At 42.9% G+C, this 144,179-nt stretch overlaps 3 protein-coding genes across 6 annotated transcripts in view; 2 read left to right on the top strand and 1 right to left on the bottom strand.

Moving 5' to 3' along the window:
• Nucleotides 1–6,251, top strand: part of arhgap12b (Rho GTPase activating protein 12b) — a 12,282-nt gene extending 6,031 nt beyond the window's left edge. Inside the window, exons 10-16 of the mRNA XM_079662072.1 lie at nucleotides 311–413; nucleotides 498–617; nucleotides 720–818; nucleotides 2,233–2,310; nucleotides 2,945–3,079; nucleotides 3,221–3,326; nucleotides 4,643–6,251. Coding sequence (XP_079518198.1) covers nucleotides 311–413; nucleotides 498–617; nucleotides 720–818; nucleotides 2,233–2,310; nucleotides 2,945–3,079; nucleotides 3,221–3,326; nucleotides 4,643–4,817 — 816 coding nt within the window. The 3' untranslated portion in view covers nucleotides 4,818–6,251. The remainder of the gene's footprint in view (nucleotides 1–310; nucleotides 414–497; nucleotides 618–719; nucleotides 819–2,232; nucleotides 2,311–2,944; nucleotides 3,080–3,220; nucleotides 3,327–4,642) is intronic.
• Nucleotides 6,252–25,832: 19,581 nt separating this feature from the next.
• Nucleotides 25,833–73,743, bottom strand: zeb1b (zinc finger E-box binding homeobox 1b). Of its 3 annotated transcripts, XM_079661119.1 has the most exons (9): nucleotides 73,627–73,691; nucleotides 44,114–44,188; nucleotides 42,305–42,460; nucleotides 37,281–37,442; nucleotides 35,798–36,000; nucleotides 34,961–35,066; nucleotides 32,779–34,436; nucleotides 31,019–31,199; nucleotides 25,833–30,326 (listed from the first exon to the last, which is right to left on the bottom strand). In XM_079661119.1, the coding sequence occupies exons 2-9, from the start codon at nucleotides 44,154–44,156 to the stop codon at nucleotides 29,614–29,616; spliced, it is 3,222 nt and encodes a 1,073-aa protein (XP_079517245.1). In that variant the 5' UTR covers nucleotides 44,157–44,188; nucleotides 73,627–73,691; the 3' UTR covers nucleotides 25,833–29,613. The 3 variants fall into 3 exon arrangements, with proteins under 3 accessions (XP_079517245.1, XP_079517244.1, XP_079517246.1); XM_079661118.1 differs by lacking the exon at nucleotides 44,114–44,188 and having other exon boundaries at nucleotides 73,627–73,743; XM_079661120.1 differs by lacking the exons at nucleotides 44,114–44,188; nucleotides 73,627–73,691 and adding an exon at nucleotides 72,448–72,616.
• Nucleotides 73,744–88,264: 14,521 nt separating this feature from the next.
• On the top strand, nucleotides 88,265–134,668 carry znf438 (zinc finger protein 438). Of its 2 annotated transcripts, none has more exons than XM_079662340.1 (4): nucleotides 88,265–88,415; nucleotides 119,246–119,342; nucleotides 129,992–131,767; nucleotides 131,911–134,668. In XM_079662340.1, the coding sequence occupies exons 3-4, from the start codon at nucleotides 130,020–130,022 to the stop codon at nucleotides 132,506–132,508; spliced, it is 2,346 nt and encodes a 781-aa protein (XP_079518466.1). In that variant the 5' UTR covers nucleotides 88,265–88,415; nucleotides 119,246–119,342; nucleotides 129,992–130,019; the 3' UTR covers nucleotides 132,509–134,668. The 2 variants fall into 2 exon arrangements, with proteins under 2 accessions (XP_079518466.1, XP_079518467.1); XM_079662341.1 differs by lacking the exon at nucleotides 88,265–88,415 and adding an exon at nucleotides 109,910–109,954.
• Nucleotides 134,669–144,179: the final 9,511 nt, after the last annotated feature.

Raw genomic sequence — 144,179 nt, 5'->3', positions numbered from 1 at the left:
GCCAGAGTAGTAGTCCCTGGACAGATTTTGTAAGTCCCCCTAAAGACACATTTCATTTAAAACAAGTAAATACAATAAAATAAAGACATGCAACATACAGTACTGGATATCTTAATAAAAACCCAAAACGGAACAATAAAACCAAACAAAAAAGAACATGTTAAAACACAAGCAGTGTAGACAGACACTTGGTTGTAAGGTGCAGAAGATTGTGTCAGTGATGGCAGAGCTGATTCCTCAATAACCATGTTTTGAGTTGTGATTTAAATAAACTAATGTATTTAGATTGTGTGTGTCTCCTCACGTTCAGGCCTGGGAGTCGGATGAGGCTATTGAGGAGGACATGCCTGAGTCCCCAGGAGCTGAGAAGCAGGACAAGGAGAAGGACCACCGGGACTCCAAGAAGAACAGAGGTAAGACAGAAGGAGAATGTCCCTACAACATACTCTAAATGTCTGGACGAAGTGTGTTTATATCCTGCCTCCTGCCTTCCTCAGTGATGAAGACCTCTGTGAGTATGGACTCATCAGACCAGAAGAAAACCAGGTTGAAGCTCAAGAAGTTCCTGACGCGTCGACCCACATATCAGGCTGTACGAGACAAGGGATACATCAAAGGTATTTAGGAACAGGCAGCGGTGATACTGTTGATCATTTCCCTTATGGATATCTGCCACTGTTTGAATACAAACCAATAACTGTGTGTTTTCTGAATCTCAGACCAGGTGTTTGGCTGCAGTCTGACCAGTCTGTGCCAGAGGGAGAACACATCGGTACCCAACTTTGTCACCATGTGCATCGACCATGTGGAGAACACAGGTATGAGCAACACCCACGCTAGATAAGATAAGGTGACACCTTATTCATCCCCTTGGGGAAATTCAGGCGTTTATAGCAGCAACAGGGTCAGAGTGAACAACAGGACTCACACAAGGTACAAATGTAGATCAAATAGAATACACATTTTAATAATAATAAAGTAACCATTGAAACAAGATATCACAGTAAAACGTTGTTATGTTAAATATATTTAGATAAGTGTGCAATAGCACTGAAAACTATGTGGAGAATATGGGATGTTGAAGATATCAACAATATTATTTGCTAAAACAAACAGATATAAAAGTGTCTTTCATTTAACTGAATGAATGTTAAACACAGAAGGCACCAATAGAAAATAAAGTGGTGGTTACATTTAAAGTGCCGTTTTCTACTAATATTGTCTTCTAATGAACTGCCTGAGTCTTTTACGATGTGTTTATCACGCAAGATAAAAACAAAACAATATATTTAATAGCCCACTTACTTAAATGTGGAAAAAGCAATTTTAAATAGACGGCTTAGTTTTATTTGTCCAGACTTAACAGTTGTTTGTTGACTTGAGCTCCAGCTCCTTCTTAGAGGAAGTAATTTAGAAAACAATTTGCTGCTTTGATTTGTTTAATGCTAGCATTTACACAAACAGCTCTGTGACAATACGGTGCTTTTGACTGAATAAGTAAGGAGGTTCAGTCTGTTTCCGGTTGTTCAATTCAGTATAAATCTAGACCCTGATTTTGAGGAATACATGTTCTTTCAGTGAGCTTTGAACCAGTAGATAACACACTTTGTGACAACGCTGAATCAACAATGCCACTTGTGGTCACTCATAAGGGGAGCTTCAGTGCTAACATTCTTTCATTGACACTGAACAATGAGTACAACCACGTTTCATCTTAAGGAAACGTGTTCATGTTCTAAACACCTCTACTTTATCTTACACAGACCACAGATGATTAATTTTCAGTTAGATTCATACAAGTCTGCATCAGAAATACAGAAACAGAACTATTAATTATGATACACCTTTTTAATCAGTTAAGATCAAATCATTTGTAGCTTAATGTCCAAATACAAGGTGTTCATGTCATCCAGCATCGGAGACATCTCTCTTTCTGCTGTTTCTCTGCCGTCAGCAAACATATACAGCCTTATACTAAATCAAAGTGGAGCCTCCATCCAATACTATTACAGTGGGTGTCGCAGCTGATTATCTGACATTATGCCATGACTATTTACAGAATAAAAGCAAGACACAGATTCTGAACATCTGTACATATCATTGGTCAGCTGTAGTCTTTACTTAACAGCGGTCATGAAGTGAGGGCAGGAAACGCTAAATGTTCAATCAGTTCTCGTCATTGACGCTCACTGCCATTGTCCCTATCCCCCTCTCCTCTCCCTCCTCCTGCAGGTCTCGGTGTTGACGGCTTATACAGAGTGAGCGGGAACCTGGCAGTGATCCAGAAGCTGCGCTTTGCTGTGAATCATGGTAGGACACCCCTCTGCCCCTGTCTGATAGCTGACCACAGGCATGCCTAAAACACTACCTAAATGGCCATCTTTTTCTGCACGCAGACTTTCCCATTGGTTGCGTTTTATATATAAATCTCTCCTTGAGAACAGAACTAGGTATGAAAAAAGCTTTTAAATATGCTGCCCCTTCTGCCTGGACTAATGTACAGACGTGAAACTGTCAGATTGTATCACTATGGGGGAGTTCAAGTTCATCTTAAAGGACAGAGAACAAGAATCGATGTACAACAAGAAGGTCGATGTGATTGCTCTTATATCCCCTAATTGAAGTCGTTTTAAAATTGTGCCAGTTTTTAATGTTTTATAACGGTTTATTTTATTTGCATATTGACTGGTTAATGTGACTTTACGACAGCTGTATTCGTCTGCCTGTATTGTTTTGTGTTCTTTTGTTGTAACTTTGTTCATGCTGCCCTCTTGGCCAGGTCGCGATTTTAATCTCAATGAGACTTTTACCTGTTTAAATAAAGGATATATATATATACTGTATATACAGTCTCCTTGTACAGATGTGCTTATAAATGAGATCTTCCTTTAGTAAAAACATATTTTTCTCCTCTTATCTTGTGTGTCTCCCCTTCCCCCATCAGATGAGACATTGGATCTGAATGACAGTAAGTGGGAGGACATCCACGTCTGCACCGGAGCTCTGAAGATGTTCTTCAGGGAGCTTCCCGAGCCGCTCTTCACGTACGGGTCCTTCGAAGACTTTGTGGAGGCCATCAGTGAGTGAACTCATTCCTTGTGTCTGTTCAGATTCCCTGTGACAAGGCGTTTAGAAGAAGAATGTTGTCCCTGGTTTGCCCACAAGATGGCACTCTGCTCCCATGCATGACTGACTGACTGACTCTGTTTCCCTGCTTCAGAATCCTCTGACTACAACCAGCGAGTGAACTCAATCAAAGACTTGATAAATAAGTTGCCAAAACCCAACCACGATACAATGCAAGGCCTCTTCGAACACCTGCGGAGGTAAGAACAGTCACTCACACTGCTATTAAAATCCCTATGTGTTATTAATCCATCCAGTATCTACATATCAAAAATATGATTACATGTGTTCTTTGAAACTAAAAAAGAGATGAGAACCCATTGCTGACTAATATAAAATGTACAAAGTGTATTCTTACATTCTTTATTACACTTAGTGTTGTTTACAGACCGAAATGTAAATACAACATTGATTTAAAAAAATGTTTTAATGGCAGTTGAATACAAGTCTTTCATAGATCACGACTACTTGATTTATATATATTTATGAATTATTTTTATATAGAGTTATATATTTATTCCTAAAGGCACATATATCCTGAAATAAATCAGGTACCTGTTCATTGGTTTTTATTGGCTTTTTGTAACTGCTATTTGCATTGATATGGATTTTTTTTTAAAATCCGTATAAACGCTGAAGTATATTTTACATGCTGTATACTTATTATTATGTTATTATATAACATAGATCAATCAAAATGACTTATCACTAAACAAGACCGGGAAACCAAGCTACCCCCATGCAAATAAAATCAGTACAAAACAATAAATGACTGCCTTCAGGATGCTTGTTTCACCTCCAGTCCCTTTTTGTAGTTTTACATCACTGTATGAAGCCTCTGAATGAGAATCAGAATTCACAACTGAAGAAGAGCTCCTGATATTAAAGGACTCTGTGTTACTGACCGTACACTCATCCCATGCCCTCGGATCTTTAATGTCCCTGAGTTCTGTTTGACTCTCCGTGTTTACCTTTCCTCAGACTTATCAGCCTGTGGGCAAACACAAACTACAGCCAGGTTTTAACGTGTATTCTCAGCCCACTGGAGCCGGTGGCAATATCATATGTTCACAATGACATTTGCCTAGGTTTCCAATTTGCATTTATATGGCGCTGTGTTTGCTGTAATTCAGTACCTATGAAGTGGTGTTTCTTCAGGAAATTTATAGCGTGACATTCAGTGTATGGAGGTCTACGTGTATCAGCGGGCGGATTTAATCTTCTTTTTTTTCTTCCTTCCATGAATATGTTATTGTTTTGTGCATCTGCATGCATGGATGTAGATTCTATTTAAAAAGGCTATTATGTTCTACCCTGGAGCGGAGTGGTACAGGGTGTGTGTGTGTGTAGCCGCTCACTCAGGCCCTCAAGATGTGTGTAAGAATCATAATGTTGTTTTTCTTGATGCAAGCCTGAAGCTGCATTGAATTGACAAACAAATATAAGCTCACCTAAAGCCATTTATGACACATTGCCATCTTTAAATCTCCCCATGTCCTACTTACCTCTCCCCCAGGGTAATTGATCACGGGGAGGCCAACCGCATGACCACCCAGAGCGTGGCCATCGTCTTCGGACCCACGCTGCTCCGGCCCGAGACCGAGACGGGCAACATCGCGGTCCACATGGTGTACCAGAACCAGATAGTGGAGCTCATACTGCTCGAGTACGAAAGCATCTTCGGCAGGTAGAGGCACTCAGAATACGTGCCGGACTTTCAAATCATGGACTTCTTTTTCCTTCCCCCCTTTTTTCTTTGACTGAACTGAACATTGCTGTGGACCAAGCAGTTGGGAGAGAGAAAAAAATGACCTCCATTGACAGGACAGTTTTTCAAAAGTGTTGCACTTACAGAAGTTTTGGAGATGAATAAAATAATAAAAGGTGTACAGATTTTCCTGCTTCTTCGCAGGCCGGACAATGGACAGTGTTTGGAAGTGATGACGTCCGTGTCATTTTGGTGGATTTGAGTATTCAGGTGTTTTCACATACACTGGATCCCTGTGGCCAGTATTTCAAACGGGGGGGGGGAACCCTTCGCCTCCTGGTGGAGCCGACCAGACTTTGGCACACCGCGGGGGTGCGTGGCATTATTAGCCAAACCTCATCACCTCGGAATGAGCTGAATCTGAACTGGATAGGTTGTTTGTTTTGTCTGTGTCGTGGAGCTTCGTCTGTGATGTACAAACCATGTGTGGTTTTGGATCAGGTGGTAAAAAAAATAATCAGTGTTATGTTAACGAACTGTCTTTTTTGGCACTTGGATGAACTGGAGTTACAGATCGTGTCCCCAACTTACCTTAATGAGACCGTCACGCCCTGTCCCTCGCCCCACCTCCTCCCCCACCGTCCCTCACCCCCCCCCCCCCCCCCCCCCTTTTCAGCCAGTGTAAACCATTAACCCTGTGACTTGCGCGTCCTGTGACTTGAATGAATGAGGACAAACCCTCCGTCTGTGTGTGTGAGTGAGTGAATTAACCTATATGGAATAAAACCTGAGCAGAAGCATCCTCGCCTTGCCACTTTGTACAAACTGTGTGTCGTGTAGTCTTACGTGCTTTGGTAAAGTTTCCGTTAAGCTGCCGGCGGTCATCGTCTGTGCTCCTTTTGTCCTGGTGTTACTGGAAAAAAGTGGATTTCTGGGGGGAATGCAATGTTACCAATTTGTACATGAATTGTCTCTAACATTCGGCTTGATGACCCTTCTCTTCGCCTAAGCTAATATTAAAGAGTATTCAGAGAAGGGAAAAGGTACTGAGAATAAGTCTAAGCTTGATGTATGGAAGCGTGTGGGTGTTCAAATGAAAAGAAGAGCCTTTAAAAAAAAACTTGCAGAGCATATGTACAGCGACAGAAGATAGTTGTTTAAAATGTGTTATAGTGACTGAGGTATGTATGCTTTGATGGTGAACTAGTGAAAGATTTTGATTTTGTAAATTTGAATTAAAAAAATATGACTATACACAGATTGTGAAAAAACAAATACATGATCGACTGTTATTTTTGTTTGAAGGTGTACCTGGAGTGTTTTGCGCATGGTCAGCTGCACATTTTGAATGTAATTTCCAGGCTAACTGCTGTTTGTGAAACTGCTATGTCTAATAAAAAGACAAACTAAATGTTCAGACTGTGTATTCTCTGTCTGGATGTGGAGGTAAATGTTTCCAGGGGATGAGGACGATAAAGGAAAGAGGTGAGTCTGCTGTTTAACCTTCAATCAACTTAAGCTTCACCTTTCCCTCCGCTTTAATTACTGAATTGGATTAATCTACTCAACACCGATATCCTGGTTATTGAATTGAGTGATTAAGCTTTCACGTCTCAATCAATTATACTCCTACCTGTTAATTATGAAATGAACTGCAGTATATTTCTGGATATATTTTCAAATGCAGCACAACCTTTGCGGCTCGGCTTCCATTAATGTGATTTCTCCATTCTTTGAAGGCATTTTTGTCATTACTCCTCAGGTCAAACGTGGCTGCAGACCTGAAGGGTGTGGATTAATTGAAGTCTAATTAGGTAATTGCCACGGTGCCAGTTTTGATTAAGAAGCACAAGGCGGAGCAAGTGCTGCTGAGCAAAGCTGCTTGCTGCAGGCAGCACTGAGTGAAAGCCTCTGTTTAGCTTACCTTTTATTTTCACTGCAGGTTGTGTTTGTGTTGCGATATCTGATTAGAATCTGCTAAATGACAGATCTGTATGGAAGCCCATTTCTGGCAAACAATCAATGTTTAGGATAGATGGCTTGCATTATGTTAATGTTAGTCATGTCTGTCTGCCTTTTTAAACATTAGGACAAACGTAGTCATTACTATGAGAAAGTGAGTCAACATTTAAGTTTTGAAGTCAAAATGATAATAGACAACATTTTTATTTTCAAGCCTTGATTGTCGTTTGTCAGAATAATAACAAATTATGTTTAAGTTGAGTGCGCTAGAATTTGAAACGACACAACCGGAACAAATCTGCCACTTCCCTTCAGAGCCCCTCCTCCAACACACACGAATGCGCACATGACCAATGAGGGCACGAGATAAGTTTGTGCACAGATGAAGGCTGACAGGCAGGTAGGTCATCCAGTTATTTTGGCCGGGTCGGCTAAAATGATTGGTCGTGCTTTTTACAGCACTACGGCTTCCACAGATGACATTTTTGTATGTATTTTTTGTCAAAGCACTTAAGATATTCATTGCTATCGGGATGTTAAGAGAACTCCATGGAATATAACAAAAAGTGTAACTCGAGCCGGTTTCTCAAACTTACCTACCCCACCTTTAATAATCGATTAAATCAACAGTGGAGGATGGCACAACACAGGACTTTATGGTTTACTTTTGTCATTCCAATGGTGCGTTAAAACCGGATGCGAAGATTCCAATCACTCTAATTGCTTGAGCTCACCGCTGCTGTCAGTCGTACTCACGTCATTCAACATGTGCTGTTGAGGAGGCGGGGCTTATCTCCATGTCAATACTATGCTAGATGCCAACTACAAGAAAATAACCATATATTTACTTTGATTTAATTGTTAAACACGTTTCAAAAACGTTGCCGATATAACTACATACTGATACCAGTTAGTAAAAAACATTAATTAATGCTTTGACAAGTCTGCCTACAAGACGGCAGGCGAAACACTTAAAATGTGTGTTTTCTGAATGGAGATCTAATTGATCAGGCTAAGCTAACATGTACATGCTCCTTCTACACTCACAACAACGTCATACAGACGTAAATAAAGCAGCGACTGTATTCGCCATGCCAGAAACTGTCTTTGGTTTGTTTTTATATATGTTCTAAAATTTGCTAACAGCAAACGACTGATGTTTTGGTTTTCTGAATGCATCATGTAAACTAAACTAAACTACCGGTCTTTCCGCGTCTTTGCATTGACTTTACATTTAATTGTGACGCGCCCAAAAGTTGCATCATGTCCAGTGTGAACGCACCATTACACCTAAAAGTGAAGATTTTTACTAAGTATATTAACTTCCCTCAAGTATTTTGCTTTTGTGCTAACTTATTTTTCAACTTTTTACTTCCCCCTTTTTGGCAATAAAGGGCTTCCGCAGATTCTCTGAGGACCCATACATTTTCATCCAATCCCCATTTGTTTCATGCGTGTTTACCACCAGATGTGCCCTCATACTTGCACTGATCCCAACCATTCCTCTTTGAAGTAAAATGTACCCCCCTCATGTCTCTTGCCTACGTGTTATTTATAGCAACAGGTTTGACTTATACCTCAGCTGTGGCTCTGTTTTGACAGGACGGACCACCTTGGATTCAACGTGTCGGAGGTAGGCAGCACTGAATCATGTACCCCGTTAGAAACCACAGGCAGTTAAAACTGAGACCTGGAGAGGAGTGCCCCCAGTATTTCCAAATGAGAAAACAATTAGATCATTTCTATAATTCATGGGTGCGACCACAGTGCAGGCCCAGGGAGGCTCTGAGTGTTTGAAGTGCTCCATATGCTCATGGTGGTTTCCAGGCCTGCTCAGTGGAGGCTGAGGTGTGGGCAGGTAATGTGAACAAGCCATTATGGAGCATAAAACATTTATAGGTCTTCAGTGCTTCCCCCTGCTTCATTTGCAGGTGGGCTGTCGGTAGAGTGGCTGTATGAGGAACAAAATGCTAGGGAGGTTTTGCCACTATGTGAGACAGACCGCTGTACTTTACCCAACCATGTTTACTCATAGCTCAATGAGCAAATGGCTGCTTATCCGGGGGAAGTAGCGGTTTAGGAAAAAACAATTTTAAAAAAGTTTTTTAGAAGACTCTTTAGCAGTTAGCATTTTAAGATTTCGATCACACGAAAGTTGTTTTACAACTCGGCAATTTACACACCCCAAAAATGACCCTCCTTATCTGGCCCTTTAGATACTACTTGGTACATTATGTTCACCAGCTAATATCTAACATTTTTTGCCAATTTTGTATGGTCACCAGGTTAGTTTATAAGAGATATTTTGATGATAACGTATGTTGGCAACGGCTGCAAATTAAGTCGATAAAAATGATGGGATTGAACCAAAAATAGTAAAGGTGCAATCTATAAAGACAAAAAAAATGCTATGTGTAGCAGCTAATCAAAACTACAGAATCCTCTGTGGGTTTGTCACTCCAACTAATAGCTATCACATTACATAGAATGTATTGCTTGTATAAAATATGAATTACGGCAGCTTTGAACATAGTTTAAAACACGTTTTACATGACAAATAATTAGCATCGGTCTGAGATGCTATTAAAGCATTTGTATATGGCTACATGGTATTACATTTGACACTTTAATTGCTTTAACAGCGTAACATACGGCTCCAGCGACTAGAAGCTTTTCCTATATCTCCCCCAACCTCTACTCTAAACATTGACAACTGGTCTGACAGGAAGAATGTTTCACGGCTCCTGTGCATCCATCTTACCATCGTAAGGCCCGCTGATACTGCACTAACCTTCTGTTGTCGGTCTCTAATGGCAACTGGCCCCACATTAGCTTAGCCGTATAGGCTACTGACGTGCTATCAACCTTTAGGCAACAGATGCAGGATGTCTTTACAGAGGGCCTGTGTGGCTGAGGTGAGTTGTTCTGACTCACTTTGTGTGTGTGTGTGTGTGGGGGGGGGGGGGGGTCTTGTTATGAGCCTTACATGCTGTTATGTGTCTTTCAAGGGTCAGTTACCCCAAGATGTTCTAGTTATTTTTATCCAGCCATGTAAGTAATTTTGTTTTATTTATGCGTTATTTTATTGACACTGATTACATTGTTTTCTGTTGATTATGCATTAGATAACTACTTTACCAATGCAGTTTCATTATGTCAGGATGACGCAGTGGACAATATATCCTGATTTGTAGGCCTATACTCGAAACAAAGGATCATATGAATCCCATAATGCCACTTTATAGCCATTTTCATTCAACCCTACTTGTTTGGTCAACATGTTGCTACAGCTTTGACAGTACAACCATTTTCATATGGAGTTCTCATCAAGTAAACTGCTTTCCATGAGTGAAATTTTTTGAGTGTCCCTTTTTTAAATACTAAAAACTACAAGCACTACATTCACATCATTGTTTTGCTGTGAAAGCAGAAATCTCAGAAACAGGCATCTCAAAGGCTGGAACGCATAAAAACCACAGCAATCTGCATTCCTGCATATTTAAATGTTATTTTATCATTTGTGTAGCTCCTTTCAAACTAACTGTAACCATATCACATCTGGTAACCTACACTGTACTTGTCATGTTAATATAATAGTAAAATTCAGGGTAATGAAGCTGTTTGTGCAAACAAGTAGAAGGCTGCACACGTCCTGCACTCCCCTTCTGCATGATCAAAGATTGCTTGAGCACTTACAAGCAAAACATCATGTGCGAGAAGAAGAACGGGTTCCAGTTGCAGAAATAACTCATTTGTCGGCGCCTTTTAATTCAAAGCCATCCTTTTTCCAAATGTGCTGTCATAGCTGCGGCGCATGGCAGTGTTCTCGCATGCATGGCAATGCTAAGTAAGCGTGTAAGTATTCCAAATGTCAGCCCAGCTCATCGTTGTTATTAATGAGCTTCAGGCGGCAGGAGTGGATCATTTTCCATGGAAATTCAATGCATTTTAAATAGCAGTGGATCAACATTCCAGGCCAGGATTTACATAAGGTAATTGCAGGATGCTGAAAGTACCTTGTTGCTGGCAATGGATTTTTTTTCCACCCTTACCTTCAGTAATACAATCAAATCCATTAAGTAGGCAATAAATACAAGGCAAGACTGTATGAGCGCTCCATGACAGATAATGGCCTCTCTCCAGAATACCTATTTATTTACCCTTGGACAGTTACAGCTGCTGTTTTAGCAGACACACCGACAGTCTGAGTGGGCATCCCTTTCTTCTTCACCTGCTAAAGAACATTTGACAGCCTCGGTCCTATGTGGTATTGCTTCCTGCTGTTATTGAGTATTAAAACAGGTTGGCTGTTAGCAAAGGAGGGCGTGTTGAAGGATTGAGATGAGACCCCGTGTTACCCTTCTCTGAGGTCTACCTGCAGCAGCTGCTATGGGGGTCTTGGGAAATTAACTGTAGATAGAGTGGGAACACAAAGACAATAGTGGCTCTATGTATGCAAAGGTGGAAGGGGATTTAATCAACTCCTACTGTTGCTAAGAAAAAAATAATTTTCGCTTTCTCAACTGGTGGTTTTAACATCTTCCTCCAGGCTGGAACATCAAATATCGTGTCTGGCTTTTTCCTAAAGTGGAGTAGCACAGGTCTTATGTGGTAGTTACCCTCTGTATGTCTCTGACACAGCTTTTTCATTAGAGAAATGGACTGAGCCCCTCCTTCCTGGGATTCTGTTTGGGTTTTTTTAGGTCCGTTAAGTAATGATTACACTCAGAAAGTGCTCTGTGTATTTCTTTTGATTAAGACTGATGGCGGGCTGGGTGAACCCGACAGTAAAAGCCAAGGTTTTCTTGTTTGGAAATAAGAGCAGCAGTGAAGTGATCATCGAAACCTGGATAGAGATGTGAGCTTGAGCTTGGCCATGATAAGAACTGACAGTGAGACAGGAAGAACTAGGTGATCTGATTAATATGAAAAGGGGGGGGGGGGGGGGTCTGTCTGCTTTGTCTCGGTCTCATTAACACTGTTGGCTCCAGAATCTGTTAGCTAACAGCGCATGTATTCCCTGGTGGAGCCTTTCTCCACTGAGGCTGTAATTAGGACATTTCTTCTGAAGCTTTTTCAACACAGATGTCTGATTGGAGGAAAGGCCCTGCGTAATTACAGAGGCCCCGGGCCCCCGACGCTGCCCTACACAAATCACAAACAAGAATTTAATTAAGGGATCAACACGTGCAGGGTCCATATCTGATCAGACAGTTCTCGATCATGATTTAAAAAAAGTTTTCTTTCCCCTCACCGCAGATAGACCTTTCCGAGGGGGGGCAGGGGCAGACTGCTCTGCCAGCTCTCTCATAAGCTCATTGGATTTGCTCCTTTGCCAACGTCTTACTTAATTAGCCTGCACATTTTTACGGGCATAAATCGCTTTTACATCACTGCCAACGGAGCGCACCGCAAAGTGGGTCGATCATATATTATGTTGATCCTCCTTGGCGCAGTTAAAGCCATACATTACATTTGAATTTGTCGAAGGGCTGAGAGCCCCCTGGCATATTTCTCCTTTGTGGTGCTGTCAGCGCTAATCTCTCCCCAGGGGTCCCGGCATCAGCTCTGTCTTTCTCTCTTGATGCTGCCCCCAGATCGGATGAGTAAGGGGGACGCAGGGATTGAGGCGAGCCAGGAGGGCACCCACACATCTCTCCATCAGCCCACCCCCCCCCCCCCCCCCCTTCCTCCCGACATATAAACCTGCCTCTCACCTCCCCCTCACTCCTCCATCAGCAAGGCCCCTCAACTTGGAGCATTGATTCACAGATGGAAGATTTGACTAACTTTAAAGCTGCACTAATCTTCACATGACTTTATTCTATAAGCAATGGCATGAATACACATGGACAAGGATGGTGCTGCCCATATGGCCGAGACAAAAGAGAATTATCGGTGGACTGTTTTGGCGTCTTTCAGCCTGCATAGCCAAAAATAATAATCATGTTAAACTTGTACCTGGTCTGGTTGATTCACGGCTCTCGTCAACCCTTTTGCCTGTACCATCTGGTTTTCACTACAAAAAGATACATACAAAAATAAAATACATGCTCAGAGCCAAACAGCAGTTGTTGATAAGTACATTTACTGTGCTGTCAAACTTTCAAGTACTTGTTTATTACTTGAATATTTACATTGACATTTTTTCTGCAAAGTGTTAGACAACAGCAAAAAGAAAATCATGAAAAAAATAAATAATAATAGCAGATAAATACCAATATTTAAGAGGGAGCTCAGGGAGAATACCTACCTACCGAATATGTTAATGTTATTTTACTTGATACTTCTACATGTAAGAAAGAATATATTCATTTGAGAGCTACTTTCTTTACAGATTAACATACAAAACATGTGATTTCTTTATATCATGTGATACATTGTTATAAATCAAACTACCCAGCAGCTTGTAAAGGATTGAAAAACCTGCATTAAATGAACACATTAATAATAGGAATCCAGCTATGTATATTGAACACTTCAATTGCCAATTATGCATTTTGAGTACTTTTGATACTTTGAACACATGATTCTTCTTTTTGTTTTACTTAAGTCTGAGTTTTAATTAGTGACTATTAATACAAAGTATCATTACATTGTGATACTACTTATCCTTGAGTATCTGAGTACTTCCACCACTGCCAAACAGCAGACACCAGATGGATTACACAGTGAAGCGTGTAGCCAATAAAGAGCTGGATAGTTCCCTCAGGACCTGGTGGAGACCAAAACTTGTTATTGATAATGTTGCAGTGCATCTCCTCAATTTGCAACTCCAGAAAACTGCTTCTGATTTACAATTTAAAAAATAACAATGTAGGCTGTGAAGTGTAAAAAGAAACCTATTTATAACTTGAAAATACTGTTCCACAATGTTCCTGGAGCTGTCATGACTTCAAACTTGATCATTTTCATTCCAGCTGTAAGTACTTCCTGTTTTCCTTTGTGTATTGTATTGTGGAACAATAAAGTTCATCAGGAGCGAGTTTAGTCTGCATGCTGACATCTTTAAGTAAATCTGAGGTCTGTGTTGGAGTTTAAAGAACACTCTGTTCATACCTTTATACAAAGACAACCGTTTTGAATAATACATTGCTTCTATGCTGCCTTTCAAAATTCTAATTGATTCTATCTCATGGTATTTCTTTCAATGTATATGTTTCTCTTTTTAAATGTACAAATGGTTACATAGATATGAAGTGTACAATTGTTATTACTTCTTAATTTAGTCACTTTGGTAGAACTCAAAGTCTAGTTACAAACTTTTCAAGATCTTTTTACCATGGTGGTTGGTTTCAAGGATGGTCTTTTTGTGACTCATAACTTCTCATTTTACATTTATAATTAATTTACTATTCCATTCTTGCACAATAAATGTAAATAATATCCTACCTTTATATTGTATTAGCTGTAATTTAGCCTTTCAATAGTGTTTTAATTGTCAGATAGTTTACAGATTTGTATCTTCATGGTCAACTTTTGTATTTTCACTCTTTTAGTTCTGTTTCATCTTCCATTTTGAGATGTTTATATTGTATATTTGTGTATTTTCTAATCTTTTTTATTTCTGATTATGTGCAATACTTTGATGTAAATGCTGCTGCAACGAAAACGTATCCCAATTTGAGATCAATAAAGTATATCTTATCTTCTTTATCCTAATAGACTTTTGGTTTAGTTTGCTTTGATTTTATAAGACTATTGAAATGTTAATGTTTCAGGGACTGCATTTGTAAACTTCCACCAGCAATTCATCAGGTAACTCCACTGTGGGTATTTCTCTCCAAATCTTCAACTCCGTCCAACTTCCTCCCTGCTGTGTCTCTCCTCTCCCACTAGGGTGTAGTGAAGAACAGATTCAGATGCGACCCAGATGCATACCTGCTCCAGGGCTGTTTATTCTCTTAGGATTAACTTCCCCAAACGTCCACCCTCCTCCTCTTCCTCATCCTCCTCATCACCGTCCTCCTCCTCTCCCACCTCCACAGAGTGAAGGAAAAACAACCAGAGACACTTGGCTCTTCAGCACATGGCAAATATGCTCTTACTGAGCTTGTAAACACACACACACACACACACACACACACACACACACACACACACACACACACACACACACACACACACACACACACACACACACACACACACTCAAAATCAAGCTTTTGCCACCGCTCCTCTCTGCTCCCCTCTGCATTAGCATGGAAGTCATCCATATTGATGCTAGGTGATTCATGTGCTGCCAGCCTCTTTGTTTTATCTGTGTTTTTTTTCTTGCCCTCTTTACCCAGGCAAAGCTTTCTGGGGGGATCAGGGGGTGATTAAGGCGAGGAGAGAGACGGAGGAGTGGTCGACCGAGGACCCCAGGGTGGTGGTGGGGGGTGGGGGGGGTAGCCCCGTTCCCCCCGGTCCCCCCGGTGATGAGGTGGAGCCTAATTGATTTGTCAATGTGGAGCCATCTGGCACAGAAAAGATGGGGCTCCAACCTGTTCTCCTTCCTGAGGTGGGAGGAGGAGGAGGGGGGGGGGGGGCATCACGAGCTTGGATTACACACACACGCACACTCTTTGGGGTTTTATGATATCTCTTGTTTTTTACACTCAAGTGTGTCTTCTTCTGTTTCTTCTAGGTTATTTTACACCTTTCCAGCGGGCTGGTTCCGTCCCCCCTGTGGCTAACAAGTCCCCCCCCCCCCCCCAGACTGAATGACGAAGGGGGACAGAAGGCATTAAAGAGCCTGAAGGGGTGCCAAGAGGCAAACACACACACGTCCTAACCCTCACACGGGGGGGGCCCCACCGGGGATCAAAAGGTCAGTGCTGATGGACGCAGGCGCAGAAACGAGGCCCCCGGTGTCTTAATGAGAAGAGCTGGAGGAAATGGGGACAGACAGAGACAGAAGGAGAGAATAGATGCTGCCCGCACTGATTAGGATCCCTCCTCATCATCTTCCCCCCCCCCCCCCCCTTCTTCACTTCATTTCCCTCTATCGCCCTTCCTTCTCGCTGGCAGCCTCATTTCTAGGGTCATTTTAAAGGTTATGATAAGAAAAGCAAATTAAGTGTGTCTGTTTGATCGATATTCTGAGTAATGATAGGACTTAGCCTTCATTTCTGTCATTTGAGTGCGGTTTAAAGACAAAAATCACTGTCAGGATCTCTAAAAGCCGCTCTCGTTGATACTGAGAGCGTATCTCTACCGATGTGTGGAGAGCTCATAATTCATATTTTGGCACTTATCATTTCTTCTAAGGATCAGGGGCTGAGATTCACATTCCTCAGGCGAGTTTATGATGTCTCCAAGTAAGATTTGTACATATATTTCTGGATGTTGTGCATCACTGGATATCTTCAGATTATCACTAAAATAGACACGTTATAAAATATGACTCAGAATCAGGAATTGCCTTGAAAACACTGACATCTGACATATTGGAAATACACAGTTTGAGTATTGACTTTTTTTAAATGCCCCTAGTACATGTCTCTGCCAAATGATCTAATGTATAATAACCATCATTTATAACTTCTGATACTTTTAACAATCAATTAATTGAACATCTATAATATTTTGGATTGGCCATGCTATAATTTGTAAATGTACAGTTAATTGATGCACACAATATGTTAAGTCTTTTATAGTGTTACCATATTTTTGTATTGAAAAATGCATTAAACAACTAATTGTTATGTAAAATGAATCAGTCTTGGTGATGAACAGCGGCAAATACTGAACTTAAATGCATATTTTAGGAACTTTATTGGAGTAACAATTAGTCGACTGACAGAACATGAATTTGGGATTATGGTTTGTCATGTAAAAACATTTCTTCAGCTTAATATGTCAATCATTTAAAAGCCCCCTCTTATACTCTTTCAACAATATATTAAAGGTCTCAGATATATACAAACATGTCTCTGAAGTGTTTGGCTCGAAATACCAAACAGATCATGCATTGTAGCATCCCATAAACCCCTCTGTTTCAGCCCTGTTTCAAAAGTGCTGATTCGGCAGCTTTAAATTCTAATGAGCTGCTGCTGGCCACGCCCCCTATGGAAGTGATTGGTTAATAAAAACACAATGGTGCTCTAGGAGGAGATTCAGGTGATAATATGGGTGGGCGTTACCTTGGTTGGTTATTGGCTAATGGTTACACAAGCTAAAACAGCATTGTGACATCACAAAGTGGCCAAAATCTGATCAGCTCATTTTCAGACAGGTTTTTATATAAATGGATTAGGACAAAAAGAGACCGAATCTTTTTTCCTGAAACTTTACGAATCTCTGAACACTGAGGAGACACATATTTATAAAGGATATGAAAAAGTGGATTTTGCATAACAGGTAACCTTTAGATTCACATTTAGCACTTTTGTTGTGTACTGGTTGGAGACGTATGTTGTCAAAAGTAACATCTTTACATTACTGATACAAAAGGCAGTGGCTGTTTTGAGATCAGCACTTTACCTTTAATTTTTCGAATTCTTTAATTGTCCTGATTATTCTTTAACTTCAGTATGCAACACCTTTACTGTATTTTATACACTGTGGTATACTGTTTCCTTTACTACTGGCGATGAACCCTCATAGAATTATTGCTCAAACACTCTACAAATGGACTTAGTTAGCGGTTAGCATTAAGCATCTAATGAGCCTCTAAAGAAATATTTTTTCTCAAAAAGCAACGGAGAATGAATATCGGACTTACATTCATCAGGTAGTATAAATGATACACTGTGTCTGCTGGATGTTCAAACAGCCAATACAGTGAGATAGAAATATAAATCTAACAAGCCTATTAAATGTCAGACTTCCACTATAAATCAATTACGGCATCCTTGTTCCTCCCTTCTCTTCTATTACTGTCGTTCCAAAATACAGTACTGATTTTCATTGATAAATAAAGTCACTGTGTTAATACTGGACTGATAAATATCATTGTCCTTATCAACAGGTTTCAGCCTGATAGCTGCTTTGTGCCTCCTACTCAGATTATAAAATTAAACTGTAATCTGTTGACTTCTGTTCGTTTTTGATTGTTTCAAAACAAGCCTGTGTTTCAACAGTGCTTAAACTAATATCATAGTGTACTAGTCATATTTTGTAATAACCTCTCCTGTTTTCCTGCTTCATTGCAGTCTGCTATTTACTGTAAATATCGGATGTTTTCAGCATTTGGCTTCGTCATACATGTACACAAAAACAAAATACATTTCTGCCTGTGATGTGCCTCACAATATCGGAATCAGAATATATGTATTTGTCCCACAGAGGGGAAATGTACAAAGAGCCAAAGATAGCTTAATAAAAAAAAAAAGGAAATATTAAAGATAAAATACTGGAAACGACAAACTTTACAAGATATACATCCAGTACCAATCACAGTTTAGCGATATAGCAGCCAGGTGAAAGTATAGATGTTGGTAGTATAAATTGCAAAGGTTCTTACTTTTTAACCAGACTCAGAAAATATGGTTTATTTTGGTTTAAAACTGAAACCAAATATTTTTTATGATGACTCAATACTGTTTTTGTCATTATAAGTCATAAGTAAGAACTCAATTCTTCCATTGTTTTTGTGTAAGGCAGTCAATGTGATTGTGATAGTGTTAGCATCTGTTTAATGCCGGTTAACATTCAACATTAGCGCAAAATACTCAACTCAATCAGCCATAAACCATAATCATAAAATAAATAACCATCATAGAAGTGATTTGCTCCAGGCATCGTACCATTTGAACAAACATTAAACAGCAATTCAGTGCAAAAAACATGCTAACAACTTAATTTGATTCTGTCTGTAATTCTTCACACGCAAACAACATGACACATTTAACTACTCAAACACACACACACACACACACACACACACACACACACACACACACACACACACACACACACACACACACACACACACACACACACACACACACACACACACACACACACACACACACACACACACACACACACACACACACACACACACACACACACACACTGTGAGTACACTGAAGATCTAAGATTGGCTCAACTTCCCACTGGCTAAAATCACCATGCTTCATAAAAAGTGTGAGAAAATCGACCACCTTTCAGCCACACTTTCACACATTAACCTCCAACTGAAAACCTATACTGCGGCTCTTTGTTTCTTACATTTTTTGTTTGAATCACATACAGTTGCAAGAACAAGTAAGTGAACCCTTTGGAACTACCTGGATTTCTGCATAAATTGGTCATAAAATATGTTCTGATCTTCATCTAAGTCACAACAATAGACAAACACAGTCTGCTTAAGCTAAAACCACACAAACAATATGTTTTTATGTTTTTATTGAACACACCATGTAAACATTCACAGTGCAGGGTGGAAAAAGTATGTGAGCCCTTGTATTTAATAACTGGTTGACGCTCCTTTGGCAGCAATAACCTCAACCAAAAGTTTCCTATAGTTGCATATCAGACCTGCACAACGGTCAGGAGGAATTTTGGACCATTCCTCTTTTGAAAACTGTTTCAGTTCAGCAATATTCTTGGGATGTCTGGTGTGAATCGCTCTCTTGAGGTCATGCCACAGCATCTCATTGGGTTGAGGTCAGGACTCTGACTGGGCCACTCCAGAAGGCCTATTTTCTTCTGTTGAAGCCATTCTGTTGTTGATTTACTTCTGTGCTTTGGGTCGTTGTCCTGTTGCATCACCAATCTTCTGTTGAGCTTCAATTGGTGGACAGATGGCCTTAAGTTCTCCAGCAAAATGTCTTGATTAATTTGAGAATTCATTTTTCCGTCGATGATGGCAATCTGTCCAGGCCCTGAGGCAGCAAAGCAGCCCCAAACCATGATGCTTCCTCCACCATACTTCACAGTTGGGATGAGGTTTTGATGTTGGTGTGCTGTGCCTTTTTTTCTCCACACATAGCGTTGTGTGTTCCTTCCAAACAACTCAACTTTGGTTTCATCTGTCCACAGAATATTTTGCCAGTAGTGCTGTGGAACATCCAGGTGCTCTTTTGCAAACTTCAAACGTGCAGCAATGTTTTTTCTGGACAGCAGTGGCTTCCTCCATTTTATGACCAACTTATGCAGAAATCCAGGTAATTCCAAAGGGTTCACATGCTTTTTCTTGCAACTGTAGATGTTATTTTAGAAAATTATCACAAACAATACCCCCTTTCTTAGTTTCTGTCTGATTATTCAAGCTGAGACTCCTTTCATTATTCCATCATTTGTACACTCTTGTGTAAAAAACCTCTGGAGCCTGTGCAGACATCATCATTTTAAAAGAAGCCTTATTATATTATTTTGGGGGTGTCACACAGTCCAGTTCCTTTTTTTAAGTCAGCCTTTATAATCCTTCCACTTTGAATAGCATCCCCTCTTTTAATCTCTACTCACATGTGGAGTCAGACTAAGGCCAAGGTTAAAGGTCATCTCTACAGAGGCATGTATACCAAAGGTCTAGGACAGTGGACACATTTCAAATAAGAGCAATGGAAGACGCAGGATGCTGCCAAAAAGTGCAGAGAAGAGACGGACAGAAAATAAAACCTCAAGGGCGGGTTTATCTGTGCTCAGCTGTCGGGTTCTGAGGGACTCCCCACATCTGGATGTTTGCTCCATCACTTTCCCCTCTCGGCCGGATCAACACTCCTCAGAGACAGGGCTCTACCAAAGTCTAAAGTCATAAGCCCATCAGCCACCCTATACCCGAGGCCATTTTTTAAAGCGTTTTCTGTCCGTTCCCAGCCAGATTCCTCTTATACAGTAAAGTCCTTGTAATGTCCGATTAATCCCAAGTTGTGGTGGGAATAGAGTTACTCTGGAGCATTCACGGAGAGTGTTGATGACATTTCTATCATGCTTGGCACATAGTCGGAACAACATCCAAGGGCAAAGAGTAATTTACACAAAGACGCAGATAAATATTTCTATTGGGGATCTTATGTTAAGGGCCATACAGAAAACATCAAACTAATTCCTAAGAAATGGCAAGAGACTAGGTTGTTGACTAAAGTTGAGCGGACTTTAGTCAAAATGAAAAGAAGAAGTTCTCTTGGTTGTCTTTTGATCAGAAACTCTTGAGGGAGTCACAGTTGAGGACAGATGGAGTTATGTTTAGACCCAGAAGGAGCATCATGGAGGAGAATATTTATTTTGTGTTGTTACAGCAAAAAGAGGGCGTTGGTCTCATTTGTTTACCCAGACAAGACGAAGTGAAGGTTTCAAAGGCAGTCCTAGCAACACACGGCCCCTGTAAGGACAAAAAGGTGAACATTTAAGGGAGCGTAAAGAGATGTCACGCCTCTTTTATGGGCTTATCCACTGACCTCCAATAGCCAATCAGGTGGCAGCTTTGGAGACAACACTTGAAGGTCCAGGCTTCTCTGAGGAGGATGGGACAATGGGATTGCACACACACACACACACACACACACACACACACACACACACACACACACACACACACACACACACACACACACACACACACACACACACACACACACACACACACACACACACACACACACACACACACACACACACACACACACGGCAGAGACTCAGGGGGGAAATAGATATTTGCATGTGTGTGTTCATGGATGCTTTCCTGTATGTGTGGGAAGACCAAAGCATACAACAGTGGGTAGTTGGGTGGAGGTGTGTGTGTGTGTGTGTGTGTGTGTGTGTGTGTGTGTGTGTGTGTGTGTGTGTGTGTGTGTGTGTGTGTGTGTGTGTGTGTGTGTGTGTGTGTGTGTGTGTGTGTGTGTGTGTGTGTGTGTGTGTGTGTGTGTGTGTGTGTGTGCGCACGTGTGTTTTTCAAAGAGCAGACCATTTAATTTAATTCTGTGCAGCTCCTTGTTATTCTAGTCATGAGTGAGAGCTGCTCCATGTTGTCCCAGCAGTGTGGGAGGGCCGGCCGTACCTGCAAACACCGGCAGGTTTGCACTACGTGTGTGTGTGTGTGTGTGTGTGTGTGTGTGTGTGTGTGTGTGTGTGTGTGTGTGTGTGTGTGTGTGTGTGTGTGTGTGTGTGTGTGTGTGTGTGTGTGTGTGTGTGTGTGTGTGTGTGTGTGTGTGTGTGTGTGTGTGTGTGTGTGTGTGTGTGTGTGTGTGTGTGTGTGTGTGTGTGTGTGTGTGTGTTGTATGTATAGGGGTTGTGAGGTGATTGTGGTTGCGCTACTGTTTTTCTAGCGCAACTCAAATCCCGATGTGGTAACGAGGAGGGGAAGTGGTGAAAGTCGGCCCTGAACCTCACCCTGAAAAGAAAGCAAGAATCTGCCAGAACATTAATGCTAAATATATGTGTGTGTGAGAGAGAGAGAGAATGTGAGTGAACGTGAATTGAGAATGAGTTCATGCAGAGCTATCAACTCATTGTCCCAATGACAAAGTGCACAAAAGAGGACAAAATAACACAGTTACTAACACACATTTTCGGCAGCAATAGAGAAGATATGCCGTCAAATAAAATGAATTGAGTCTCTAAGCAATTACAGGCTTAAACAATGATGCATACATTTAATTTATAGATAGATTTCACCAGGGCTTATCTCTGAGAAACACCGTAATAGGATTCAGCTGGAAGGCAAGAGAAGAAAGGTGTGTGTGTGTGTGTGTGTGTGTGTGTGTGTGTGTGTGTGTGTGTGTGTGTGTGTGTGTGTGTGTGTGTGTGTGTGTGTGTGTGTGTGTGTGTGTGTGTGTGTGTGTGTGTGTGTGTGTGTGTGTGTGTGTGTGTGTGTGTGTGTGTGTGTGTGTGTGTGTGTGTGTGTGTGTGTGTGTGATGGAGAAGTGAAGCTTCATTGGAGATTGAGTTGATTGGTAAAAGGTGACCAGGATTCAGGATAATGGCTCCCCGCAAAACAAGGGCACCTAAAACCTTAGAGGAACTCAACATGGTGAACGATTGGTCTCAAATTACTGTAGCTGAAGGGTAATTTACCAGGGAGATGTTTATGGTATGAGCTAAATACAGCACAATGACAATCCAATCAACCCTTGGGAACACACATACACACACACACACACACACACACACACACACACACACACACACACACACACACACACACATAAGGATGCTCTAACTGACCTCCTCAAGAGTTGACCCCGGAGTCCTTTGACCGCTGCCTTTATACACACCAATTGTGTGTTCAAATGTGTCGTAAGTCGTTTCCTGAAATCTTCTTAAGGAACCACGATGGGAGGAGTCACTGTTCCAAAGTGTTATGCATCCCTTATATTATGTTGATCTGTTTGGATCTGTTTGCCCCCTCTTTGAACATTAGTCGAGTAATTTGTGGTGTTGGTCTTGGTCAACTAATGAATTATATCCAAGAAACCTATGAGCACATCTCCAGTAATCATACCATTTTAAATTGTGCTTTTACATGATTTTTGCAATCTACAATTTTTCATTATATACCTATAATTATTTCTCCAAAAAACTGTATACATTGGTTTTTGTTTTCAAGTTATCAGTTATATTAGGATGCTTCATCTTGTTTGATAGTGACTTGCATGTGTAATTGTCTGTTTGACAAGTCTATTGTAAAGACAAGCAATATATTCTGAATATATTCATGTGAGTCTCTCAGATTGTTAACCCGCTGGTCAGCATAAGCTCATAATGTATCTGAGGATATATTTATTTATTACAATCTGAGCCCTGAAACAGCAATTTGTCACATGAAGTGACATATTAACCCACCCCTTTACACACACACACACACACACACACACACACACACACACACACACACACACACACACACACACACACACACACACACACACACACACACACACACACACACACACACACACACACACACACACACACACACACACACACACACACACACACACACACACACACACACAGACACACAGACACACAGACAGACACACAGACACACACACACACACACACACACACACACACACACACACACACACAGACAGACACACAGACACACAGACACACAGACACACAGACACACACACACACACACACACATGATTTCTCTGTGTATGTTCTGCTATTTAGTGGTTGAGTAAATGAACATGATATTTAAGTGACTGCTATTTCCTGAAAGCAGGCTTTTCTTTCCTCCTCCTCCTCCTGGCTTTTCACTAAATTTCCCCGGGGAGCTTCAGCCCCCTGGGTTTGGCTCGATGTCAGAGTCCCGGCAGTCATGATACTTCATCAGGCTTTTGCACCATTATTGGCAAGAGCACTCCATATCCTCTTAGCAGTTATAGCTTTTCAATTTTCCTTTGAAATGCTGAGCCCAGCAGAACATATGGCAATATCTTGGCTTTAAGTCTCGGATTGGACTGAAAGCCTGTAAAACGGCACCGCATCCTGAACATGCAGCCACCGGCCACACACTCTTTGACCTTTGGGACCTTCAGAGCGGTGCCTCTGTGACCACTGATAAATACATTTATAATAGGCACAATTACAAGATGCTCTTGTAACAGTTTGACACAGTAACATTATGGTGTGAGCTGTCCTATAAAGCATTATTCCACCACCAACCCCCACTTCCAAGGGTCTCTGAGGACCCATTTAACATGATGACAGTCAAACCTTCTTTGTCACACCGTATTCCCCCAACACACACGTACAAACACACTCTCCTGCAAGCTCAGGTACACATAGCTACATCCATGGACAAAGGGAGGCAGGTGCAGGTTATCATCCCTCCCCACTCCCACCTCATTTCCCTTCTTCAGATTTAAGTACTTTCCTGAAAATGCCCCCAAAAGCATTTAGAGGCAGAGGGAGGCTTATTGAAAAGCAAAAATCATCACACAGAGAGCAAGGGAGAAAAATCACATATGCTCACTAGCTATTGTATCATTTTCAACTCCTCAACAGACTATGGATTTTTGGCCCATTCCATTACTAATTAATGCCGTTGCAGGGGCTGGGGATGTGGGGGTGCAGGAGGGGGGTCGACCCTCCTGAAACCTAATCTGGATCAATAGGGTTGACCTTGGGCTGGGCTGCTAACAGGCAGACTGGACTGAAAAATATGTTCTGAATTTTCACAATAGGTGTGTAGGTTCTTTACTCATATAAATATAGGCAAAATGTAGTTTAGCTTAAAAAAATAAGTTTGATTTTTTTTGGGATTCATTCATCAGATTTAGGTGCAAAGATTAGATACCACTTACACATAAACACACAAATATGCTAAATAAGAAGCTATACAGCCAGCAGTTGGCTAGTTTAAGTAATTGGGGAAAAGCTGGTTATCAACCACTAGCTTAGCTTACCATGTAAATGCTAAAAAAAAGCTACCATGGCTATGTCCAATGATTAATAAAACAAAGATATACCCTCTTAAGTACACGTTTTGATTTCTTGACCGGGTGCAGTCACTTACTGGATGTTCCATCCATGCTTCCCGTCTTCGCTCTTAGCTAAGCTAACTGGCTGCTAGCTAGCTTCATATTTACCACACTTTGATATTAAAGCAAATAAGCCTTTATTCCCCCTCATCTATGTAAAAGTACTTATTTAACCCTTCGAGTACATAACCTATACTCTTTCATTATTTCCATTTTATTATATAAAATAATTGACGTTGTGACCTTTATCTTTGTAATAAACTGAGTTTGCAAATTTGGGGATAATTATGTGCAAATTAGCATAAAGCACCACATGAGGAAATATCTCATGTTTGATATGTTCCTTACAACATTAACATATATATGGGCTATGTCTGAACTAATATTCCTTTAGTTCAACAAAAAGTAATTCACAAAGATATATAAAAAAACTCAAAAACAGTTTTTAAACTTGAGCTGGTAAAACAGGGCCAGGATAACATGACCCCAGAACAAGCATTGATGTTAAATATTTATTTAAATTATGTTCTGAAACCTCACCCCCACCCCCTTCTTTTTTGTAGTGGTCCCTATGGGATTCTTTATGATATTATTAACTTGAAAATTGCAGTACAATTATGAACTCAATATTGTGTCATAATTACTCAATAACAATACGCTCACAAACCCAGCAGCTTGTAATTGATGTATTTTATTGTGAGATGGGGAGTCATAAAAAATGAACAAAAAAAAGGAAAACAAACAAAAAACAATCACTATAAAAAAAGATGAGGGTGTTAAAAGGGGAAGGGCATATAAAAGTGGGCGTGGTCTTGACACTGACATATAAAGTAACAAATTGGCACAAATAAAAACATAAGAACAAACGTCAATATTATTTTGGCTTGGCAAAAAGGACAGTTTGTGTCGTTAAGGATATTCCTTCAATAAAACAGCCCACACTCATGCTATTAGACATACGATTAGTTTTCAAAAGTTCAGTAGCTTCATATTAGAGAGGGGGGAAGAAAATTAACATGACAATGGATGCACAGAGGTCACAGGTTCAAATTTTCAGGCTTGCAGGGTGCAATTTTTTTCCCAAGGAAAACTTCATTTTATTCGTTCGAAAAACATACTTCAGTATGCTGGAGTCTCATTTGTCTAGGCTTTTAGTTATTAGCCTTTGAATCTTTTTTTGTCCATACTAAAATATATTATCGTATTAATACAAACTACAGTATTGTACACTACATAGTGTAATAAATAACCATAAAGAAATATAAAAAATAAGACACATAAATATAAAAGTTCTCTATGACTAAACAGACATACCCATCTCCTTTGGGTGGGGATAATACTGCCATTGCTGAAAACATACAGTACACACACAACGAAACGGAACATAAAACATTTAAGAGACAAAAAATAATACTGACAGGTAAAAAGGTTGTTGAATTGAACTCCTGGGATTCTTATTTGCCTACATTTTGTTACCTGAAGAGACATCTGAGCATTTCATGGTGTGTTAAACAAGTGCACTGAATAAGCTTTGAAAAGGCAGGACACGGTTAATAATTATAAATAATACTTCATAATCATCCATTTGAACAAATGTGCATTGCAATTCTTTTAGCTGCTCAGATTAGAAATGAAAGCAACTTCTCTAAAATCTGTTGGCTAAAGTCTACTCTCACAGGTTAGGTGGCTTTATTGGTTGATCTAGGAATACCTGATCATAGCTTCTAAGCTTCAACAGCAATATTCAATGGCACTTTTGATATGCATGTTTGTCTTGTTTTAGTTTGATTATTTGCATATGGCTCGGAGTACGGGGTAGGCATAGGGAGGGTCAGAACATTTTCTACAACCCTTATTTGCTCGCTCTAAACATTTAAAGCAATAGTTTGACATTTTAAGAAAATATGCTTATGTGCTTCCTACAGGAGAATTAGATGAGTAGATCAGTACCACTGTATGTGAAGCTATTGCCAGGACGTGATTAGCTTTGTTTAGCGCAAATACTAAAGATAGGTGAAAATAGCTTGCCATGCTTTGTCTAGAAGTCACAAATAGTCCAGCATGCATTACTGCCACTTGCTGGACTGGAGTAGGAAGCAGTGGATACATAGGAAGTAACTGCTAGCTTTAGCCACGTTAGATTTAGATTGTTGTTTTGGATGTACAAGGACATCTGGATACAGCATTGGAAGCGGGCTCCTGTTCATTCCTTTGAAAGAAGCTTAGTAGTGAATAAAGCCCATAAAAAGTGACTTTGAAGTATAATATTACCCGGCTCTTCCACATCTATGGGGCCTTTAGTAAAAAGTGCACTAGCGCTTTGTTAAAACCAACCTCCCATAGTTTGTCTTGGGCTCAATCACAGAAAGTAACTCTGCATTTGGCTATAGAGTGGTGAAGTCCCTCCCCTTCCGGTGGACCTCCATGGGACCTTATTTCGAAAGAAATGATGTATTGAAGTCAATGGAGAGAGAAAGATTATCTTTCGATCCCGTTTGAATTGTGCCACGAATTACAGATATAATGTTTGTCAATTTAAAAGATAATTTTGCAAGTAAAAAAAAAAAAATGTGTCATAAAACTGTGAAGTAACACATTTGTTTGTCTGAAACGCTGAATGAACTACATCTCTGGTCTAAACGATTGACTTCCCTCACTATCACCACAATGAAACACGTCCAGAAGAATGTCATGCAAAGCTGCCTGCCTGCCTTCCTTTGATTCTCTCTGAACTGCCTGGTCTTTTTAATGTTTAATGTCAACCATTTGTGCAGATAGCATGAAGTAGAAAAGATCGGCGATCGGCGATGCTAGCGTTAGCATTTCTCCCCCGGACTTAAATTGTGTATTATAGAATGATCACACCGGTGACAGTACTCTTCAAAGGGTCCACAAAATATGACTACTACTCTTACTGTTTAACATTTTGGGTTACTTAATGTTACTTCATATTAAGGCTAATAAAAATGACATGGCTGTAATGTTAACTAACTTGCTAGCTACAAGCTAGGTAGCTAACTTGATCCAGCCACTCCTGGTCCTTTCATCAGACGGGAAGCGAAAGAACGAGCAAGACCCATTGCTGGTATGATAAAAATATGGTACTAAGCACACAGGCATCTTGTTAAAGTTATCTTATCTTATCTTAGCCAGCACCATATAGATAGATTATATATATATATGGCGCTGATCTTAGCTATCTCTTAGTGGAGGAAAACAATTGTGACATCACTTGCACGACTCTGGGATTTGTAGTCTTTCTCGTTGCGTATTTTTCATAGTCTTATATTTCAACAGTTTTACGACAAACTGTGACTTTTTTGACATGGAATTGAAAAACATCATGTGTAATTCATGTCACAATTCAAACGGGGTCGAAAGATAAGTTTTCTCTCTCCATTGACTTCAATACATTATTTTTCCAAAATAAGGACCCATGGAAGGGAAGTAGATGGGCGTGACTTCGCCTTTGGATTTTACAACTTTTAGGAAAAGATTACAAACGTCTCTTTCCGTGTGTATGGAGACATGTTGTAGTTCCACAGTTTGGCCACTATGTCAAATATGCTTCAAAGCACTATTCTTTGTTTCTCCCTTGTTCAGTTCCTCATGCTAAACTAAGCTAAGCGGCACCTGGCTGTAGCCGTATAGTTATCAGAATGTGGTCATTATCTTCTCATCTAACGCTCAACAAGTCAAGAAAATACCTTTATTATCCCGAATGTCAAACTATGGCCTTTAAAAAAACACCTATTTGTAAAATGAAACGATGAGTCTACAGTCTAAATGGAAGTACATGACTGAAAAGGACCCCTCCCTCCACTTTTTCTTCTTAAGGCTCACAATCCAATTAAAAGAACATAAAAAAGAAACAAAATGCTAACTTCTGCTAGCATGATGGCGTGGTATATCTAGTGCGGTAATACTGAAGGGCTGACAACACAACTGCTTAATCCATAGGTAAACCAAGCCACTTGTAGTGCACAGGATTTTTCTTATTTTCCTTCCAACTTAATAAAATACTGACTTTTTTTTGTTCATTGGCAATAAAAAGGTATAGAAATATCTCCCAACTGTACAGCTTTTAAAGGTTAAAATATGAGTGATAAAATTAGTAACACTGATAAAAAGAAATGACCCAAGGTGTTTTAGTAATAAAACATTATCTAAAACATGTCGGCTCTAGCTTCCAAAGTCTGTATAATGCATTTCCTTCGTTTGTTAAAATTTGTGTTCGTCTTCATCTTTTTCTTTACAAATTGATTTTTCTTACAGGGAGAAATCGCTCTCCTGCGGAAAAGTCACTAGTATTTTTTTCAGGCACACCTGGATTTTCTACACAGTAGTGAACTGAAACGGACTGTCAGAGTGACCAGACATCATCTCCTGCGTTCTTCCTCTGCACATGAGGAGGAATCTGATTGTGTCCCATTGAGGAGTCTGACTCCTCGTTTAGTCTCCTTCCTCCTCCGGCGTCTCCTTCTGCTCCTCAGAAACCGTCTCACTGTCTTTTTCTCCTCCACTCTCCTCCGTGACCTGCTCCCCTTCTTTGCCCTCTTCCGTCACCCCTTCTTCCGTATCCATGGCCTCCTCTTCCTGCATCTCGACTTCCTCCTCTTCCTGAATGCTCCCGAGCACCTCCGCCTGCCTTGTGTCTTCCTCCTCTTCTTCCTCAGCCACCTCCATCTCTGTCTTCTCCTCATCTCCTCCTCCCTCCACTAATACTGTCTCCTCATTCCTCTCTTCCTCATCCTCATCCCCTCCTTCGTCCCCTATCTCCACCACCTGGATGTCGTCCATGTCCACCGCACCGTCCTCCTCCTCCTCGCTCTCCTCTTCGTCTCTGGTGCTGCTCCCTCGCTCGTCCAAGTCCAGCTGCGAGGGGGCGAGGAGCTGCTGCAGCCGGCTCAGCGCCTCCATCTCGGCTCTGGCCTCCGCCTCGTTCTCGGGGCTTTCGCGGCCCTCGCCCTGACCCGGCGTCTCCTTCTTGCAGTAGGAGTAGCGGTGGTTCATGTGCTGGGAGTAGGATCCCGAGTGGGAGAAGCGCTTTCCGCACTTGTCGCACTGGTAGGGTTTCTCCCCTGAGTGGAGCCGCATGTGTTCGATCAAGTGGTGTTTGTGTTTGAAGGCCTTGCTGCAGATGCCGCACTCGTGAGGTCGTTTCCCTGCAGAGAAGGAGAACATAAATATGTATCAACATCTCTGTTTAAAGTTGTTTGAGTAAAAAGGCACCGGAGGGAAACAATAAATACTCCATTGCACTTTGAAATCCCCCCTACATAGTTGCGTGAAAGGTTGTGAAGCCCATATAAGTGTCTATCATCACAGTATCCAAGGAGAACATTTCAAAACAATACAACAAAATCACAACAATTGGATAGGAAACTTTATCCGGGCAGGGAACATCTAGTTTCACCTTGGATGAGGTCATTTGGAGCTGAAAACTATGGTTGCAAGCCAGGTATCAGAGTAAGAAAGAAAAAAACGAAAACGCCTCTCAGGGCGCTGACCTCCACTTGGCCACGGAATCATCATCTTAGAGCTACGCAAATCACTACCAGAGCCTGTTGCAACATTCGGTGCTTTACATGGGAAGCTGGCAGTGCAGAGGTGGGGAGTTGGCGGAAAGAAATTCTCAGACCTCTTCTGTGCATGTTGAGTAATACCTGCTGGAATGGAGGTGTCCACCCTTCTCTACGCTGTAGCTCAGAAATCCCCCTTCACTCGCACTCTGACTCATCTCTCAAACAGTGAGTGGTGGTGAGATAAGTTCCTGTTCTGTTTTATTTCAAAGCCAGAGCCCATCTATGATCTGTGGCTGTGTTTGTGCCTTTGCTACACAAGACTTTGTAATTACCTGTGTGTTCGTATTTGTGTCTCAGCAGCGAGCTGCTCTTCTGGAAGATCTTGTCGCACAGGTCACAGGCGTACATGCCGCTCTCCGTCTTCTTCATCTTCTTCCTCTGTGGGCCCGAGTCCGAGTCGTTCTGCTCCTCCACGGTGGACATACCATCTGAGCCTGGGTCCATCTTCTCCTCCTGGTGAATAAGACACATCACACATGTATTGGTTGGAATTCATAATGACGCTGCTCTGCTTCACTATGAATGACTCATGAAAGTAGCACTACTAGCAAACAACTTGTGTGAGTGGTGCATTTCTCAGGAACTAATACCCCGTCATTTCCAACTCATAGCTCTCTGGAGACATTTGTAAATGTAAAATCACTCGGTATTGTCAGCTTATTTGTGAGGAATCTTTCCCTTGGCCCGAAACATAACCGTGCTGTGCACTTAAGAGCACGCCTACATTTTTCTCCTGTCCCCGGGCTGCTAAATCTCATCTACTGATGCAGTCAAAGAGGATGTGGGGCAATATTAAGGAGATGATATATACACAGAGCTCTCTTTTTAACAAGGCAGGTCTATGCCAATCCACTTAACACGAAAGTATAATACAACAACAATAAATCAATGAGGCAGGCAGAGGTGTGCTGTTTAAACAGATTCCAGCAGATCAATAAGGGCTCTGCAGTAAAGTGCAGCCTCATGTCCTCTGGGTGACAGCCCAGGAAGATCACTCATACACTCAGAGATCTACATCCATCATTACAGGCCCATTAGGTGTTCACACAATGCAGGACTATTAAGGGCTATCATTTTTACAAAGAGCTGAATTCGGACATTTCTATATATGACTTATTGATTGTATTTGGGATGGATTCACACTATCTATCATGTGCTTGTGGTTTCAAACAATAAGGATTAATGATCAGGACAGAAGAGATTGACTGATTGCTCCAAAAAGAGATAAGCCACCTTGATTCAAATCCACTTGCTTCTCAAAATGGCCTCCGGATTAGACCTTGAATCCTTTCCTGCACTTTTTGAAAATCAATCGTTTTCTAAGTTTCAAACTTTTTTGCTTTGGCTGGCCTCATGACCTCCAACAACGATTGTCTGTTCTGCACCAATGAAACTAAAGGGACCACAAATAACATTTCATCTCAAAGTACTATAGGCTGAGGATTACAGACAGTGGGAGTTCAAGCCATTGTCTGACATTTTGGGAATTGCTTGTAAGCTTTCTTGGCACCAGTTAGATAAGAAGATTGATACTGCTCTCAGTAAATGAGTAACTGTCAGTCACTTAGCTTAGCTCAAAGACTGGAGACAGGGAAAACGGCTACAAAATCTGCCAACAGGCACTTCCTTATTTGACTAATTAACTAAATAATATAGATGGATAGAAGATAGAATCGGAGGGATGAAACCCTCTTCAATGGTCACACATGCAGAGCTGTTTGGGGTCTGATTTCCTGGTAAAGATTTGTTTTAAAGTCCGACACACCAATACACTAAGATTGTGTTTTTTTTCCTTTATTCTTTTGCATTATAACTTCAGTGAGCTTTAGAAGTGCTGGTTTTGTTAGTTTGAGACATAGCCTTGCTAGCTGCTTCCCTATCTCCAGTCTTTATGCTAAGCTAATTTAGCTGCTGCCTGTAGCTTCATATTAAGCATACGAATGAGAGTTCAGCAATAAAGACAAATAACCAACATTTCCAAAATGTAACACTATACTTTTAACACAGACAGGGACGCTGAATGATAACGCACCTTTATTCCGTTGAGGTGGAGGGTTTCCTGGGTCTGGGTCCCAGCAGGGCTGTTTGCTGTAGTGGTATAGGTGTAAGCCAGCTGGGGGATCAGGATAGTCTGTTTGTTGTTAGTGGAAAGTGCCCTTAGGCATTGCATTGTGGTAACAATGTTGAGGGGTTTGGCACTTTGCTGGCTGGCGTACAGTGCGATGTGGCTGGCGCCCATGGCTAAGAGTGGCGATGCCTCCTTCTTTGTGCAAGTTAAGTTTAGGGGTTCATCCACATGGGTAGAGCGGAGGGAAGGAGAGGCGTTAACGCAGGCTTTACCCACTGCTCTCTCTGGTCCCCCTCCGGCGGGCTTTGGCAGTGACAGGTCTAGGGGTCCCTCAGTGCTCTGGGAAGGCTGGGATGGGACGGGACCGCCAGCTGTCAGGTTTAGTGGCGAGGGAGAGGCCGGCGAGCTGTGTGCGCCGTTGAACTCCGCTGGAGTGGCTTCTGTAGGGCTGTCCTGGGTCACAGAGGGGCACGTGTCCTTCCCTTGGACCAGAGACACCACACTGTTAGCTTCACAGGTGTCTTCTTCCTCTGAGGGAGGTGTTGGAGCACCCAGTGATATCTGACCCTCTTGCATTTTGTCAAACCACTTCTTTACCACATGCGCTGGCAGGCTGACTGAGTCAGAGATCTTGGCCAGCTCATCCTTGGTGGGCTCTGCTTTTAAGGCCACAGCCTTGAGCAGGGACAAGAGGTTCTTGGGCTGGTTACAGAGCCCGCCCTCTGACAGCAAGGCAGCCACAGCAGACTCAGACTTATCCAGACCGTTCAGCCTAAGGCCATCCTTGCAGTGCTTGAGGGCATGGAGTGATTCCAGCCCACCGGGACAGTTATCACACAGGAGGCAGGTTTTAGTGGTCTTTTCCTCTTTTTCTTTAGTCTCATTGAGCCGGGAGCCTTTGATGGTTAGATCCTCTGGGAGTTTCTGGCCTAGTGAGGTTGCCTCGGGCTCTTTCTTCATGTTATGGGCTGTGAGCTGGCCCTGGTTGGGGTCCAAACTGTAGTTTATAATGATTTTTGTGTTTCCGTCCTGACCCACAATAGGCAGACTGATGGCTGAGATGAGTTGCTGCTGTGTGGGATGGAGCATTCCAGTGGTTAGTCCCGAGTGCATTTGCAGCTGACCTTTGGCATTGCTTTCCAGAACCTGGCGAATGACGTTTCCGTCCACCGCCACTTTGAGAGCATTCTGCAGGTCGGCCAGGTTGATACTGATGGGTGACATCAGCCCCATAGTGGGAAGGACCACAGCCTGCACCGTGCCCTGCAGAGGAGATGCAGTACCTCCGTGGAAAACCCCACCGTTCATAGCGGCCATTGCTGCGGATGTCATCAATGTGGGCTTGTACTCATAGTCCACAGGCTCAGTCTTGATCTGATTGAGTGGCAGCTGCTCCTGCAGTGGCTTGCTGTGCTCCATCTTCTGCATCTGGGTGCGGAGGGCTGATGGTGACGTGGGCAGCCCTGGAGATGGAGCCTGGGTCTGGGTTTTGGCGTTCCCCAAGCGCGCTCTTCCGTTAACTGAGATGACGCTGATGCACTTCTTACTGCTGATGTGGGAGCTGTATGAGCCTGAGTGAGAGAAGCGCTTCTTGCAGTTGGAGCACTCATACGGTTTCTCTCCTGAATAAAAACCACAATGTGCATTGCAGAGAGAAAGAGAGGGGGTGGGGGAGGACAGAAGCAGATTTCCATTAGTAAATTAAGCTAAATTAGCAAGTTAGACTATGAGCGGCACAGTAGGAAAAACCTCTAATGCATTTCAACGATGCTTAAACGCTGATGTAATGGCACCATTGGGAAATTCCCTTCTCTAATTGCTGTCCCATAATGCCAAAAGATACACAATTATGGCACTAAAGGAAGAGCATACAATGGATTGAAGCACAATGAAGGATATCTAAACACAGGGAATTGCTAAATCATCAATAGAAAAGATTCATATTGGTTTAATGTACACAGAGATATCTGTGGCCAGCAGAGAATCATGGCACACACACACACACACACACACACACACACACACACACACACACACACACACACACACACACACACACACACACACACACACACACACACACACACACACACACACACACACACACACACACACAGAATGCATGCAGCCATGGTGGTCCACTCACCACTGTGGATGCGTAGGTGCTCCTTCAGGTGGTGCTTGTATTTAAATGCTTTGCCACATTCAGTGCACTTGAATTTACGATTGCCTCCCGACTGTGTGATGTGTCTCTGTCGGACGAAAAGGAGAGGGGATATTCAGTACGATAGCACAACCTTTGAACTGCTACTAATTCATGTCACAATGTCATGAATCAATGAGGGCAAAAGTGCAATGTTTGGAAATGAGTCGCTTAAGAAACAGGAATAAGCTTCCACATAGGTTTGTATCATTTAGAATCAATTTGCTGGATAATTACTACAGCGGGACAGAAGAATTAGCAACTTAAAGCTGCACTGACTATTTAAGAAGACTGTTAAACTATACAAATCAGTCAAGCAAGGAATATTTTTCATAGAAAATGATAAACATAGCAGATGTTGACTAGTTTCTCAGACTGTAGACTGTTCATACAAATGCTCAACTTTTTACTGTGATATACCGTTTCAATAGTTACTTTATCACTTATTTATGCTGTATTATTATTTTGATTTGTATTCTATTTTATCTTTATTTTTACCTTGTGTGAATCCTGTTTTTCATTCTGACACTGTTGCTGCCATAAACGCCTGAATTCCCTCAAGGGGTTAAATAAAGTTCCATCTTATCTTATCTTAATCTTATAAAAATGTTGAAGGCTAATGTGTATACTTCATTTTCACAGTACCACAATATGTAGTATGGTCCTAAAACGGGATTCACAGAAATCGTCTAACTCCATTAAGCACCTAAGTCAGAAAAAAAGCCAGTGAAGGTGTTTTATCAGTATCCAGTCCTAGCCGGTTTGTCAGTCAGTTTTTACCTGATCCCGTCCGCCCTTGTGGACCGTCATATGCCTCTCCAGCTGAGCGCGGTATGCGAAGCTGTAGCTGCACTCGGGGCAGTTGAAGCTCTCTTCGGTCTTCTCGTGCCGGTACTTGATGTGCTCCTTCAGGGAGCTGTAACGCTTGTAGCCACGCGCGCAGTACGGGCAGGTGAGCAGCTGAGAGAAGGAATCAGGAGTTCCTGGGGTGAAGAGGAAAGTGTTGTAATGACATGTGTGAGAGTAAAGGGGGGAGTAAAACAGGGGGTTAGAACACATGGTCAATAGGGAGGGCTCTTTGATGTTACACAAGGCCTGCCACAGTCACACTCCTCTGCTAGTTCACCAATCACCGAGAGATCCTCCCCCTCAGGTAAACAGCTCCCAGGTAACCAAATGTACAAAAGCTGATTAGTGATCCATATTAACACATTCCTTTCCTTAAAGAAATAGCACGCTGGGTTGCCAATGCAGGACTGGAATTTCATTTTGCTTTTGTACTTTAATTATAGCTTTTACACGCCTGGAATTCCATCCAATTAGATTGCCTATTGTGCGTTTGAAGCATGTCAAAAACACCCACTCATGTAAGGAACAGCGCGCTCGGTAAATAACAGCCGCCTGCAGAGATCCAACCTGGTTAACAGAGGGTCTCAGATGCCCGGCTCCCACACAGGTGAAGCATTATTCCGTTAACAGGTGATGTATTAAGTTTCCCTGCGGGACAGGTGAGGGCCTCGGGATGGGAATGCACACACATTATGGGCCAGGTAGCCGTGAGTCAGACCTCGCACAGACGTGACAAATTTACTCAGGTGTTGCTGTTTCGCTCCCTCAGGCCCTCCCCTCCTCCCCCCCCTCTGTCGTAGCAGGTAAAAGCCAAAAGCCCGGGAGCAATAAAGGCTCCAGTGTGCTGCACTTAACAAATAGCGGTGTGTGTAATGATGTCGGAGAGTGGCGTTAATGGGGTGGAGTTAACACCTAAGGTGAGACGGGGAGCAGGTATAGCCATCCCCAGGGGGGGGGAGGGGGGGGGGCGTAATTACTGGGTAGGAGCAGCAATAGTGTGAGAGCTCAGTGACTGTGATCTCTCAGGTGGAAATAGTGGTGTGTGTGTGTGTGTGTGTGTGTGTGTGTGTGTGTGTGTGTGTGTGTGTGTGTGTGTGTGTGTGTGTGTGTGTGTGTGTGTGTGTGTGTGTGTGTGTGTGTGTGTGTGTGTGTGTGTGTGTGTGTGTGTGTGTGTGTGTGTGTGTGTGTGTGTGTGTGTGTGTGTGTGTGTGTGTGGGTGGGTGGGTGGGTGGGTGGGTGGGTGGGTGACGCACGGTGGGTGGGGGGGGGGGGTGCGTGTGTGTGTGTGTAATTTAGGGACACAACACCTTGCTTTTATGCTATAGATCCATTGAAAGCAATTACTGTATAAGGCACATGATAACATGTCTGGAAAAGGATGTGTAAACATTTTGAATTTTCTCTTGTGGCATACCATTTTCATCGTGGACGCTGGCATCAGGGGTGCCCTGGCGTTGAGGCTCGTCCTCTGGGGCCTCTGGGTAAATGACTGCCGTGTCTCCTTGCTGGAGCATCTCCTCCATTAGTGCGTCCGTGCTCCCATCATCCTCAGCGTCCGACACACAATCCTCCTTCACTGTGAAGGGTGAAACAGACACTGATTAAAGTCGTGCTTGCAAAAAGGTATCATCGATTACCGCGTTATTTGAACATGTTTTCCCATCGATGCGCGCTCTACATATGAAACCCTAACCTCTGAACATGAAATGTGATAATCCAATAATGTCAGTGTCAATATAGCTGAAACGGATCTTACAGTCCAAGCCCTTGATCATGACATGTACACAAGCCTGGGATGAGGCATGAAAAAAACAAAAACATCCTGAATTCTCTTCACAATAGGATGAGAAAGCTAATTAGCATCAAAGGCCGCAGGCTACTGTACGTGCACCCAGCTCTTTGTAAGAACTGAATGGTAAGCCTCTATTCACAATGTTAGGTAAGGTACTTGTTGCGATTGACACTGATAATGAGATGATGAATCTTGTCCTGTTGTATTGCAGCAGATAGATGTTAGGCAGGAAGGGATACACACACACACACACACACACTCTACGCTCCGCTCTCTGGAGAGGCTTGGCCTTCAGACTGTGCTTAATATCGCAGCAAATGAGCGCCTGCATGTGGGAGCTGAGCGTTCTTCCTCCACATCACATGAGCTAGCTAGTCTAACGAGCACTAATTACCAAGCAGCGGCTTATAGGAAGTGTAACCTGAGGATGGAGTTAAGGATGCAGGAAAGCTTCCTACCCTCTTTCCGTCCCTGCATGCTTCCTGAAGTGGATACCGGAGCTGAGTAAAGTGTGTCTGTGATAAAACCCGAGCATTATTCCTCTATGGATGTGTTAGTGTGCCTATGTGTATCATTACAGGGAATAATTACAAGGGAGAACTATCAGCTAAAAGCAAAGTTACGCTACTGTGGTGGTGTTTACTGGGCAGATGTTTTATGGATTGATTTAAGCACTCCTCCAGCTTAGGGGAGATTTGAGAATTGTGTTTTGTGAATTGTGCTGGTGTTGAAAGACGGGGCCAGCTGTGTGCTCCCTCGGAGAGGGGAACAGGTGTAGCACATCATGACTCACAGACGCACAGTGAATACCAGTTCTCTAACATTGGGCTTCCTGTGGTGCACCTTAACAAAGCCATGAGACAATACGAGCGCGGTCGTTTGTTGCTACGGTTATTAAAGACCATTCGAAGAAACTTCCCTCTATAAGAAACCCTGGATAATAGATCGTTCAGAGAAAGAGGCTGGGTGTTATGTGTGTGTGTGTGTAAGGCAGAAACCAACAGCTGCTTCTTCTTTTTTTTGAAATTGTGGAATTCTCATCATAAAGTGTAGGGTCAGAAACACATTAGGGGCTGCTAACCCCCACATAGCACGCAGCTTTTTCCCACGACCAACAATACCCCGTAGACACATTTGCTACATTTTCTCTTCTTTAGAAAAAGTTTGACATTGTGGGAAATGTTTCAATGAAGTGTATTTTTCACAGTTGTGTTGGCTGTCGACAAGATATTGCACAAACATTGTTGCATGTGGGAAATTGCTGATCCGTCTATGTTGAGCCCCCTTCAACTCAAAGGCAGCATCCAAACACACCTCTAGGCTACTAAATGTTGAGCATGTGTGTGAAGTGAAATCCCAGTGGGGGACCTGTGGTGCAAAGGTAGTACAAGCGGTTGTTTTCACTCTGTGTGTGTGTGTGTGTGTGTGTGTGTGTGTGTGTGTGTGTGTGTGTGTGTGTGTGTGTGTGTGTGTGTGTGTGTGTGTGTGTGTGTGTGTGTGTGTGTGTGTGTGTGTGTGTGTGTGTGTGTGTGTGTGTGTGTGTGTGTGTGTGTGTGTGTGTGTGTGTGTGTGTGTGTGTCTGAGTGTGTCTCGGCTCTTTGTTAAGTACAGACCTTGTGAAGCCAGAAGGGTTCACAGCCTCGCTAAGGCGGCTCCGCGTTATCAGTCTGCTCCCCTGACATGAAACACCACACAGGCCATTTATGTGCTGACGCAGGGATGTGAACGCACGACTGCACAAGTGGAAAATCAGTTCAGAAACCCCAGAACAAAAACCCCGTGAGGTTGTAGCAGGACATTCTGTTGCAGAACAAAAAAAAAAAGTTTTTCCTTTCTGCGCTTTACAGTGTTTCCTTACCAAAGTACGTATTAGAACTAAGTCACCAGACCACCCACTCTTCTTTTTCCTTCGCTCCCTTCTCATCCTTCTCTGCCTACATCTCTGCAACATGATACAACGGTATCCCATGATGCATTTCCTGCCCTGGACGACCTTTGCCCCCACTGCTTCCTGTGGTTGTGCATCCACACATGTTTGTATCTTGGATGGGAGAGGCATCAGTGATAAGGATTTGCACAAACAGCTAAAATATTCAACAATCCCAGTGAAGATGTTACACTTTATCTCCGAGGAGGGAAGTCAGAGATTACATTCAAGGTATTTCCAAATCTGGGATGACTTGCTTATCATGTATTTGTGCCGTATGTCTCCACAGGACAATCTTCCCAGCTCTCTGGAGATTCTTCCTTTCCTGTCCAGAAGGGTGGCTCACTTTTAACATCACGTGGTGACATAAAGCATCAGGAATGTAGGTGTTCCTGTGTGTCCACTGTGATCAAAATGGATGTTAGACTGATTCATAGGAGTATGACATATCATCACTGCATGTTGGGCCAACAGTGAGGAAATTGGTAGGTGTCATTGTGCGTGAGAGCCTTCGCTTCAGTACTGCCTTAGTGCCCTAGCAGCCAGCTTCTCACTGCCTTAGGAAATGTTTCCATGCTAAACCCAGCCTTTCGCTGTCATTAAGTGCCTTTGCTGCCCCACAATAAAAAAGCTCTCCAGATCCACCCTGCCTATTCTCTGAGATTTAATCAAGCTCTACAAATCATCACATATAAAGGAGAAGCCCTCCCAGGTCAACACTCTCTCCACTTTTTTATCCCCTGGAGTTAGTCGGCCTCTTCTTAGAGAAAAGCAGGCTGTAGTTTACGGCACCAACACTGGGCTACTCCACTTCTGCATAATCATTTAGGCGTGAATGAGTAATGACAGCGAGCAGGGTGCCCATGATACCATATCATCAGGAGGAATGATTCAGAACGAGAGAAGCAGCAAGAGTGTAAAAAGAGAAAAAATGGAGGGGAGGAAAGTGAAGGAGAGATGGTAGAGCATTGAAAACCCACCTTTTGGTTTTGGAGCGCGTTAGTCTCGGGAGAAGGGGTGTCAACGTTTTAATTTGAAGCAGCGCTGAGGAGAAGATTAGTAGGTGGTGGTCACTATTCAAGGCTGCTCCAGGGCCTTCTCCAATCTCAGGAGTGAAGCCAAGGGATGAGGAGATGAGAGATGAGTGAAGTGTGTTTGTTTAAAGAACTGCGGCTTTCCCATGTTTCATCAGTCCGGTTCTGAGTGGCAGAGAGGATGTTGCCTGATGTGTGATATGAAGGCTATATACAGTAAGAGAGTGAGAAAGACAGGTGTGTGTGCACATGAGTGAAGGCAAAAGAAAATATGCTTGATCAGGCATAACTGTGGAGCGGTGCCAGCTCACTGAGCTCTTTCAGTGTAACTCATGCTTTTGAAGTGTTTAATGTTCACAAGTCCCGGCCAAAACCAATGACATTATTCTTCCCCCAACTTTCCCTTTATGCATGGAGGTACAGCTGGGGAGTAGCGATGAAAATGACAACATAGTCAGGGGAATATGTGGCTCCACTGTGCACAGGTCTGTGGAACACGTGCAACCGAAACCTTGCAAGTGAAACTGACCGAGCTGAAACTCATTGGAGAGGAATTTCAAAAAATCCCTCCCTAAACTGAAAGCGTTAGCTAGCCGGACATTAAGGCATGCGCTAACTTGACCTCTTGCTAAATCCGAGCCCCCCTCAGCCTCACACATCTCTCACCCGTGTAAGGAACAACACCCTCAAATAAATATTTGAGTGGCTGGATTACATCTCATATGGGCCTGTCCCTGTGGTGCACATACTGTACTTGGCACAGTCGGACACTAGCAATGTCACACATACATATTTTTATGCACATGCAGTATGAGGTCAGAAACGCCACGCAGAGGCCTTGGGCACAGGTTGAAACACCAATATCCTTCAGCACCTGTGATTGTTGTTGTGGAGGGGCATGGGGTGTTACGTCAGCCCTTCCTGTGGCACTGAGCTGCCTCTGATGTCACTTCCACACCGTTTGAGGTAACAAGAAGTTCACGGCAGCCCCTCCAATGCCCACCAGTGCCATAAAGCTCTCCACTGGCTTTTTGGTTGTGAGGCTATTCTCTGTGCTTGAAGGTCTCTCCCTGTGTTGGCATTGTCTTTGTTTAATATCGTACTTCCTGCCTTAGTTGGAGACCCACCACGTGTAGTACCTGTTTCCTTACACTCTGGGTTTCACAATGAGACAAAGCCTGGTACTTATCTGCGCACAGACGTCAGCAAAACATTTCTTAACTTAGCCTGCTTCACGTCAGGAGGTCAAAATGAGACAGTACCGGTCAGAAAATTAATGTCGTAACCATAAATAGAGAGGCGGAAAAGCACATTTTCATTTATGTGCCGGAGACATTTAATAAAAAAAAGTTTGTCTACCAGCTTATCAATGATACGGAAAAGTTTCCAGTGTCATTTGGATGATACTAGTTGCATGAAATCCCTTACTGTGGCTTGTCTCAATAAACTGGCACTTAAAGACAAATCTGGCAAACAATAAATCACATGCTGTTTTACCCCACTAGAATGATTGTACATTTTAAAGCTAAAAACTAGATTAAATAAGCACTTGTGCGTCGCAGAAAAGAGGAACACAAGTCTCAGAACGTTGTGGAAACAGTGAGTAGGAAGGTGACGTTTGTATTTGCTTTGCTCACTGCAAATGATATTAATAATACGTCCTATGAGTGTGCGTCATGTCTCACCTCCGTCCCAGCAGCGCTCCCTGGGGTGCTCCTCTTCTGGCAAGGTGCTGTCGCAGTCGGCGCCGTCCGCCAGGCTGCCTTCCTCCTCCACGATGTGCAGCTTGTCTTCATCATCTGATTCTGAGCCGGCTTCCACCACATCACTGTAGTTGGTCACTGCACAAGGAGACATGGAGGACAGAGGTTAGAATGACTGCTCAGATTACGTCTATTTTTACACACATTTTCATCCTTGATAAAGATAATAGGAGGTGTTTGCTTCTTGATTATGAGCACTAAATGTGAAAGGCCACGAGTCAGAGAGGTTAAATATATGTAGGATGTCATTTAAATGTCAAGACTATTAAAGGGAGGAGGGTAAGGAGCTTGAAACACCAATTAAACACACCAAAGTCCAATAGATAAGATGACTCTTTAAATGATCCTCATGGTAGAAATCGTTTTTTTTTTTAAAGCAGCTTGGGCACTAACAACAGAGCGAATGGAGGTCTCACTGTAGTAAAAAGTGAACATTTGAGACAGATATGAACCCTAACCTCGAAAACTCCCAAACAACAGGGAGAAACCGAAAATTCACACTTAGTAACTTGGAGACACACAGACCTGGTGTGTGAGATCATTACAGAGCGGGCTGAAGTGGTGTGTGTGTGTGCTGCGTGGGAGTCGGTGTGACCTGGTCGCTTGAGTTATGGGCTGAAGGAGCCAGGAGACACAGACACAGGCGGCCCACAGAGAGGGTTATTACAGGGAGTACATTTCCCTGACCGACTGTCTGCCTCAGATGTGTGTGAGTGTGTGCTCCTTTTCATTTCCACCCAGTTCCTCCATCTCTCAATTCCACCTGTGTTACTTCCACCCACTCTCCTAGCATTTCTCCCCCCTCCCCCCCCCCCCCCTCCGCTCCATCTCTCTGTTCCACTGAGAGAGCTACAGATCCTCTCCGAGGCCAAATCAATTCTCCAGTGAGAGCAGCCCAGTCAGCAGAGGGCCCGGGTTGCAGCACTGAAACTACCTCTCCAGCTACTTTATCTCACATCACACACAGCGCTCGCACACACACACACACACGGCTCGCATTCACTCGCTGAATATGCACTGCCAGTACAAAGCACCTGAACATTTTTTTCTCTCTCTCTATCTTCTTCACCCACCCCAACCCAACTCGCCCACCTCTTTCTGAAGTGGCTGCTAATGTTTTTTGTCAGGAGGAGGCGTATCTGGGAGAACCGTGATCCTCTGTTTCAATCAATGAGAATTGTTTCGGTGAGGTCTCTTCCTTTCTCTCCGCATTGTGCAGGTCATTACAACCGGTTGGTATTCACACAAACTCGGTAGACGCGCAGGGTTCAGGCTGAGGGGGAGGCGGGAGGAAGGAGGTGTGGGGGCGGAGGGATGAAAGGTGGTGGAGGAGGAGGGAGAAGCGCTGTTATTTGGCGAGTCGTTTGCGGGGTGAACACCGCTGTGCCGCAGCTGCAAAATCCTATTGGGTTCATCAGGAGAGCTATTTCATTCCGAAACCTCTTTCCTCTCTTTGCACTATTCCTCACTTCACAATATTATCTTTTTTTTTCCCTCTTGGATATGATGTGACTGCCACCATAGTGTAGTTTTCAAAAGATACATTCAGGGTTGACACACACCCTTTGTACTTGGATTTCTATCCAATAGAACAATTAAAGACTTGCAAGCCCTCACATTCACATAAACGTATAATGAATTAGACTTATATCGAATTCTGCGACTGTATAAACTACTCTGTACTCTCTCTTCTCTCTACCTCACACCACCTCTCTCTCCCTCTATCCCTACCTCTCTTTTCTGTCACGTCTCTGCCAGGTGATGTATGGTCCATTCAGCAGTCCAAACAGAGTGCAACTCTTCATTCTGAAACAGAAGGTGCTTTAGGACGAGTCTGAGAGGCTGTTTAGGGCCACAGCCACTCAGGTGTGGAGCTGAGGTCAGCGATTACAAAGGCAACACTCTCTGTCGGCAGTGTCGAGAGAAAATGATCAAATATAAAGCTGTAGAGAGAAAATCAATGTTCTGGTGTGCGCAGACGGGGGTGGCAACGGCCAGCAGGACAATAAAAGTAGGAAAGTACAGCAAAGGGGGCGGGGGGAGAAAGAGTAAAGGATGGCGAGTAGTGTTGGTGGTGTGGGGGGTGAGCAGAGACGGTCTTCCTGTGCCAAATGGTTGGCGGTGTTGAAACTAAAATGTGTGTTCCAACAGGAGATGTAACACCTAGCATCAACAAAGGCTGCAGTCCCTTCTGGCTGACCGGCTGAGCGTTTGGACAGCTGGCCTCATTAGCGCTAAGATGCTAGCACACAACAAGAGGACAACTCCTACGCAGCTGAGAGAAAAAGCATTGATAGGTGGAGGAAAGTTTTCAGGTTTTGCAGTGTGTTGAACACCTGAGGTGTGAGGTAATAACCTTTTGGCGGTGTCTTTGGTTTTAAGTTGGTCCGTAGCCTTTGGGCAAAGATCACACCTTTACAACACCCTCCCACACAAAAACCTTCTATGGATCTGGGTAAAACAGCTAAATCAATGCAAGCCCAACAGCTTCAACATAATACAGCTTGATTACAGCTCCACATTTAACAACTTGAGGCAATAATTGTTCTAATGGCCAGCAGGGGGCGTCTCCACTGGCTGACAGATGGTTGTATAGAAGTCTATGAGAAAGACTATTTACCTGATTTATTGACCCAAGTTGTAGCTTTTTTTTGTGTGTGTGACATTGCAAGTTTTAAGTTGTTTTCAATATAGCTCGATGTAAATGTATGTTCCCATTTAGAGGGTTAGGGTTGGAATAGACAATGAAGCATGTTACAATTTCACTGAGTTTTTCAGTACATGAAAGTTAATTTTAACTTTTTTTGGCTTACAATGTCTTTTTCTGCATCTGGTTGTACTTTGCTTTACCTTCTTGTCACCTGTACTTGCAAAAAACCAAACCTTTGGTCCACAGAGCAATGGGTGACTTCATGGTGAATGTATCCACTTAGTCTATGGGCCATAAAATACATCATGGTCTCAATTCCAAGTGTTGTGATGGTAGCAGACAAGCTGATGAAATGAAAGCCTCTTGGCATGTTATTTAGTCTTCACCTACACATATTTGCAACATGCTACAAATACTTGTTGTAGTTTACCATGCTACAGTACCGTAAGACCTCAGTAAATATCTGAAAGCTGCATGAATTTTTCCACCCTCACCATCACTCCTCACCCTCTTTCCCCCTAACGAAGTTCCCAGAGTCTATTGAAAGATAGCGCCAGACAGTTCCTGTCAGCCACACTTAAATATGCCTGCTGGAGAGACGGCTGTGTTGTTATGACACCTGCCAGGCTATATCAATTACTGGCAAAGGGGTGACTGTGTGGGTTACTCCCAAAACAGGCTCACCGTTACCCCATTTGAGGGGATCACCTTGGCAGACATATCATGGCTGATCTGTCAGTACAGAACATCAAGCGCCATGGGTCCCCTGACACAGGTTCATTGTGTTGATTCTGTCCTGTAATTATGTAAACTCGCTGGCACATATTTTAGGCACAGGCTATTTGATCCTGGCCTGATTGATGAAAACGAGACATTAGGAACTTACAATCACTGTGGAGTCGTGTTTGTACAACAGCAGATGGCTCGGTTTGTGCTTTCATACACTGAGGCATGCCAGATTGGAATGGCAGTATCTCAACCTCTGTGGGAGTGAGCTATCTCTGTGCTTTGAGGCCCTCAAGGTGTGAGTGACTGGCTTAATAAGCGAGTTTTAGATGAGGACACAGCGAAACACATATAGTCTGTGAACAAGCACATTACCGTCTGAAGTAAGCTTTATCTTGATTCATTACCTATAAAGACATCTGTAAAGATATAAGTCTTATGTGCAGGCCGACAGCTCTTATACCAGATTGTGTAGGAGGTATGTCTGGAATGTCCAACCAAAACACTTTTCCCTGTCTTAAAGAGACAGATCAAAGGGTGTGCTCTCTCTGCAACTAATTTCAGCCAAAGGACTGACACGTATTCCTATGTCTGCTGTTGTTCTGCTTGTGATTAGACAGATTGACTCATCATAAGCAGCAGCCACTATTTGTCTGCCCTTCTAACTCTCTTCTATCTCTATATTTAGCCTTGGTACTACAGGCTCTCTCATTGAGGTACGCCACTTATCTCATATGGAGCTCAGGGCCAGGCAGGCAGCGGTGAAACTACCACAGGCATCCTCAAAGAGTACAGACCCTGTCGTCACAGAGTCTGCCCTTGCGGCTCTGCAATGCCATTTTCTCAGGGAAGTCAACCACTACAAAAAAACCCAGCTCGAACCAAAGTAAAACAAAGACGTGCCATTCAAAACCTCAAGTATGCTGTCTCAAGGTGAGGTGCCTCATTCAGCGCTGAGGTAAACGCTGCTGGTTTTGTTAAAACAACAGCCTTCCTCCCACAGAGCCAGGAAGGTCAACTCAAGTGCCTATAACAAAACAAAAGAATTGGGGAATTTTCATAGTTCACAGGCTGCTTCAGCCTCGCTCGGCTGTTTGGGTCAAGCAAAGGCTTTTTTGGTCCCAGTTGCTCAGAGATATAACTGTGGAAACATAGCACACAGTCAGTTAGCTGTAGAGGGCACTAGGGGTCCCAAGAGACTGTTTCCAAACAGCTAATGCCAAGTCTCTCCACCACAAGGAGGAGATCAGTCGCATCTATAGTCAGGCATGCCCTGGACAGTTTGTCCATAGAAATGCAGCACACAAACTCCCCAAACAACACCCAATGACTGTTACTCATTGTTCCAAGTAAGGCTGGGAGGAACAAAAAGCAGAAGCACTAATATAGAAAGACAATTGCACCAAGTATTCCTGAGAATTAGTCACTTGTGATTCAGTTTCAGTATGCTTAACCTACTGGAGATGTAAAATGTTCTATTGATAGATTCGGCTATTCAACTAGGCAAATGACAATACACAGCATAAACAATTGGTTAGGATCATTCAATCTAAGAACTTCAACAACATGTGGAGCAGAGCTCTTTACAGGAAGCATTTCAGAGGTGAGCTAGGAGACAATGGGCTCTTGTCTTCCTAATGACGCTGATCAAGGTTTTAGCATGTGAGCTAATGGGCCTCCGCAGGTCACTCCTCTCCCATCTGATGAGCACTTTCCATAATAACACTAATGCTAATGGTGCTATTGTTCTGTTAATCTGCATGATGACACTTGGAAGTGTAAAGGAAGTCAGTGGTTGTTAATGTGTGTAAGTAAATTATTTAACTGCACCTTAGAGATTGTGGATTGCTTCTCAAAAAGACTAAACCTTGACTGTTATGTGCTTTGCTTATTGTGCAACATGAGTTTATTACTCATGGTTAGTCTCGATAGTGCTGCTGAACCTCAATGACACCTAGATAATAGGCTGTGTTTCTACCGAAGGGAAAGTCACAGCCTGTTCTGGGTACGAATCATAGGCAGGCAGGCCATGGTGTTTCTCTCCAAGGCTAATGAGCATGGTGATGAGCCACACACATTCTGTTACACCGGGCGTCCTCGGAGAGTTGCTGCATCTGGCTCCTCTCAGCTCTTCTAAATAAGGCCAGTGGGCTGGTAAGGACTGGAGGGTGTGATCACACCACACGTACAGCAATGCCCCCGCCACCAAGTTTACACTTGTCTCCCAGGCCGTGTTTATGTTGGAGGTGAAAGAGCCCCATCAACGGTAATAATACTGGAACACCTAAGCGAGAGTGTGTGTGTTCTGTATGTTAAGCCGGTAAAGGCATGCTTGGCATTTGAAGGGCTTTCAATCATAATGGGTGGTCACATGACTGTGGCTTAATAGCAATCACAGAAGGCCACAATGAACAACTAACACATATTTTTACGGCAAAATGTCCTAAGAAGGTGCCTACAAAACTCCCACACATGCACCTAAACTCTATTGTACCCACTTACAGTATCTCTGCACCATCTCACCCTCCATCAGTGTGGAGACCTGCTATGGTTCTCCAACACTCAGCAGGTCTGTGGTGAGAGAACGCCCACCCAGTGAACCAGTCCAGCTATAGAAAGTATAGGCAGGTGACTGAAAAAAAAGCAGTGGTGTAGAAGTTAGGGGGAGGGGGATTCAGAGAGGAAACACCTGCTCTAGATTCGGTTATGCCCAGAAAACCTGCAGTCATGCTTCATACTGCTCTTTCTTTAATCTCTCTGGTTCATTTCAATGTTTTTTATGGTTGATCTGGCTCATTGAATGCAAGACCAACACACCAAGTAATAACACACTGTGTTACCTGAGCCCTACCATGTATGTGGCTTGATATCATTTCCACATGATTGCACTGGAAACCATCTTTAAACATAAACAACACCAAAAAAGCAACACAGGAAGGCAGCAGCACACACCTGGGTAAACTGCTGCTTCCTTTCTGTTAGCGGCTTTTTCAAGTTAAGAGCAAAACTCTGTTACATCAGGCAGGCAACCAAACACAAACCTGGCTAATGTGACATTAGCCTCCGTCAATTCTCATTGGAGTGTCGCAGGCAAAATGAAATCACCCTGTCACCTCTGCTGTCAGACTCTATTCAGGCTGCAGTTACAGACTGATAGCTTTTGAAAGCTGTGCAGTGGTATAATAGTGTTGCTTCCAGTTGGACTTTGCCAGTTTGTGTCTAGGGTTGACATTTAGAGTTGAGGATCTGTGAGGTGAGAATTAGAGCCAATCTATCTATTGGTATTCAGCCCATTCAAATGTAGTGGGTTATATCAGTAGCATAATTACATTTCTTTGTTTTGTCCTAGCCACTTAAGCACTAATAACAGCAACATGACCGAGCCAGCAGATTCTGTTTGAGCCCAACATGTGTTAAAAATCATCCTCTCACACGTTAAGGCTGGACAATAGGCACATGTATTCAGAGCTGTGATAATCATTTGGCAAGTGGCAGGCCAAACCGCTGAACCTGTTATATGTGTTGTCAGAAAACAGAATCCAATTTCACAGCTTGATCCAAGCTCTGTCATAGATACACATGGGTCAGCCGGCTGATCGCTTCCAAGCTATTGCTAACATGCTACGAATGCTACCAGTCTTTTTACGCCTGTTAGCACTGCAGCATTTCTAGGGGATAACAGGGATCATAATACTACATTTGTACCTCCTTTATCATCAAACATAAAATATCTAATCCATCCTTTTATCATATTAAATCGCCTTGCATGTTGTTAGTTTCCACTGTGTAGCATTTTAGCCTAACAGCTGAGCTGGGTTACATGGAGGTGAGTGTTTAAATATATGCAATGAGCAATAACGGTGTTATCCAACCTGCATGTGTAGCGCAGGTCTATATTAGGTTAGTGTAGCACAGGGCTGTTGCATTTTAGGAGCAGGTGACTGGACATTCCTGCCTGTATTAGGCTTGACACTTTACTGTGGGGGAGTACAGAGTAGGGGGAATTACTCTGGCCTATGAAGAGGGAGGTACATACACTGACTAACAATTCTCCAACTGGAAAATCTCATTAAATCTTACCTGTAAGTATACCTTACTGCACAGATTTATCACTGGCTTCATTAAATACAACCTCGGTCTATTAAAGAGACCGTCACATATTTACGCTCTTCAATTCTTCACTCTGGTCGAGCCTGGGTTTGTTATGTAGATTATTACAAAGATTGCAGCGTGAGATGTGTGCATGCAATCAGAAAAGAGGGCAGAAAAGGTAAACCGAGGGGAACGATGGCGAGGTGGGAGGAGAGGAACTGCTAATGGCTTAAAAAGACAAAGCTGGCCTGTCACATACAATGCTCATCTGAACTGATGGCTGCCCCAGGGAGGGAGTGTCACAAACTGTCAGAGTGACTGAGAGAAAGGAAGACAGAGAGAACACCGAGGAGAGACGGAGGCTGGGAAAAGGAGACATAAAAGGTTGAAACGAGGGTGAATAATAAAATGAATGTAAGAAAGAACAAGGAAGTGACAGGAGGAAAGAGATAGAAATTAAAATAGTGATGGGCGATATTTACATTAGTGTGTGCATTCTCTGGGTGCCTGCGCCTCAGTAAAGGTCATTCTTTGGAGCTGTGGCTCTGCCTGACAGATGTCTCGGGGAGGGGACAGGCCGTAGGGCAACAGACACACATTTGCAGATTGTGCACACACGTGTACAAACATTCACAGACAGGTGGAAGTGCAGAAATAACCTAGAAGTGCCTTTTTGTTTATTGGTTGCATCTAATTTTACAACCGTTGCAAGTTCCTATTTATAGCAATCAGCAGGTCAGCACACCTCAGTGAAGCCGGGGCCGAGATCCATGTTGACAACCTACTGTGGCTTCACTAATTCTGACACTAACGCACAAAAGTGCAGTGAGGGCGCTTCTTTTTTGTCAAAAAATCCTGCTCTTTGTGGCATTTTGACAACAGCTGACCAATCTCTCACTTCTCCAGAATGTCAGCTCTGTCACAAGACACCCGAGGCCAAGCGTTGAGGACAACCCCTGACACACACACAAAAACGCATAATCAAACACACGGCCCGGGGCTATTGCTCAGTTGTCACAGTGGTTTCTTGTTAGTCATGTGAAGCAGGGAGAGAAAGGGGTTAACGCCGTAAACTTAAAACCACAAAAGCTCTTTTGTCACCTCAGTCCTCCGCCAACACCCCCCTCCTCTTACGTCCTTTTATTTTCTCCCCAGGCAAAGTGGCTTTTCCCCGTGTGATCAGGAAGGGTTAGCCCCCTTCTCCCAACAACACCAGCCTCCAGGCGACTACAGCTGAAGAGCAGTCAAGCAGTGCCGTTCACACCATTACCCTGCTGTTAAATGACCATGAGGGTGGACTACAGGCGGCCTGTCGGATGGACGGCTACGAAAATCTGTCTTGCTAAACCAGGCGAGACAGAAAGGGTACATGTTGCGAGACCCCACCTTAAGTGTGTGTAAGGGGGTCAAATACATTCACTGTGCCCCTCTAACAGCTCGACACCTCCTCCTTTCACTATGACTGTACTTGCGGTGACTAACACGTTAACTATGATTTGTGGAACCGTGGCGGACAGATGAAATATCACGAGCTGAGCGAGCAGCGGCGTTGTTAATGCACCCTCTCAATACGGTGCTGATTGGTGAAATGGCTGAGGCAGCAGGTAAACACAGGCCGTCATGTATTGATGTATTGACGGGCCCTCTTTTGTCCATTACACCCAGAGGTGCTGGGACTGTGCGTGGGCGTGTGTCTGGTTGCCCCCGGCCTGGGAGACCATTAGTTCGCTGTGTCAGAATCCGAAGGGGAGTATCGACAGTCCAGCCGGGGCAATCGATAGGCGCAGATCTCTCACTCCCCTCTGCCATGGTTGGTAATGGGCCTACTGTGCTGCTGTGGGACCCTTGTGTACTCTGTTATATCACCTCGCTTAGTGTATTTCAAGCACAGGAACAAATGAACTGTTGCTTTTGAGAGGGCAACACAAGCGAGTGACTCCACTGCTGAATTGACCAACAAAAAGAAAAATGATGGTACTTTCTGACTGAATGCAAGCTTTTCTTGTGCTGAGTCATGTTCTTTTCAGTTCTGGTCAGATGCCAGCTGCTTCTCCCTGAGGCTGAAAAATGGAGGCCAAATTTGGGTTTTTCTTGTATGCAACAGCCAACAGGGTGGGACGTCGATTACCAAAGCACACTGCAATCATTGGACCGGACTCTCGGGACTATCCCATGTGATTTCACCCATACTGTGAAGTCATTCAGCAGGGAACAGCCAGATGTTTTCAGGAATAGAGCCTCCCCTCTTCTTCATGTCAAGTAGCCCCAAGTAGAAACACTTCAAATGCGTATCTGATAACGTTTTTCTGGAGAACAAGTCATCTCTGCTTGGGATCCCAGTTCTCCTTCCCCAACAAGGGAACTAAAAGAACATTTTGGCTGTACTTCCTGGAATGCCACATGGAAGCAGTGACCAGCGCCAGACGTTGATGCAAATGTTCTTAGTGGCCAAAAAGGCAGTACTACAACTTCTGTGTCAGCCCTTGACGTCAAACATAAATGTTTTCCCATTGATTAACATTGGGAACGAGTCGTCTGTAAATCAGAATATAATTTAATTTAATTTAAATTAAATAAACTACCCAGTACGAAAACTGTATCTAGTTCTCTTTATACAACAATGGGGCACAGTTTTACCAAAAATACCCTGTAGGTTAAGGCTCCTGCAGTGCTGACACAACTTTTCATATCATATCTGCTTCCATATAGTGAGTTTAAACAGTTTTGGGTGAAATCAGCAGGGATGGAAGAGGTGCTTGCTCTTTGTCTCTCTGACCCTACGGTGGCTGATCTGGGTCAAACAAAACAGTGTTTTACTCGTGTGTGCACCCTGTGGAGTAGGGGGAATTCCACTGGTCAGTGTGACCCTGAACACTGGCCTTCCTGTTCAACTTTGGTGATGTGCTCTGTAGCCGGGAGGAAAAGAAAGACAGATCTGTCCTCTTCATGTCACACCACCAACATGAGTGTGACTTGCGTTGATGGTTGTGGTAGAGATGACTGTATTTATATGTGTGTGTGTGTGCAGCTGTTGTCAGAGAGATCACTGATAACACTCTGGCTTTTAATAAACTCAGAAGGAGTGTATACGTGTTGGTGTCTTAGTGTGTGTGTGTGTGTGTGTGTGTGTGTGTGTGTGTGTGTGTGTGTGTGTGTGTGTGTGTGTGTGTGTGTGTGTGTGTGTGTGTGTGTGTGTGTGTGTGTGTGTGTGTGTGTGTGTGTGTGTGTGTGTGTGTGTGTGTGTGTGTGTGTGTGTGTGTGTGTGTGTGTGTGTGTGTGTGTGTGTGTGTGTGTGTGTGTGTGTGTGTGTAGCTTGCTGAAAGGTTCTGGGCGTGTGATTGATGGGAGCTTTAGCACAGTAACCACATGCTCACACACACAGTGGAGGTGGGTGGAGAGAGGGGTGGTCATATGCAGCAATGCTCAGCTAACATTATTCATCCTGTGTTCATCTGTGTGAGCCGAGCCCACCGTTCCCCATATTGATGAGCATGGCAGTGTGTATAGTCACTTTGTTTACATGGCTTCACACACACACATGCACAAACACACAGGAACACACACGGAAATGCATGATTGAAGCAATTTGGCCTCTTTTTATATTGTTTTTCTTTATTGTTTTGACATCTTATATCGTGGACTTCTTAAATGTATTATTTAGATGATTGGGTGATTCAGAGAAAAGAAGGTGGCTGAGAAGGAGAGAATGGAGGGAGGGAGCAGGTAGGGAGGAGGAGAGGTTATTTTGGAGTCTCTGAACTGTAATCACCACCTACAGCTGCTTCCTCCCAGGTGCTCCGATTGGACATCAACAGAGGGAGAAAGTAAAGAAGGAAGAACAGAGAGAGACGATGGCTCTCCAGAGGAACAAGAAACACTCATGTACTAAGAGTATGTCTTATTTATTATTAGCCTGCATTTCCATGTATCACTCCATAACTTTAAATGCCTTCTAACATCTCCATTTTCCAGCGCAGATTGCAGCGTGTTTCCACAGAACCTCTCCTGCTGAGCGCCGGCAGGAGGGGGAAGTTTTATCTTAGGAGCAGCAGGAAGTTGAAAGGGCTATCACAGAGCTGACACAACACTTCCAGTACCTGCCAGAGGAGACAGGATGGTGACTTCTTTCAGAGGAAGCTAGTCTATATATGAATTAACGTCAGACTCAATGTGACTCGCACAAAAAGGTGCTACAGGTGAGAGCAAACTATCTATTGCTTTTTGTCTACTTGGTCCACAAATGTATTCTCATGGCTTTGAATGAATGCACACTTAACCAGTAGATGTACATCACAAGCACATGTTTAACACACTCAAAAACACGAGTGTAAGTACATGAAAGCACAAAACGTACCAAACAGATGTATAACCGCTAACCTTTCCCAGTGATTCACCTATAATGCATGTCAAATCTTCCACTAGTCGGATAAAACACAATCAATCATACACCCAACACCCACTGTCAGTCATAGGTGTTGCCGTGCGAGGCGTTAAATGCCAGCAAATACATCATACAGCGGTTCAAATGCCTTCCACGCAATTGTGCACAAAGTGTTCAAATAAAACCCCTCCATATGTAAGGTTGCGGGTGCGTCCCTGTAAGTCATCCATGGCAGCCTCCCATTATTGTCCAATAAAAGCAGTTGGCGCCATGTGAGCCGTACGTGTCACCACCAACAGCCCCACGGTCTGCTGCATTTCCAGTCTGCACTTTTAACCTGGTGGATCCAAACCACTGTAGTGAATACGCACACATTCACAACAGAATGACAAATAAAGAGAGATGGGTGTGGGTGAATACAAGAATGCTGAAATAAACAATGCGTTCTCATGTATAATGTATAGAAAGACAGCCTCAGAGTGTCTGAATTGAAAATACAGATCATACTAAGGAAACTACAAATCAAGCCTTACAGTTGTTGTTTTTTTGTAGTGTGACAATACAGTTAAACCAAAGGAAATGCACAAAAACTCCCCTCACTGAAATGCCTGTGCACACAGACACATACCTCATACAACCGTCAACCTATTCATGCATAACCAAAAACGGCGGCGGTGACACTGTGAAGCACCGAAGGTTAATCGTGCAACATTGTCATCCTGTTAAAACTAGCGCTCCGAGCCTGGCCAAACAAACCTCGCTGATAAACCCGGCGGTGGCATCAAAGCTTTACAGATTATAGATTACCATCAAATCAGCCCGGTGCACTGCGGCCATGGTCAGGCACCTGCTACTTTACTGTAATGCCGCTCATCCACGGGGCTGGTGATTATTGTTTGTGTGTGTTGGTCTGATCTGGATAACAATAGCTTTTCATTTATTAGACAGGTTTCCATGAGACAAAGGCTGAAAAAGCTATTTTCTTAAGCTCCCTCGCATGTCTGTGTGAACATCATCTTTAACACACTTCACATGCATCTGGTTTGTGTTTACATTTCTGCACCCATGTAACCCGAGCGTCATTCTATTCGACTATAATTAGTGTGTTTTTTTAATATAGAGTGTTCCAGTGGCACGTACTGCCACTGTTTGATGCCTCTGCCCCTGTCAGTCTCCTCTGGCAGCAGCAGTGTGAGGATTAAAGGAAAACCCTGACCCTGTCATCCACCTCTCTCTAATGCCCGCGCTCCGTTTAAACGGCTCCTCCAAAACTAACTGGCTGGATTACTGCTCAGGTGCTCACCCAATCCCCCGCTCAACTCTGTTGAACACGACAAACAGTCCCCACATTCAAACACAACATAATCTCTCAGAGATGATCTTTGTTGCCATGGGTCTCCCAGAAATTGTACTATTCATTCCTTTAGATGAAGTACAGTCCAGTTAAGAGACAAAGTGAGACTGTGAGGATGATAGTCTACAGGATATGCTGATATTCAATGTACCTGCCCCACACAACACACACACACACCCCTCCCTACACTCTAAAAAAAATCCACCAGCGCGGCAGAAATGCTCAATCCTGTCTGTCTCCCTGCCGGAGTCGCTGGCGTAGCACTTTTCTCCATTTTCATCACCATTCTTAACCTTTATCTCATTCCTCTCCTCCCTTCGTCTGCCGCCCTCCTCTCTTTATCTTCCCTTTTTTCTTTTTTTAAATGAGGAAACAAGGTTGTAAAGGTGGGAGATGCTGATATTGTTTGGCCCGTGTGTGGATGTGTGTGTGTTTTCTACATGAAGTACCATATATGAGAGCCTGGGGGCTTATATCGTAAGGAAGACTTTGGCACTCAGCCAGCTAAATGGCTCTGCTGGAGGCATTTGGTGCACTATGTGTACTCTGTGAGTGTGCGTGGTATTGTTTGTGTGCCTTTGTGCCCCTGTTTAACAGTATAAATATTTCAAAATGATTGCAAGCCTCCTCAAATGAGGATTTCAAGGTTTTAGCACAATGTCTTGCCACGCTGCAAGTAACTTGAGACCAAATTTAATAAACAGGAAAACAATTACAACTGTAGACCTATCTGAACTGAATAAAGAGTGGGTGGAATTCTCACTGGTCTAGAAATGTTTTAAAGACCCACAAATCGCAAACATTTTTATAATATTACAATTTGGAAGGCTTCAGAAAAGAGTACTCTCAACAGACTTTTTATGCAGCACCTTTAAGGTCTTTGTTATCTGCTTTAATCCTCACATGGTGTGTCTTGTCACAAACTGGACTCACAGGTATCGGAGGAGCACCAACATGCATATTTCATTCACCCCCAACCATTAGTTATGTACGGAAGACTAGGTAGATACACTCGCACTGCGGCCGTTTGTCTTTCTAATGGAGGGGGAGAACAGCAGCGACTACAGGCAGAGAACAACTCTCATGCTCCTTTAATGGGAATGAATAAAGGATGAGTCCAGGCTCAGACACCAGGTTAAGACGCTGTTTAGCACCTCTGGCCCGGCGCCCAGTGTTGGGAGGCAGGGAAGGAGGGAGGGGTGGTACCAGGAAGGACAAAGACAGGGATGAAAAGAAGACATCAGGTAGAATATCAGGATGCTATGACTGTCTAATGATTGATAGAATATAAATAGTGTTGGTTTGGGTGAAAGAATAGGGCATTTTGGCAAAGAGGCACCAGTTCCCAGTGATATTCAGAAGTGGAAAGGGGATTTTTCTCACACAGTAAACTCTAGCTAAGTAAGGAGGCAGAGAAAGCTTGTTGTTGACACTGAGTCTGGTTCCATACGCCTCCACAAACCTCTACTCTTTGATCCACCTTAGGAGAAAATGAAAGGCATTGAGAGAAAGAGGGAAAAAAGCTACACAGGGACCACGAAGAGGGATCTAAAGCAGAGACTTTAAGAAGTGCTGGTGGTTTTAGAGAGAAGGAAGGAGGGGACAGGTGGTAGTGGAAAACTGGCATGGCATATATGTCAACAGTGTTCTATAGGTAGTTGTGATGGAGCCGAACAGGCTGTGGGACGGTGAAGGCTAAACCTGCTACCTAAGACAGTTGTAATGGCGGCCACCTGTCGTGGCTTACGGCAGTATAGAGAGACCTCGTGGCAGCAGCCGGCCGGCAGCACCTGTGCTCAACAGTCACATCACCACATCACAACAAGCCTGAAGGATTAGAATACTGCTGGGAGTGGAGTGGAAGAAAAAGGATTCACAGACAGAGAGGCACTTTTTAGGATACTTTTCTCTTGTCACTGGGACAAGAGGAACGTCAGTACTAAGAAGGCTAAGATATTGCATAAAAGGGAAAAGTGTTTAGCTCATTTAAACAAGATAGTAACAATAAAATGCTTAAAATGTCACAGAAAGTGTAAAAAAGGTTAAGTCGTATTTGCTGGTAATGACAGCTCCATAAATTGCAGACGAATGTGAGGTACTTTTTGAGCTTTCAAAGTCTGTGGACTATTTGGGAAGCTGTGGGTGATGTCTGCTGCCATGTGACATGGTGTGAGTGCATCTTATTTTAGAGTGAGAGGTTGAGATAAGGTGTTAAAAGGAGCCGAGGTAGAGAGGAATGCTGAGCTGTCCTTGTAAGCCTCGCTGTGCAGTTGATGTCGTCTCCCCTCCCAGGTTAAATTCCTTGATTACAGCTGCTGCAAGCTAATGGCCCAAAAAAATCCCCTTTATTGCATTTGTCTGGATTCAGACCATTTACTCTGAGATATATATTCCACTTCAAACTGCTGAGATCTGGCCTGTAATAGTGTGTGCTTTTCCTTAAGTGATCCTGAACTCTCTCTCTCTCTATGTCTTCTTCTCCCTCTCTGCCCCACACAGCAGTTTATTTAGCTGCCATGTTTACATTCCTGTTCAGTCAGCCTCTCCCAGGGGAGGATGACTGGATCTGAGCGCCGGGGCTGAGCCTCTCTCTCTCTCTCCCATGGCTCAACTCACTTACAGGATAATAACAACAGATAGACATACTCGCACTTGGTTTAGACTTAGGGTACAAACAAGAAATGCAAGCATGCATGATGAGGAAATTGTACGTTGGACATGGCAAACTGTAGATCTTTCTTAACAATCAGGTAACCTTAATGGCTATCCTGCATGGTCCAAGTAAGCGTGACTATGGGCGGGGCTGATGGAGGCTAATTGGATGGAGCTATAGGACGTCCTGGGCGCTCAGGTCCCTAGCACTTCACTGGCCTCATCATTAGACTGACTGGCTCCTGTGGCCTCGGGCAGAGTGCTGTCTGCACGCCCTAATGACCGCTGGCTCACTCAGCGCGCAGCACCGTCGCCACATTAGTCCGGCTCAGAATAGCCCCGAATAAAGAGAGATGAGAGGGGAGTTGGGATGCTAGGCGCCCCTACAGTCTTGTAAGACATTACTCTAGACCACAAATGATTTTGTTGAGTTCACCTCAGATCTTTTCTCATCAAATAATATGTTCCTTTTAAGTCTGATTGCATCTGATATGCATCATTCAAATCATTTTAGTATAATAGCAGTGCAATAATCTTGTTGTTAATTATTACCTGATTTTATTGTGTTCATTTCCTGTCCCACCTGTTAATGTGCTAATTTTAAGTCTGATTGTGTCTAATATTGCAATATTTAATTCATTTTAGGATAATTGCAATATTCTTCTTAATTATGACCTGCCAGTAAAATTGTCATGATGCTGATTTTGTCATTTGTCAAGTCATTAGCTCAAAACAATTACGTTAAATAACTGTTTGTTTACCTAATTGATATGCCTCAGAACCGGCTTCACAAATCATCAAAAGCCTTAGCTCACTGATGGGTTTGGACGGTTTGGACATGATTAAATGTAGGCTACCCATGATGCAGCAAAAATAATGCTGGTCATACTCTGTGTTTGTGCTGACTGAGCTAATAAGCAGGCTAATAAACATAGCCTTTAGCATGTCTGCACTGCAACGATGGTGCCATATTTTAAGCTAGCTAATGACTTCACAAGTAGCACAACAGCAGAGTTATAAAGGAATGATTCAATATTTTGGGAAATATATTTATTATAATCATAGTAAGAGGAGAATAGCTATACAATTGTCATGTGTCTGTAACATGGAGCTAAAATCAGCAGAGTTAGCTTAGCTTAGCTTAAAGACTAGCAACAGGGGGAAACTGTCTCAAGAGGATAAAATACACCCAGCAGCACCTCTAAAGCTCTCTGATGAATACTTGTAAGTTATTGGCATGACGCAGTGACTTACTGACAAAGAAAATGTCCAGCACAACACCCCTAGTAACATTTAAATTCACCCAAAAAGTGTTTGCACTGATAATACAAAGAAATGAATTATTCCTCAGCACAAATGATTTCCTGAACTCACTAAATGAAACAGCGTGTGAAACAATATAAAGCCCTGCTCAGGAGATAGCTATGGGTTAACCAGACTGTAACACCCACATGATGGCAGGACAGAGGAGTGCTCTGTGTTCAAATGACCGCGGGGGGTAGGAGGAAGAGAGTGAGAGGGAGGGATGGAGACAGGGAGAGTTTTGTACTGTTGTCCTTCCAATGAAAAGACAGCAGATCTCCTCCAGCAACACGGCTATTCAATCTAACAAGGCCTTAGTTCATGCTGTAGGTGGGAAAAGAGGTTTCGTTTGGATGATTGACAGGACAATCTTGACAAAAAAATAAACGGGGCGATCTATAAGTAAAGAAAGAAGAAAGACAGAAAGAAAGAGACAGGGAGAGCCAGTGTGAACGAGACATTAGACCATCGAGATACACCAACTGAGTGCAGTATCAGCCAAAAATACTCCTCCTAACAAGTCAATAGTGCGTATTGATTAGTTCTGCACAGGGCTTATGCAACATCACACTACCTCACTGTACAATGATGGCGAAATCACTGTGGGCCACGCAGGGCTTTGCACAGAAACGGCTCGCCCTGTAGAGACAGGAAAGTAAACTCTTCATGTGTGCCACGGGGTCCTTAAATCAAACTGCACAATGTGAACTAATGGCCTGGAAACACTGGGAGAACTGTGCTCTCATGGACCCATATATAGAGACAGACGCAGGGAGGACAAAAGGAGGCAGGAGGAGACGCAGGGACACAGGCGTGCTAAATGCTTGCAGGGTTTGGAGAAGGCCTCGACCATGGAAATGACTTAGGGATGAGAAATACTGTGCGTTCATAAATCTAGAAGAGATTCAGAACAACATGGAGAGGTGGATGGACAGAACCAAAGTGGTGGGGAGACACAATGATATCAGCTTCCCTTCCTCTCCTCACCTCACCTGCTCCTACTGTTCCCTCCTGCATCACCTCCTCCCCTCTTCCTCTTCTGAAACCCGACGCATCACCATCTCCATCGGGACTCTGATGTGAGCTCGGAGACGGCCGCACTTAATCGATAGTGCCAGGTTGCCAAGACAACCTTGATTTCCTGTCCCCGCTTTTGCCGAGCGCCGGTGATTGCACCGGGTGTCCGTTGCACCTGCCGCCCTCTCCTCCTCCTCCTCCTCTTCCTCCTCCTCCTGCTCTTCCACTGTCTCATCAAGCGCTCCTTATCCTTTGCCTCCCTCACACCCCTCCCTCACGCCATAAAGCCCCCATAGACAAAAGAGGAATACAGATATACAAAGGCAAAAGGGATTAGACCCAAGAGGTTGGGTTTGAACAATCAAAACAGTGTATTGTGTGTGAGGTACACACACTCACACACGTGCATGCAAACACACTTAGACACATGACCTGTCATCCTCGACAAAAGCGAGCTGTGACAGTTATCATATCTACCTTGGAGGGTGATGTCATTGCACCTGGGGAGCGTTTACTATCAGGCCCCCCTCACACACACCCACCCCCCTTGTCTCGGGGGTTGGCACCTCCTGTTTTTTTTTTTCATTAATGGAGAGCTCATTAATCGTGGCTGATAACGAGGACGTAGGACAGGGACATGATTAAGGGGCTCTCTCTCCTTTAGCTGGGCGCCCTTGGGGATAAACAGCCAATGGTGTGTGTGTGTGTGTGTGTGTGTGTGTGTGTGTGTGTGTGTGTGTGTGTGTGTGTGTGTGTGTGTGTGTGTGTGTGTGTGTGTGTGTGTGTGTGTGTGTGTGTGTGTGTGTGTGTGTGTGTGTGTGTGTGTGTGTGTGTGTGTGTGTGTGTGTGTGTGTGTGTGTGTGTGTGTGTGTGTGTGTGCTTCTGTGCGTGTTTCTGTGCGTGTGTGTGTTTCTGTGTGGGCCGCATGTGAAAACAGGTAAAGGACACACACCAAGTGCTATCTCTAGGACATCTGTGGGATAGGACACTACAGGTTTTCACTTTTTTCAAATTGATTATAGCTACAAGTCACCTGTGAGGATTTAGTCTATACCTTTTTCTGCGACTGTGCATTAATTATTATTCCCATAAAGATTGTAATGTATCTTAATGAGGATTCCCCTGAGGCTCAGTTTAATGCTGAGGTGAAGTTGTGACTTAAAGCAAATTTCTGGAGTTGTATCCCTGCTTCTACAGGATGGTGTTTCCAATCCATTGCAGGAAAAACATTAATATTCTGTACTCTTTTATTCAAAGTGTCTGCTTGGGAATGATTCTTATTTTTGGTGCATTATCTAGTAATTTGTCAATTCAATAGTGCGTCAGGCTGAATTGGAGTCACATTTATTGCTAGAGTGAACAATATGCATGCCAGACTGGGGCTAATTTCTCAGTGTCTCGCGCATGCTGTTGACTATGAAATTGTTGATTGTAAGTTAAGAGAGTCCTATGATTCTTTGTGTGTGATTATGTGCCTGTTTAGTTTTGGTCATAATTGATCTGTTTCAGTCTTTAATGTCGCTAAGAGCTCTATAAACATTTCACCTATTATAACCTGAGTACAGGTAGATTGTGAGGTATCTGCACGGCTATTAAAGAGCTTTTATTACTGTATATATACAATCATACTACATATACTTAGTTGTTGTCTATTTAGTTAACTCACCACTTAAGGACATGCACAAGGAGAGTTTGTTCTTGTAAACCTGCATGTTTGTTCAAGCAAACAAGAGTTATATAATACTGTAAATACTGTTAATACAAGCTGCAAATTCAGAGCTGCAGATGATTAACTAGGTATGGTACATTAAAAAAGAGGATAAAATAATGATACGTCTCTATCCACACACAAGTGACACATGTAATGGATGTAAGTGATCCACAAACACGACAGGATGTTATGACGTCTCAGCCGGAGAGAGCGCAGATCGGTGTGCACCTACATGAAGGCTTTGTAGTACAGCAACCGTTTAGTCTTACACACACATTCAATCCAATCTGTCTGGACCGGGACCCTAATCCCCTCTCCACGGCCATGGAGACAAGCAGACAGTAATCCTCCATATTTGTATATTAATAGCCAGAGTCTCAGGGGGGCCCTCTCCATATATTGTGATGTACGTTTTATTAGTTGGTTAATCTGCTTGTCGATCAGCGAACCTGGTCCATTTAAACCTGGGTTTGAATAAAAACACAACAAGCCCTGTCTGAGGGATAAGCTCCCCAAGGACAAGGGAAAGAGCATGGTTGGGTTCAATAGACTCATCACCAACAATAACAGCTTTACATCAGTGTTATCTGTCACGGGGCAATATAATTATTAGGTGGAATCCAGCCCTAGGCCTCTGCCTTTTCCTAAGAAGCATGCTAGATAAAGCCTGACCCAAATACAAGCCTTGTCACCGTAATGCACGCTTCAATCAACTCTAATGTTATTTCTAAAGGGTGTACTCGAGGATCATTGTGTGTCCATAATAATCCACATTGAGTTCTCCTCCTGAAGACTTGACCCAAGGACACTCAAGTGGAACAGATTTGGTTCAAATGCCGCTCCACGTCAGCAGACACAGAGATTCCTTAGCATCTGAATCACGTTGGAGTCGTCTATTCACCTCTCGGCACGTCTAGACGCTGTGTCACTGCCACACCCCACTGGACATCTGTCCTGATTCAAAGATTTATCAGACAGTCATTCGATTAGAAGGGCACTGCTTTAAATTAGCTTTGGCGAGTCAGGGATTGATGAAGGTGGGCTGGACACGAGGGCCATTACAGGACACTGTTCCTCTTGCTTACCAATGGCCTAGAGTCGCCAGCGATCACAATGACGTCTGTAATCATTTCAACTGTGGACAACTGCTGATGCAATTGGCCAAACCATTTGTACAGTCAAATATTTAACTCTAATACAAAGGTATGTGGAATTAGAGTGAAGGCCCAGTTGTATGGTAGCCATCCATCAAAATGACTTCCATTGGATAAACAAACAAACAGCTTTGAAACATCTGCTTAGGAGAGAAGCTGAGAGGCACCCTGGGGAGATGTGTGGTTTTCCTCTGAGATCTGTTGATTAGGAGGCAGGATGGAGGGGAGGGCAGAACAAAATGGAACAAAAAAAAAGACAAGGAACAGCCAGGAAGAGATAGTTCACACTCGGGTCAGAATTCAGGTGGAGGTCAGGAAGGCACTCACAAACAACGCTTAAAACACTGCGCCACACACACACACACACACACACACACACACACACACACACACACACACACACACACACACACACACACACACACACACACACACACACACACACACACACACACACACACACACACACACACACACACACACACACACACACACACACACACACACACACACACACACACACACACACACACACACACACAGAGAGAGAGCGAAACACAAAAAACATGGCCTTTAAATGCATTGGAGCCAGACCATGTGACTCTCACGGGGTAGTCTCATGGGAGCATCCCCCACCCCTGATCTCCCTGATGGACTACAACAACAGGAAGTGAGCTTGGCCTGCAACATCACACCACACCTACAGATAACTGCTCCCTCTTTAACGCAGAAACATTCACACGAGTGCAGAAGCATTCAGGCACCCCTTCCTCATACACCTCAGCCTTCCTCATCATTCTTATGGCGGCCATTTATCAGTCATCACGGTTAAGTCTAGAGTTTAATCTCCCTAAAAGTGTGCTCTGTGCTGCAGAAGAATCGATGGCACGGTGCCCGCTGCTGCTGGCGTCGGTGGCGAGCGAGACGCGCTGCAGCCTGGCACCGAAACAAGGAGAGTCCGAGGCTGGCAGGGGGTGGGCTTTTCAGCGACTGAATAGCCCTTGTTTATCTAGGCCCCCTTTGGGAAGTCAGGACACTGCAGTGAATAGGAGCCAGTTAGCAGCGATGGCATAATAAGACCAGGGGGAGGGTCATTGAAATTCTACGCGGATACTGTCAAGACAAACCACCCTTGCCAGCTGTGGCAGCAACTCAAAGGAGCATAGGAGTGTTTTTTTGTGGGTTAACAATACAACTTTACAGGATGTTGATGCTTACTCATCAAAAATAGCAGCAGAGTGGAGGAATCTTATGTTGAAATAGAGAGGAGGGATCTACCAGAAGATTAGGCAACAGTTTCACTTAAGAAAAAGAAGCACACCAGTGGCTTATTTAAGTCGTGAACTTCCTCAAAAGAATGACAAGACGGGCAAACAGGACAGGACTATTTTCTATTTTCTATTTAGACCTATGTGTCCTTTATGGGAAGTTAGAAGTGACTGGAAGCATGGGGATTGGGTTGACACAGTTGTAGTGTTCTACTATTCCCTAGTTTTAACATTCCCTTCAAGAAAAAAACCTTTCTTTCCCAGGATCACCTTTAAATGTTATGTGTTTTTCTCTACCCTCTGTGTGAAGCAGACAAGTCTTCAGCTTAGCAATAGCGCTGATTCTTTTCCCAGCCTTTCATGTTTTCTTCCCCGGTTTGTGGTCTCCGCGGCCCCTGTTGAGGAGCCTTAAATAGGCTGCCACAGGTGCTGGGGGCCCGGTTAGGTGAAGGAGGGGGGGGGGGGGGGAGGTGGCCTGGATGGGAGCAGGACCGCAGGAAGCCTCTTGTTTTCACAGAGATAAAAAGCTTTCAGGTTGCATCCTGGGCCGTAATCTCTCACACGCTTCCTGGTTTTGTTCACCGTGAGGCAAGAGAAAATGACAAACTAACCTTCGCCCTGAGAGGCTGATCGATAGCTTCAGATGAGGCAGGATGTGTGTCTGCCCGTGGTGGATTTTAAAGAGCATAACATGACAAAGAGACAGCTCAGAGTTAGTTTGAGCTGTGTTCATTAATAGTCCTTGATCGGGCCTGATTTATGGGTTCATTTATTCTGAGTGCTGCTTCATTACGGATGATGATTATAAAAGTGTGCATATCATTTCTTCCCTGACCTCTTCATTTGCTTTTAGAGCACAATTAACATTGTTCCAAGCTCTTACATCCTAATTACAGAAAAGATAACGCTCCCTTCCTTCAATTCAAGTTCCTCTTTAACCAGTCACTAAGTGCTGGCCTTGTGCTAAAAAGACCCATTTTGCTAGAAATTTGCATGAAAGGGGGTTTATTGAAAAGTTGGCATTAAGGCGAAGAGCAAAGAGGCAACACATTCACACTTTACATGAAAAAACCTCTGATTGCTGCTCTTTCCTCTGCTTCTCCCACATTTTCTCTCTTTATTCTGAACATGTCCTTCTTTTGAAGGCCAGCATTTGACTGTGAGCCACGCCCTGTTCTCCTGCCAGAGGAAACTTTCAATCTCTGCCTCTCCACCTCACTCGGGCCGTAGCTCTGGCTCTCTCGTACATTTGTCAGGTGTTATTTATGAGTGCTGTATAGCTGAATTGCTTCATGCCTACAGCACCTGCTGGTGTTGGAGAATCAGAGCCAAGACAGCTGCAAGAGAGAGGAGTGGGGGGGAAAGAGAGACGGCATAAAGAAAAGAATACATAGGACTCAAAAAGGAGCCAAAGAAAGAGACACTTTGTGAGAAAAAGGAAGTACCTGATAGTGAAGTAACAGCATGTGGCTTTGTAGATGTTGTAAGGTACGCAGCTAGCGCAACTAATGAAGGGTGTTATGATGAGAACGGTAGGACAACACAAACAAACAAGTGATGAGCAAGCACTAATTGACAGTGTCGTACAACTCCAAACATGATCAATTAAAGGCCACTCTTCATTGACTTGCAGGCGAAAGCGGCAGCGCCAGTGTAACGAGAGAGGGGAGGGTCCTGTCTGCGTGAGGAAGAAGACAGATGTATCATCGCCTGGCGACGAGGATCCGAGGGGTATGTAATCCCTTCCCTTCACTACCTGCTACACACACATTACACCCACACGTGTGTTTATGCAATGTGCTGGACGAGGTTTGTTTTGACTGTAAACACATGATCGCTGGTAGTGATGCACTGAGGATAGGACAGCTGGGCTGAGATAGGTCAAAGGTCAGTGGCTTCATTCCAGTTTCACTACAACCCAGTGGGAAAAACTGGACTATGTACTTTACTCTAGAAGGCTGTCAAACATCACAGGTGATTGTGGGGAAGAGAACCTACATTTCCAGGTTGTGTAAAGAAGTGATTTAAAGGGAATAAGCTTTTTTTTAAATCACTTATATAGACCACTCAATGACATGTATTTATCAAATGGGGCCAGTCCTGTTGAGTCTCTTTAAGGAAGAAGTTAATGAAACCGCTTTCACACTACTGACCTAACATAGTCAATATCTCCTAAGGCTGTAGCTGTTGTATTCATAGAGAAACACCCTGGTACTATACATGGGCCACATTTGATATGTCATAGCATAGGAGAAGCTTTTCAGTTTTGTTACCTATTGTGCTTTTGGCAGAGTGTTCTCACTGTATATTACATAAGTGTACACATGTTTACAGGAGTGACCAGTCGGCAAAATGTAACTTTCCTAGCAAGAGAACGATGTCTGATTAAAATAAATCAAAAATAAATGTAGTCTAATGCATTTTTAACCTAACCGCAACTTAGCTGTAACTCCTAGATCTGTATTCTTACATTTATGTACCTGTACAACCCTAATATACCTTAAGAATAGAATGAATTACTCTAATCTGTCTTTGTTTTAATCTGTTTACTGCTCTTATGATCCAGTGTCAATTTAGTCTAGGCTGCATATGTTATTCTTTCCTTTGCCCTTTGCCCTTTATCCATATTTAGAATTCATAAAGACATATGTATCAGTTCTCTTAAAACAGTCAACAGTGATAGGCTTGGCTGCCTTTTTCGGTTAGGTCACACAAGCAGGGTCATGGGGAGCCCAACAAAACACTCATGAGTTAAATGGGGCGATGCGGATGCTCCGTGCCTCCCTCTATTCTACCCTCCCCTCTGTTTTCAGGCTGACCATTCTCCTCTCATTAATCCTGTGTGGATGTTTATCCATGTCGACAGTCAACATAGAAGCCGTCCTTCTCTCTGACTAACAAACAGGGTGACTAAGGTTTTTTTGGTGAAGCTGTCTCAGGGCTAGCCTAGCTATCTCACTGCTCGGGACCTGGGGGACAGAAGGGCATTTGATTTGTCAGTCACATCACAGTCAAGCTGTGCAACTGGAATCACTATGTGAATATGAATGCCTACCCCCTCAGGAGGGCCATTATCAGTTCTGTGTGCTACGGAGAGGAAAATCAATATGGTCATCATAACGGCCTGGCAAAAAGCCAGTGTTCAAAGCACAATACATGGCAGCGGATTACTCCTCATCTGATGTCATCTTATTTTATCCCTGTAGACAGAGACACTGTGGGACTATGGTGAGGTCAAGCATATTTAAAATGGATAAGACATCCAACATGTCAAGAGAGACGATAAAAACACACACAAACGGTCAGAAGTGAAGCTAAAGAAGAGGTTAGCGCTGATGAGTTTTTACCATAAACACAAGCTGGTGCAGGAGCCCCTGAGAGGGCCCGCCTTCTGCCTATTGTGTCAGTCCAGTCTTTTTCATTAACCGCTCCACTGAGGACCACAAGGGAGGGGAGGGGATGGATGGGCGGGAAGGGAAAGAAAGAGGTGGTGGTGATGATGGGGGGGGGGACAAGGAGGGCTATGCAGACAGACCCAAGGGGATTCACTGAGGACCTGAAGAGAGGCCACCAAATACATGATTAAAAACACACATCAGCACACAGCGCTGCGCACACCATACACAATATTTACCTCCACCAGGATGGCAATTTAGAGGTAATCTCTCCCTCAAGTATACACACTGCTGGAGAATATTATCTCTCACCCCCACACTAGTAGGGAGGGGCTGAGACGGCCAAAAGGGAACAAGGGGACAGTTAATGTAAAGGAAAAGAAGGGGTTGCACACATCTTGCAAATACACCTGTCTGCCCGTGACTCACTGCTCTGGAGTCAGGGGAGGAGGGCAGAGGGGGCTTTTCTGCTCAGTTAGTTGACATGATACACTTAACTGAGCTCTCCTCCCTACAATGCACTGCAACAAATACTTGCCTGCACCACTTTACGTGTCAGTATCAGTGTCTGGGGTCAAGGCTGTTGCAGACTAACACATCTCACTCAGCAACAACAAGCATGTCAGTATGGATGCTGTTGCACGTGTTGTGTTGCATCAAGGCAGCATTTGTGGGGGGGGAGCAACGGTCGTGTTTTTGTCCAGTTGACTGAGCCGACGCGTCGCTTCAAGCTCCCACCGCCTCACCCCTATAACACCCCCTATGCTCAATATTTGTGTCATTCAGGGAGAGTGCTGGCGATCTGTTGATGACCGCGTCAGTTAGGGAGCCTCCGAGGCGCGCGGCCCCCCATCACATTGTCCTGTCATGCAGATGGACTCCTCATTGCCCATGCTGGGGATTTGGGGAAACTCCTGCCTGCTGTGCCAAATTAAGCCTTCACCCTGGCATTAAAAATAGCCCACTGGGTAGCACATTGCCATTCAAAAATACACGGCACATAAATGCCACAGGGATGTGTCGGCGATAATGTTAAAGCATGACGCAGACGTACGATACATTTCCAAGACAAAAATGTCAAATAGTGTGCTGCAAAGCAGGCTCTTGAAGGCCCGAGGGCCGTGTGAGAGAGGGATTTGATGAATTCTGTGAGCGTTCCGCGGATTCCTCCCTCACGGGGACCTTTGGGAAAAGAATGGGTCATATGCAAATGCCATGCACAGTATGGAGGAGAAGTTTCCCACAAGCGGAGTGTGAAAAGGGCTCTCCCTCCCCATGCCGGGCCACTGAATGGGCCTTTTCTTCTGCCACTGAAAGTGTATGAGGTAGAGCAGGCAAACTGCAAAGGTAACTAGGCTCTTTCTCCTCAGGCTTTCTCACTAAAGCCTGAACACACAATGGTTCATTTAAGCATTCAGCCACACAAACCCCAATAAAGCACATCCAAGCGCAGTTAAGGGGGTTACTGAAACTGACTCTGGGTTTAAAACTCCTTCTTTACGAAGGGAGAGCACCTTTTTATAGGCTAATGCTCTCAGCCTCCATGGGAGCAGCTAATCATTAAGCTGCCTTAACAGAGGTGGGAGTGTGGTCGTACATCACATCATTTTAATTCCGCCCAATGGTCAGCTGAGGACAGCCCTTTCCCACCCTGACGGACAAGTTGAGGGGTGAAGCTTAGAAACTTTCCCCTTCCGATGATGAATAAAAAAAAACAAGCATGTGAAAAGTTTTTACCTGTTTGGGGTCTAGAATTAGCTTACTTCAGCTGATTTGAAAAACATAAATCTAGCTCTCCCGCAGGAGATCCAATAGCTGTGTGTCATGCTTTCCATCTGCCAGCAACAATCCCTCAGTTGTCACCTGTTGTAAAATTCTTTAGTCACCTCGGACACTTCTCACCAACTCTCTCCATCCCCCCTCTCGGCTCCACAGGGAACATGGGAGCCCACAGTTTAAGGGGTCAGGGAGGAATGGACAGAGAGAAGGGAGAAAAATCTGCAGCTCCGACAACCCCCCCTTCTCATCCTCCAACCCCTCCTCCTCCTCCTCTCTTCCCTTTTCATTGAACAGAGTTTAACACAAACACAATTGGACATGCTGGAAGCCTCACAATGGCACAGGGGGGGAAAGTGAAGTCATACTCTAGGCACGCATGGGTGCCTAGGTCAGGGGGCAATCAACAGCACCCCTGGCTACTGTGTCTTAACCCCCCGAAATAAAGGACAAGCTCTGGAAGGAGGGGAGAGAGAGAGAGAGAGAGAGAGAGAGAGAGAGAGAGAGAGAGAGAGAAAGAGAGTGCGGAGGCGGGGAGATTTTCTTCTTACTTGGCACTTTTAAATGAAGCTGCCGAGGAAGTTGGTGAAAAGCAGGGAGATAAATGAAAAATGTCCTCCTCTGCTCAACTCTTCACACAACAGGGGTGGACCTTTTAAATGTAAACAGATGTCTTTTAAACAACCGAAGTGGCATGCGGAGCTACAGAGCCAATCCGCACCTCCTCCGAAGCTTCACCACAGCCCCACTTGTTTCGTCTAACAAACTGTAGCTATAGCTGAAGCATGTTTTATTGTCGTCCCACTAACTTACAGCATGTGCTTGTATCCAATAGCTTCTAGACAGGGTGAGGGAGTCCAGGGCACTAAGTATAGTTTAAGTATAGTTTTACCAGGCCAATAAACATGCTCCTCAACATTACATGAGTTGCCGAGTGCCAAGCCCACAAACTAATTTACTTCATTTGATGGATGATTCATCAAGGTGCCAGTGTGTGTTCAGAAATAGAAAAAGAGAGTGGGGGAAGACACAGAGACAGGTTAGGGGATGATACAAATGGCCCGTGTGATATAGCTAAATAAATAGAAATCCAAGTTACTTGTCCACTGTTCTTAAAACATCAGCTCCTGAACATGGGTACAAAGCTGTCCCAGCACAGCACTGTTTATTTTTTGCAAAGAATGTTAACACCGGGCGCATTCCTCTATTCCCAAATTGCTGTGTTAAATTACCGTTGCAGGGAACGGCTGCTTTTCCTTAGGGGAGCTGAGTGGGGAGAAGCGACAAAGGAAGCTGTAGTATCCCGCCGATTGCAAACACCTGTCGTCCTGCAGGCTGTTAACACCTCTCTGTTTACAGCGGGGAATGGGGCTCACCTTGATCTCAGATCGCCCTGCTCGCCGGGGACCTGGCAGAGACACCAACTATAACATGCCGGGCACAACTTTAGGACTTGCTTCATTAAAATAGCCCAAGCAATGGCTACAGAAACTTTTTTTATTATGAAAAAGTAGTTATTAGGCATGCATTTAACAAACTTGCTATAACAAACTTATAACATGACAACCAAATCAAGTGTATGACAAAATGCAAAACAGGTCTTAAATAGTTAAGTTTTCTGAGATGTTAATTTACATGACAGATCAGTCTCTTGTCAGGAGGTGGTAGGAAGTAAGGTCTTAAAAGCAGACCTGCATGGCTCTTTGATACAAATGCAAATTAGGCAAAGTAACAGGGAAACACATCTGTTGAGTTAAGGATGTGACTTTAAATATCAAAAGAGATGTGTCTTTATTTAAAATAACCATGTTAAGGTAAAGGGGAAAAGCAAAAAATGACAGGTAGAGATCCTGAAGTCTCTCCAGAGCAAATAACACAAGGCATAGGAATATCCACACCTAGACAGCAGGACCGTTATTTAAGGTGTGTCCACACCTTGCACATATTAAACTGAACAAACGCTCCAGGGAAGGAATGCATAGCTGAACACACCCCATAAAAAACAAGATGACAGTAGAAAACATCGATAGTACCTATAAAAAGCCACTCTGCACACTAGGTATTCAGAGAAAATTCACAAAACAGCAATAACGCACATCGTTTGGTCGCTTTTCCTCCCCAAACAAATGCTTTTGACACAAAAAATAAACGGCTTTACGGTTATCGAGTACGGTTATCCTGAATCTAATGATACAGGGTTGATTTGACAAAATAACCCTATGTCCTGTGTTAACCCAGTTCCTTTGAGCTACACTGGGTGGCACAACACATGACTTGTTGATAGACAACACATGTTGTCAAACCTGCGATAAAAAAAGGCTTGCTTTCTCAATAAAAATAGTTATAACAAGCTAATTCCGTGGTAAAATATCGCTCTACGGATTCACAAGAGCCCACGTAAATACATGGAAAGATGTAGCAGGAAAACAGACAACAACAACTCGAAAAAGTCCTTTAGTTTTCCCTTTAACAAAAATAAATGCAACACATGTGTGATAAAACTAGGAGATAAATCTATTTAAAAAACGGTATCCTTGAAGAGAGTCACGTTAGTTACTTTGTAACAATATAAACACTATTTTCTTACGACAATAAGCTGGGTGAAAACCGTTGGTCATCGCATACCGAAACACACATTATCCACTCGAATTGTTAGTAGGCTATACAGGCGCATTAAAATAAGATAAAAGGCTAACATATTACGTTAAAAAAACGAGTTTGTGTAAAGGTTCGCTCGCGTCCCTGGTCAAACAAGAATCAGGATTCCCAGCGCGCGACAGGAGAGGATCCGCTCTCCTTATATGGACTGCGCTCGCCCTGCTCACACAAACAGCGCGTGAGATATTCCTCGTTCTCCGGAACCTCGGTTACCCTCACCATGTTTCTACTGATCTTTCTGTCTTTAGTTTACTATCGAAGACCAGTGTGAAAGCATTTCACTTTAACGACATGAGCAGCACATAACTACAACAGTGTTATAAGTTGCAAGATGAAGAAAAGAGACCTGCCCAAAGCGCGTTTCAACACAACCACACGTATTTCTTCACTTTTCTCTATTAAAACATTGATATGATGCCGTCGGTAATAAAGACTTAATTTGAAGCACATTGCAGACAGGATAAAATCCGTCGAATTGCGTTTTGTCAGCCCTTCTATTGCAGCAACAGTGTTCTATCGCTACCTGCTATGAGTGAGCAAAAGAAAGAAAGAACAAACCAAACAGTTGTGCTCCCTATGCTTCAGCAACATGAACCATTATTAACCCCGTTTTCAATAAAATCACCGCTAAATCTGATGTTTTTTAACCAAAACTGTTAAAGATAACCCGTCTGTCGATCTCCGCAATAACAATCAGGTAGCCTGTTTCACACAGAAACAGGTCCGAGTTTCGTGGTTGGCTCAAAAACTCGACAAAATGCAACAAATTCAATAAAAGCAGAGTCTGTAAAGAGGGTTAAAGTGTACTAAAATGAATAAAGAAGTATAAAGTGCATACAAAAGCTGGTCCACTATTAACAGGGTGAGGTGCGTATAACGGTCTCCAGTGCAGCGGACCGCTAGGCGGAGGGAGAGACGCGACCCAGGTATAACGGTACACCACATAGGGCTGTAATACAGCGCTCACTTGCTACTTCCCAGCACTTTCAGTTACTAAAAACCGGACTTCTGGGGTCCCAAACTTTTCGCTGAAATTACCGGGAGACAGAACAGCCTCTGCACCGTCTCCCCGAAAGACAAGCCCCGCGTTGGAAGTAGTTTAACTCACCGTTGTTCCTCCTCGGGTTCGCCTGCTTTCTGCGCTTACACCTGGGGCCATCCGCCATGATCCTTTCGTTGTGTCTAAATGCTGCCGGAGAGTCACCTCCTCTCTCACCCCCTCTCCCCCTCCTCCTTCTCCCTCCCCTTCACCTCCCCTTCTCCGCACCTGGTTTACGACACTAAGCTTTACGACATCACCTTCCCGCACCTCCCCGACCCATGCTGCCAGTACCATTCATTGTAACCTACTGGAAGTAAGAGAGATGGCTGCATGCGCACCCTACCTGCAGCCTTTTAACATGTCATGTTTTAAAACATGATACAGAGATGTATTTATGTCTTTTATAGGCTGTTAAAGGTACAGAAGGTAGAAATAGGTAATTTTGGACAGGGGTTGTAGAGAAGTTTGCATTGCTTACAACATTGAAATAAACCAAGTTACATAACTTTTTGACTTGTGTTTTGGAAGAATGTAAATATTGTGATGTATTTGGCAATTTAAGATAAGATTAAATGGTCCTTTATTAATCCCTGTGGGGAAATTCAGGAGTTTAAGCAACAAGAGAGTGAGCGAAAATCAGGACAGTACTGATTCACACAAGATTAATAAAGATAACATTACAATTAAAATGATATAGGCCTACAGGTAATTAAATGTCAAAACCAAAACAAAACAAACTAAACACACCCAAACACATGTCAAAGTAATTGATTGAAGAACAATTTAAAATACAATCAGTGTGCATCATGTGTTTAATAAGCAACTTTAGTTAAGTCTTTTTATTAATCAACTTTGATCTGACCTGTTGTTTACGTGTGTGTGTGTGTGTGTGTGTGTGTGTGTGTGTGTGTGTGTGTGTGTGTGTGTGTGTGTGTGTGTGTGTGTGTGTGTGTGTGTGTGTGTGTGTGTGTGTGTGTGTGTGTGTGTGTGTGTGTGTGTGTGTGTGTGTGTGTGTGTGTGTGTGTGTGGTAGAAATGCAGCAGACAGAGCGTGTGTCTGTGTTTGTGCATGTGACAGGAAGAGGTCACGAGACTGTCATCAGTGATTCGATCCTCTATCTAAAGAAAAACCCTGCTGTTCTCCTGAGGGGAGCCCACTTCAGCAGACACACCTCCACACACACAAACACACACACACTACTGATCACAGTAGGCTCTGTGTAACTGGAAAGGAAAAAAGAACTCACAATCACATGTTTGAGGTGAGTTCTTCTGGAAAGTTATAGTGAAGGGAAGATGAAGTATAAAAACTGAGCACAGAATGAAATGATCCCATGACATGCAATTATAGGTCAGAGGAGCAGCAGCAGTTGCTGCCAGGCTGCGGCTATTCTTGAGGCAGATGACTATAAGGTTTCTGGTGCCTGGACCTCTGGTATGTGAGATGTTGTCATCAGACAGTCTATTGTAGCAGACGTGTAACCCCGTTTTACCTCAAGCTGTGTGTCCTGTATTGACTGTTAAATGAGGCTATATTTTGTAATCGCTCCGGATGTTTACGGGAGCAAGCAGAAGTAACCAGTTTGACTTCTGTCTTTCTACGGGATACATTTGGATTACATTACCAATATTTCACCATCATAAACTTAACACTTACATTTGCTATATTTGTCCCATTTTTCATGGGCACAACCCACACATGCATGTTCCTCACAAATGTGGCACCATTTGAAAGGTAAATAAACGGGCTCTCCAACGGTATAAGATTTATTGCCAAGAAGCATTGTTACAATAAAACAATCTACCAAACACAAATTTCCTTACTTTTTGTGTTAAAGGTGGGGTAGGTAATTTTGGAGAAACCAGCTTGAGTGCGCTAGAATTTGAAAATACACAACCGGTAAAAATCTGCCACTTCCTTACAGAGCCCCTCCTCCAACACACACGTACGCGCACATGACCAATGAGGGCACGAGATAAGTTTGTGCACAGATGGAAGGCTGACAGGCAGTTAGGCCATCCAGTTAATTTAGCCGGCCCGGCTTTTTACAGTACTACGGCTTCCACAGATGACATTTTTTATGGATTTTTTGTCAAAGCACTTAATATATTCATTGCTATCAGGATGTTAAGAACATTCCATGGAATATACCAAAAAGTGTATCTCGAGCCAGTTTCTCAAACTTACCTACCCCACCTTTAAGTTAGATATTATGTCACAAGCATGTAGCCTTAAGGTAAATCTACATATCAAGCATTTATACTCAAGGATACGGACCCCTCATTGTTGGACAATCTGTTCATCATTCAACTACATTTGACAGCTTGTATTCATAGGATGGCAGATCTCTTGGCTGAATAATTCAGAAGCAGACCAGCTCTCAGGGCAGTCTGCCCAGACAGAGAGTAATAGCTTTAGCATAAACAACACCTCCAAACTTGCTCCAGGTGGCCTCTTCCACCAATAGACAGCCTGCCTGAGAGGGATATGGTGAGGGGAGGGCTCCCAGACTTTGTCTCTGCCTTCCCCTGATGAAAAAGGGCCCAGAAACCGTCGACATCAGCAAAGATCAATGAGGAGACGCTCGGCTAACCGTGCAGTCGTAGCGGTGTGCCCCGACACCGAGCCTGGAAAAATAGGATGCTTGTTATCCAATGGAAAGTCAGGTCTTTCCCATTTTCCTTGGATGCCCCGCTATTAGCATGAAGTCATTTTTCAGCGTCTGTGGAAAACAAAGAATAACAATTATACGACCACTACTCGTACGAAATAGCCTGAAGACATCTCTGCTGTGTTTCAGGAATTGGATTGAAACAGTGTGATTTATTTTCTCTGGCAAATCACTGTGTATTTTGTACCAGAGCAAAGTCCAACAAATGAGAAATACATGGAGGTGGTGAGGTTGTTAGAAACGAGCAGGATTCCCGATGACCCCTCTATGATTTGAAAGAATGCGGGGTCAGAGAAGTCAATTACAAGACATTGATCTCCAATCATAAAAATGGGTACCTCACTAAAACTGCTACTTCAGCTAATAAAGAGAGGCAGTTTTTATTATCGTGAAGGCCTGGAAAAGTCTCCCCCAAGAGGACGCACAGGTGCTATTCACCTGAATAACGACATTGGCAGTAAAATCAGGATATTGTCTTAACTAAAGTGGGCCATGAAATAGAATGAAAGGCTGACTCCTGCTCTTCCTATGGGGAGTTGAATCTGAGGCGCGGGAGGGGGGGAGAGAGTGAGGGATAAGCAGCCATCCTCCACTACATTAAGGGATCATGCTGCTCCCTGAAAATGAGTATTGATCCTCTTAGGTCCAGGATCGTTTAGGAGATTAATGTGAGTAGTGGTTGAGCCCTGTGGTGCTCCACGCAGGACCAGAGGTTTAGCTCAGTGGGACGGCCCGGCCAAAGCAGCCTATCGTTGAGTTGGGACAGAGAGGGGGGGGGGGGGGGGTGTCCCGTACATCCAGCCACAAACACTAGCTTTGTGCCATCTGGGCTGTCGGTGGAGAGAATCAGCTGGATGTCACAGGGTCAGAGGGTTGGGTAAGAGAAAAGGGAGAAGGGTGTAAAATAGAAACAGTCTGGCGGAAAGAGCTCAACAGGCAGGATGAATGGTAAAGAAAGCAAGTAAAGGAACAGAGGAAATGAGAGTAGAAGAGAGGAACAGAAAGTGCAAAAGCAGGATGACAGTAAAGGTACACTCCGAATAGAGAGGAGAAGCAGGAGGCGGTGGCAGTGATAGAGAGAGACACAGCAAAGACTAAACTGCTTAATCTCTCCCAAGGGACGGCAGCTAAATGTGAGGTCCTCCTCCTCCCCTTCCCACAGACCAGCAACCCCCACTATCACCCTCATGGCACTCAGCTGCAGCTGCAGTTATCCAGCTAAAAGACACACACACACACACACACACACACACACACACACACACACACACACACACACACACACACACACACACACACACACACACACACACACACACACACACACACACACACACACACACACACACACACACACACACACACACACTTTAAAAGTGCTCAGGTGGAGCCTACATTGCAACTGATACTGTGTGGAAAAATCAATTTCAGCCTAGAAGTGGAGTGCACATAAAAAGCCGTGAGAATTGAGCGGAGTTTGTAAGGAAACCCTGTTTTTGATTTATAAATTATGCTCCTTATAACAATCTGGCTCGCAGCAGATAAACAGATCTTATTGCATGCCTGAGCATTTTTCTCATGTCTCTCTACTGAGGTCAAATCAGTCCCTGGAGGAAACTCCTGAAACAAATATCAGCCAAAGTATTAAGTAGTTGAATACATGCTGTCAGAGTCTGAGCCCAACAATGCAATGTTTTGAGGACTAGATGTCAATCTCTTTATTTTCCTCCACAACGCTAGTCACTTCCGTCTTCTTCTATGGATTTTTCTCCAGACAGGAAGTAGCTGACACACTTGTCGGAGTGAGCCACACCTCAAACATCTTAGTCAGAGGAAAAGGTGAATAGGACAGAACCAAAACACTAGTTAGACATCCCAAAGTATTCAAATGCTCTGTCAAAGGGGAACTCCAGATTTGAAACAAATAAGTTTATTGTCATGAGGAGTACTAATCAACCTAATAAAGCAGTTTAATAAGGCTTTTTATGGCACTGGAGAGACTACAAAGACTAAGAAAAATACCCTGCTGATGTTATCAGCCTTGGACTTAGGGGTAACGTTTTGAATAGAAAGCCTAATTTACAAACGGTTAGCACGGAGGATCATGGTGGTGTAAAGCACATTTACTCAATTGCAGTACTTATTTTGAGGTCTTTTGCACTTCATGACACTCCATCATAATTCAGAGGATATATTGAATTTCTTTACTCCAAACATTTATATAACAGCTGTTTCTACTCACTTTATGAAATAAGATTTCACACTTATACGTAATTATGCTATGATTGACAGCAATTCATTGAAATAACTTTTATATAATAATAATAATTATACTAAAAATAAAATCCTCCACATTGAGTTTTTCTGCATTAATCAAAATGGCCTTTCCCACAAACACAACAGCAATTTAGGTTCACACATTAGAAAGAATAATTCAATTATTTACTGTAACTGGATATAGTTACATTATACTGTATTGACTAATTTTACTTTAGACACTTTAAGTACATTTTGCTTGTTGATTATTAAATGCAAGAGTTTTACTTATATTCATGTATTACTACTTTCATTAGAGTAAAGGGTCTGAATATAGCATTTACCAGGGAGAGAAGGTCTAATTAAAGATGTTATGAAATTGCATTATGGGAAGTGTAGGATGTTTTGTTCTTGACACATAGGGTAAAAGTCACAATATTTTTGGCTAATTCTGCTTTAATTCGACCAAATGTATCTTGTGAGTCTGTAGTGGAAGTACAAAGAAGGTGAATGGCTTGGGTTCCCCACAGAGGAACAAGCCAATAATCAACCAGGAGTTTGCCCTGCAGGCCTTAGAATCTCCCTAGTACACAGCCATGTCTTTCAAATGTTGCAAGGCTTTGTGTTGAATTACAATTGTATGACCGAGACCATTATGGTGTGACGTTGTAAAAAGTCTCAAGATCAACCCAAGACCACCCTCATGATATCCTCTGGGTTCTCATATTTTACAAAGCTTTTCCCAAACAACAGAAGACATTACAGAACTGTTATCACACGCTGACTAGTACTCTGCATGACACATACACAGGTTTTTCATTTGTAAATCACATCTTTAATTGATGTTGAAGTAACAGATTTCCTTTATTTTATTTCCTCTTTCCTCTTTCTTTCTTCACTCTATGACTTAAAAATCAAAGTTATATAATTCGTTTAAGAAAGGATTTGGCAACAGGGGGTGAAGAAGCTCCCTCTTTAATGCTCAGAGTTACACAAACAAACACAAACTCCCCCACTCCCATGATTCCACGGGGGTGGGTGGCCACGGGGCTGAGAGCTCCTGACCTGCGGGTGAACGTAACGCTGCGTCTCCACGGCAGGCCAAGATATATACTTGTTTTGGCTAGCCAGACGTGTGTGGAGTTATCCTAACATATGAACACACACACACACACACACACACACACACACACACACACACACACACACACACACACACACACACACACACACACACACACACACACACACACACACACACACACACACACACACACACACACACACACACTCTCACACACACACACACACACACACACACACACACACACACACACACACACACACACACACACACACACACACACACACACACACACACACACACACACACACACACACACACACACACACCTCTGTACTCCAGACAGGCTTGCACTGGTCTTCTCCCTCCTCTTGTGACTGTCAAAAGGAGACAGCCATCCTCTGGAAAGCCCGGTGTAAATTTATACTGTGTTCGTTGGAGAGCCTGGTGCATTTTATTGTTCATTTGTCCTTGCGTCTGGAACAGAATTTGTGCGCTCTGACTCAGGCTATCAAGGCGTTATTTCTGGAGACATCTTTTCTTACAGTTGAAACCAGAGTGTGGTGAAATGAAACGTGTGAATTGAGGTGTACTGAAGTGACAGGATGATGTTGTTTATCAGGGGATGCAGTAAAGATATATTTTAATACCTTTTTTCCTGCTTCTATCTTGAAAAAGTAGGCCCATTTCCTAACCCGTATGGCACTTGAAGAAGAAGTTACATTTTGCAATTTCTTTTTTTAAAAGAAATAATTATTGACTGGTGAGCAAGAGGTTTTTGAACAATGTGCCTTGGTTTTGAAAGTTATGTCTATCGGGCTAATGTGAAGGAACTTATTTTTCGGTGTTTAGGACAGAATAGTCTAATAGTCTAAAATGGCCGTTTTAACCAGAAAGTGGCCATATTTATACTCAGTGGGCAGATTTAGACTACCTTGACTAATGTTGCGACCATTGGATATAGAGAGAACAAGATGAACATTATTTCCCTGTGGACAACTTTCCTCCAAATAAATAGGCAATCTGTCCAATCCAAATGATCCAGAATCCCCTAAATCTTAAAAATCGACCCAAAACAAATAAAAATTAGCCCACCAGGAGTACAAATATGGCCACTTCCTTGTTAAAACTACAAATGTTTTTCTTGAAAATGTCAGAAATGGACTCGGCATCCTCAATAACTCCCAAAATCACTCAAAAATTGTCTAAATCGGACATACCAGTTTTTGTTTTACTATTTTCCCTTTGTAATGGTAATTCCTGCCTATACAACGCAACTTATGCTTATTGTACAAATTGCCCAATATAAGCAAGTTAGCATCAGGCATGTGCTGGGGACCCGTACTATACATTTCTATCATAAAACTTGATATGCTCAAAATGTCTGGGTTCGCAAAAGGACTCTATGAGCTGGCAACTAGACTAATACAACATGACCTCACTGTGAAAAGTTTATTTGAAGTACCAGTACTCCCTTTTTAAGAAATCCAAACAGTTCACAGCATGTAACGTAATAGGGAAACTGAATCTGTAAGAGTTTTTTTCTGTTGAGTTAAAAAAAAGCTGTATTAATTTATATTCTTATACAGCAGAACAAGGTGAAATCAGGACACGGACATATTTTCCACATGCACGAAAAACAATTAGGGGGCAGCATTTGACTTTCCTGCCGGGCCCGTTACAATGTAAATGTACCTTCATTTGCTTTGCTTCACATTTTCTTTATAACTCACAATGGGGCCAGAATACAAACACAAAATGATGAGCTTTTAGTGACGGACTAAATAACATTGCTATGTTATAATCTTCAATTGTGGAGTCGGTCTGTAGTTTGTGTTTGCCGTCTTCGCCTGTATGGTCTAGGTACACTGATAGTTTTTTAACAAAATCTTCCCCTTGACGATGAGACACTACCACCATCCCGATAGCCAACCCTTGGATGATCACCGGTGTAGTCTGGGGTGTCTTCCAGTGGAGGTCTTTCACCATCTTCTTTGTTTTGCTGGGTGAACATTTAAACGCATTGATTTAAAGTTGTGCACACCGCAAACAAAATTACATTCACCTCCATTGTATTGAAGTGGAGGCAGAGTCCTCGGAAAAATAAATCGGCTTTACGACATCAAACTTCCATGTGGCGGCTTACAATATGATGGAACGCACTTTTCATTGATGAATAATGTGACCTTTTAATACATATGAAAAGGTTATGTTCCCCTATGTGAGTGTATTTGTCTATACATCACATTTCCATTAGAAGGAAACACATCTGAAGTTTATGGCAGTATAGACTGGTAAGTGAGTAATGTGTGGGTTGTTTATGTTTGTGCGTTCTCATGTTTCAATCTGATAGGACACTGCTGTTTTCACTGGATGAATGTGAATACCACACACCTACTCTTTTCCCACACACACTTACAGAACATCAGAACATTTTTTCAGTACACGAATAGCAGCGGAGTACTATAAATGAACATCCAAAATGCCAGCCAATTACTATGGTGTCCCTTTACTCAACCTCTCCATATTAAGCCCTGGTTGTCAAACAGATTGTCTCCGCCGCTCTGCGCAGCCTGCACTGTGAAACAGTTTTCATTAAGGAAGGATTGCCATGGGCCCAAAGCTGGCGGCTTAATGTAATTTCACAGCTCAGCGTCCGTGCAGCCACTTCAGGGTCCAACCACGGCCACCCACACCTTTACAAGAGCCAGCGAGAGGTGCTGAAAGGGTGACAGGCCGCTAGTAAGTTTTAGGAGCGAGAAGGGAGCCCCAAAATGAAATTCCAGCACAGGAAATGACTGCAATAATAACATAACAGCTAGTAAGGCTTTGGAAATAAACATGTACAGAGATAGTCCTGATTTTGTGTTTGTGATGTGTTCATGATGGGAAACTCACTGGAGTGTTTAGTATCTGATTTACAACAAAAAAAACGAGTGGGATTCTTGCACACATATTATGGAAATGATCAATGATGAATTCCAAGATTTGGTTCAAACAGTGAATCCACTAAAGCTTTTTCTGGCGGTATATGAAAGGACACTATTGTGTATAGAATATGGACTAAAGCTCATAGTGTAGGCTTAAAAAGTTAAAGTGTGTTTGAAGAAAATGATATACAGATACCTAGAAAGATGTAGATAAAAGGGATAACTTAAATCAACTATTCAACATGTAAGTCCTAACTTATCAGGCCATATAGATGCTTATGTGTGTGAATTTCCAGGTCTCTGGTATGCATTCGCAGATTTGTGCGTGTGTATTTTTAACTTTTATCTATCTTGATCACCTCTTGGGTATTTACCCCAATGATGTAAGCCAAGCATGCACCAAAAGCCCCTATTAAAAACATGTGGAGAGCTTCGCATTTTCATTGTGACATCTGGACAAAACTGAAAGTAAAATAGACTAGTGTTTCATTATTATGTTTTACAACTTTGGAAAGAGGGATTTGGCTTGAATTTATGACATTGTAAGTAGAAGAGTTTCAAATATACATGGACCGACAGCCTAAAACACTTAAATTAGGAGAAATCATGCGATCACATTGTTAAAATAAGCCGATAAAATGTACATTTTAGCTTCTTTCATTATGAGTATTTCACAAAATGTTGACCTATTCCTTGGCCCCACCCCCAGCTTGACATGCTAAATCCTTACATGACCATAAAGCCACATATACAGGGATGTGACCTTCCTAATGCTGGACAAATTACACCTAAGGCACCTCTACCATCTGCTCAGAATCCAGAGCACTGACTCATTATATCACTGATGGAATAAGGTTATGTAAAATAAAAGAACAAAGAGTACAGGTATATCCTTTGTCTTTATGAAAAGAACAAAGTCTTGGTTAAAACACAACAGTAAATGAGGAAAAAAGCGACTATCAGCCCAACCTTCATATTATGAGTCATGAACAAGAGACGCTCATGCTTATTCAGTGTGTCCACTGAGGTGTGCAGTCTCTTCATTTAATATTTCCATAAGGTTGCATATGAGTGTACGCCAGGCAATCCCTGTAATAAGGAGGTAATGTATTCTGTGCCAATGGCAAAAAGGTACGCTTGAAACATCCCTCACAGGAGCAGCAGTTTTCAACTTGACAGTGGACACATACATAATTAAGCCAACTAAAAAAATGAATATTTCATCTCAAAGCATTTTCATCTCCAAACATCAAAACACCTCAACGTCTCACATAATGAGCAAGGTAAATTACTTCTATTCACAGAGGGAATAGGCAAGAAGGAATGCTCACTCAAGGTACTGCGCTTACAAATATATCAGTTTGAGGAGAACTTACAACACTTCTTCTTTGTATTTTGCAAGAATTATTGAATGTCTGTGGAGGAAATGCAAATTCTTTCCTATGATTGTTGCCTAACCATTTGTATAAACTGCAATTGTGCTACTATGTTATATTATAGTGTCAGCTTCAATGCTTTGTAGCCTGATCTGATCATAACTCATGCTGACCTGTAATTCATGGCATGTCATCCATGCGTCGCCTAAGGATTCTTGGGTTTACACAAGCCAATGGAGAGGATGGATTATTCCATAACCTCCCAGTAGTTTGATTTGACTAGTGTGGTCTATTTGAGTATAGCTTTTGCTAAAGATTCCTCTCCAATTCAATGATGGCATAGATGCTTTCATATGTCAGAGTTTCCAAAGAATAGGTTGTTTAATGATGGAGCTTAAAGGTCTCCTATCATGCAAAATACACTTTTTGATGTCTTTTATACATAAATATGTGTTCCCGCGGTGTGTCTGTAGACTCATAAAGTGTCCGAAAATAAAACCCTCTCTCTTTTGCTCCTTACCCACATCTCTAAAAACGGGAGTACAATGGAGCTGATCCAGATTTTCTGCCGATATTACGTAATATCGGAAATGTGGGCTTGCTTTACGCCCACGGCCCTATCAAAAACAATACGCGACGTGTTTTGGAAGCAATATGGTCTGTGTTTACATTAGCAAGCATCGCTCACACTCAGAGCTAACCAGGGTTGGGAGGGTTACTTTGTAAATGTAATCAGTTACTGATTACTGAATACATGGCTCTGAAAGTAATCCGAATACAGTTACAGTTACGTGTCTTAAAAAAGTAATCAGATTACTTTTAGATTACTTTTGGATTACTTTCTTTTTCCATAACAGATGGGTATGTTTTGGTGAACAGGAGACACAAAAAGCAAAAGGAAATTGAACGTGTTTTTACTGTTTTAATGGCTTATCAAGAGCACAACTGAAACACAACATCTGAAACGATGTAACAACATAATAAACTTGTTGGGGATGCACCTTGGGATGTGAGGAGTGAAGAACGGGCGTGTCGCCTTATGTCCTGCCAGTGTTGGCAGGACATGAATTAAAATGTCGAACTCGGACTTCATTTTAAGGACATTTCGGCCAGGGGTGTATTTTTGTTTAGGCACCGGATTGGCAAAACAGGAGACTGTGCACCAGTCTGCCTTGAGCTATGAATTCATGTCTGTGACACTCACAGTATCTGCTGCCCGCAGCTGTTTTATAGAAGGAAAACCTCCTTCACTTCATGAAATCTCTGCAGCGCCAGGAGGCAGCGGGAGGGTTAACTCAGCCCCAGAAGAGGAGCGCGCAGTGCCTTTCACGCACCGCCTTCACTGTGTTTACCTTCAGAATCATTAGAAAGGCTAAAGAGCGGTGTGGCTGATGTGTTTTAAACACACACACACACACATACACACACACACACACACACACACACACACACACACACACACACACACACACACACACACACACACACACACACACACACACACACACACACACACACACACACACACACACACACACACACACACACACACACACACACACACACACACACACACACACACACACACACACACACACACACACACACACACACACACACGGACGCGCGATTTAAACGCAGACTTTTGTTCCTCCATGTTTCGTTGTTGCTGTTTCACTGAGCGGACCCGCCCCCTTTTTTAATTTACAAACGCTCCCTTTTTTGTCCATCTGCGGCGGTAATAGGTTTTGTGCGCTTTGATGATTCGGCTGTACCTTTAGTAATGAATATTAAATGTTGTGAGGAAATCTTTCCACCAATAATTCCAATAAGTATGCCTAATCCAAAATGTATTCACTTCAGGTTTACGAAAGTAAATGTAATCAGATTACTCGTTTTTCAAATGTAACGCGAGCTGAATACAGTTACTTGATTTTTGTATTCTGATTACGTAACGCCGTTACATGTATTCCGTTGCAACCCAACCCTGGAGCTAACGCTGTACTGTAGAGAGTATGTGTAAATCTGCAGGATATAAAAATGGTATACTCACCTTGATTTGAAAAGCTACGGAACCAGAAAACAGCACTTCTCAGGCTGAAATAGAGGGGTATGAGGCATGGCTAGAATGGGTGATCTGTTTGGTATTTTGAGCAAAACACTTCATAAACATGTTTTTTATATATCTGAGACCGATAATATATGCCTAAAAATTGTATAATAGGAGACCTTTAAAATGCATAGGTGCATAGTGCTACAGCAGCACCACTGGAGAGAATTACTTTGACCGTCAAACCTGACTCAGACTGGCTCCCTGAACACCTTCATAGATGGGAATTAACCTGCCACCGCTTGAAACGCTTTACTGAGCGCTGGTCGATACTGTCATTATCCTAAAGCAATTCTTAATTCTATTTGGCCCTGAGCTAAAGATTCTTGTATTGATCACAAAGTAGGGAGGCCACAACTACTTTTTTCTCTGAATGTGCTGTTAAAAAAAAGCTCCTAGCTAGTGAATTTTCTTTAAAAACATGTTTCAAAGGGATACCCGAGGAGTGTTACAGTTACAAGGCACACGGTCCAGTGAGTGATACCTCAGTGTTTCATCAAGGGTAACAGAGAAAGGCAACTCTCTTTCATATCCTGTTTTGGCGAGATGAGAAATATTGATATTACTCGCCGAGCACTATCAGTGTGAAACAGAGCCTTTCAGAAACGCAGCAGTGACAACACCTGTACTGAAGTTCCTGATTACGTGTCTTTGTTCTCAATGCTTCTGTCACTGCTGCTGCGTGAAAGACACTCACAAGGAGACAGAAAAAGACGCAGAGGAATCCTGAGTAGCATGAATACATCTTATACTGTCTGTCTGTCATCCACAAACACAAACAAACAGTCAGAGGCAGAAAGCATCGCCACCTGGCACAGTCTGTACACGGAGGCCTGTGACAGTGGTTAACAGAAGAGGACATGTGTAGCCCCAGGTGACTCAAATTGCAAAACTAACAACACTATGCTTCATTGCACCAAGAACGTGGTGTGAAATACCAGTAGAAAGGGCGTATGTGTATGTGTGTGTGTGTGTGTGTGAATTTACATGCATGGCTAAATGTGTGTGTTTATGGGTATGCATTTGTGTCGTCATAACAGATCCTATAATGTATGGTTATAATTGATAAGGACTTCATTAGAATTATAAAGGCTGACTGAACAGCAAAAACAAACAACAAGAAAATAAATCATTGGAAATCTAAATGTGATATTTATTTTCTTTTGTTATTGCAGTTAGAATAAAATATGAGTGGGACAATTGCAACAAGAACACTTTTTGTGTTATATGATATTCACAACTGTATTAACAGGAAGAATTTTAGCATAGCAGCATTCAATTAAATACGCCATTGAATAATTGAAATAAGTATGAGTATACTGTATGTGGGTGTAGACATGAATGTACATTATGTGTATAACAAAATGTTAAATGTATGTCTAAAGTGTGCCTGTAGCTTAAGCTTTCATTCCAAAGATAGAATTGTACAAGATTTGGAAACATCCTAGACCAAGATATATACTTTGTGTAAGTTATAAATCAAATATTGATATTACAAACTAATTTGTAATAATTATAACTCACACCAAAACAGAGTTAAAGACCAAATGGTCTTTAACTCTGTTTTGGGTAGTTTTTCTATATAGTCATTCAGTTCACAAACTTAGTTTTCATACTTATGATGCTTATATTTGACATGTACATTGAAGTAGGCCACTCAGGTGTTGAATCTGTGAAAATAGAGATCAGTGATATTTGATTGCAACTTGGTCTTGAAATTAAATTCAGGAGTTCAAGTTTTGTCGGTGCATAAAAATGAACTCTACCCCTAACAGCACCTACAATAAAAGCATATCAACTCACTTTTTCTTAATAAAGTAGCCTAATGGATACCTAGCCTACTTCTAGCCCCATTGCCTATTCTGCCATCAAAAGGGTGAGTATGAAGGTGTATGTGTTTCTGCACATTACGGCAAAGTTACCTTATTGTTAAAGCGTGCTATAGAAACCATTTATATCAAAGCTTTTTGATATTTCTACTGTCCTCTCAGCTGTCTGACAGTGACAGCACTGTGCTGTTCTGCTACAGGTTATACTACTACTGCAGCGCTCATTGGATGCATTGACAGAGCACAGCAAAGTAGGTCCCGGATTTTAACGAGCCGTACCATTTCTCTCTACACGGGGGTTCACAGTGGAAAGTGACCGCAGGAGGTTGCTTCCTCACACCTCTGAAACACACATTACTCACTCAAACACAAACTTTACTTACCTTTATATCTAGTCAATTATTTTGGTACGCATCAAATTAAGAAACATTTGAAAAATTACGCGGTTCTTTTCTATCCCCCCGCTGGATCAAGTCAACGGTTCGGCTCAAAATGGCTGGAGAGAAACAGTTAGGAGGATCGACGGTACTGCCTGGTATTTACGAAAAATGAGCCTATCGTAGCTTGAAGGCGCTTCCTCCACATAACTGGGGATCCAGGTGAGACATGTTTAAAGTTAATCCAACATTTACACCCAGCCCGCTGCTGTTGGAGAGAGTAAACGAAAGCAAACAGGGCTCGTTTGCAATGTTTTCACGCAGCATTTACATGCAGCATTGAGGACCTCTGGCTAAAGTCTCTAATTTACAGAATTAAAAACAGCTTCAAACTCAATTCACAGTCGTCACTAGTTGTAGAGTTTACTGAAGTTGCACGTGCAATAAACAGTAGAGAAATACACTTATACATTATTGTCATACATTGTTTATGTGTGTAGCTAATGCTCAGCAGGCCTGCGGCTAACCCTGCAGCTGTGCATCGCTGAAATACGTCATGAGGCTATTTCCCCGCAGTTTGATCCGTGCACATATATCATCGAGATCAGAGAAATGTGCAAACACACACATTGCACGGCATTTTATTTTTGCACTGTGGGCTGCAACCCCCCTTCTGTCCTCAAGTCTCCTGCTGAATGTCAGCTGTGGTGGAGTTGCACCTGTACTCTGACGTGATCAAGTTAGTTTGGTATTCTTTATGTAGTCATTGTGTATAGAGTAGAACAATGAATTGATTGCACTTCGATTGATTATCTTTGATTAAAGAATATAAGATGAATTCAAACTACTGGTATGGACATAACTATTGTTGTTGACATAATAACAAAAGCTGAATCTAGTCAATCATCTGTTACATAGCATGAATGTAAATCAGCAAGACGTAATCTATTTAAACAGAAGGTGTAATGCAGTTTGTATTGACTGATTCGTATCTTATTGCACTTTATATATTTACATTTATAACTACAGTAATGCAGATTGGACCCATGCTTGGGCCTTTTAATATACTGTTAGACTATTAGAGATGCTAACAGTTTTGAACATCTGTGTGCATTTCATATGTGTCAATCTATTTTCTATGGATTTTTTTAGGATTCTTTGCATCAATGTGATAAAGGGCCTTCTTCTTTTAAAGTTTGTTTTGTGCCAAAGACTGATCTTTCCATTTATTTGGATTCTAAATGGATATTTCAGAACTACAAGCTAAAACAGTGTGATAGAAGATTGTACTCTTATTTCCCACCAGTAAAGGCCCTTATCATCTTTTAAATAAGTGCTTACAGTTATCAATTTCAAAGTTGTTATATAATATGGAGCACTGCATGATTTGTGGTGAATAACAATACAGGTGCTGCTTTCAGTTAAAGGCCCTGACACACCAAACTGACACCAAAGAACACGTCCCGACAGACCCGACTGTTGTGTCGCCTCACGTCTCCTCACGTCTCCTGTGTCTTGGCCAACATTCGCACTGGAACACACCGCAAATACTTCAGCCAACGGCCAAGTAGCACGTACGCACTGCGCATGCGTGAGTGGCAATAACTCTCCTTACCAGCAGGCGGCGGTAGTTTGTATTCGTCATTCAAAAGAGGCAACCGGAATACAGATTGCGTGATGTATACAAACAAAAAATAGCTTGTGCGTTCCATTTTCCCTCTCGTCCATCACAGACTGTTTCACAGACTGTTTCACATAGCGACTTATAATCGTATAATTCTTGCGTCCAGGTGAGATGAAATTAAAATAATAGACGGCCAGACATCTATCGACGGCCGAAATCGGCTTGGTGTGTCAGGGCCTTTAGCAGCATAATTTGCATCTGTTATAGGGCTGCTTTAGACCCCATTTACACGGGAGCGTTTGTGTTTACGCACATATGTGTTTTCAAAAAAGTATTCCGTTCACACGCATTCTGCTCAATTAACTTGTCCGTTCACACGAGACCGCTGGAAACGCTGTAGTACATATGCCGGGCCTGTAATTGGCGGTGCTGCCGCCACAAAATACACCAAAAGCAGCGAAGAAGATCCAGGAGCATGGTTGCCATGGTTGCCCTTCTGTTTATTCTCCGTGGTGTGTGCTCCTGCTGTAAATGTCTCCGGTAGTCCACCAGCAGATGAAAAACACCCACCTCTCCGCCTCTTACAAGGGACGAGGGAACCATGCGGCAGAGTTTCCGCTAAAACATTTTTTTCCGCCTGTCAACATGTCCGTTAAAGTTTAAATCTTCCGGACAAAATTAGAAAAGTGCCGGTCAGAGGTCTTCTTTGTTGTTTATTGAGCTTTAAAACTAATTGATAACAACTCTATATATTAATATAAGAATAATAAACGGAGTCTCTCTATTCCTCCCCCTCTTCTGACAGCCCAGATCAGCTGATCTCTGAGCAGGAGACGTGGGGAGAGGGAGGCGGGGCTATTTCATCGTTATCAACAAATGATCGTATAGAGGCTTAAAGACGGAGCCATTTGCCCCCCCAGAGCGTTCCGTTTGCAGATCTATCCAACTTGGGACCCGTTATCGTTTGCGGGGTCCGTTTCTATCGTTTTGTTACGGCCTCGTGTAAACGAAAGGGCTATACGCAAGATAAACTATGCGGATACAACCCGTATCGTCCTCGTGTAAACGGGGTCTTAGACATGCATGTGCTTATGTTTTCTGCTTTTGACACGATTCCAGATAACTCTTGTAATGCACCAGCCAGGGCTAAAATGACTTGTTATCGACTACACCTGAAATTACTTATTGACACTATTACGCACTGTACTTTCTGTCACTGTGAGAGTAAAAAAAAACGTACTTTTAGGTATTAGATACCAGGGGTAGACATTAAGGGTAAAATGCCACCCCTCCGGGCCGGTGGAATTGTATTATCACTGGCCCCACCATTGTAACCACTGGCCCGGAGCATTCGTCCCAAAAAAATCAACTAATAATGAAGAAAATTAACACATTTGTTGCAATAGTAATTCATGCACTAACTACATTACTACTTGTACTACAACATTTGAATCATCAGTTCTTCCTCATTTTCCTCAATTGTTCATATTTGTTTTATTAAAATAATGATATTGTGGTCATTGTTAAAACATTTCTGCTATTATTATGAATATTATTATTTGTATAATGCGCTTTCTGCCTTCCTGTCATTAGGAGTTAGACATGTAATGGCTATGTATTAGATTAGAACCTTCATTATCCTAAACTGCTGGGACATTTCCCTATAGCCAATACCTTTATATGTTCTACTCTTCACTTGTCAGCATAGGTCGGCATTGATGTACAGAGCCGACAGAAGACCTTGTTTATATTGGCATCATATAGAGTGGTGCAGTGATGCGTCCTAAAACCAGGAAGTAAGCTGCTGGTTCCCTCGACAAAAAAGCAATGGGATTTCTCCACAGGGTTTTGGAAAATAGCTGGAAATAAGGTCTGTGGAAAACAAACCTGTTTGATAAATGCACGTTTTGTTCAGCTGGATAATATCCACATGTCTATCCTACTTTTATAATTTTATAATCATAAATCTAATCGATAGATTATAAAAGGGTTTTAGGACGCGTCACTGCACCACTAGAAGCCAACTCCATCGATCAAGCTGGCTGAAACTTTCTCTCACTCTTCTTCTCATGCGGGCCGCCACAATTAAATATCGTCCGCCACAAATGGATCTCATAAAAAAAATAATATATATTATTATTAATATATATATATATTTTTTGGTAGTCTAATGGATAGTGAGGTGGGCTGATGATCGGAAGGTTGCGAGTTCAAATCCTGCTTGGAACACCACTACTAGTGTGCCCTTGAGTAAGGCACTTAGCCCTCGGTTACTCCAGGGAGAATGTCCCTGTAATTGGTAATTGTAAGTCGCTTTGGAATAAAGCATCTGCTAAATGCCTGAATTGTAAATTGTAAATGATATTTTTGGGAGAATAAACCCCACAGATCCTCAACTCCGGTGTGTTTCACTCATTAACAACGCAACACAAGATCGTTGTCTACAGTAGCCATGAACTCGCATGTATTATCTTATTTGAGAGGGGGGTGGATGCATGGACCACCCGAATAGGTTAAGGGGCCTTTGGCTTTTCTTGCCGGGGGGGGGGGTGCGGTGCCCCCACAAATAGAATCAAATTCTGTGGGAAACACTACTCCCTGTCACTCTCCTTTAACTCCTCCGGTGACTTTCCTTTATTTCAAGATTGTTTTTTGCCTGGCACTTGGCCGGTTACCGCTGGTATTAAAAACATTTTGGCGAATGGTTAGGTGGGCGATAGTCTGTGGTGAAAGGTAGGGCCTGGCTCATTTCGTGGCATCTGCAGGCAGTGTCAAGTACTTCCGGCATCTGCCACAGAGTAGTGGCCTCTGTGGCAAGTACTTCCAGCATATGCCACAGATGCCACTACTCCGTGGCATCTGTGGCAAGTACTTCCGGCATAGGCCACAACTTGCCGAGTCATCTGCCGCTGCTCAACGGGAGTTGCCACAAGATGCCAGAGTAACGGCCCGTCCAACCTACAGCTTCGACAGCTTCAAAAACGGTTTCCAAAGCGTCTGCCCATTCACTTTGAATGGGGTGACGTCACGTTGCCTCGCTTTTTGCCGAACTGAATTGTGGGTAGCAGAGCGGAGCTTTCCTGGCGTTTCAGGCTGCAAAAGTTGAACAATGTTCAACTTCTGAAGCCAGAGACGCCGGAGTAGCCAGCGTCAGCCAATCAAATCCCGTTTATGCAAATCTGACAGTTCAAGCGCTAGTCAATCAAACCGCGTGCAAGCTGGGAGAGCCAGACCGCAGTTCATTTCCTCATATTCCAAACGAGAAATTACGGTAGCAAATCAGCCGGTTCTTTACGACCAGAACTATTTACTGGGATACAAACCGGAGAAACCAGGCATGGACAGTGGGTGAAACTGGTAGGTTTTCGCCTTTTTGGGGAGTTTATATATATATATATATATATATATATACAGGACTGTCTCAGAAAATTAGAATATTGTGATAAAGTTCTTTATTTTCTGTAATGCAATTAAAAAAACAAAAATGTCATACATTCTGGATTCATTACAAATCAACTGAAATATTGCAAGCCTTTTATTATTTTAATATTGCTGATTATGGCATACAGCTTAAGAAAACTCAAAAATCCTATCTCAAAAAATTTGAATAGTTCCTCAGACCAAGTAAAAAAAAAAGATTTATAACAGCAAAACACAATCAAACATTTGAAAATGTCCATTAATGCACTCAGTACTTGGTTGGGAATCCTTTTGCACGGATTACTGCATCAATGCGGCGTGGCATGGAGGCAATCAGCCTGTGGCATTGCTGAGGTGTTATGGATGCCCAGGATGCTTCAATAGCGGCCTTTAGCTCATTAGCATTGTTGGGTCTGGTGTCTTTCAGCTTCTTCTTCACAATACCCCACATATTCTCTATGGGGTTCAGGTCAGGGGAATTTGCAGGCCAATCGAGGACAGTAATGCCATGGTCAGTACACCAGTTACTGGTGGTTTTGGCACTGTGGGCAGGTGCCAGATCATGCTGGAAAATGAATTCCTCATCTCCATAGAGCTTTTCAGCAGACGGAAGCATGTAGTGCTCTAAAATCTCTTGGTACACAGCTGCATTTACTCTGGGCTTGATGAAACAAAGTGGACCAACACCAGCAGCTGACATGGCTCCCCAAACCATCGCTGACTGTGGGAACTTCACACTGGATTTCAAGCAACTTGGATTTTGCTCCTCTCCAGCCTTTCTCCAGACTCTGGCGCCTTGACTTCCAAATGAAATACAAAACTTGCTTTTGTCTGAAAAGAGGACTTTGGACCACTGTGCAACTGTCCAGTGCTTCTTTTCCTTAGCCCAAGTCAGACGCCTCTTCCGTTGTCTTGAGTTCAGAAGTGGCTTGACCATGGGAATACGGCTATTGTAGCCCATTTCCCGGACACGTCTGTGAACAGTGACTTTTGATACCTGGACTCCAGCTTCAGTCCACTGTCTTTGAAGCTCCCCCAAATTCTGGAAGCGACTCTTCTTCACAATGCTGTTAAGGCTGCGGTCATCTCTCTTGGTTGTGCAGCGTTTCCTGCCACATTTCCCCCTTCCAACAGACTTTTTGTGGATGTGCTTTGAAACTGCACTCTGTGAACAGCTTGCTCTTTGAGAAATTTCTTTTTGTGTCTTACCCTCCTGATGGAGGGTGTCAATGATGGTCCTCTGGACAGCAGTCAGATCAGCAGTCTTCCCCATACTTGTGATTTAGTTTACTGAACCAAGCTGAGTGTTTTTCAAGGCTCAGGAAACCCTTGCAAGTGTTTCGAGTTAATTAGACGATTCAAGTGATTCGTTGAACACCCTACTAGTATACTTTTTCATGATATTCTAATATTTAGAGATAGGATATTTGAGTTTTCTTAAGCTGTATGCCATAATCAGCAATATTAAAATAATAAAAGGCTTGCAATATTTCAGTTGATTTGTAATGAATCCAGAATGTATGACATTTTTGTTTTTTTAATTGCATTACAGAAAATAAAGAACTTTATCACAATATTCTAATTTTCTGAGACAGTCCTGTATATATGGCTCGCATAAAATCCCCGGGTTTTTTTGCTTTGTATGCCGGGGGCGGGACATTCATGTGATTGGTTGTTGGTCGCGGTGCTCGAATAAAATCCCCAAGCTTCAGACACGCCCAGCTCCAAGCTTTTGTTGAAGCTATAGTGTGGACGGGCCGTAAGATAAGGTTTACGGTAGCTGCCACTCGCCTTCCGTGGCAAATGCTGCTATTTACCTGTATTTATCGTGTAAAATGTTGCTGTTTAGGCATGACTTTATCGAACTGATCTGTACACAGGACTGATGTGCCATCTCTATTTTTCAAAAAGATTATATATTATAATTTCTATTCAATTTTACTTGGAGCATGGTTTGCTAAAATAAACACACGTGCTATATTTATGATGAAATATTGGCGAGTGAGGGTTGCAACGCCCTTGGCAATTGTCGCTTCTTGAGAGGAGTTTCCACTGCTTGCTACGATAAACCAGGTGTATTATGACTAGTAAAGACAAATAATTAACAAATAATTATCTGTATTGACACAGCAACGTGTACACTGGTGTTATTGCCCCATGCCTTCAGCAGCAGCAGGCCATTCACTTTGATTTTATCCCGTTATGAAATGTCATCATTTCGACAATAAAGAAATGCTACATAAATCTTATCTTGTACGTTTTATCGAACCATCTCCGTTTCTAACTTTCAATATATTTAAAAAGAGATCTCTCTCTCATCTGCGTGCGGACGCGGGGCCTCACAGACATGTTGCTGCGCTGTGCACACAGTTCTGCCGGTAATGAATATTACATTTTGTGAGGAAACTTTTCCACCAATAATTCCAATAAGTATTCCAAAATGTATTCACTTCAGGTTTACGAAAGTAACTGTAATCAGATTAGTTGTTTTTCAAATGTAACGCGAGCTGAATACAGTTAGGCTACTTGATTTTTGGAGAAAAAAAAAATCTCTTTTTTTGTATTTATTTCGGATTTCTGGCCCTTCTCCACATGGAGGTCAACGGCAGCTCTCAACTGTTGTATTGCTCAAATGTTGTGGCTTTTGTAGCTAACTGACCATGTTGCTCCACATGAGCTACTCTTAAAAGTGTTGACAGAGACTGCTTGAGTTCCTTGTTACACGTACTGCTCCTTCCATCCATACTAAGATACACTCTGGGAACATGATTTTTTGCAGCTTTATGAATTTGGAGTCTAAGTGTGACTTCAAGTCGGAGACAATTGATGGTCCTTGAGGGTGTTTGACCTGAGAACAGGCTGAACATTTACATTAAACACTTTTTTTAAGAAGTTAAAAATAAGGAATATTATCCCCTGTGGTGAAATGAAGATACATTTGGATGAGGTAGAGTATTCCGCTGCTCTCAGATCCATCTTATTGGAACCGAAAGTCTCTCTCACTGTGGGGTAGAGTATGTTCCAGAGAGTGTTCTTGGTTTTCCTTTCCAGATATAACAATTTATTATTTTCACTATCTGCAGCAGCCCAGTTTTTGTCACATTTAAGATGTCGTAAAAGTCAGCAAACCCCACATGTCTTCGGTCTTTATGCAGGGAAAGTTGACTGAAACCAGTTTTCTTTCAACAATGGTTTTTCAACTTTTACACTCAGTAAGAACTGGGAGTTCCCTTAAAAAACTGTTTTTTTTTCTTGGCAATTCGGGCTTCAGTGATTTGCTCTTGGGGCTTAGTGTCCATCTGATGTAATACAGTTTTGTATTTTTACTGTAGAAGAGTTCCAACTCATGGTTAGGTAACATAATTAGGAAACATTTTCTAACTGTTGCACCTTTCTTTTTGTAGAAAAACTGCTGTCTCAGCAATCGTTTTATGCTGATGATGGAAAGCAGGTCACACCACACAAATCAGTAACACTCTTTCGCATTCGGTAAAACTTTCACACTCATAACAGAAACTCCCACGACACAACACCTACTTCGTACTGGCTCTTGGCTATTAGACGTAGCAAACTTTCCCTCCTCCCCACGCTCCAGTTTTGATGAAGGTTGTTATCATAAGTGGAAAGTCATGCTTTCGGTTAGACGTGATTGGTTGGTTCACAAAATAACATGTAAACACCTCTAAAAAAAACAAACCTTAAAGGTCCTGTTCAATCATTTTATTTGTTCAGGTTTTGATATATTGATTGCCTCCAAGGCAGGTAAATATTGGTGAATGGTAATATATTTGTCATCCTCACAACTTACTTTTTTACATTTTAAAGTAAAATGTTTTTCCTATACAATGTCCAGGTGCATGTACAGTAAATCGAGACTGGACTCATGAACTCAGTAATCTTAAAATCTATATGCAACTATTAACAGAAAATGCTGTCAATAATTTCACTGGAACAACTTTTTAACAGAAATAGTCCCTCTAGAAAATGGAACCAAAAGAAGGAAAATCCATGGTCAACTGTTCCATAAATATACAAATAATCAAGCAAAAATGCCCAAAATATGATAGTACAGGGTGTACATATGTGCACTATTTACCCTATAGTATGAAAACTATAATCAATATATTGAAAATGTAGGGCTTTACAGGCAAACAGTTTTTAAAATAATTGTAATGTCAACTGTTGCTTTTTGAATATTGGGACAGGTATTTCTCCTTGTTCACTGATGTTTTACAGCTCAACCATTAATTGAGAAGGCTTAATCAAGAAAATGATGAATGAATGGACATTGTCAAATCTTTAATTGTTGCCATGATGAAAACTGTTAGCATTGTGTTCTCTGGATTATTAAAATAAGTAAGTTGTGGTGGCTGCAGAAACCTTTGAGAAACTCTTAATGGCTACATGCAGTACACCACTAGCTAAGTGGTAAAATATGTTTTTCCTTCATTTGGGTGAACTGACCCTTTCTAAATGCCCCAATCTGCCTTAGGCGGCATCTGACTGTTGGCATGAGACAACTTTCTCCATGTTATATAAGCACAGGTCACCTCAGTTCAGCAGAATAGTGTAAACACACCATACAGTTAATTTAATAATAATCACATATTAATCAGCTTTCATTCTAGCTCAAACTCATCTGATTAATTACATCGTGTACATCTACTGTTCCTTAAAACTCAGATTGCTGCTCAGTTGGCAAATCGGGTAGCCTTGACATTTTTGCTAAGATTTGTTTTGCAAACTCAGGGCAGCTCTCTGCCTTATAGATGAGTCAGTGTGAGGAGCACCCACACACACACACACACACACACACACACACACACACACACACACACACACACACACACACACACACACACACACACACACACACACACACACACACACACACACACACACACACACACACACACACACACACACACACAGTAGGACAGCTTCCTTTATCTCACAGCTCAATGTGGAAAATGTCTCACACTTTAAGGTTCATCGCATACATGATTTAAGAAAGAAGAATTACACTGTGTGATATCGTTTATCACCAGAATATGAGTAAGGGGTTGGCATGTAAACCCGGCACCCAGAGTAAACACAGGCCATGTGACCGACTGGAGCGTTTACTTTGGCCGGCCTGCAGTTCCATGTGGTTTCACATGTGGCTAGATGAGGAGGGTGGAAGCAGGCAAAGGAAACTTAGATGCTTGTCTAACATTTCCGCTCAATCATATCCAAGATCATGTTACCCTAACACACACAAGATTATTTTACACGGGCGCCACTCATTGAAGTTACAGTCTAAGTAGTAGGTAATAACAAAAAAGTGGAGAGCGTTACCAAATCTTGTTGACATTTTGCATGAGGGATATGATAATACAGCATACAATTCAGCCAGACACTCTGCATGGATTGGCTTGCAGGGTTTTTTTTTTCGAGGAGAAGTTTTGCTTTCAAGCTTGGCCTACTTTTCCAATTATGGCATCTCTATATTATGGGCAAAATACAAGCACTGCAAGACTGGATTAAAATGCAGCTCTTCCCAAAGAACTAGCATATACGTGCTAATTGAGTGTGAAAGATTCCTGACTACTACTACTACTACTGACACTGTACCTCAGCCACACCATAGACTATGCATTACATTAATGCACAAAATGTACACAATATCATGTTTTTTATTACTGCACATATTTTATTCAAAATGTTTATTACTGCACAGGGCTCGACATTAAGGACTGCCCGATGGCCCGGGGCCATCTAGTATTTAGCTCGGGCAATGAAGCCTCACCTGCTGGTTGCCCGATCGGGCAATATATTATGACAGTATCATGCAGCTCGCGGATCCAGTAATGAGTGACCCGACAGTAAAACTAAACATATCTATAACTAGTTTAGGTAGTTTGAGAGGTAATTAAAATAGCTACGAGTGATATTCTAACCTGAAGTGTGTGTTTTGTCCATTCACCGCTGCATGTAATCATGCAGAGCTGCGTGTCGACTCGTCAGCAGCAGCTGATCTCTCTCTCCCGTCAGATTAGACTTCACTCGCGTTTATGTCCATATCGATCAAATCCAGCTAGTTCTAGCTAATGATATGACTACCTGCTTATTAAAAGACACCTAAACAATAAATGTCGCTATGCAACCGGGTGAGGCCACAAAGTATAGCGCAGCATTATGCATTTGTTTACATGCCCACCGGAACCCCGAGGCATTACCAACAGATCAACGCACAATCAACCCAGACAGGACATCTCTTTCTCCACATTACGTGTTAGACGTTAGAATTGACTATTATTGTCTGTCACATACTCTTCTTGTCGCTCACATAAGTGGCGCAACTGAAGCGGTATTTCGCTAAAGGGAAATTATTTTGACCGAAGATATTTAGATTTGCCGGCCAACGGGAACTCCGACGTCACCATGTTGTGTGCTTCGCGGATGCGCTCGGCTCCTCTCGACTGCTGCTCGGGTCTGCTCGGTCAGCTTCCGGATGAGGAAGCATTCATTCGACCAACTTACAGTAGATAACATTACAAACATTTTTAACAGGGGCAATAATAGTGTAAATAATGTTTGTTTTGACAGTTATAACTGAATGTAATGTTTTCTACTTTTTTACATCTGGGAAGGCATTTGCCTTCATCAGATGGAAAGTGTCTTGACCAACAACTTAAGTATTTCTTATAGCTATGCAGGGCATGCAAGCGAGCAAACAAGAGCAAACAAACAAACAAGTGAAATGAAGAATACAATTGAAATTGTACAATATAATATTGTGGTGGTTCATCTTATAATTCAGTCTAGAGAATGCACCCGACAGCATCTAAGGCCTGCAAAAATCTAAATGTTCTAGGGCGAGGCCCCCCAAACCCTTCGTGCCATTTCGTCCGCGCGCATTTTTCAGGGCAATCTCTATTGGGCTCAGGGCCATCTGTAAATTAGCTTTGATGGCCCACAGGGCATGCACTGCTGCACATATTTTATTCAATTTCTATTTCAATGTAAATATTGCTATATTTTACTATATTTTTTCATGTTATTATAGTTTTCTATCTGTGTTTAACCTTTTTTGTTTTACTTTTATGTATGCACCACAACGGAGTCAAATTCCTCGTACCTGGTAATAAACCTGTTTCTGATTTCTGATTCAGATTCCTCTCTCGTACAGAAGAAAAGTTTCTGCTTCAAAATTAGATGGTGCCTTTTTTAGCAAAATAGATAAAACCGTTAAAGTGGTCTTTTCACATTTTATTGTACTTATACCTGAATTATGAGCAGCTGATATGTATCCCATCTGTTAAGTGCTGCCCAAAGATGTCATGAGTGAAGAGTTGAAGAACAAGGAAAGTGCATCTCTACTCTGAATAATGAATGGAGACCATATTGTGGGATGGAAAAGAGGAGGATGTGGTTCAGTAATAGTCTGGTGAACATTTCTTTCTCCGCGAAAATTGTCGGTCTAGCTAGACTCTTGTTTCCAAGAAAAGTTAATGAAAATTACATGTGAAGCCTAATGACTGACTTTTACTGGATTTGGAGGCTGCAGGCAGCGAAGGCATATATTATTATATTAGGCTGCTCCTTTGAGCATTAGCATAGTTCCTGGCTATGCTCCACTTCCAGCAAACCGTTTTGTTTGGCGTTGTGTGGTAAAAGCATAAGAGGTGGATGAGAATAGACTGCAGCATCAGACCTGTGTGGTCAGTGGAACTGGCTGCTAGCTTTCAGATCTGTCATTTCACTTAGGGCAATACTGCCTTTACGATACATCATAAGTTTCCTCTAAAGTCAGACGGTTTTTAAAATTGGAGTTCAGAAAAGGCCGTCTTTTTTTAAACTCTGGGTTGAGAAGTGAGAGAACAGCCCCTCCCTGCAGAGGTGCCCTTGAGCAACGGCCTCAAGCCCCAACTGTTCCCCCGGCCGGCAGCAAATGGTAGAGACCATTTTCAAGAAAGTGTAGAGCGGGCATATAAAGCATTTGTGCTCAGTTAATAAGGGATTAAAAAAGGGAAGTTGAGATCACCCAAAAAGTGAGGAAGTGGCTTTGTTACAAAGGTATTGCAATCAGGCTTTTTTATGTGACACTCTATTCTTGTTTACGTATTTTAAAATACATATGTAGTGATCGTATGGATTGTGGTTTTGGCAAGGACTTTCTTTGAAGGTCTATTTTCTGCTTAAGAGTTATTAACTTTGTGTTATAAAGAAAAAAAAGCTGAACATTATTTTCCATTGTGTGCATAAATAAGCAAATAATGTTTGGCCTTTTTAGTTATTTATCTCTCACCTCGGTTTCAATTCTTTTTCATTCGTTTCAACCCAAATAAAAAAGCTTTTGACAATCCATTATTCCTTTATTTAAGCAAAAACCAAAATAATTAAATGAGCATTTCGTTATTATGGTTTTAAGCCTGACTTGAAAAAAAGGTTGAACCAAACCTTTTAAATATTTGTTTACTTCCATCCAAGTTTACAACACCAATATTCCCTGAAGTTAAGTTTACATGTTTTATTATTTATTCTATATGTCTTTCTCACTTATTAGTTATTGAGAAAGACAAGTAAAAAAGACAGATGAAATAAATAGTAAAAAATGGGCTCAAAATGTAATAAGTGGATTCTCGGTTGCTGTCGTGACAGGCTAATTCCTGGTTAAATGGCTTGGCCTATATGTAGCGGTATACATTTATTTATGTCTACCAGCCTTAATTTATCAATTAGCTTCAGACATTAGGGAAAATCTAAGTCATTTTGGGCCTACTCGTGTTTATTCTGTCTGAGACAGGCTTGTGAATTTGAAACCCAAGCCCACGCCGTGTCATTCCTCTGTGGTCCCTCCTACCCCACCAGTGGGTGCAGCACGTGCATTAAAGGCAGCAGAGAGGCGTTCACTTTCATCCCCCTGTCATTTGGCCGCTTCCCAAATATATTGTCTAACCACGGCTCATTTCTCAGCTCGTCCCACCCACTGTCTCCTCAGCCTCTCAGCCCCCTGCGTATCTTTCTTGCAAACACATTTGTGTGTCTCCCTCTCTCCATCCCACAGCTATGATTTTGGCGTCAGGGTTGCTCCCACTCCCTCCCAGCCCTGGATCGAGTTACCCTGCCATTACTCAGTCGTTCCCCCTGCTAGGGTGCTCCATGTCAGGCGTAGCGGAGCCTGCCTGCTCGCTGCCTTCCTCTCCGGACCTGCGGAGTAGCTCAGTTCAACCACAGACGCCCCTGGTCAGTGGAGTCTCTCCAGCTATGGCACAGACTCCCTGGAAAATTATGCAGAGGAGCGAGTGGTTTGGAGCTGCAGATTTAGAGCTGTAGATTCAATTTCATGCTGCTTTTCTCCCTATGGTTTGTATTATAAATCGTTTTGTTGTTGTTTCTACCCTTACACCCACAAACACAAGAGTGTTTACTGCCAGTATACAACCAGCCCATCCCTAGCATGCGTCACAAGTCCACTGTTGATTTGTGGAGCTCATCGTTTTATGGTTATGTAATGTCGGTTCCCTTGACGAGTAAAACCTCTTGTTAAACCCCACGCCGCCCTATTCCCATAAAAGTGAGTGATGCAGGCAGTGGTACGAGGGCCCTCGCTATGCCGTATCCTACACTACGTTGGACTGGATGGGATCAGTACAGGTGGCTTAGCCAAAGCATGACACTGCAGAAATTTCACTGACTTGGCTTTATCGCTTGATTAATGCACGCTGAGTAAATCTATTGAGGAATTGTGGGATCCTATAGGTCTAATTTACGAGCGTCAGTGAGGGTAGGTGTATACCTGTGTCTCTGCCCATGCCCTTTCATAGGTTGTCAACTTTTATAGAGGCCTCAGCATCCTCCTCCTATTAAGCCTGTTGTGGAGCCATAACTCCCTCTCTGCTCCTGCCAAGCTCTCAGTAATTTATTTAGGTCCAACATATGGCTGTCCTGTGCGATCCAAGGCAACATATCGCATCACAGGAAGGCCTGCTCAGGCTGGGCTAATCCTCCCTAATTGAAAGGGAGGCAGCGTTTTGGGCCAGTGGCTTGTACGTCGCTCATCTCCCCGCTTGTTTTACAGTAATGAGACATCTGGGGCTGGAGAGCAGAGCTGTTTGTAGAGGGAGAAACGCTCCTGAGCTCCAGGGTCTGTAGGACTGTCACGGACTGAACAACAGAGCTGACTGCATGTGTACTCCTGTCTGTATTTGGCTATTTTATTCCGCAGTGTCCCGGCACAGTCTCATTTGCCATGCTAATGTTAGATTAGATTTACATCATCGGAAATAATAATACATTTAGGCCAAGGCTACAGCTATTAAGGGTAAGGGAGGACATTCCTTCGCCCAGAACAGAGTCTGCTAATATTAGGCTCACATTCCCTCCATCTACAGTTAGTCTGTAATGTTTTTTCTATGAAAATATTATTACTTAAGATAGGGGTTGTTTTTCTTCTCATTTTGTGCGACAGCGTTAATCACACTTAAGTTCCATACAAACATACGTTTTTATTTACCTCAAGTCGTATATCTCGGCACATTTATGGGATGCTCAGGAGCACCTCAGCAGAGTAAACATAAGCCTTGTAAATACAACGTGCATACACCAGGCAGGGTGGGGGTCAGAGGTCAACCTGTTGTAATTCCACAGCAGTCTTGTACAGCTGTTCAAAGTATAACAAACTATATAACATTACTCTTCCCCAAAGTAATGCCATATGTCTGCCTAGTTTAGATGTGATTTGCCATTAGAGATGTCCCGATCACGTGATCGGGGATCGGAGCCGATCACGTGATTTTCAAAAGATCGGAATCGGGAGAAAAAAATAGGGGATCGGGATTTCTTTTTTTTTTTTTTTTTTTAAATACTTTTTTAAAGTTTTGTATTTAATGTTACAAAACAAAAATGACCATGTTCAAGTCTTAAAGTCATCCGGAGGCCTTAGTTTTGGTTTCAAATTACACAACATCATGTATGTGTTGCTTCTTTGGGGCTTGTTTTCATAGACCTGGTTGCTTATTTCTCTCAAATCTGGCAACAGAGTGGGCAGGGCGCAGTGTCTAATTGTAGCAGTAAGCTAACGAGTACTGAAAGCTTTATTTAGTTTTGATCCAATGCTGCACAACTGAATTGATCCAATGCTGCTGTGAAAAAAAGAAGCTATATCCATGTTGGATAGAATATCCAATTTAAATAAAAAAATAACCTTAAGGGACAACTTTAATCCTTTTTTTCCTTTTTTTTCTCTTAATGCATTGCATAAAGATCGGATCGGGAAAAATCGGTATCTGCAGATTGTCAAAATCAAATGATCGGAATCAGATCGGGAGCAAAAAAAGGTGATCGGGACATCCCTATTTGCCATGGTTTTAGGGGTAAAAAAACTCGTATTCTGTTTTCATACCGAGGTACCTAAAATGATTGTCTTTCAACACAACTAGTTTTGTGGATTATCATAATCCTAACATTCTTTTTGGAAAGAGATACACTGAACATTTCATATATAGCCTTTTTCTTTGGTATGATAGGTATACAGATGTGTACTTGGAAGTACTCCAACTGGTATCTTCAAGCATCAGTAAGTCATATCAAAATACTAGATATGTTTGAACCTTGGTCGGAGGAAAAACACAGTTAAATGTTTTATGGCCCTCACTAGTATTGTAGAAAAGCAGGTAGACATTCCGTTGCTCCGTTACAGTGTACTATTGGCTGTCTGAACCCTAGAATGACCTCACCAATCACATTACTATTATGCTACTACCCCTAAATCGTGTCAGCATTGGCTGTTCAATGTACTTTCAATGCTTCTTCTTCTTTCACAGTTCAACAGTTTTCCACAGAAACATGTCTTTTTATTTATGGCTGCACTCTGACGTTCTTTTATAGGACTCAGGTAGGTATAGATAAATATCTTACCACTGGGGGGCCTGGCTGAACACTGTGGTACAAGCACTCAGGGCAGTGGCAGTAAGAAAATAGTGGATTTTCTTTGGTCCGCCACCTTGTTTATTTGCCCAAAGCTACAAGCATCCACACTGGCCTTGTATTGCTATTTTCACACAGTAACGGTGACCTGGCAGTGCATTAAGGCAGGTCTGCAGCTACACTCCAGATCCAGTTGGACACGCTATGCCCGCTACTGCTCACCAGAGACCTCTAAATTACTGCCTTTCACAAGCAAGAACAGCACCTCACATGTTTGAGGAGAGTTCCTTTTTTTGTGTTTGCCGTTATGTTTTCTGTTCCGTCTCAGTACAGTACACACAAAGAGACATGGTTTGTACATCGGATATCTCTGCTAGTGCAAAGTACTGTAAGTGCTAGTGCGTGCAAAAAAAATCTCTTTCACATATCAAGTTGTTGTACGCCCAACACCCATATTACTTCATGTTTTATCCTAAATAACCACTCACACTCTGAAAGGTATGAAGCTGACTAACATTGGCAAATATATTTGAGAGGCTTAAGGTTAATACTAAACTGCTGTAATCCATTATTTGGTTGGTTTCAGAGTAGAGATAGCAATGGTTCAGCATGTACCTGTCAGTACTAAATGATTGCTTATTTCCTGCCAGAGGGTGGGTGGGTGTGTGTGTGTGTGGGGGGGGGGGGGGTTGTGGGTGTAATAACAAGCAGCTGCCTCAGCTGGACCTTACCTTTCCTTTCTGTCAGCCTGCTGTTCTCTCAAGCTAGCTTGCTGTATGCCAAAACACCTACTTGTGCTCAAGTTCTGCACTGCCTGTTCAAGAGAGCAACTGCCGTAGGTAGCGTGTAATCAGGACGGAGTACAAGACAAAAGCTTGATCCACGTTGATGAGCGGTTACTTCCTGTGAGGCAGTGTTGGAGGAAGCAGTACGCACAAATGAAAAGCATCATTCTATGTACAGAGGCTCACTCAACGCCTACTGCTTATGACAATTCTTTTTATTCTTCCTACTGTGGCTTTCCTTTTGTGATTAGCTAAATGCTCCATTGATCCGCACCCGAGTCGAGGCACCCGGAGCGAGGTAGCCATATTTATCACACAGCGAAGGGAGCATGCGGGATGTTGCACCGGCTGTCCCTCTTTCATTGGAAAACGATAAACATAAATCTGTGGAATGCATCCGTGTGATCTAAGTCTACAGCCGACTGGGGGGGGGGGGTGGGGAGGCCTGATCTGCACCGCTTTCCTCAGGCCCTAGAATTAGAGAGCCGCAGCTCTATGGGGTTTGCTGACATTTGAGGAAAAAAAAAGCCCACCTTCAGCAAAGGCAGACTTGCAAATCAGTGTCACAAGTGCAGGACTGTTGCTCTAAAATGGGAGCGAGGATGTGAAGGCTTCTGAGGAGCCCCCTCAGCAATGCAGAGGGACCGTGGATAGGGCAAGGCTTCTCCCTTTGAATCACAGCTAATTAACGAAGTAATTAAGATCCGAATCTCTGCTCGGAGAAGGCCTCTAAATTGTCTATACATTCAAATAGGCCATCAAAAGGAAATCCCTTGCATTCAGGGAAAAGGTAAATTAAAGCGTTCAGACCCTTTCCTCTCTATTATCCTCGCCGTGTGTCACACAAGGGACATCTGTTGAAAAGAGCAAGCCAGTGTTACGGTGAGTTAAAGCCCTCTCTGCTCCATCAGAAGCACTGTTCATAATGCATTCGCTATACATATTTCAGCTCGAGTGAATTTATTTCAATAAATAATGTCACTCCAAGGACACACTTCGATCTTTCCACGGCCACACCATATTGTTATCTCATTCCTCTTGTGGCAAATGACACATTAACAAACAGTTTATAAACAGGGCACTTAGCACGTCCACAGTTTTATCATCACTGCACACTGCTAGAGTAACCTCTCTTCATGATGGATGTGTATTACATTTATTCTGCTGCTGCAAGGATATCTATGGGTATGGCCATAATGTTAAGGCTTACAGAGAATTTCATATAGTGGGCGCAAAGTGAATGCGGTTTATGGCTGGGATTAAGAAAAGTGGGCTTTTTTAGTAGATGGTTCATCTACTGTGTTGGCTTTTTTTAAATGCTGCATCCTTCAACTGACCTGCTTCTTGAGTAGAATGCTTCATGGCATTCAGGAAGTGCCTTAGTTTTCTCTGTCAACAGTCAATGTATCGGCCGGTGTTTGACTTTCACAAAGACACCACATTTTGTCTCCAGTCACTTCTTTTACTTACTACATCAATCAGTGAGACCATTACGAAGGACCGGTACTGCCCCTGTTGACATCCATTGGATGGATTACCATGACAGACATTCATGGTCCCCAGATGATGAATCCTTATGATCCTCTGACCTTTTCTCTGCCAACAGCATGTCAAAGGTGTCCATTATTGACCAACATGTTGACCATGTTGAGCAAAATAGACAGGCATGGAATATTTTTTAGAAATGAATGGTCCCCAGGACTAACCTTGATCCTAAAATCTCATAATTGTTTGGATGGATTGTCATTATGTGATACGTACAGGCCTAATGTAACTTTGCTGATAGTTACAGTGCCGTTGCGACTTTTCCAGGAAGCTAAATAAGCTAACTATTAAGTTTAAAAAAAGTTGGTGATTTTATCAACATTTCTTTGTGTGTGTTAGTCCTTTTCCCCAGCTGGGTCATAGGACAGCGCAGGAATAGGCCTTTTACAGTTGGACTTACTGGTTGATAAGTGTTCCCTGCTCAGGGTACAAAGCAAACTCCTGTTTCCTGAGCTGTCTTGGGCAATTTGTGCTGAGCTCAGTGTAGTGCCAGAACATTTCCACTTATGTTTCACCTCAGTCTATATACTCTGCAGAAAGACACACTAGGTTGAGACCGTGGTGGTGAAATTCAAGCGCAGTCCATGTTGAGTTTAGAGGCCACTACCCTTTTTTTTACCAGCGCTTTTCATGTATATCGTCGGAGCCCTAGGTCTTCACACATTACCTTTCTGAACGCTGATGTAGGTAGAGATCAGGCTCAGAAAGCCTAAAGTGTTGCTTTCAAGAGAAGTGAAACTGTTTCTTGTCAGGCTCTTAAAAAGTCTTGATGTTAACTGCCTAAATTTAGCATTTGTAAAAATCGAGCATACCTATAAATGCCAACAGGCTCCCCTTTCAGGTTACAGTTGAAATTCACATAACCCAAATCACTTCCTCTTTTCTTTCCTCTCAGGCAGGAAGGGGTTACTCTCCATGTTTCCTGTCCAATTCCCAGAGCTCCAGCTATGTTCTGATTGCTTTCTTGATGTTAAACATTCCCAGGCTCCTATAACCTTCTAGCTTGCCTCCGCCGTCCAAAAGCCGTCCCAGGTGAACGAGTGGGCGAACCTCCTGTTTTTAAGGATAAAATCTCCACACACTTTTTTTTTCTTTCACAGGGGGTGGGAGATATGGGGACTGGAGCGGCAGGGATCCGTGTGGTGGGAAAGCATTCCTTCTTTGCATTCCGTTTAGTTAGCGTAAGGCTGTGGGAAAGCATATTTTCCCAACCATGGTTCGCTGGAGTCAGTTTTTCTTGTGAAATATGGCTGCACATGGTATGAAGGTTGGATAAAGCAGGGCACAGCATGTTGACCTTTTCAAAGTGTGATGGAGTAAATAAATATGAGTCAGTCAACTTAAGGAACATGCCCTACCAACTCACATTTTCTGGACACCGAAGTTAACATGCTTCCCTTTCAAACGTCATCCCTTTATTTATTTCTTCCGCAACTCCTTCCCACACACTTCCTTCCCTCCTGAGACACCTGATCGACAGCTGAGTTATGTTATCTCGGCTGAGTCAGTGAAACCTTCACATCAGTCATAAAACAAACGGCATCCAGATTGAACTAACATGCATGGATGCTGCGGTGTGGATATGACCCAGGAGCAGAGCTGGGCCAAGCCGGACTATATTTAGCCCAGCGTTGCTCAGGCTAATTGCCCTCCCAGGCCTAATCATTTCCAGGCTCTGCAGCTCACAAACGACTGGAGGGGAGGCCAAACACCCACTAACCTCATGTTAAAGAGATGTCGGCATCAATGGGCCTGTCATAGCACTCCGCAGACAAGACAAATCAGCACAATATCCTTCCTCTTCATATGCTATTAGACGTTCTATAAGAGGATTGAATTGGAGAGTTCGGTTTTACTCTCTGCCGTGTTTTTTAAATTGAATAGGTTTTCCTGGTACGATGTCAGTCATTTGAAGTGTCTTTGCGACATTGGGAGGGTGTCCTCGGTTCATCCCGGCTCTTGAGGCCTTCTTGAGAAATCCCTTGTGAATGAGAAATCCCTCCACTGCTGTTGCCTACAGCCAGCTTAGCTTCCCTATGCCTCACGAAAAAGAGAAAAGCACCAGTCCCATTGCCACGCTAAATTTACCTAAGTTAGCTGTAATGCAGCATTGGTGGAAAAGTTTACTTTATACTATTTTTTTCTCTCGGTGTCCAATTTCACCTTTTCCTGTGTGGTTCCTGCCCCCGAGACTTGCCCAGGTTAAACAGCGGGCACATGATGGCCCGGGTCAGGGGGTGAGGGCTTTGTGATGAGGGGATGGTAGGATGAAAAGGTTTGGTTGCCTCTATGTCTCATAATCAACCCCAAGCTTCCTTCCTGTTCTTGTTCCCAAAGGCATGCTGGGAAACCAACTTTTTTTTCTTACCACGGTTTCCTTTGTTTAACACCTGTAGTTAGACCAGATGGACTGCCAATGATGAAAGGAATCAGAGTGCACTTTTGATGACAAAGCCATCATCAATCGCTCAAAACAAGTGAGATAAGCAAATTCGTAACAAATGGTTTACTGCTGTACCATTCCCTTTCTCTCATATAAGTTAGTCACGAAACATGTTCGGTAGAGTAGTTGTTGCTGCTGTCAAGCCATATTTAGCATGAAAGTTTCTTATTCCTAATAAACTGATATCTTCTCTACATGAATACTATCTCTGACGTGTGCAAAATGGAGTTGCTCAAATTTGGAAACAAGGCGGATCATGTCACAGATTTAGTTCTGTTGATGACAGGCTTGCTAGGATTATCAGGATACACACATTATGGCATTGTTTGGTTCTTGAGGCTGCTTTATAAAAATGAGACAAATCACAAAGTATACCAAGCATCAGCTATTGGTTATTCTAATCATTAGGTGCAAATGCATTACCTATTTATATCAGAAACTAGTAAGAAGTTTGCCAAACTCAGACTAGAGTGGTTGAATAGACCATAACTAGGCTTGCCATAGGAAAAAGTATCTTGAAGGTTTAAATATGAGCTTTCCTCTTTATAAATCGTACCCCCATATCTGTTTGGTAGCAGGCCTTTTAGTCAAAAGGTGAGCTGAGAGCCAGAGGGAGAGAGAGGAAGCAAAAGTGAACTGTGTTTGTCAGCTTTTTAAACCCTGAAATTGATTCTTCTTCTGCGCTCTTTATTCTAATGACAAGCTAATCCCCCTCTCCTGTTTCCCTCCGTTATAAATAGAGCCTCTTATTTCCCCGCTCCGCCGTGCGCTGCTTCGGGAAAATTAGCACTCATGATGAGTCTGCGCTCTCGGCAATCAATTTGCCACACTAAGTCCCTCCAAAAAGGTTACCTGTGGCAACTGAGTCCCGGTCACGTAAGTTTGAATTTGCCTCTCCTGCCACTTACAATTCAGCTAGTTAAATAAATGGCTCCGTCTGGAGAGTCAGCTGAATGAAATGTCAAAATATTGATGTGCGTGATTTTATGGCGTTTGTCACAGGGAGAGGAGGGTGCTTGGTGCAGTTGGTGCATGGGATAAGGGGGAGTGTCTGCCGTAGGCCTACTATAATGATATTAGTAGAGATCTGCTTATTTATGAGGCTGTAAGTTATTCATGCTCAGAGCTGACTATCCATCACAGCTAGGTTGGCTAATTGTAGCCTGCAACAATCATAGAGTATCTGATAATCAAACTCTTTGTTCACCTTAATATCTAGCTATTTGAATCTTAATGCAGGATTAAAATGCTGTTGATATGCCTGCCAGTTCCACTTTTGAAGTTCTGCGAAGCAAAAGGAATGTTTTTTTATTCTTTCTTCACTCTGCTTGTCTCTTACTCTGAGGTGTGGGGGAACACTGCGTACTGTTTTTGATGTAGTAGTTCTCTCTGATTTCACCACCCACATACCTACTCTGCTGACTATGTCTATAGGTGAATGGTTTGTTTTAAATGTCCAAAGTGAAATGCGCTGCAAAAGTCCCCCCGTCACAGCGTCCCCAATCGCTCTCAGAAAACCCCGGGTTATGGTGTGTCTTTGTAGTTTCAAAGCAACGGTGGCACAGAAAACTCAAACATAACTGCTTGTTAGAAGTTCCCTCACAACTTTGTGGAGTCAAAATTAGGCTGGATGTTTCCCTTAATTACTGAACATTTCCAAAACAGACAATATCACATTCCCATTTACAATTCTCACATCTCACCCCTCTGTGAAGCCTAGCTGTACCCCCTGACATGGTCAAAGGACACATCATATGGACTTGTTCTTTTCAAGTCTACCCTGAGCTTAAGGGCCCCCACTTGTATGCAGACTCTATTCAAAGAAATGCATGGTGTACTTGGTTGTAAACAGAAAAATAAACCCCATTGCTATGCTATGTCATCAGGCCATGTGCTGTCTTTTACTTTTTTATGCCGTGCTCCTTTTCGGTCTGCATGCTATTTTTTGCCCAGACTTCACATGTTTGAACAGAGTCTTACCCAATATAGACTTTCAATGACTCTTACTGTGAAACATATAAATGCCGTGAGGAAAACTGAACTTTAATGTCATATTGAAGTGTATTTTACAAAGAAAACATTACTTTCAGAAATTCTTGTCACGAAGAAATCCCTTTGCAGATATACAAAAAATAACACACTACATGTTCTGCTAATTGAATTAGCCTAGATTATGTTTTTCAACGATCCTGCATACAATTTGTTGTCACAACTCAACTGTAATAGAATCTAGGCTGTTTACCCCTTTAGCACGTTCTGAGAATACAAACAACATCAACAGACCAGAGGAAAATCAAATGTGGAGGTCATGCAAATGTTTCAATCCTGTTTTGAAAAGTAATGAGAAAGCTTTGTAGTAAGCTAAACTCGATTTGAAGTGAAATAATGTATACATCTAATTTGCATATGATATTTTTCTCTTCTCTGGTCTTGACATTTGACAGCACAAGTACATTTGTTGTTGAATGTTCCTCTGATTAATGTGAAGCCCCGGTGTTACAAATTAAACCACAAAATACATCCATGTAATTGTATCGGGCGCACACACACCACCTTATTGTGTGTGTTTGTTCGCTCCTGTGGGTGCCCGGGCAGGTCCGCGGTGTGTCTGGCAGGCCGAGGGCATCTCTGGGTTGCTCTGATAGTGCTTGTTCCTTTGAGGCTCTAACATGCTGTGGATAACGACACCAGCATCGTCCAGAGTCTGATCTCAGGCCAGCGAGACACCATCCAACGTTACAGCTGCCAGGACCTAGGCAGAATAAAGATGTTTGATTGGGTGAGCACATCATCAGACGTGTAACACAGTTTTGATAGCTGATAGCACTAGTCCTCCCTGATCTAGCTCTCTGCTGGCACACAACGATGCCTGGATGCACCCTCGGAGAATCAGCCCACCCCTCTTGTCTCCCTCGTCTCCCCTTGATCTACCTCAACTGGCTCCTCTCCCCCCACGGTTCTCCTCTGTTCTTTCTGTGCCTCTCCCCCTGAAACAGTCTTTCTTCTTTGCCTTCTCCCCTCCCAGTTCCTCGTCAGATCCACAGGGCCAGATTTTTATCGCTTCTCTGCGAGTCCTGCAAGGGGAACCTTGAGGGTCTCAGTGGGATCAATTTAAAAGGGAAGCGCTTGTCTCTCCTCCTCTCCTTGGCCCTCTCGGCTGATTGGGTCCTCTCGCCAGGAACTTGCAGGCTTTTGATCTCAAAGCCGCCCCCACCCACCCCTGCCTGAAGTTTTTGTCGGAGCTTGGCTCTAAAAAAAAAAAATCTGTTCCACTTTCTGAGAAATGTGGGCCCCATCCCGTTTTCTCTGCACCTGTGAGAGACCGAGGAAAAGTTTTGTAAACCCACTGGGTGGTACTAACAATCTATGGCGTGATTGACTTCTCTTTGAAGATGTGAGAGCGATCCGTCTCTTCAGGTGGAGGTACACCAAAGAGGACTTGTGCTCCTCGGGCAGCTTGATTGAACAACTGGGGAGAAAGTTTCTGGGATGCATAATTCACACCGTGTGGGGAACGGCCCTCTCTGCTAAAAGAGGAGAAAGGTACAAGGTGGTGCCTGGGAGCGTTTCCATGCTGAGCTCTGTTAAAGTCGCTCCTTCCTTTTGTGCGACATCAAGTAACGGTGACCTGCAGTAAAAAGGGACAACATTACAAAAAACTATCAGGAAGCACTGTGTCCAGCTTATTTTTGAAAACCGAGGACCCCTTTTAAGGATTATCCAGGTTCATTAAAACCTGAGTCTTGTTTTATTAGTTTAAGCTTTAGTATTAAGAGGTTTCGATGAATTTGTATCTTAAGTAAATGCTGAGAACTGGTAACACGGTAACACTACTGACAGTTTTTCGGGACAAGAAACATATGCACGCAAATTCTGAATGTTAGGGCTACACAATATATCGTTGTTGCATCAACATTGCAATTTTTGCATATAATATTATCATTTGTGTATATACCCTTAATCGTCCTACAGAGGGGACATTTACATTCTGCATTTTACTCATCCTAGTGTTAGGAGCAGTGGGCTGCCATTATGTACAGCGCCCGAACAGCAGTGTAGGGAACGGTGCCTTGCTCAGTGACACCTCGGTGGCAATGAGTCTTTGGGGTTAAACTGGGGACCTTTCGGTTCCCAAGCCAAGTCTCAAGCCCCCCACTAGCTCACAGCTCAGGACGATATGCGATGTCAGCATATTAACCAGTCATGCTTAAACCTTTTTCTGCGTCCTACAGTCTAGGTAGGCCCACATTGTTGGGCCCGAGTTTATTAAGGGAATTCAACTTCGAACAGTTGGCCACTATGGGATGATCTTCTCCAGCGCTTTTTCTTTGTGTTGTGCCGCAACCTCTGTCAGCTGGGAAAAGGCCCAGAATGAAAAATGGCTGGTGAATTTAACCTCACTAGCACCTTCTCCCGGATCGAACCGCTTCCTGGGACGGAGGACTTGGGATCGCTTTGCCCTCTGTCCTTGAAGGAAGGGACGAGTCTCACGGCATGACTGTCACCTGGGGACACAAGGCTTACCTCAATGTCTACCAAAACTTCCTGAGGCCTTTTGATTATGTAAATATGTTGTATAATAAAACTGGTTTTCTAAGGATTAGGCAGTGGAAACACTCTTTCAGTGTTTGGACAGGAGCCAGACCACTCCACCTCCTCTTCCTTCTATGTCTCCTGCCAGGTCACTGGAGGTCAAATAAGAGTTTTTCTTGTCCTACCTTACTGACCTCTTTGTCTCCTGGGAAAACTCTAGTCACGACTACGGATTAAAATTCTTGGTATACTTAGCCAAACCTGTCCACAGGTTTTGTGCTTTTGTTTTTCCAGTTCATCAAAAATAACATCTCCTTATTGCTTGCCAGCTCGATAGAATAAACGATTTTTTTTCACTACTGAGCTGATCAGAGAGGACCTGAAAGTTTGAGGTGGTTTGGTTTCATGCATCTTCTTGCTATAAAGCAAAGCACCCCTTATTTTCAGGGCTCTTGGGTCCCTAGGTGCTGACATCATCGGTGTAGTTGTGCACTAATTGAGGTTTAATGCTAGAGTAGAGCGAGCAGGGCTGTAATTTTCCCGCCCCGGCCTGGAATAGAGACGACAGCTTTTCATGTGGTCCGGGCTAATTTAGGTTGCAGTGCTGCAGCTGTGGGACACCTCACACTTTTGTCCTTCTTAGTCTGCTTAGAAATAACAAAATATATGGAAAAAACTGCTTGTTAAGAAAGTAATTTAAAGGACTTTTGCCATGCCCAAAGCCATATGGTTGCTAGACATTAGAAAGATTCTGTACATCAAAACACTGACCTGGCAGTTGGACTTAAAAATGTTTTGGTAATATTTTTTCCAGTGCCTTCCTATTGCAAAACCACCAACATTCCTAAAGTAGGCCTAAGCTCTCAGGAAAGAAATCCATCCCCGCCACCTCTGCCTTGAAACTTCGAATGTAAAGCAACACAATGTGGTTTATATAGGCTTACGTAGGTGGAGGAGGAGCATGAGGTAGAAGCAGCTGTAATATGCAGATGGAATTCTATGTGTCATTATGATTGTATGTCCACAGAGCCTGGGCGTAATGACATTCATCCTCCCATGCAGGCAAACAAACAAGCACGCATGCACACCGACGCAAGCACAGAGCTCTACCTGCTCTTTATCCCATCCGCCTTATCAGGGCCTGTGTAAACATCAGGCCTGTTTGAAGTGGAAAGCTTTAATCACAAGTGTAATCATTGACATTGCTTTGTGGTTACTGGACTCGAAGAGGCGGGGGGGGATACCATCACGTCATAAACATATACCTGATACTTTTATAACCGCTTTATGTGACTGCTAATACTGAAACCGACATATGAAGACATTTTGAATTCCCCATCCCTCGTCTTAAATATTGCAGGGGACGGCAAAAGTGAGTAATATGTGAGTGAAACTTTTTAAGGTTGAGAATGTTAAGTTGTAAAAAAAAAAAAAGCGTTCATACATCAATTAAACTTCACTCTGTGGGAGGACTCATCAAACACTCCAGTAGTAGATAACGTTTAAACTTGACTGCCTTAAGTTTGCGATTATCTAGAATTCTAGATGATAACATAATTCGTGCCATGATTACTTAAGATATATTATAGGTATTGCAGAAGGCTTTCCAAATTCTTTAAAAATTACCCTGTGATTTATCTGCAAACAGTAAATATAAACATGCAAGTTAGTTAGTTAATGAGATGTTTTTTGACATAGAGATGTCCCAGCATATGCAAAATCAAATTGCATCATGAGGATTACCTAGTACATGGTTGTAAAGGTATTTCTGTTTCATCATTTAAACCACTGAATTGTCCAACGTGCGAACCCTTGGAGCTAATCCCACTGAGAAATGTGATGAAACAGCGCACAGTGGCACATGCACAAACTCAAACAGAAGCTTTTTGACAGCAGGATGCTGTGATCCGCCCTCATACGGAGGAGTTTGCGAGGGGAAAATGAAAATAAGCAGTAGATGTCATTGTACATTTTGTATCAGTGCTTCGGTAATGTACAGTGGCCTCGGGGTGTGATTTGGAAATGAAGGAGCGTTTTGCGATTAACTCTCAGCACATGTGCACACACACGCACACACGCACACAACAACATGCCAACACACACACACACACACACACACACACACACACACACACACACACACACACACACACACACACACACACACACACACACACACACACACACACACACACACACACACACACACACACACACACACTGATCCCATTGTACCAGTCGGGTCTAGCTAGCCTCTGCTTGGGCCAAAGCCTGTTAACTCCAATTCAGAGCGTGGAGGCTGGTAATGAGCACTGTCAGAGTTGACATAACAACCTCCCGCTCTGGGGTGAAACACTGGAGTCAGACTTGGAGAGAGAAAGAGAGAGAGAAAGCTAGCAGGTTCTGTTGGTGCTATAGGTTAATCCTGGGAAATCTGCAAATTAACCGTTTGAGTTCCCACTCATATTCAGCTTTGTTTTGGTACTTGTTTGGTATTGGAACGTTTCGGTTGGCGGTCAGAGCCATGGACTTTTATGTATAAATGCCCTTTCCTTACAATATACCTTCACTGTAATGAGTTAACAAAGATCCCCTATTCAAAAAAACAATGGTGCTTTAGGAGGAGATTCAGGAGATGAGGTGGGCGGGTGTCACCTTGGTTGGTTATCGGCTAATGGTTACACAACCCCGAAAAACATTATGACACCACAACGTGGCCAAAATCTGATCAGCTCATTTTCAGACAGGTTTTTATATAAATGGATCAGGACATAAGGTGAGAGAGAATATTTGTTATGAAGCTTTCAGAGTCTCTTTACACAGGGGACACATGTTTATGTATAAAAGATGTGAAAAAGTGGATTTTGCATAATAGGTGAACTTTAACTCAGACTTATAGTGGATAGATTTTCTTGAATTCCCCGGCAGTATCTCAGTCTGTAGGGACTTGACTTCTAGTCCCACAATAATCTAAATATGGCGTGTAGACTGATACCTGGATTGCGACCAATTCCCTTTTGTCACCTGCCGAGGTGCCTTTGATCAAGACACCAGAACCCCCCATTGCTACCCAGTCAATGTATATACAATAGTTGCCCTAATAAACACTGCTCCCTATACCAAGATGTGTGTTTGGTGCAATGTGTGTCAATCAAAAGTCAATTTAATTCCCCCATTTCCATTCTGTACTTTGAAGCTTAATACTTAAGCACCATCATAGTTTTCAATTAGGAATTAGGGTATTATAATGCAGTTTGGTTTCTCACTTTGCTTGGTTGAAAGCAACGCATTGCTCAGCTTGCCCTTAATGTGATCTTTAATATTTAAATGGAAGTTGTGTGCATAACTTCAGAATAATTTAAATGATTGTACACCCTAATTCACCTTGAATAAATGTTTTCTTCGCCGTTCCATGAATAATAGAGATAGGAAAATAATACAGTTAAATCCCAGGAGCATGGAATACGTCATTATACACACTTTAAGTGCTCTGTGTTTTTGTCCTCAAGGTTAATATCCAGAACAGTTGTTTTCCTCATGATAAGCATTTTTCTATGTGTCCCCATCCCTGCTCATTAGAATCCGCTTGTTTAGGGTGGATGACTTGCTGTGTTGTCTGATTTGAGTTCAGGCAGCACAAAGACAAGCTCCTGCTTTCCAGCATGGCGTGTCCCGGCCTCCCGTTTCTCAATAATTCATCCAGACAACTAGAATGATTATTCTATGAATATGCACTAAAAACCCCTTTCTTTTGCTCCTTCTCTCCAAGTTTGTGCATGTCAGTGTGTGCTCAAGTGTGTGTACATGTGGGCAAATGAGTAGCTGTGTGTATGCAGCTCCTTTCTGCCTGAAACAAAGGAGGTGTCAGGGCGAATTAGGCCCCCTACCACTGAACGCCCAGAGAGCTTAGAGATGCACCACAGGTTCTGCTGAGTCGCACATGAGCCACGGTGTCTGCCTCTTCCCCTCTGCTTCCCCCCGCTTTGCCCCCCGCACTCGCCCCCTCTCCACTCCTGAGTTGCTCTAACAAGGTTGTTGGAAGAGGATAAGGCGTGTTAAATGAATAATTTACACAGAAGAGCGCTCCTTATTTATTTAATACGGCTGGATCTGACTGAGTGGGCAGCCCGGGTCCCAAACTGCCAAGACACTGGCTAAATGAACGCTTTCGTTCGGTTTAATGGAAGGCCAAAGCGACAGGCATTTAGAGAGAGCTAGTGGGAGCATGATAGACTTTGTAAGTTGTGTGTGTATGTGCTTGTTAAACAGGCCATGCAGAGCTGCGCTAGTGTGCAAATCTTGTCCCTGCTGTATGTACTCTGTCGTTGCACCATGTTACTCTTCATACCTTGATGCAGACAGATCACATGAGACCTTTCACCCATTTCAAAAATGCTCCCAGGAATGTATGGAATACTGCTCTGACGTATGCCTGGAAGAAATAATAATTATTTAGGGCAAATCATTTTGGCCCTAAATAATTGATATCAGTCTAGATTAATGCGTATACAACCAGAGAAAAATATGTGTACTGTGTTTTGTTTGTTTAAAGCAGCAGCTTCTAATTTTGGGAATCAGATATACTTATGCATTGTTGTTGCTAGATCTAAAAACTAAAATGACGGGGGCGGGCCCTAGTTTAAACACCACTAATGAAAAGTGATATTATGATTTGTCTTACTCGGAAAGAATAAGTTAAAAAAAATATATGTTTTGAAATTAACATAAGAGTTGCCCTTTTCATCTATTTTGTACTACTTATTTTAAATGATAATTGTCTATGTTTTTACAGGGGGAGTGTGGAGAGGGGGGGACAGGACCATTACCCGGGCACCACCCAGAAAGAGAAGGAGCGAGGGAGCAGCTGAGGAAGGAGGATCATCCAATCGGTAAACACGTCTTGTTTTGATATCGGGATACAATGGGGTGCTCATAGTAGCACTGTTTTCTGTCATGATGTTTGCAAAATGTACAGGATGCAAGACAAGGAGGGAGAAATCAGCTCAGACAAAATCAGGCTATGATCAAAATCCTTTAAATCCTCTCTCTGACATCTGGGTTTGTCTGTTCTCGCCTAGTGTCCTCATCCTTCTCATATTCCTCTTCTTATTCCTCCTGTAGACGGAGGCAGTCCCACTGAGCAGGACACAGTTCGTGTATGTGTGTGTGTGTCTTTCCCAAGAGAATGAAATCCCACAGCTCACACTGACCTCATTATAAAAATAGCACATCTATCCAGCCATCACATTTCCCTCCATTTCCCCTCTCCTCCGCAATCTCTTAGATATATATAGTGATCCTCTCTACCTTCCACTCTCTGTCTCTCCATCAGTGTTTGTGCTGGATTTAATGTGAGATTAAAAGCTTTACGCAAGACTTTGTAACAGCAAGGTTTCCCCCTGCACCTGTCATTACCAATCTGGCCATAATCTGGGATCAGAAGATGTCTTTTAATCATGAAACATCTCAGAGTATATTAAAGGCGGTGTTTACAAAACCTGTTAATGTTGTCTCTTGCTAAGGTAGACATTTTCCTCTCTTGTTCCGGGTCCACTGCCCCTCTTCACCTTCTCTCCCAGCGGTGCGAGATCACCTCCCATTAGACTGAACAGCGCTCAGCTCTGGTTAATTTAACAGCAGCATCAGTGATCATTACGGTCCAAAGCTGGCTTTGATCCTGCCAGACTGCATTTCCTACGGTTTTAATAACCCCACAAAGACACCTTAGCAGATGCTCAATTCTAGGCATCTAGACAAAGACGGAGACAGGCCGAAATGAAGGATTCACCAAATGGGAATTTCTTTGAAAGATTGAAAACAAACTCGATTCTGAGGACTTGGTTAAGGTAGAAAAAGGTGATGGAGCTAGCATGCTGTTTCTCAGTAAAGCCCTGTTTTACATTCACAGCTAAACACACAGTCACCCCTGGGAGCTGTTTATACAAGCGAAGCACTGTTGGCCACTGAGCCACTCCGCTGGAGCAGCTCGGGGTACTGAAGATCTGCCGAAATAATAATTAGAATGCAGATGATTATAAATAACAGTAATTGTTTCACAGTTCCATGAGTTTAAAGTGTGCAACTATAGTGATTGCAAAGGAGGGGAGTGTGTAGAATGAAACATTGGCTTATAAGTCAGGGGGACATGGAACCGAGATTGGTCACATCATTCTTAGGACAGTGTTACTACATAACCTGTCTGAGTGAGTATTATGGCTTTAATTGAATTTGATAATTGAATTGTCTTTCAATTTAGTTTTTTCAAGAGGAAGTCATATTTTGAGTTGTGATACATGTGTCATTGTCTACATTTCTAATAATTAATACAAGCACTTTCAGACTGACATTTCTCAGAAAATCTGCTTTCATTATAAATATAATTTCAAGATAGCATCAAACGTAAATTTACAATGTCCTTTATAAACTAGAATTATGTTTATTAAAACTATTCTTACAGTTACCTTGAAACTATTCATTAGCACTACAACTATAAATTCAATGAGAAAATATGTATTACTTTTTATTTGTTCAGTATTTAATTCACAGATAAGACTGTGGCTTTATGACGTGGTTGTTTCATGGAATTTCAAGAAAACATGCTATATTTTGTCTCGGTATACATTACATGTTACTTGTTAGACGCTTTTATCCAAAGCGACTTACATACTCAATACTGTGGACAATCCCCACAGGAGCAATTTGGTTTGAAGTGTCTTGCCCAGGGACACAACGACATGCTGACTGCAGTGGGGTTTGAACCTGTGCTCCCCTGATCCGAACACCAACGCACTAGTCCACTGCCACACAGCATACAGTTAAATATGAAAATAACTACATTAAGATAGAAGATGTTGTGTATTTTGCCCAGACTTGGTGAGTATCATTAGCTGCTGCACACTCATATGTACAACCACTACAAGTTATTGGGTCTATTAAATGGACCTGGATTGTATTTGATCTGTCATCAAGTCTTTTGGAGCAAGTCTAGGTCAAGTCTTTGAGGGCAGCATCAAGTTTCAAGTCAGCAAAGGGTATTCCAAGTCTCATGTCTGCACTTCTGTTATGTCACATAAGGTGTAGCTCATGATTTACTTCAAAAGCATTGAGGTGCAACTGATCTCAATAGAAGTTCTATTTTTGCTTTGACGGTGTAGAGTTACAACAAGCTACCCCCAAGTGTCAGCAGTTGTTTGTGTTCACCTCTCCTTTGTAACATTACCTTCTCACCTGCATATCCAGCAGCTTATTCCCCCCGGAAAGGCCAGCTTATGTTAAATAAGAACAAGCTGCCTCACATTGACCTGCTTTTAGAAGCCCAGGCTCACCTCAACAGGAGAAGAAACCGTCGGGATCATCTGCATATTCCTTTGATCTCTTACCAGGAGCAGCCGTCATTAAGGAAGTTCGCACGACTTTCCCTCTTCCCCTCATCGTGGCTGAAGCTCCATCACGTGCCCCTTATTCGCTTCTAGTGCCCTTCACTCCATCGCAACCCCTTCAAAGTTCTCTACCCTTCGTTTCAAAGCCGCCCTAACTTGGCTTGAAAGCCAAAACCACTCTAGTCTGTCCTTCACCGCTAAGCTGATGTGTTTGTGTCTGTGTTGTGTTGCCCTTGGGGTGGGTTACCTCCACCCCCACCCCCTGCATCTCATCTCTTCTCCTCCCCACCTTGCTGTTTATCTGTCTCTGGGCTCGTCACGTCCCTGAACCTGCTCTAATTAGCATCCCACACAACACTGTTTATTTACTCAGGTACCCGGCAGAAGGGAAGGGAGGTGAGAATGAAAGAGCGAGTCGGGAAAAGGGGAGAAAGAGACGGAGAAAGCCAGTGAAGAGCAAGAGAGGGAGGAAGGCCTGGGAACAGGAAGAGAGGGAGAGATGATTCAGAGAATCAAAGAGCTGTGAGACTCTTTCGTAGCGGATGCAGGGGGTAATGATAGTTAGAAAGACACGAGGCAGAAAGTCGAGAAAGTGAGAGACAGAGAACTTTCCCGCCTCCCCACGCCTCCTCTCTGCCTTTTCCAGCGTTTCATCTGAGATGCAGAGTGCCTAAAATTAGCAAGCTGGCAGCTTCCTTCCTTCCAGGGCCCCCATTAAAGTTCTCCCATTGCGTTGAGTGATCATTAAGGTGGGACCGGGAACGCAGGTGTTATGTTAGTGTCCCAGTCGAGGTTGCGGTGGCATCACTTTTCCTCGACAGGGTGTACAGGGACAAAAAATATTTGCAGTCCTTGTCTGGGGAGTTTTGAAGGTTTACTTTCGTGTATATGTTTATCACACTGCATGTCTGTCAGTAGGGATGGAAGAGCAGATTAATAAATCAGGGAAGTAGAAAGAAAGAAAGAAAGAAAGAAGGGTGTTGGATAGAAATGGACAGGTCAGGTTGTTTGCTTCCGCACTGGATGTAACATCTTTGATTTCTTTAGATATTATCTGATTAATAAGGGCAAGATATATCAAATAAGTGTTGTTTGTGTGCAGTACCTGTTGTGTTGACGCTTCATAATTAAAGCCCCATGTCCTACTTTATGTGTTTTATGTCCAATTTCAAGTATTTTTGATGACCATTCGAGATTTAAGGTTTTATTATGCTTTAAGAGAATGTTCAAACTGTAATCACATCTAAAGGCAGAGGTCTTTACTTCCTGCTTTCATGAATAGCTGTATAACTGGGCTGCCTTTTTGATAGCCTTTCCTCAAAGGCATCCATTGTGTTGCATCTGTTCGCACAAAGTAGTTTTGTGAAGAATTAAACTGCGTTCATACATCCGTGACTCTGTTAAATGTTTAGATCTCTTTTGAAAAGTCTCACAACTTGTCAGATGACTTTCTTACTTTCTAGATAGAAAGGGAGGATAGGCTCTGTTACATGATTGCATATCTCCCCAATTATGAATTTGTCAATAATATCAATATTTGTCAATCAATTTGTTGGTCCGTTTTGATGATTTGTTGCTTGTCTTTGTGACCAAAACTCATACTCACCTGGTGGTCAAACTGAATTTCTATTTGGTATTCTCTTGTCCAGCTGGAATGGGAACATGGCTTCGATGTTTAGGGTCATGCTTTTGGAAGGGTGACCAGTAAGTCAACACTGTAAATCTGCTGCTTAAACCAGGTTAATAATTTTTCTATAGAAATGCCATTCTACACCATGTCAAGATGTATAGACGTGTATCCTATATTTAATGGGAAATCTGTCTACTGGTAACTAACAAACCAGGACAAATAGTTGTTTTTCCTGTTCCACTCTACATCTACAGTACATCAGACTGAGGTCACCATGTTTTTATCTGCTTTGGCATTGGAACACAAGGTTACCTTGTATGTCATGCATCCACCAGTTTCCGCTTTTGCACTTCTGTAGCAATCTTACCAGCATATCGTCATTTCCTGCCTTGTTCCTGTTGGTCACTCAGCAAAATGTACTTGAAGCAACTTCCTGTTATCAGTGACTCTGCACATTTCTGAAACAAAATATTTCACTCTGCCAGTGCTTTTTCACGGATGTTAATTCAGCAGCATTTTAAACTGCTATTTTTCTCTTGCTCTCACACTGAGTGATGGGATAGTAAAAGGTTCCGAAATATCCCTTCTGCACGACGGTTTGATTGTGGGAATTCTCAGCAGTTGATGTTTGTCTTTCCTACATATTCCCAAGCACATCAGTTGTCACCTCCCTCCACTGACAGCCCTCATTCCTCTCCTCTTTCAATTTTCTTCTCCTGCAACTCCCTTGCCTTTTTCCACCACTCTTTAGTCCTGTTTGACCTATTCAGAAGGGTCCAAATGTCACGGCAGAGGGAAAGGTCAGGTAAAAGGTTTTATGTTGAGCATGGCTAACACAGTGCTGGCTGCCTGAGGGGGGGGGGGGGGGGGCCCGTTAACACTTGAGACCTTGAACACACACGTCTGCACGCACTTGGACACACTGCTGTCACCTCGGTTCCACGTCGACGCCACTCAGCTCCGAGCCGGCAGCCATGTCATCTGTGCGCATGTGACTGCGAGTGTCTTATGCTCATTTGGTTCATCTGTGAGCATGGATGATTGAAGACGTTACAGCTTCCCGGGGATGACACATGGCCTTGTTGGACATCGGGTCAAAGGTCATTGGTTTCAGGGGTTTACAGCATCCTGCCTTCAAAGGGCATTGCCTTGTTTTTATTGAGGGTCTAGCTTGTATGTAGTGACCACTTATTCTGAATCCTTTAAACCGTGGAGGGATGTAGTTTCTGCCTTACTTTTGAACATTTCTACCAGCTTAAGATACAAAAAGAAGTGATGAGTGAATTAATTTGCTCATTTCTAAGAAGCAAGTCGATGAAAGTAAATCATCTGGAGTCTCAGTAAAGCGTATTCTCTTAGAGGAACGGCAGGTTAGCGGTGGGATTTCTATATCGATTAATCTACATCCACATGCAGGGCAGAGCAGCGGGATCCTAATTGGAATGGATTTCTCCGTTGCATTGATTTACTCAGGTGACAGTGGATGACATACGGTTGTGTGTGTGTGTGTGTGTGTGTGTTGAATACCATATGATGCTGTAATGTTTGTTTTTTGCAAACCTTTCACTGCTGGTTTTCGGGGTGAAAAGGCAATAGGAGCAGTTACCAAAAAGTCATTGTGTGTGTTTCTGCGTGGTGTGTGTTCACCTTTTGTCCGAATCCTTGGCCTTCTCATTCAGCAGAGCTCTGGGATGAAACAAGGACCTCTGCAAACACTGATTTCATTTTCTCCATGACTGCCTTCGCTTCAGACCCTGCTCACACATACACACTCACTCACTCACACACACACACACTCACACACACACACACACACACACACACACACACACACACACACACACACACACACACACACACACACACACACACACACACACACACACACACACACACACACACACACACACACACACACACACACACACACACACACTACCACATACACCTTAGGCTGGGGAGCAAAGATGAGCAGTTAGCATGCATGCAGGAAAAAGCAATTGAGCACAGATAACGCTTACGTTCATTCAGGAGGAAAAAACTAATGGAATTATCTAATTTCCATTTGGACTGCATCATTCACAGACTGCACCTTTATTGTTTATTTTTTATAATTGTCTAAAGAAAGAAATGTATTTTTTAACTACCTTTCTCAGGGTCACTAATCCCGCATACTGTGTTTGTGTGTGTGTGTGAGAGAGAGGGAGGAGGTTGGTGAAAGATGGCCGCTGGACATGGCTTCGCACAGCCGGCTGGCCCCGACCCCCCGTGATCTGCCCTCTTATCTAGCCCAGATCCTGGCCTTTCATCTGGGCTAAAACCTGGGGGAGCTTGGCCTCCGCTGGGTCTGCACAAACACACACACACACACACACACACACACACACACACACACACACACACACACACACACACACACACACACACACACACACACACACACACACACACACACACCCCTACTTCATTCCAGACCCCCTCCATCTCCAGGCTCTATCTTAGAGTCCCAGATGAGCATTGCTCTCACCTACAAGGGAGATAACAAACCTCACACTACTCTGCTCCCCGGTCTGCGTTCCTCAAAACACTTCACATTTGATTTTTTTTTCCAAACCAACCACAAGAGAAACTACTTCCCTTTCCCTATTGTGGGAGAAAAATGCAACCACTGCAGTTTAAACAGTAGCTGGCCATAAGCAAGACAAAACAGAGTCAGATAAAGCAGCAGGGATGCTACCAAAACACAGCACTCTCCGTGTTTTGACATTTCACAGAGCACTGCGTTCCCCTCTCAATAAATTGCATTACTGGTGAACAATAAGCAGATTGTTTTGTTGGTCAGCTCATCAGTTTTGGCTGGACATGTGACTCGGGTCCAGGTTTGATGATGTGAGCTGTGTTTGTAGATGTGGAGTTCACTTCATACCATTCCATTCCAGGTGGATGCCTGGCCCGTCCCAACACTGCCCTCCTGCTCAACCCTGACCTGTTTCCAGCATAAACAGCAGATCCTCACCTCTCACCCCTGTGGCTTTACCTGATAATCTGTCTCTGTGGATCGCCCCCACCGTTGTTTCTTCTTCTCTTTCTCACTCAGCCTCAAATTCTCCCCGCAAACCAGGTTTTTGCGTCACCCTAGCCCCGACCTCTGACCCCAGTCAGATTAGAGTGGTTGGCGTTTCAAATCCAGCAGCAGATTGAGTAGCATCTGTGACCTCCTTGTGCTTTTCTTCCCTTGCCCCACTGTGTTATACCCTTTAGGAGACACAGGCCCATCAGATCCCAGTACCAATTAGTTAGACACAGGTTTGCAATGGAGGGCACTTTCAGGCAATGAAACAGTAACTTGGTTAATGGGCTAATGCTAGTGACCTCTGAGACATGTAGGACAATGTACTATTGATAAATTGCAATGGTTTGAAACCCTTTGCTTCTAAAATAATTACCCCTACATATTTCAGTATATGAATAATGACTCTAGGTTGAATTATAGCCTTTGTGTTGTCTCTGCCTTTACACACTTTGTCACTGCTGAGTCTGGATCACCATGATCAGATGCAGATTTACAGTTCTGGCTTTTAAGCATCTGTCGCGCTCTGGCTGTCGTCCAGACATTTTCTGTCTTTCCTCCACACCTCACTGTGCACAAGGACCACCTCAGGAGAACAGAGAATGATGATGACAGGGCAAGCTGACCGTCACTGGTCTATCCACAATTGAAAAAAGGCTTCTCTTCTTCTACTCTCTCCTTTCTTTTGTTCCCTTGTTCACGCGATCCTCTCCCATGTGCCTGAACTGAAGAAGGAGAGCTGTTAACATACTGATTATGCAGATAGAGCCACACTGAGAGGCATCCTAAAAGGGGAAGCAAAGTATGAAAAGAGAGGACTCTCATAGAGAGGAATAATGGAAATAGAAGGTGGAAGGTATCCTTTTCAAATTGTAATATTTGGCAGCCTAGACCAGTGAAGGAGACTTTGTCCATGCCCCATGCTGTATATTAAAGAAAACTGTGTGTTGCCTGAGGCTGTGTCTTCATCACAGACTCTCACCTGTTGTATCAGCGTATTTCTAATAGTAGATCTCAGTGTGAGTGCATGTTAAATCAGTAGCTTCATGGCCTCTGGAAATCAGTGCTAGGGTCGGAATCAGTGACAGATGCAGTGGAAAGCAGCCTTTTCTTACCCCTTTCCATCCCTCTCCTATACACATTTGACCATCTAGCTTGCAACTCCACATTCTTTGGTTACCTGGTAAAAGTATGGTCAAATAGTTCCCAGTACATATTGATTAGGACTCAATTCTTTTAAAAGCATATTTTAATCATCCAAATGTCCTCCAGATCCCTAGTGCCACCAGCATATCAAAGTGAATTCAGTGCAGACATAATGAATACCTACAATATCAGCTGTATTTTGTGTTTATTAGCTAGTATAGCATGCTAACATGCTAAAAGATGATAAATAAATCATATCCTGCCCATCATTATGTTCTGTTGTTGCATATTCCTTCTTCTGTATCTTTCTGTTTCTACTTCCTCCTGCCACATCCTCGTCATGATGGCATCAGTCAATCTGTGCAAACACATCTGTGTACAGAAGCTTGTAGACACAGCAGCGCAAGAGATACGATAGAAACATCAGTTTACATGATCAGATTAGATGTTGGATAACCTTGCTGAAAAAAAGTGCCTCGTAATGAGAGAGATTGTTGGGACAGACTGTTTCCGTATCTTCTACCTCCTTAGCATAATGAGGATCAAAGTCAAATGGTCTTCTTGTTTAGTATCAAATGCTTTGATTTTCGTAGAATGTTTGATGCTCTGAAGAAATAAAGTTATCCGACCCTCCACTTCTATTTATATAATTTTCCAGTTGGAATGCGACAATGGGATATATATTAAAGCCGATCTTGTTTTTGTGTGGAGTTACTTGGTGTCAGGTGGCGTCTGCTGGATCATCTGTGACAAAAGGATTATAGGCCTACTGGCTGCTTCTTCAGCTGTTGATACACACCTTTTCTCCCCCTCATGTCCAACTGAAAACTTCTACATGGTAGAATGAATCGCCAAGCTTTCCCTCTACCCCAATCTCCCACTTTTCTATAGCCACATAAAATGTCCAGTAGAACGTGCATCCCAGGGTTTTATTCCACTCGGTGTTCAGCCAAAGTCACAGTCAAACTGGAGTCAACTATCCACACAGAGAAGGAATATCTCCAGTTTTATGGAGTCGTAATGCGGTAGGGGTACTGTATAAATAATCTCTCCGCACTGAAACACTTCCAGCTGTTAAACAATATGCCCTTTGCAGTTTTTATTTTCTTTCCTTCTTTTTGAATGTATAAAGTGTCTTGCCCAGACTTCTTTGAAAATGAATACAATGTTTTTTTTTATATTGAGACATTCTGTTGTTGAATATTGCCTTTTGTGACACCTCCAGATTGTTGCACTTTATGTTGATTATTATTACAGAGTGGAGTTGGAACGCCTGTATCAAACATGCTGCTATTGAAAGTCGGGCCTTAATGTGAAATTTAAATCTCAGTCTGTTTACAATTAGGCCCTTTGAAGCACTTCTCTGTAATCTCTACCTCCTTTTGATATAAAGATTCAGTATTGATATAAATAAAGGGAATGTTGCCTTTGTTTTTAAAGCAATACCTGTGGCTTTTGATTGATGTATGGAAACTGTACGGTAGATTTATATAATATAGTCTTGTTTAAAACCTCACTATGAGGTTATAGTTTCCCCTTAGACTTCAGCGGTATTTTGTATCAACACAGTCATAATGGCGATCCACAGAGTGGAAAAGCCTTATCCCCGTTGGATAACCATGAAATGTTGTTTGTGAACAAGGGATGATAAAGTAAATTCAGGGCTTTTTTCAGGGGCATCCTCATAGCCTTCGGCCAGGTTGCAGTGCTGGTCAGTGGAGGGGGAGATGAGAGGGGACCCCTCTTCATCTTGTAAAGATCCTGCCGTTGGGCAGCTTTCACGGTCCACTGGCTTATCCTTCCAGGAAGTGAGGGGGGGTATGAGGAGCCCCCCCGCAGAGCCCCAGCATGTACCTTGGCTACATGCTGAGCCGAAATCAAAGGGGGCAGTCTGTCCTTAGCCCGGGGGAGAGTGAGTGTGCTGTGTGTGACAAGGGAGACATGGGTAATAGGACAGCTTGTCACACTTGTGCAGATGCTTGTATTTTTGACAGTATGTTTATACAATGTTGGCTTCTCTCCTGTTGGGTTGAACAGCAATGACATGATCAAAACACTAAGGCCTTGTGCAGTGAGGTTACATTCTCTCTCATGATCTTGCCATCTTTCAGAAGTAACCTTCTGAATTATTCCTATTTAGTATGTTAGAACAAATACATTTAAAACAGCAATCATACTGTATTCCCATTTGAGCAGTAGCTGTCGAATCTTGAGGTTAAAGTCAAGGGTTAGAAATGTTTGGAGCAAAAAAGGCTATCTTGTCTCAGAGTTGTATCTAAAAACTAACAACATTCTGTTTCTTTTGTGTTCCAGTTGGTAGCCAGTGAGTCCAGCCCTTCAGATGAAGAGCCTTCAGTTCAGGAGCATCGCCCCTAAGGCCCCGGCCATGGCGCCCTCCCCCTCCCCTGCGGTCCTGTCCTGCCAGCCTCCCTCTACCCTCCCTGAGGCTGTCACCGCCACTAGCCCCAATTCCATCATTGTGCCCACCCAAAACTATGCACTGATGCAAATAGCAGGTCAGGATGGCACTTTTTCTCTGGTGGCACTTCCCCCTTCTGTCTCCTCTCAGACACCACAGCAACAACAGCAGCAAACTCAAACAAACCCAAAATTGCCCATTCCCAGATACCAGCCAATGAGAAGCAAGGGGACCACAGATAAGGTCAAGTCACCACCACTGGCTGCCAGGGCAAAAACTGTCCCCAAGGTTGCGGCCTCAGCACAATCCATGTCAGCTTCCTGTGGGCCAACAGTTGTGAAGATAAAGCAACATGAGCAAACAAAGGATATCATAGTGCCCAAAGAAGAGCCTTCAGAGCAGGTGATTCTGATTGACCCAGCCTCCTCTGATATCTCCGTCACTGCTCTTCTCCCAGACAATGCAGTCCTGTACCCGGGTTCTCAGTTAGAGCGAGCACCAGATTGCTCTGAACGACCTGCTACAACTAGTCTTATTCAGAACCTCCAGTACCCCCCTACTGCTGTCAAAGGCTCCCCAAGTAAGTCCCTTGAGGAAAGCAAGACCACAATGAGGCTGTGCCAATCTAATTCTGCTGTAGCCCAACCCCAGAGCAGTATCACTGTCCTGTCCTCAGCCATCTTCAGCAAAGCAGTCCAGATAATCCCGTCCCCACCAAAGGGTAAACTGCCCATTCTGCCCTACTCTAAGATGAAGAACAGCCTCATCCCAGCTGCCCAGCTCAGCAATTTGTCTCCAGAGAAGAAGGGTTTCTCTAGCCAGACAGGACTCACCAGCCCCGTAGATCCTACATCCAAGACCCTCGAGACATCTGAAGCCTTGGTTCAGAACCAGGTCCCAAACTCCACCCTTCAGCCCAACTCAAAGACCACACTCATGCCTGTGTTGGGAACCCTGCAGAACCCACCTGGTAAGAAGAGGGGGAGGAAGAGAAAGACAATGGAGGACATCTTGGCATTTGAAGCCAGAAAGAAGAGGTCCTTGTCTTTTTTCCGTGGAAGAGTCCCAGAGAAACCGCCAGCAGTTGTTCCAGGCTCTAAACAAAAAGAAGTTGATATTTCAAAGAAGTACCGCAGCATAAGACCCAAGCCCATGTTGGTCATGGAGACAGTCCCCCAACTGGTTAGTTTGCCTGCGGTTACTCCAGATAACCAAGAACAGGAGCTTGTACTCGATCATCAACTCCCTACCACTACAACAAGCAAGACCCTGGACAGTCCTCCCCCAGCAGCCCCAGTGACCCTACAACTGAAAGGTGCTTCGCATACAAGAGTGTTCGTAAGCAGCCGTCCGCTTCACCGGTGCCCTACCTGCAGCCGCTGTTTCCAGTTCAAGCATCACCTCCAGAGCCACATGAACAGTCACACCAACAGCCGGCCCTACGCCTGCCCAGTCTGCCGCAAGGCGTACGCTCACTCTGGAAGCCTGAGCACCCACATGAAGCTTCACCACTCCGAGGTACGCCCACGTCGGTCTCTGTGCTGTGAGTTCTGCGAGAAGTCCTTTGGATATGTCGGGGTTTACTTCAGTCATCTGAGAGAGGTTCACAAGGTGGTGCTGACCGTGGAGCCGTCCATCAGCCATCACGAGGATGACCTGTCAGTAGAGGGGTAAGATTAATATTGATTGAGCACTTACTTAATTGTTGCAGGTTTTATGCAGTGATGGCACAATTTATAGTGGCTGAATAAACATATTGATTACCCGACTTTTTTTAAACTGTCGTACTAACGTTTTAAATCATCTTCCTCAGGGCCAACTCAGAGCCATCAGATGAGCAGGATCGGGAAGACCCTGTGGAGCTGCAGATAAAATGTGGCCGCTGCCAAGCCATCACTCCCACCTTTGCCGACATGAAGATGCATTTGCTGTATGTGCATGGGGAGGAGATCCAGGTTCCACTTCATGATGGTCAACAACTGCGCGGTGGCCGGGAGGCTGAAAACGAGCTGGTGAAGCACGCTGCCCACTACTGGCGTCAACTCAATGAGAAGCGCAACCTGGTCAAGTGCGGCAGCTGCAACGAGGAGTTTGTCTCCTTCTCCAAACTTAAGAGGCACATCATGTCCCACCACCATGGCCAAGAGGGGGAGGATAGTGTGACCCTCTCTTCACCAGAAGGCGGTGGAGGAAGACTTGGCGTCCTTGCAGCAGGTGCGGCCTTCAACTGCGTGCTTTGCAGCGAGGTGTTGGACACTAAAGACGGAGTTATGGAGCACTGGAGGAGTCGCCACCACTGTGAGCAGCCAAGCCTTCTGTGGGACGCACTGAGCTCCTACTCCGTCCTGGAAGAAGGTGAGGCTGAGGGGGATCTAGACACTCCTGCTCCAAGCCCACACTATCCAGCCTAGTCCTGGATGGGCATGGAGCCCTTTACTGTTACTTCTCACACATACTCAGTCTGAAAACTTAGCTACACAGGGATGGAGAGTTTCTCTTATGACTTTTATCACTAGTTTCATATTTCACCAGTTGGCACATTTGTCTTGGTCCAGGAGCAAAGAACAGTAATATTAAAATAAATGGTAGAAATTGATTTTTGTGATACAATTCATAAGGTACATTCTCTCAAGGAAAGATAATCTAATTGTTAAACAATATTGTTTTTCATGTTATTTAGATTGCACTGTTTGGTTTTTTGTTTGGAGATGTATGTATTTAGTGTCCCGTTGGATTATTTTGTTCTACTTCTTATTTAAATCGTAATAAAAGGGTAATTATAACCTAGCTGACACAGTAATACTGTTAAAGGGTCAACTCACTTAATCTCTGGTATCTAGCCATTCAGAAATATATATATATATATATATATATATATATATATGGTTTTATGTGCTCAGTTTTTGATCTCCAAGCAAAGAATAATTTACATTTTTTAAATTATAAAACAACATCTCATTGCAGAAGCTGTGTCCATGTTAATCTGTGGATTATCCAGAGGAAAATAAGACTGTTGTATAGTACTCCGAGTAGCACAAATAAAATCCCATGTACCTACATTTTATAATCTGATACTACCAAATTTGCTATGCTAGATTCCACTATGGTAAAGTGAGAAAATGTGGATGCACTGACCCTTTGCAAAATAATAAGAAATGTAAATCTCGTAACAGGAGCACACTGTCTAATGTCACAATGGCTGACAATTATCTATTGGCCTTGGGTTATTACTGGTTAAAATAAAACAGTAAGTGTACACAATGCCTAAATGTAATATTGCTCCTCTGACAGGAACACAATATTTCAGTTGTGTCTTGAACTTTTACAGCCCGATTTAAGATCAGTATTAGGGTCCTCTGACAACCTAGACCCATAAAGGAACACTTTCCTAACCAGCACCCAAGTAACATCCTTGTGGCCTTCTGAAAAAACGATGTTCATGCATAGTAGGGCTTACTGTCAACATGGTCCTCCGTAGGCCAAATTCAACCCCCTGACTTGTAGAGTATTGCCTTTTTGTGTATTCTGTGATATGCCAAGGTCTATTCACACTAGTGATTGTAGAAGTGAGTTTTGCATTCAAGCTTTTTAACCACTAACAGAATATTTTTTGTTGACTTACGCAAAGGAAACCATCAAATTGCCTACCTGTTGTTGCCAGCTCTTGTACACCTGTGGAATTGTGTGCACACAGACTCTATTAGAGTTATTATAAACTGTTGTCAAGTCCAGATAATATGCTATTTTATACTCTAGATTAATACAGAGGTCTTTTAGTATATTTATGCTTGTTGTTGGTCCTTAAAGAACCAGCACTGAGACATTTTGTTATGTTTTTTCTTCTAAGTTTGGGGATGCTTAATGTCTTGTTTTTCTTGGTGGGAGGCCATTGCTACATGGCAAGTATCTCTGCTTACTATATCTGTGTTTTATCTTTCATATGAAGAAAAAAAAACATCACAGGGTCAAGTGAATGTACCTGAATGTTTTCAGAACCCTACCAAAAGTATATATATATATATGCGATATAGACTTATTCCATAGATAGAATATATAGTTATATTGAGACAAAATATATATATTTACATAGAGTAACTAGTGAATCAGCTGCTGTGTTCTGTCAAATGGGAGGAGGGTAACAAGAGATGAATATATCATTGCCTACTGGCAACAAAAGCCATGAAGAGTTGTCCTTATGTGTCTGACACAAATCGTGGGACTGTGAATGAAGGGAAAAGCACTGATGTGTGTCACACTTAGTGGGTCATCTACAGTTTCTGAATGCTGTGTTCAATGAACTGTCCTTTGTTTTCAAGCCCTCAACACAAACCAGGAAGTGACAGACTTAAGGGTCAGACTCTTATTTCCTCAGTTAGATGAGAATCATACCATGAGTGTCAGCACAAGTCGGAAAGTGAAAAGCCCCACGTTAGGTTATGTGATGTGTTTGACTCACTAAATATGTTGAGTGTGTCCACAAAAAAAAGACTGAAAGTGTTTGTGCCTGTGACTGTTTGCGTACCTGAAGAATCTGATGTTTGTGAAAATAAAGATGTGCTTTGTTCAAGACATTTCAAGTCTTAGAGGTCCCTGCCAAGTATCCAGTGTCATGCATTTAATGCAATTCAGATCTGTTTACACAAAAAGCGTTTCGCCCAGCTAGGATTTATTTTTAAAACGTTTGGTGTCATACAGTTTGTTTCACTTGGGTAAAATGTTGAGCACTGTTAAGATTGTTACAAGCCTTTGAAAGATAACTTCTGAGGTGATGTGTCTATTAGCTTGTATATTATCTATTTTAACTGAGCATGGAAAATAAGAAAAAATAAATGTAACACTTACTTTGCCACTCACAATTATTTATTACTTTTAGTTATTCATCTTTTTTTGTACAATATGTCGGCTGAAAGTAGAAAAATGCCCAACACTATTACTTAACCCATGAACATTTTTTCAATTTGTGTGTTTTATTTAAGATGAATAATTGCCTTTCAATTGTATCTCAACAGATGAATTAACTAATATTTTCAACCTAAGTAAAAAGAAGAAATAGCTACATAAGTTGACCCTCAAACACACTTAATACCCTGCCGATATGAATGTCTCGTCTATTGTAGCATAAAGGGCAGATTGAGTGCTGGGCCTAGGCAGACAGGAGCATGGGTCACTGTGTATTCATCTGAAGAGACACAGAGAATGGAATTAATTGATCATTCACTCTGAAAAGGTGTTTGCATGTGTGCAGGATGTAAGGGTCAAGCAAAGTGGGTTAGCTTTTAAGAGCCTACATATGCCTTACCTCTGCTCCTCCCCTCCTAACAGCCCTTCCATCAGTTTTCTTTAGCATCAAAACCTTATTAAACGTGCGTGCCAATGTGTTTCTACCTTTTGGTTTTAATGCACACCTCTCTTTTAGTAGCTAGACCACGCAATCCCCAAATTATTTTTGAGATGCAACATGAAATATTTGAAGACTGCAGGTTCAGAGAAAGGTTTCCATGTTCCAAAAAAAAAAATTAAAACAATGGCTGCCTGCTTCGTGATGGCTTAATATTTAATGAATGAAGATGACATTAGTTCTGATCTCAATTTTCCCTTTGTGTATCTTTTATTCTGCCTGACATGATGGATTTAGAGCAAAAAGAAACCACCTTTTTTCTAATCCACTAACATAAATTAGAGAATGCAGTTCCTATTTGTTTCCTATGCTGTCATGACAAAATACTCGCCCTGCCCTGGAAGTCATTGCCACACCAGTGTGGAATTCCGGTCCTAGGCTCTAATTGATTTGGAGGCACATGACTTTGTAACGAAGGTCAAAGGCTGTGATTTCTGCCGCTACTCAAACAAGCCACAGCACAAGAGAAACAGCAACTTCCTGACACAAAACAACCTCAGCAACTCAACTTCTTCAAACTACTTTACCCGGACTCAAAAGGTTTCAAATCAGAGGGACTCAACTTCAGGTGGCTTTCAGCTCCGGCTGAACACAGATAAAGCTGCATCAGAACATATCGGGACCCAATCTAGCGTCGCCATTGCACCACATCGCAGGCACAGATAAAAAGGAAAGCGCTATACGGTGATGCATATTTCCCTTTAATCAGAGCTAACGTGTACCACAGCCGTCACGCCGCACTCCCACCTCACTGTGGCTCTCAGGGGGACATGGGAGATCAAAGCCACCCCCCCTTCCCCCGCTTGTACATGATCAGTGGGAAAGAAGGAGAACTGCTCTCTTTCTTTCTCTTGTTTTTTTTCTTTGAGCTACACCCCCTTCAGCACTACCTGGAAGTGTTAGGTGGAAGGTGAGTTTATGAAAACAGCAATATATACTGCGTACCTGTTCTGCTATTTCATTTGACACTGATTTTGCAGGAAGGAAACATGACCGCTAAACAACATTTCAGGGAGATGGAGAATAACAAAACTGGCGTCACTGGGAGAACGCCAAGGGAGATTTATGGCACAGTAAAAATGTGACCCACACTGACCACAGATGTTCTCGAGAACAACCTAGGTGGGGTGTAATGTGAGTGCAACATGCAATCTTTTGGCTAATGGAGGCTTCACTCCCACCTTCTCACTTCTCACTGTTCATGCTCTGTTGCCAGTCTGTCTTAATACACTAACGTCCGTGAAGCCTTCATAGGCACGTGCAATATGTTGGTGATACGTGTGCACATTCATCAAAGTGATTCTATGGTTTCATCAAAGATTTATAAACCCTCCTGGATGTCAGGACTTAGATGTACAAATCGGTAATCCCACATCTATGAACTCTGCCTCCATCTCTCTGGATCTGGAGATGTGATCCGCCCTTCCCTTCCCTGCTGCCTCTCGGTCTCAGGTTTCAAAGCGTCCCGACTCTCCTCACCCTCCCAGATTAGTCATCTAATGAGCAGCAGGGCTGATCAGGTGAATAATTGATGACAAGCGGCTGGAGAAAGGCATCGATCCGATTCCGAGCTGCGGCTCTAAATGGAGCAGGGATGGAGACACCTCAGGAGGATAAGCAGGCGCAGGTACATTACTGCAACACTCTGTTCTGTATGAGCTGTATGACTTTTTGATGTGCCTCTCCAAACCTGTGTCACACGCTCAAATCGCTATAAATATTAGTTTCATAAAACATTTGTATTACATGACATTGTGACAAAGTGTCCCTCAGTGATGACCCTAAAGGAGGATCTCCTTATTGGACATCACTAACGAGGGATGGATGGTGGTCAATATTCCTCTACTCCTCTGTATTGCTAAGCCACGCCCACTTTTGAGCGTTAATCTGAATTTATTTTAAGTCTCATAATTATACCTTGCAATATATTAAAGGGGACCTATCATGCAAAATGCACTTTTGTACGTCTTTTACACATGAATATGTGTCCCCGGTGTGTCAGGGAACTCACCAAGTGTCAGAAAACACAACCCTCTCTCTTTTCCTCGATACCCAAATCTCTAAAAACGGGGCTGCTACGGAGCTGAAAGAGACTGATACAGATTTGAAATTGTTCTGACGTCAGAAACGGAGAGCTCCGCCTATATGGGCAACTCTCCACCTATCAGGGGAATGAGAGGTTGCCGTGGCATGGTAACAGCATGGTAACATGACAATCGTGCCACACCCCCCTCCTTTGCAGGGGGGTGTGGTCAGCTGCAGCTCATTTGCCACATAATCAGCCCTTGCAAAAACAGGGCTGGAATACAGCAAATAGAGCAAAATGAGGCATGGCTAAAATGCATGGTCTGTTTGGTATTTTGAAAAAAAACCAAACAGACATGTTTTATATAGGTATGGCCCTACAATATATTATTCAAATATAGCATGATAGGTCCACTTTAAATGAAGTGTATGTCAGTTACATCAGATCACAGAAAGCGTTCTAAGTCCTATTTTCCTGTAACTTTACAATGTATATCCACTAGGGGGAGATTGAATCCAACAATCATTGATTTACAACCAAATATCTACTTAAAGTTTTTTTCATTAGGTTCTTTGCAAAACGTTCTGCTTCTTCTGTTGTTGATCATTCAGTCTGCTTCTGGCCTTGCTTATGTGTATTTAAATCATTTGAACGTATGTACAAGCATGAGTGCAGGTTATTTTCCATAGTGTATAATCCAAACTGTGGCGTGTTGTGTGTGTGTGTCATAATTCATAACATATGATAATGTTACAATGTTAATAATGTTCATAAACTGTTTTTTCTACCAGAATGTGGAGAAAATTCATACACACAGACAAAGTATTAATGATCTGCATGACAAGACTTGAGAAATTATTTATATATTTTTTATATATATATATAAATCGGTCTGACAACACTTTCTACATTTAATGTCAGCCTAGATAACATAAATGGATGGATGGATTGAGTAAGCCCCCCTTAAGAATAAAACTTTCATATGAAGATCAGACTTTTGTGTGCAACTCAGTCTCTGGTTTACATTAACTCCTTCAATAAATATATATATCTCTCTCCTGTTCCGACTGGATCCAATCTTTCATGCTCTCTTCAGCGATTACAGGCGACTGGACAGCTAACCGCGCCAAAACAAGAATATGCTTTTGATTTGTAGGAGACATTATTTCTGCCAAAGGAGCTAGCTTAACCAACTGCTCCAACTTCATACGTTCCAGTAAGTTCCTACATGAATAGACAAGACAAAAAGACAAACTGTATCTGTATGATGTGCCAGGAAGAATCAGCAGTTAAACGATTTAAACCTCCAACCCAGCGTGCCCTTCATTCCTGTAAATCTGATCATTCAACATGAGTGCATGTGGTACACCTTATTCTGACATGGAGCTGATGGACATCATGTTGGTGACATTGTACCCAGTGTGCACGCCTCTTCTTTTCCATGTCGCTTGGATGGGGAATCCGCTACAGGGTGCTGCTCATTGCCTTTTGGTCCAGATGGTCAAGGGCTCCCAGCGTTCAGCGGGGTAGGCGCCATTCGCCCAGGGGGTCTTCTGCCATCTGTTCCAATCCTCTCCGTTCTTCTCATATAACTCTCTGAGCCTCAATCCCCTCAATGTAAAGTCTGTCAGGATAAAGGGCTGATTCTGCCCCGTCCCATGTTTCTCCATGATTGATGTGTAAACAAAATCAGCTCAGATCAAAACATCTAGCTGATGAAAAGGTGCGATTGTCTTTATTCTTTCAGGATGGGCCTATTTTACTCCTGTCCTCATTCTTTGCTCTGACATCCGCTTCTTTTTTTGTTACCTGTGTGTGTGCGTTTGTGTGTGTGTGTGTGGTATAGCTTACTGTATGATTGTGTGTCCAGAAAAATTCCTACGAGACAGAGAGCATCTTTCTGGAGTCATCTTAGCTCCAGGGATGTGGCGAGATAACGGCATGCTAATGCCTCTCTTCGCCTTCAGGGAATTATGTCTGCCTGAGCAGTAACCTACATTCACTGAGCAGTCTTACACATAAGGTTAATGAATGAGGCCTGCTGGAAGAGAAATGGACCCTTAATATGAGCATACACACGGATATAACAGTAGTCAATACAATCAAACCAGACACTCACACACACAAACAAGGAGGTTTCTGTTTGCTGTAGCGCAAAAGCTAACAAGGTTAGCAAGTAAGCAGGCATCTGAATCAGTAATTTATTTATTTAGTCTGGCTCCATGGAGCCGTGGGCGTGGACTAATAAGAGGAAGAAGGTTCCTCTGCACAGAATTGTGTGTGTAAGAGAAAGTGACGTTTTGATTTGAGAGCTGAATCCCATTATCTAACCATTGTTTCTCCTCACTCCCACCTGCAATTAAGACAAGAAAAGAGACAAGTGGGGAGATTCCCATCACTGATTTGATAGGTCAATTAACTCATGCATATGTAATGCAGTTAACTAAAAATTGAATCGAGTAAAGAGGGTGGCCTGGATTCAGTGCATTTTGTTCAAAGCATGACAGGAAGGTGATGTGTTTCATTACTTTGTTGAGTGTGTGTGTGTGTATGTGTGTCTATTTAAAACAGGCAGAGATATATGTTCCACACACCTCCATTTCCACCCCTGTCTCGCCCCGTGCCCCTTCCCCCTACAATGGTGACTCCGGCTGGGATCAGCTCACCGTCTCCCCCCTGGGGAAGACTGCCATCCGACTCGGGTCGTCAGAATCAATTATACTCATCCCCCTTTTTCTCCTCGGCAGCGTTGAGTCACATTTTTCAAACTCTGTCTCAAGCATCCACTTTGCTTCCTTCTTTCTTTCGTTCTTTCACAACACATCTCCCCACCCTTGCCCACCACCCTGAGGCCCCCCTGTCAGGACCCAGGAATAATTCCCCTCCTTTTCCGACGCTTTCGGGAAGAAAACGGTGCAAGGTGATAAATCTGCCCCGATGTATTGTAGAAAAAAATTAAATGAAGGAGAAGGGAAAGGAAGCCGCGAGGCTCAGCCTTCCTGCTCTGCACAGCAGAAAAAAGAACAGTCCATCCCAGAAAGATGAAGACGGAGGGATTCAAAAGAGTGACAGGGTTAAACGGGACAGTAAAGGAGAGTTACTCACCTTGGACTTGTGATGCATAATCCTGAAGGTAACCCAGTTTACTCAGAGGATATCAAACAGCTGGAAGCCTTTGGCTGTTCTGAACCCAGAGCTGTAAAAACATATCTCGACATAAATGCAAAGCAGAATCACCTTAGACCTACGATGCGCAAATGTTGAAATATGCTCAGGTATCACGGATCTGATTGAGAAGAAAACAATAGATCTATGACCTACGGCTGATATGTGGGAGGGTTTGCGTCCATCAAGATAATCAATAACATGTTGCTTGCTAGAGCAAAGCCAGGGAGAGGCTGTGGTGCTCCAAACATTACTCATATGTAATGCCTGACTGATTTTAACAGCTCACAGGAGAAGGGGTTCAATACCAACTGTAAAGGGCTTCCGCAGGCACCACGAAAATACTTAGGAAGCAAACCTGAAGTGCTTACCTGCTCCGATGAGTAACCGAAAATATAAACAATACAGGGCGTAATTGGCATTGATGCGCTTTAAAAGCCCTCCTCCTCCCCTACAAACACCTGCAGCCCATGAAACCGGGCGGCCCCCTGGGAAATCACACATTAGCATTTAGCCGTTTCATCTGCTGCTCTAATCAGAGCCAAACGTTTCAATAATACAACACAAGAGCAGTTATGCAACCCAGAGAAAGGGTTGAAAGAGAGAAAGAGCTCTCAGTGAAAAGGTATTTCCAGAGGTTGCAAGGCATTTGGGGCCTTTGCTAAATAGCTGGAGGAATCTAGGTGGGGTAGAGGGGGAGCCAGTGACCCCGACTGACCTCCAAGTTGTTTTCTGTGTTAACACCATGTGTTAAAAATCTGTCAGATTGACCAGCTACCTTACTACAGCACTGTAAATATAATTGAAGTCTACCTCTGGCAGTTCTGTGACAGCGTACAGGCTAGCTCAGCAGGTAAATTAGTATCTACCAATCAGAAGATCGGTGGTTTGATCCCAGCCCTTGCAGTCTAAAATATCAAACAGGTGTTATTGGGCAAGACACTTAACCCCAAATTGCGTCTGTATGTCTATGGTATGGAGTGCCACAGTGACGCGTCCTAAAACCCAGAAGTAAGCTGCGCATGGTTCTTTCGATAAAAAAGCAATGCAATTTCTAATCGGTAGATTTATGACCGATAGATTTATGATTCTAAAAGTAGAGTAGACATGTGGAGATTATCCGACTGAACAAAACGTGATCCGTCTATTACATGTGTGTCAACCACAGACCTTATTTCGAGCTATATTCAGAAATCCTATGGAGAAATTGCATTGTTTTTTTGTCGAAGGAACCCATGCGCAGCTTACTTCCGGGTTTTAGGACGCGTCACTGTGGCACTCTATTGAAGCCTATGTTAGTCACTTTTGATAAAAGTAAATTCAAAGCAATGGAATGTTGCTTTGAAATAATGGCCAAAAATAACCATGGTATTTTATGTCAAAATAAGGCACGGTATAGTATCTAGAAACCAGGCGTAGTATAGCATGTCGTTAAAAATGACAAAAAAGTCATAGGCATGTCGAAAAAAATTCAAAAAATGCAAAAGAAACGTGGTCTTTTAAGCTAAGTAATTAAATATTCTTCCAGGCCAGAAGGTGGCAGCAGGTTGCACACTAATGAACTTGTTAATTTAAGACATTATAAATAAGTGATGCACATGAGTGGCTCGGTGACAAGATGCAGAGTGATGAATAAATATTAAAAAAGACTCTGAAATGGGTCCAGGATAATCCTAACCCAGATGAAGAGCCGAGAAAGAGTGGCGGTCGAAAGAAAGAAAAAACTGTAAAGTCTATGCCATGCAGCAAAAGTTATATTTCATTTTGATTTAGTCTCTCTGACTGCGCCGACTTCGATATGTTTGGCACGTGGGGAAAGCTATCCCACAGTGCCATTGTCCCAAGCAGTCCTTAACGTAGTCTCCAAACGAAACCACGTCACTTCAGAACAGGAACACTGACTATTTTGTTCGCCTGCGTAAACAAACTGAGAAACAGGTCACTGTTATGAGTAAAACCACAAAGGTGAGATATGGATATGAGTGAGTATCAGAAAATTGAGAGACATGGTATGAAATCTTCAATATATATGCTGTATTAAGATACTGCGCTGTATTATGGCCTGTTTATCCCACAGGTCATACAATTATTAAACACCTTAACTTTTTAAAGAACATCGATAAACATTCATCTGTTTGCATCTTTCAAATTATTTATCAAATATATCATATTCAATTAACTTGTATATAGAATCTTCTTGCACTATTTATATTTTGTTTCTATTCTCTTGCGCTATTTTATCTGTTTCTTTGATGTCTTTGATGAGTTTTAAAAATATGAGATAATCCATCATCTTCAGTGTGGTTAGCTATGAATCTTCCTATGCAACAGTACAGTAGGCCCACACAAACTGCAGAACACTGGTGCTTTGGGAAGACTCAAATGATTTAATTCCCATTTAAAATCAGGAGACTAAATACGAACATTGTGTGTGTGCAGCAGGTCTCCAAGGTGAACAGCCTCTGACATGTTAGATCAAGGTATGTAAGGTAAGTCTGCTGTGTGTGTGTGTGTGTGTGTGTGTGTGTGTGTGTGTGTGTGTGTGTGTGTGTGTGTGTGTGTGTGTGTGTGTGTGTGTGTGTGTCATACTTGCCAACCCTCCCGATTTTCGTGGGAGACTCCCGAATTTCTCCCGATTTCTGACAAAATCAGATTTACTCATGACTGTTTCCACTCGGACTTTAATAAAGCTACTCCGTTGTCTGGTTTCCATGGTAGCGTGTCTCTTTAGCAGCGCGCGCAACTCAAAGTCTGAGAGGGTAAGGAAGATGTTAAAACTGAACAAGAATCGACAACTCGACCCTCTGATCACTCCTTTCCTGTAAAATACAGGTCCAGCCCACACATATGCTCCATGGTGCTACAGGCATTGCCCTTACAACTACAATAAGCATGTAAATGGTAATCTACAGCTCCGGCGATCGACTAGCACCGGAGTCTCCACCTGCAGACAACTACTGTAGCTTCACCTTGGATACGAGTCCAAACAACTCACAGCTTGTAGCTGTGTCCCAATTCAGAGGCTGGGTCCTCCTGAGGACCCAGCGGAGGACCCAGCGAACTGCGAAATTATACGGTCTACGGAGCATGTTCTTGTTCGTCACCGGCAGTAACCCCTACATTTTGCTCCCCCCGTCACCTAGCAACCAGCTGCAGTCACAAGTGCCGGTAATAATTTCTGACACTAGGCAAAATATTTTCAAACTGTTTTCAAACTGTTTTCAAAACTGTTTTCAAAACTGTTCAATATGGAGTCAGATCTAGCTGTACTTATTTTGGTGTTATATAATATGTTGTAGTGCCGAGGATATGGAGTCAGAGGCGGTGCAAGGAAGGTGCAGAAATAGTAATTTATTAACAAGCTGCAAGGGACATGTTGTCGGGTCGCAGCCCGGGTCGACAAGAGAGAGAGCCAAGAGGGCACACACTATATATAGGTAACCCATAACATGTCCGTGTGGGAACAATAACCGCAACTGTAGTTCCTAGTTTG

The sequence above is a fragment of the Notothenia rossii genome, assembly GCF_949606895.1.
Source record: "Notothenia rossii genome assembly, chromosome: 12".
In the NCBI taxonomy this organism is placed as follows: Eukaryota; Metazoa; Chordata; class Actinopteri; order Perciformes; family Nototheniidae; genus Notothenia; species Notothenia rossii.
Note: the sequence above shows the minus strand (reverse complement) of the source record. Positions and strands in the feature narration are given on the sequence as shown.

Excerpts from the sequence above, each read along its gene's own strand:
- zeb1b (XM_079661118.1), bottom strand. The coding sequence starts at position 73,684 with ATGGCGGATGGCCCCAGGTGTAAGCGCAGAAAGCAGGCGAACCCGAGG. Across the intron at positions 34,437-34,960 it reads GCACCTACGCATCCACAGTG|GAGAGAAACCGTATGAGTGC; the intron begins GTGAGTGGACCA and ends GTTTTTATTCAG. Across the intron at positions 31,200-32,778 it reads TCCACCTCAACGGAATAAAG|GAGGAGAAGATGGACCCAGG; the intron begins GTGCGTTATCAT and ends CTTATTCACCAG.
- znf438 (XM_079662340.1), top strand. The coding sequence starts at position 130,020 with ATGAAGAGCCTTCAGTTCAGGAGCATCGCCCCTAAGGCCCCGGCCATG. Across the intron at positions 131,768-131,910 it reads GATGACCTGTCAGTAGAGGG|GGCCAACTCAGAGCCATCAG; the intron begins GTAAGATTAATA and ends CATCTTCCTCAG.